Genomic DNA, 108,203 nt, shown 5'->3' with positions numbered 1-108,203 from the left:
ATTACTCACCAATGGTGTTCGGGGCGAAGCCACGACGCCAAAAGCGTTTTCTTGCTTTTTTCACTGTAGAAACGTATTCTCCTGACATCTGCAGCTCATTATTCATCAATGGAGTTCGGGGCAAAGCTCCGACGCCAAAAGCATTTTCTTGCATTCTTCATTGCAGAAACGCATTCTCCTGACAAGTACAGCTCATTACTCACCAATGGAGTTCGGGGCGAAGCCACGACGCCAAAAGCGTTTTCTTGCTTTTTTCACTGTAGAAACGTATTCTCCTGACATCTGCAGCTCATTATTCATCAATGGAGTTCGGGGCGAAGCCCCGACGCCAAAAGCATTTTCTTGCATTCTTCATTGCAGAAACGCATTCTCCTGACAAGTACAGCTTATTACTCACCAATGGAGTTCGGGGCGAAGCCACGACGCCAAAAGCGTTTTCTTGCTTTTTTCACTGTAGAAACGTATTCTCCTGACATCTGCAGCTCATTATTCATCAATGGAGTTCGGGGCGAAGCCCCGACGCCAAAAGCATTTTCTTGCATTCTTCATTGCAGAAACGCATTCTCCTGACAAGTACAGCTTATTACTCACCAATGGAGTTCGGGGCGAAGCCCCGACGCCAAAAGCGTTTTCTTGCTTTTTTCACTGTAGAAACGTATTCTCCTGACATCTGCAGCTCATTATTCATCAATGGAGTTTTCTTGCTTTTTTCACTGTAGAAACGTATTCTTCTGACATCTACAGCTCATTATTTATCAATGGAGCTCGGGGCGAAGCCCCGACGCCAAAAGCGTTTTCTTTCATTCTTTACAGCAGAAACGCATTCTCCTGACCTAAAGCTCATTATTCATACTATTAAAAAGGACCTTTCGAATAATTTTGTACTTGAAAAATATTCTAATATAAATTTATAGGCCCATAATACATTGCAAATAAAACTGATTTGTTCCTTGAAAAGATAGGATACCCCACATATTAAGATTTTTGCTTTGAGGATCGCCGCCGAAAAAAAATAATTTTTTGATAAATGGTATTTAAGAAAATTGAGGTATAAATTGTGAGTTATAGTCCTAAATTTATTTAACTAGAAAAATATCAGATTGAGTAAAGGCGACTATGAAATCATTATTTGAGTTTAGAACTCATCTCAATCATGACTTTTATACTGAAAAATTTCGTTTGAATTCTAACTTTTCCAATGCATAGTCTTTCTTAAAATAATTATGATAAATTCATGTGAAATAAAATAAACTCTGGTCTGGAAATGGGAGGGGCGGTAGAGTGAAAACGATTAATTCTCGCTCCTTTAATAATTTCTGCTAAAGATTGCATTTGGCATTAAAGAATAGGTGTGGGAAGACTCGATATAAGAATTTATAGTATATATAAATTATATTAGTGACATATTTTTTTAAATTTTGTAATTTCTTAACTATAATACAAAAAGAAAAAGTATTGATTTGTCCGATGGGGGAAATGCGATTGCATGTATCGCCACTCCCACCTGGTACAACCCTTTTTCATTTACTAATGATACAATTTGAGATTAGAGTATGGTACGACATAATATACAATGGGTCACATATCAATACGTAGTTTATATTATATAGATATTCAACTAATTTTGTTTACAAACTATGATTCTCCACAAAAAAAGGACCGCCCCCCCTAGCACTCAGAGGGCTAGAGTGGGGAGGGCAGTACATGCAATCGCCCCCCCCCCCTCACCCCACCGAATCGGCCAAGATACCAGAAAGGGAGCGACATAATATACAATTTATATATTAATTCAACTAATTTTGTTCACAAACTATGATTTCTCCATAAAAACGGACCGCCCCCCCCCACTCAAAGGGTTTAGGTGGGAAAGGCAGTAGAGGTATTCGCCCCCCCCCCCCCCACACCAATCGGCCAACAGGGAACGACATAATATAAAGATCGGTTAAAATATCAATAACAAGTTTTAAAAATATAGATATTTAGTTGATTTTGTTAGCAAGCTGTGATTTCTACAAACAAATTGGACCGCCCCCCCCCAATCGAAAGTGTAGGGGGGGGGGGGGCGGGATTGATACCATCGCCCCCTCCCGACCCCACCAAATCGGCCAACATACTAGATGGGGGGGGGCGAAATAATCTAAAAATAGGTTGAAATATAAATAATTAGTATATATTTTTAACATAAGTAATAAATTCGTATACAAATTGTGTGAAACCTATACTAAAGTTCGTCCGCCCCTACCGCCCCCCCCTGGATCCGCCAGTGCTCTAGAGCACTATGGACCTAAGCTTAGATCTCTGTATATGATAATACGAAGAAACATGTTAGTAAAGCATGGACTATAAAACTACAATTAGGCCTACCTATAGCCTATATTTTCAGACAAAGCGACTTTTCGCATTAACCCATCGTCTCGCAGACAAATGGTATCCTCTTCAGATTGCATTTATTAAAAACAAAAAGTCAGTAGGGTTTATTTCTCTAAGCTCTTTTATCAGTGTTGTTAAACGATTATCTTCTCTTGGAAAGATTATTTATTGGTCCAAAATCTGAAACTGTTTTTCCTTATATGTGATTAGCATTTTTGAAAATAATTAGGCTTTGAGTGTCAGTGTGCGTTAACTCACACCGGATACACCAGATACATGCTATACAAGAAAAGAAACGAAACGAAGTAGTCGAAAACCACATTTACAGTAGGCCTACTTTCTTTGACGTGCCTTTTACGCAAGATCTGGGTAAATTTTTCCCTAGCTTATTTTAGTACCCGGCCTTTATCAACACACACCAATATCGCACACAGACAAATATTTATAACAGCGAAAAGTTTAAGCATTATTATTGATTTTAAAACAAAAGACATTTACCATATCATCCGAAATCATCGATAATTTGAATTTGAATTTTTAGGATTCCTTCAGAAATAAAGATTATTACGGCCAATCCTAAGCGCATACCAAACAACCAAGAAGCCACACTAACTATGGCAACGTCGCCAAAATGAAGAAAAAATCGTAGGTTTATTTTGAACTGACTTAAATAAGCGAAAGAGACTGTCAAAAAAAAAAACGTGTCGTCTTTCTCTTATTAATGAGTGAGTTTGTACTTTGAAACTAACTACAAGATATCTTAAGGACTGTAGGCTATAAATCAATGGAGAATATGCAGTTGTAGTAAACAACAGAGCAAAAGCCGGACATTGTCACACTTTAGGCCAATGCCTGCAGAGCAGATGACACGACCCGGACGTCTGGTAACCATGCTCCATGTGAGCCTATTGTATTTTTTTTCCTTCCAGTTGTTGGTGACAGTCTTCATGTCGTGTTTACATACATCAGTGCATCTTAAGAGCGGACAACCTTCGGGTCTCCTGCCCTCTTCTAGATCACCGTAGGCTTACAATGTATCCTGCTGTGAAAGTCGACTTGGCATTAAGTGTGCAAGTGCAAGTCAGCCAAGGCGTCTAATACTGACAGGCTGGCTCCATGCTCTTCACTCAACATATCTAATATAGTCGTGCCAAAGTGCAGCCAAAGGCCCCTAAGACCATAAACCAGGAATCAGTGACAGACTCCTGTCCGAAGGGGCTACATCAGCTAGATGTTAATTTAATCCCATCTGTAAGTATTTAGACTACAAACTTATATCAGGATTTGCAATGCTGCCATAAATCACGGAATGTTCAGGCTTACCTTGTCCAGACAGGCGATCGGCAGCACGGTGTATTGGGTGTGATCGCAGATTTTAAATTACGCCTACCATTCTTCATGGAGGAAGGTAGGGTTGTGTTAATAGGTAGCTTCTAGTTCATAGCTTATGATATTCTTTTAATATTCTTATCTTATGAATTGCTAATGAAAAGATAATTGCGTCCTATGCATTTCATGTGTCAATCTAGTAATTTATGCTAATCCACATGTCGACTATCTGCATTGCGAACCTACGGGCGTAACCGCTTATCACGCACACTCTTTTTGTAATCTTTAAAAAAAAACAACTATTTCCCCGTCTCAACATCTCGTCTTATTTTTTGAAGCCCAAGTTGAACTCTTTTAAGGAAATGATCAGAATATGCTCTCACATACATTGTCGTGTGGCGGAAATCAATGAATCTTCACGGCCATCCCAAAAGCACGACGTAAGATTGGGTCCTGAAAACGAAAGTTTGAAATGTGTCAAAGGAATTGTAGTTTGTTTTGTTTGATTTATATGTTTCGGATGTTCCTTTAATGATGAAGATAATATACATCCTAGCCCAAACTTCACGTAGGACGAAGGGGGGGGGGGGGCAGCGGGCAGGGTATGAGCACATGACCATCGAGAAGACCGATCAGGCACTGATTTTAATGTATTGACTTTATTTACATTGGTTTGCTCATTATCTATCGGTGGGTCTACAAAATCTTGAGAACTAGGACTAGTCTGATTTACAGATCTAGACTAAAGATAAGGAACACCGGAGGTCAAGTAAATAGAGAGAATTAAAGATAATAAGCATTTAGTAATTTACAATGTTCACTGAGTGCCTACCTTTTTTTTTGTTGTTAAAGCAGTGAATCTCAAATATTGGCCAGTGTACCAAGATCATTCAAATTTTATGAAAATAACATTAACTTTAAAGTGCCTAATCAAAGCTTAATAGAGGAAAGGACATAAACAAATATATGCCAAATCAAAATTGACCTGGGACTCCACTTTACTAAATCCGATTCCGATTGTGACAATCTTAGGGCTGAAATGGCCTGGATATTATTATGTTCAATGTTGTGTTCTATGTAAATCTTAGTTACTTCGCTGCCTCGCTCGAAAGGTCATTAGGACTGGAGCGTTCTCAAATATCTAATGACATTTTGTTTGTATGGTTGTCTACGACTTGGACTTGCACACTTAATGACTTGTGTTTCTTGCCCAAAATGGTGAGAACCTTTAAGTTTATTGATGAACACAAAAAACGGTGTTCATACAGCGCCATGGCAACAAGCACACACAGTAGTCACAGCTGTACATTTAAACATGTCATAACCAACACCAGTTTGGATTCACCTTTGATTAAAACAGATGACAGCCTTGCTCAAGACGTGCAGCGCGAAAGCGTGAATGGTCATTTGCTGGCACCAGAAGATGGTTTGGGAAACAAATCGACGGGCCTATCGAGGGCTCACAGTTTCCGTCCTGTGGATAAAGGATATGCTTGGATTATTCTCATTGGTGAGTGAATATAAGATACATAACAGAAGTGATTGAATATGGGAGGAGTATCTTTTCAATTGAAAGATATTCATGTGATTAGGCGTTATGTTGTGGAGCTATGACCCACCCATGAAGGGTCAAAAGAGAAGCTGTATTAGTAGTTGAAACTTCATCTCGGAGGAACGACGTGAACATAGCGCGTTTGTAGGTAACGAAAATATATGGTGAAAAAAAAACAACACATAGACACACACACACACACACACACACACACACAACAGCAACATAGATCTGTTAGATTCATTCCCTTGAATAGTGAGAACATCTTTATAAAATAAATGTTGTCAGAAGCACAATCATTGGAAAAGAAGGCATTGCAAATAATGGAAACGTGACGGAACTGCTTAGTCCAGAGTCCAGAGATCATATTATTTTCAAAGTTGTAAGCCTATTTCTTGGCAGGAAAGAAATGATATGAACCACTTGAAAGTTCAGATAGGCCTATAGTAAATAACAGCATCTAGCATACAAAAGTTTCCATCCCTTAGTCACACTTTGTGCAAAACAACTTCATTTCAAAATCAAGGGGAGGAAAAAGGGTGGGGGGGGGGGAGATTATGGTTCAAGTTGATTCAGAAATGGGATGCCTTATAGATCTAGTAAAGCTAACTGTGATTAAATCTTACTATATATTTGTGTAACGTTTTGCCTCGAGTGTATATTCAGTTATTGCCATCACGCAGCCACCTTCCTCTCTCTATTCAACTTGAACGGATACACCAAGTCTCTGGGTATTGTCTTCGTAGAGTACCAGTCTAAATTTGGAGCCAATGCTTCAGTCACGTCATTGATCCTGAGCCTGACGGAGATTGTTGGCAGCGTTGGAGGTTAGTTTAGTTAATCAGTTTAGTAAATAAGCATTAGAATATTATTGTAGAACAAGTTATTGCTTTCTATTTGAAATAGTGTTTTTTATTGGACTATAGGTCTATATATGTCTCTTCCCGTAAGGTTTCTTGGTCATGGGATTAATGATGAAATATATGTCTGCAAGGGCGGTAACTATGATAGGCGCTGGATTTTTCGTTGCAGGAGTTGCCGGAAATAGTTTATTTTCCGAAATTGAATACCTTAGTTTGACACAGGGCGTTTTCTTTGGTAAGGAGAATTTATTAATAATTTAATTTATAATAAATACTTTTTTAGAATATTAGAATTAAAAAAAAAACATTAAATGAGGATATTTTTGTTTAAAAATTTGTCTAAGTGTGTGACAAAGAATAGGCCCCAATTCCTGTATATATGTGCCTATAGGCTTATATAAAAGCCATTTTCTTAATCCGATGCATTGTCCTAATTACGACGCCAAACTTCTGTCTCTTTATAAAGTGATTTCAAAATCGCATAAAAAAAAAGTTAACTTCTTCATTGATATTTACTCTTCATCTCAAACACTTTTAATCAAGTTTTTGTTGAAATTGATGTATCTTGAACTAAAAACTAAAGAAAATTCACTAACCATAAGTTTCATGACTTTTAAAAACTTTTGAGAATGCAGTCTGCCTAATGGGACCTTCCTAATGGGAGATGCCTAATGCTGGATTCCTTCTACGATGTAGGACGCGTAATAAACCAATTAACCATCCCTAACTTTTTCCTAGCGCGGCGCATAGGCAACATTAGATTCTAGAAGAAAGATAAATAGAGCTAAAACAAAAGACACAAAAGGGTCATGTATAATTTGCATATCCGTCTATTGCAGGTCTCGCTGGGTGTATGATCTACGGACCAGTTCAGTACGTCCTGACTCAATATTTCATAGAAAGGCGTCCCTTAGCAACTGCCATAGCATCATGTGGAACTAGTCTCGGTGGAGTGGTCTTCCCCTTGCTCATCCGGAAATTATTTGACGAGTATTCATTCCAAGGCGGAATTCTTACAACTGGCGGCTTTCTTCTTCATTCCCTAGTCTTCGGCGCCCTGATGACGCCCATTGAGAACTATGACAATAGCGGTTGTCGTAAACAGCACACTTGCATATCTCAGCTGAACTGTTTGATGAGGAACACCAAAAAAAGTAAACTCCATCACGACATCACGAATGAAACTTCAAGCAACTTTCTTCAACAAATTTCAAAGGACAAATCGTTAAATATCTCTAGCAATTCTAATGACAGTTCTACAACAGAAAGACTATTGCATACAATCGATAGTACAGATACGGAAAGACAATCTTCCGATAATGGAAAGCATGAAGTTAGATGTAAAGAATTATCAACTGTTAACAAAAACAAAATTAATGAATTAACATCCAGAGAACTAAAACAAAACGAATCCCTTTGTAGATCTAGTAACACTAACTCAAGCAAAACACAGCGGCGAGAGATAAAAGAACTGACAAACAATGAAATCATGTCATATCCTGATCTGACCAACAGAGCTCATATATCAACCCAATCAGGAGACAGACAAGAATCAATTGACATCATGATAGTGAATGACCACAACGCTACGCACTTGGAAGAGTTTAAAAAGCCTCCAACAGTGGTGGACATACTTTGCAGCACATCCACTCTTCAAATTCACTTGGTTGGTCTCGCTGGTGATGCGATGTCTCAAGAAAATCTTCTTTCGGGGAACATTCTTACTCGCTTCAAGGCTTGGTGCGCCGGAAAAACATTATTGAATTCAGCCACCTTTTGGGCCTTGGCCTTCATGTTCTTTTGCAGTCTGTCGGGTCACGTGAGTATGTTTTAAAGATCATATGAAAAAACATTTAATTCGTTCTATAAAAATAGAGTATGTAAGTTGCCTGTGACATAGCTATTGTGAGTTATGTCTTTTTGACTGGTTTACCGCGCTATTAAAGAGACAACACTGACGATATTTAATGATATGGCTTAAAATAAAACAAGGGGTCATGGTGGCTGAGTGGTAAAACGCTTGGGGTCTTGTGTTTGAATCCTTGTGAAGACGGGGATTGGGAATTTCAAGATTTTTATGACGCTAATGAGTCCACCAACTCTAAAGGGTAACTGACATAATGGGGGGGGGGGGGGGGGATGAAGCGGGTTGGTCGTTGTGCTGGCCACATGATACACTCATTAACTATTAGCTACAGAAACAGATGGCCTTTACATCATTTGCCCCATAGATTGCAAGCTGTGAAAGAAATACATTATTTAAACAAACAAAAAAAACTCTTCTGCGGATCACTGGGGCATATTGTGGTTTAAGTTATACACTATCTCATTCCAATAAACGAACTATTTATAGTTTGGCTACTACAATATGAAAGTACCAGCACTCTACAATATAAGACTTATATTTATTTTTATTCAGGGTGAATGTGTATAGGCAAAAGTTTGTACATTTAACTTAAAAAATAAGTAAAGGTTCGCATTTAGAATTGTTGAATATGATGATATCGTTCTCTCTTTTTTCAGGCTATCCCTCAGATGTATATCCCTGCGCTGGCCGAAGAACGTGGTCTGACAGAGGTCGACGCGGCGCTGTTTCTCTCTATCATGAACATCCTGGACTTCGTCTCACGCCTGTTGGGGGGCGTTGTGGTCAACTTTGGCTGGTGTCGTCCAATTCGAGCTGGATTGCTGCCCATGATCATAGTGGGAATGGCGGGATACATGACGTCATTTTGTGAAGACTACCAGTAAAAAAATATTTTTTTTCTTAAACGGATGGAAAAAATGTATTTCCCGGTCTAACAAAAGTGTAAATAACTATTTTAATTTTTTTAAAACTCCTATTAAGAAACTCCAAAATGCATTTTGAGGCAAAGTAATTTAGACAGACAGAGGCATAGTTGGACTTGAAATGGTTCTCGATTCTCCCCCCCCCCCTATCTCCCCGTCCCCAAAGACTTCAAAGCTAATGTTGAAAAGGGACCCTAAAATTTGTAGGAAGGATTTAGGGAAAAAAAGACCTAAAAAGTTAACGTCTGAAAACAAATTAATTTTTAAAAAGGTAAATTGAATAAAGTCGGGACTAAATGTAAGTGATCACACCTAATGCCTAGTGATGGGAACTAAACTAAATTTTTTTAGTTAAACTAAAACTAAGTTTGAACTAAAAAAAAGTAATTAAACTTTTAGTTAATCACAAATTGAAAAAATTAGTTAAACTAAACTAAGAAACTTTAGTTAAACTTTTACTAACTATTTTGACCTTTTTTAAGGACAAATAGCCAAACATGAAAAATATAAAGCACAACCAATCTCTTTAGCAAAATGTAATAAATATTTATTTGTGCACATGATTTAAAGATTTAAATGTCTTTATGGGATAGATGTAGATCTTAATAGAATCACTAGAATGATACTATTATAGAAAGAAATTAGAAGTCATTGTCCGAGTTCGAATATAAGTTACCTTTAGAAGTAATGATAAAACTGCATGTTGACTCTAACTAACTCTAGATTCTAGAATATTCTGGATCTAATATCTTCCACAAACGAAATGATCAGAAATTTTGACAGAAATATAATCTGGATCTAGAATTTGAGTAGAATTAGATCTAGCTACTTAACTAGACCTAGATTGCCTAGATCAAATAATTAATATTTTAATCTAAAAATAATCAAAGAAATACTAGTTACTACTACTAGGCCTACTACTAGATCTAAAATCTAGATAGAGTCTAGTAGATATCTTAGTAACTAGATCTAGATCTAGAGATTTTAGATTATTATAATTATGATTATAACTAGATATGGGTATTTAGATCTATATACTCTAGTAGATAATAGTAGATCTAGATCTAATAGATCTAGATAGTAGATATAAGTAAGTATAATTATAATAGAAGTAGATGTAGATCTAGTCTAGATTTAGTATTAGATCTAGTATAGTAACGACTATTATTAGTATTATAGATCTATCATCTTATATAATCTTATCTTATATAATACAGACGTTACTTCAAAAAAGAAGATGATTACGTCCTACGCGTCATGCATTTAGTCATGCATATTAACCAATGACTTAAATTCTGCCAAGTCACTGGTTTTCCTGGCTAGCTCAGGCAACCCATTCCATGCTCTAATAGCACTAGGGAAGAAGGAGTATTTGTACAAATTTGTCCTAGCATATGGGACGAGGAATGTGCCTTTATCTTTGTGTCTTTCAGAGTATTTTATTAAATTTTGTTTTTGTATTTGAAGATTATGGTTCAGTGTTTTATGTATGATTGCTACTTTACTTTTGAGCCTTCTGTCCTGAAGGCTTTCTAAATTTAGTGATTTTACTAAAGGTGTTACTCTAGTCAAATGTGAATATTCGTTTGTTATGAATCTCACTGCTCTATTTTGTGTCTGTTCCAGTTTCTTAATGTTTTCTTGAGTTGAGGGGTCCCAAACGGAGGATGCATATTCTATTATTGGCCTAACCAAGGTTAAGTAACATTTTAGTTTTATGTTCTTATTTGATTTATAGAAATTTCTTTTAATAAATCCTAATGCTTTGTTTGATTTTTTTGTAGTTTCATCAATATGTGGATTCCATGATAGTTTTTCATTTATTATAACACCTAGGTATTTTGCGTTTTTAGTCTGTGATACTGGTTTGCCATGAATAAGATAAGTGGAATTAATTTGTTTTAGTTTTTTTGTTACTCTTAACAACTGACATTTTTCTGGGTGGAAAGACATGCTCCAATTTGATTCCCATTTCTGTAATTCATCTAATTCTCTTTGTAAAATATCTGTGTCTTGTGTTGTTTTTATTGTTCTATATATTATGCAATCGTCTGCAAATAATCTGACTTTTGTTCCTGAACTAATGCAATTTGGTAAATCATTTATGTAAATTAAAAATAGTAGTGGACCCAAGACTGTACCTTGAGGTACACCTGAGTTTACTGTTATCGGTGTTGATTTAGAGCCATTTATTATTACAGTTTGTTCTCTCCCTATCAGAAAGTCTTTAATCCACTGATGCAGTGGACCATTAATGCCGAAATATTTTAATTTTTTAAGCAAACTATGGTGGTGAACTTTGTCAAAAGCCTTAGAAAAATCTAGTAAGATAGCATCTATTTGTTCACTATTATCTAAACCTTTTGAAAAATCATCAATTAGTCCTATTAGTTGTGTTTCACATGATCTATATTTCCTAAAGCCATGTTGGTATGGTGTGAGGACATTATGTTTGTCTAAGTGGTTTATGATGTTGCTACATATTATGTGTTCTAGGATTTTACATGTGATGCTGGTAAGTGATACTGGTCTGTAGTTCCCTGGGTCAGATTTTTCTCCTTTTTTAAAGGGGGGTGACATTAGCTTCTTTCCAGTCCTTTGGTACTCTGCCCTGGTTAAGTGAAGCCTGAAAGAGTATTTTGAACACTGGGGCTAGCTCATTACTTAGTTCTTTGAGTAATCTAGCTGGAATACCATCAGGTCCAGAAGCTTTATTTGGTTTGGTGTTGGCTAATAGTTTTTGAATTCCATTTTCTTGTACTACTATATCTTCTATGTTGTCTACTTGGTTCAAATTCAGTAATATGTCTTTGTCTCCTGGGGCTGAGAATGCTGATGCAAAGTATTTGTTTAGAATGTTTGCTTTAGTTTCATTATCATTATGTATTATGTTATGTTCATCTTTTAATGGCGCTACGCCTGTTGTTTCCATTTTCTTAGACTTAATGTATGACCATAGGTTTTTGTTGTTATCTTTAGATATTACATTGTTTATGTATTCACTCTGCAGCTGTCTGCTTACTTTTTGGGTTAAGTGTTTAATTTTTATATACTTTTTGTAAACTCTTTCTGCATTAGTTTCTTTAAATTTTCTATAGAGGTTTTCCTTCTGTTTACAAAGCTTCTTTAGTCTATTATTAAACCAGCATTTATTTATTATATTACCTCTATCTATGCATCTTAGGTCTTAGTATAATAAGTAATCTAAATATATCTAGATCTAATCTAGACTCTAATTCTAGAATAGTAGAATCTCTAAACTAATAGATCTAGTCTAATAAAGTAAAGTCTACTAAAGTAATATAGATTTCAATTAATAGATTTATATTATTGACTTATAATTTTAAATTTACATCTAGATCTAAGACTAAGTCGACTAAGACTTACTTAAAACTAAGAGACTAAAATAATTAAATATAGACTATTATGACTATAGATCTAATAGTAGTAATAGACTAATAATAATAGATTAGACGCCACTAGACTGTAACTCTAGACATCTAGTAAAAAGTTTTAAAATAAAAAGAGTCGACATTTCCATAATACAGGAACACACTGGTGTTTAATAAAAAGCAGCAAAATGTAGATCTATAGAAGCAAGGAATTAATTAGGATTTATCAAGCAGCGAAACTTGCTAGAAATATAATGAACACGTTTATTTTTTCTCGCCTTTCAAATAGTCTACCTCGAATTGGCGGGAATAGCGACCGGGTAAAGGTCAAAAGGCTTTCTACTGACCTGTGCACCCTCTAGTTTATTCTCCTCTCTATTATCCATTATATATATTCTCCAAATTTTACATAGATCTAAATATTTATTGGTATGTATGTTAAAAAAGTTTGTAAAATTTGTAATTAAACTTTTTAGTTTGTAACTAAAAAAAAATAATTAAACTAGGATTTTAACTAAACTTTTTTTTTTTAATTAAACTTTGGCCTTAACTAATTTTTTTTAGTTAAACTAAAAGTTAGCAACTTTTTAGTTAACTTTTGCCCATCACTACTAATGCCCCTAGCTTGAATAGGGCCCCACGCTTACTCAAAATACGTTTATTAATTGTACATGTCTTATATATAACATGTTTTTTTTTAAATATTTTAAACAAGACCTTTCATTCCCCTTCGCGCAGCCCCGTTTCTGATTGTATGATGATTGAATAAAAAAAAAAACACAATCGAGCTACCAGGAAGTATATAGAAGAGAAAGTCAACGACGCGAAATCCGTTTCGAATAGGGCCCCACAATACTTAAGTCCGGCCCTGCTATTTAGTGTTTGTAAAATGTTTGTTTGTAAAATGTTTTACATGTTTCGGGTGTTTCTTCAGAGTTGACGATAGTTTACTTTCTAGTCCAAACCTCCCGCAGGACGATGGGGAATGGGGGCGGGCAGGGTTTGACAGTCCAGCGCGCAGCCATCCGTAGCGACTTGTGCCCCCTTCTTGTTATTTCGTGAGGTGACTATCCTTAGAAATAAAAAAGTGATCTTTCCTTTACTTCTTGTTTCTCGTCCAAACTCTTGAAGGAAGAAGAGAATTATATATACAGCTATGTTTTAAATATGAACACCAAGAGGTGATTAACACAGACCCTACGAGAAGCTGCTCAGGCAGAAGCATTGATTCTTGTTAAATTATTCGGTCTAGAGTCTAGAACTAAGCAAGACAAAACATTACAATTATTATCCCCAATGTTAAATGGCTGAACTCCAAAACGGAGTGATGGGGCTGCGTGTCAATGTGTTATGGGTCAGGTCTAATTTCAACCTGCTTTCTTTCTATGTGTGCTCCCATATTTTTTTTTTAGATGTTTTGTGTTAATATCCTAACCACTGGAAGTCTGGAATATCCCATATTATCATCTTTGACTGCAAAGTAGTCGGCCTAGTCACCTGAACTGTCCAACATAATGAGAACGCAGAAGAAAAAAAAATTTAAAACAAAAAAAAAAAAACTAATCTAAGGGAGAACTCCACACTTATAACTCAAGATTGTAGTTGTTACCCTGTTTCAATATCAAACACAATAATTAATTACCAATAATTAATTGACTAACTGTTTACGTTTTAAAATGATTGATATTTTTTTTAGGTATAATAAATAAATGTATAAAGTTTCAACTTCATCTGAGAAATGGATGTGGGAGAAGAAACGTGCTTAAACTTTTTACCAAATAGAAAAACGGACAGACAGACGACAGACAGACAGGAGTGAATTGATATAAGTTTTGTAAGGAACAAAATTGAGTTTATAAGTCTTGAGGCTCAATCAGAAACAAGGGGCACCAATAGCCCGCTTAACATAAGCGCTTTCATTGACATTCTCTGTTGTCACGGCTCTTCTGGAAGATATAGATATGTGTACAATAGAAGACACTTATATAGATATGTGTACAATAGAAAACACTTTATCCATGCTTTATCATTGTGACATCCATACGAAACGCTAGACTTTGGTTTAAAACAAAAATAGTGAAGAAGAACATGAATACATATGCAAGGCTGCCAATGCAATACAGTTTTACGAATTGACAGTGTTTTTCTTAAAAAGTCAAACCATTTGCATACTCTATACAAATTGTTGGAATATTCTTCATTGCTGGAACAATCATTTTCTTTGTTTTCAGAAGTCTATTGGCGATAGTGGTTGCCTACGGTCTAGGAGTTGGGGTTCACTTCGCTCTGCAGACATTGATAGTCATTGACGTCTTGGGTGTTGACAACTTGCGTGTTGCTATCGGGTTCTTTTACCTAATGATGGGCATAGGAGCAACTATTTCATACCCTATTTGTGGTAAGCTAGTTTCACATAGGAGCAACTATTTCATACCCTATTTGTGGTAAGCTAGTTTCACATAGGAGCAACTATTTCATACCCTATTTGTGGTAAGCTAGTTTCACATAGAAGCAACTATTTCATACCCTATTTGTGGTAAGCTAGTTTCACATAGGAGCAACTATTTCATACCCTATTTGTGGTAAGCTAGTTTCACATAGGGGCAACTATTTCATACCCTATTCGTGGTAAGCTAGTTTCACATAGGAGCAACTATTTCATACCCTATTTGTGGTAAGCTAGTTTCACATAGGAGCAACTATTTCATACCCTATTTGTGGTAAGCTAGTTTCACATAGGAGCAACTATTTCATACCCTATTCGTGGTAAGCTAGTTTCACATAAGGGCAACTATTTCATACCCTATTCGTGGTAAGCTAGTTTCACATAGGGGCAACTATTTCATACACTATTCGTGGTAAGCTAGTTTCACATAGGAGCAACTATTTCATACCCTATTTGTGGTAAGCTAGTTTCACATAGGAGCAACTATTTCATACCCTATTTGTGGTAAGCGTTTCGGATGTTTGAAGATAATTACATCCTAGCCCAAACCTCCCGCAGGGTTGCCGCGGGGATTGTGGCAGGCAGGGCTCGAACCCAGGACCACTTTTTATTTAAAAAAAATGTTTGTAAAATGTTTTGGATGTTTGAGTTAAAGATAATCTACGTGCTAGTCTAAACTTCCGGCAGGACGACGGGGGATGGCAGGGTATGAACCCGGGACCATTGAGACGACCGAAAGACAGTCCAGCGCCAATAACGATATTGATACATGATAAACTCATTTGACGTTATTTAGTATTATTAATTAATCAGTGACAATCAGAAAGAGGTTCTCAATGCTCTACAATGCTGACAGCTTGGATGGTGTGTAAGACACAATTTGTTGATCAAAACTATCCTTCAAGGAACCGTTGAGCACACTAGCGGATCCAGAACTTTGGAGTGGGGGGGGGTTCGATTTTTTTCCAAACCCTAACCCTAACGCCCAGTAAACCCTAACCCTATGCATAAACGTGCGTACAGCACACACACACACACACACACACACACATACACATACATACATACATACATACATACATACATACATACATACATACATACATACATACATACATACATACATACATACATACATACATACATACATACATACATACATACATACATACATATATAGGCTATATATCATTTCTCAACCTCCGGCGAAAAACAAAACAACTGGGGCAGCGCTATAAGGTTCTCTTGTGGGGTTCGGGGCGTAAAATAAAAAAAATAAGTTGCAATAGCCTAAATATATATTTATGAATCCTTTTCTATCAATTTTGAGCTGTTGTTTTTTTCAACAGGCGCCCTGAGAGTTCTAACCGGAACTTATTCAGCCACTTACTACTTTTTGGCCACAATGAATATGGTAGCCGCTTTCATATTGGGTGTGGTGGTTCCTTTATGTCAACGATTGGACATGAGGCGAGGCGTCTTAGATAAACCAAGAGAGACAAATTAGCACTATCTAAATTAAAAGATCTTGATCTTGACTGAAATGAATCAAAACTTCAAACTGTTAGATTGATTATATAACACTTTCGCAGCGCCACTTTAAAACGGGCTTTGCACAGATTTAGTGATAAATGGATTAGCGCATTAGACCAAGACCATTCATTAAAGAAGGCATCAACACTGACCTGCAACGTCACAACCTGAGGGCAGTTAAGAACATTAGCTCATTGCCACGTCGTACAGACTTAAAAAGACCCCTGGCAGACAACGTCTTTGTCTGTAATCATTCTTAATCTTCGGAATCGAAGACAGTACCGTATATGTGAATCAATATAATATACTGATTAACATCAATTAGCGTCAGAAAACTTCAGCATCCCGAAGTTAATCTCCAGAAAGTTAGGGTTAGTGGGAGGTACACTCGACAGAGGATTCCTAATCAGGGCTGAATCATAACACTGAATCACCAGGTTGTTTGCTGATCTGGCTGCACACATAGACGGATCTTGAAACAAATATAATGTTTAAAAAAATGATAGCTGCTCTGTGAGGCTTATGTTAAATATTAACAAATCCAATGTTAATCCAGTATACAGTCATCCATGAATTATGAAGTCTAGGTTTTCAGTTTACACATTTTGTAACGTCATTGATTTCTATCTCTGTGTCTCGCTTCAGTGCAGATCTGTTATAGAAGTTTTAGTTCTTGCAAATCTCCTACCGTTGTAATCTTTATATTTTTCTCTCCCCTCCCCCCTCACTCCTCCCATTCATTCTAGGTCCTACCTAGAGTATATGGACAATCTTAACAAAGGATAGATACACCAGGGCCTTTAAAGGTGGGCAATGTATTGGTCTGGGTCAGCCTCTTACGTTGTTTTGTTGTTGTTGTTGCTAATTCGTGGTTTTTGAGGATTGAAGTCCCTGGTTTAACGTGGATACTCGCATTAACCGAGGAAAGTATCGGCGATGGTCGTTGGCTAGCTGGATAATATCCTCGTCAACCCTTGGCCTAGTGACGTGAGCTAACAAGGGCCGCATTGTCTTGGAGACTTTTTTTCTAAATTTCATAAAATGTGTTATGTATCTACGAATCAAAGGTTTTCAGAATAGCAGCAAAGAGTTGACATGTCAGGCGTGTCAAAACTAGAGATCGCACAGTCTCATTATGACAGTAAAAAAAAAAAGTGGATGAATAAGATTACTTCTTGGGTTAACTTGTTTTTTTAGAGGGACTGCCATGTGTTGTTGTTTTTTTTTTGTTTTTTTTTATTTCTTTGCTTTTACTTTTTATTATTTTTTTTTTGTTTTGTTATGCACGCAATCCTCAGTATAAAAAGAAGTAGATCGTAAATAACATTTTTATAATAAATCTGAATGGAGAATTAAGCTCCCGCGACTACTATCAGGTTTACAAAATAGCGAAGTCTTGAGAATTAAGTTTTACGTGTGCTGAAGTGTTCAAAAAGTAAAGACAACAAAAATCATTATTTTGCACCAAAAGTGTAAGTTAATTACGTGCTTTAACGATCGTGACTTAATTAAACTTGACACAGTTGGTTAATTGATGTGTGTTAGTGTTTGTGTAGATAGATATATGTGATTCTGTTCAGTTCTTTTTAGAGATCAGGTCAACACAATGGCTGGAGTTGTTCGCCTGTCTCTTTATTTCTTATTGTTGATTTATGTGGTCACTGCTCAGAGAGAGACAACCACGAAGGGAAGTAAGTAAACTTACATTTACATCAATGTCAAGTCTGATTCTTTTGACCTTTTCTAAATCTATATTCAACAACTCTTAAAGTGCAGTCGATTAAATTATTGGAATTGCAAAGGGAATATAGATTTTGCTAATAAATAATCAGAAGCGCTATTGCAGTCTGTTCCAAGAAAAAGTTGCGTGATAGGCACTCTATTTTAGAGTGTTGTAGATATCTTCACAGGGATTAGTATCTATTCCGGATTTAGGGGAAAGCTGTCGGGGGGCCATCGCTACAGGGACCTTACATAAGAGAGAAATAAAAAAAATATGCACATTTTGAGGGGTTGTGACAAGTCAAAAACTCGCTGTCAGAGTCACTCAAATTTATCACAGCATTAATTATTATTTTTCATTATTTATTTATTATATTTCAATTATTTCCCCGTCCTAACCCCAATTTCTTCACCCGCACCACCCTTTCATCTCCAGGCTAGACTTAGTTGACCACATTGGAGATAGCTAAAGCGCGCCCTTTAATTTATCTGCCCTTGATCGGGAAAGGTAAACACACAATCTCTTTTGTCTTATCCGCCGGATGTCTGACTGACGGTCGCGGTTGACACCACCTTGGTTTGAACGCAAGCTAATCCTTCTCCCCCCCCCCTTCTCTCACGTCTCTCTTTGATCTAAGAGATTACCCTGGTCAACACACCGCGTGATATTCCAAGGTGCGGCTCCCACCTCGAGTCAAATCCACCCACGTGTAAGATAAATCTTAGCCTAGGACATTTCCTGTGTCCGCCCACATTCTCCAGGCCTGTATATAAGTAGATTCAAATCAAGCCAGACCCTTTCACTCCTCTATCGCTGTCGATCGAGTCTGGACTATATCATTTATTCTCCCTCCTAGAGGAATACCTGGTGCCTCCCTCAGGTGTCTGCCTATTTAGATGCTTAGTGCTATTCAGCACTGTATTTATTTGCTATTTGCTATTCAGTGTCTACTCGACGCCACTCAACTATTGCCTATTTATCTATTGGATTAATCGCCTATTTATTCATTGGATCAACGATCTATTTACCTGCAGTTGTGCTTAGTGCTATTCAGCGCTGCACTTCCCTATTTATTCATTGGATCAACGATCTATTTACCTGCATCTGTGCTGAGTGCTATTCAGCACTGCACTTGCCTACTGAGATCTACTCAACTCTACCACTTGGCGCTATCGGCATTGCCCGCCTATTCGACAGCCCACCTGTCAAGCTATTAGGTGCGACGTCCCTATAGATTCAGATCTTTGTGAGACGTCATAGCTACGCCAACCCTCTGCAACTCACTGGACTTATCCTGTCAATTACGCTGCCCACGGCAGATCAGCTCTGCCCGCAGTAACCTTGTGCCCACGGTAGCCGGCCACCCGCCATACTGTACCCACTACAGATATTAGATTTTGGGGATTGAGACTCCACAAGAACTATATCACCGGCGTCCCTCTATCCGCTAGAGCGCCACCTCCAGCTGCAGAACCTCAAGCCAGGACACAGCCAGCTGCGACATCAACAGGAATACCAGCTAAGTCAGAGGACAAAGTGACATACTCTCTTATTAGGTGCAAGAGTGATGATTAAACATAGAATGTACTAGAGATAGATGCAAACCCTCCCCCTTTTTATCCTTATATGTATATTTATGTAAATAAATATTCTTTATTTTAACTTTTGTATCTATCTTTCATTGCTTCGTCTCGTTGCGTGTCTGCTCCCGATTCATATGCTGATAAGTGGGGGGTGTGATAGCTTTAAAAATAATCATCCCCTAGACATTAAACGCGCCAAACACACGTCACATTTCCCCACCTGTCACAGGGGTCAGCATTTTTTTTTATGTAATTGGACAATCTTTTTCGCAATCTTACCAACAATGCTTTAAATCTCACTATAAGAAACATGTCATGGTTAAGAATTGGTCGTTTGTATCGTGTTCCTAGCTCCGCCCGGAGCCTTGGTAATGAGTTGGGCCAATTTGTATCTTTAATAGGCTTAAACAAAAACAAACAAACAAACAAAAACTACGAAAAAGACCTAATCTAAGGAGCTGAATTCTTGAGAATCATTTCAGACCTACCTTCTTAATCTAAGGAGCTGCTTTACTATCGCATTCTTGAGGATCATTTCAGAGCTACCTTCTTAATCTAAGGAGCTGCTTTACTATCGCATTCTTGAGGATCAACATTTCAGATCTACCCACTTGGACATTACACTTAGACTTGGTTTTGACGGTCTCCAAAAGCACTGGAGAGCTGCTCATTTTCAAAAATGAAAATGATAAAGAATAGGCCTCGAATAACGATTTAACTTTGAATGAGTATTAGTTCAGGAACAGAAGTCAGATTATTTGTAGACGATTGCATTTATAGTACAATTTAAAAAACCCACAAAATACAGAAATTTTATTAGGGTTTTTTTTTTAACAAATTTCTATAAATCAAATAAGAACATAAAACTAAATGTTATTTAACCTTGGTTAGGCTAATAATAGAATATGTAACCCCAGATTGGGACTCCTCAACTCAAGAAAATATTAAGAAACTGGAACAGACACAAAATAGAGCAGTGAGATTCATACCAAACGAATATTCACATTTGACTAGAACAGTGATGCCCAAAATACGGCCCACGGCCGAATTAGTTTGGGCATCACCGGACTAGAGTAACACATATAATAAAATCACTTAATTTAGAAAGCCTTCAGTAGAGAAGACTCGATAGTAAAGTAGCAATTATACATAAAACACTAAACCATAATCTTCACATACAAAAACTAAATCTAATAAAATACTCAGAAAGACACAAAGATATAAATACACACGGTACATAAGCTAGGACAAATTTGTACAAATGCTTCTCCTGAAGATGAGGTGACCTTATTATTTAAAAGATTAGACGTAACAAAAGCTTCTGGGCAAGATAAAATTAGCGGCAAGCTGATCAAGCTATGTGCGTAACAAATCTCTTCTCTCACATCTTTAACTATTCGTTTCAAACGTGCGTAATTCCAAACTTCAGAGATCGTACCAGTACCAAAGAAAGCAATAATAGATAGCTTAAATGATTTCCACCCAGTAGCACTAACATCTATAGTTATGAAATGTTTTGAAAAATATATGCTTAAACAACTTGTAGTAAAAGTCAATAACAGCCTAGACCCTCAACAATTTGCATACAAAGCAGCTAGAGGAACTGAGGATGCCATTCTATTGCTTATGGACCAGCTTTATAAGCATCTCGATACACCTAAAACATATGCACGAGTCCTCTTCGTAAATTTCTCCTCGGCTTTCAATACCATACAGCCACATCTAATGATAAACAAACTGAGTAACTTAAATGTCAGCCCTTACGCACAAGCATGGGTTCTAAAATTTTTAATCCAACGTCCTCAGTATGTTAAAGTCAACAACACCAATCATCAACTCGAGTAATATATACCGGTGCTCCACAAGGTTGTGTACTTTCTACTGTACTGTACACTCTTTACACTAATGACATAAGAAGCATCTATGACTCGGTTAAACTCATAAAATTCCCTGATGATACTGCCATAGTCAGTCTTATTTCTGAAGACGAAACTCTGTATCGAAGGTCGATAGAAGAGTTTACAAACTGGTGCACTGACAACTTTCTAGAACTAAATGTCACAAAAACATTAAGAACTGATAATAGATTTCAGAAAGAAAAAACAAACTATAAGTGAACTGCAAATAAACACTACATCTATAGAACAAGTGAAAGCATATAAATATCTAGGCGTTATCATTAATAACAATCTCTCATGGGAATACCATCTTGGAACTCTGACAAAGAAAACAGCCCAGCGATTTTTTTTTCTGTACAAACTCAATAGCGTTAAACTAAATAAGAAGATCCTAAATACTTTTTAAGGCGCGACTATAAAAAAATCTGCTAACATACGGAGTAACTTGTTGGCAAGGCAACGCTTCATCTAACCTGTTGCGCCGTCTAGAAACCATCATAAAAACGGCATCAAAAATTACACTCACAACATTATCACACTTAAAGGAACTTTTTGAACAAAAGTGTCTAAGTGGGCGACTACTGTCAATCAAAATAAGAACAGAGCGGTACAAAAACTCGTTCGTACCTCACTCGGTCAGACTATGTCAACGCCACTCGTTGATCAGGAAACATGAAAAAGACCAAGATGCCTGTGTGTAGTCGCTGAATGAACTTTTATGTTGTGTCTGTTCTATATACGTGTATGTGTGTTCTTTATATGAGAAAAGAGTCCTTGTAATCACAACAAATTTCCAAAAGGATCAATAAAGCAGTCTTAGTCTTAGTTTTCTTCCCTAGTGCTATTAGAGAATGGAATGGGTTGCCTGAGACAGCCAGGAAAACCAGTGACTTGGCATAATTTAAATCATTGGTTAACATGCATGACTAGATGCATGACGCGTAGTATGTATTGATCTTCTTTTTTGAAGTAACGTCTGTATTATATAAGATAAGAAGATAAGTATCACAAATGTGACTGACATTATTTTACCTTTCATAAAAGAACTTTACAGACTTTACTGAGAAATACTAAACACATACTCTCTTAATAATGGCATCACTTAGATATATACTACCAGTCACGTAGCAAGGTACCCGTGGGCCCGGGTTCAAGAACATCTTGATGGGCCCCCCTCCAACCAATAAGACAAATTTAGTGTGTGACAAAAAATGAGTAATCTATATGTAAAGACATTCCAATGTAAAGATCGTACCTTTTTTTAAAATAAGTAATTATGTCATAACGTTTGATTCAGTTAGGACTGCATATAAGTAATAGTGTCTTAAAAGTCAATGTTTTCACAACTTCTTAACAGAGTTAAACTTAAAAGTGTTTCGAATGAACAAACAAATGTTCTTCCTAAGTTGTGGGCTCCAACTGGCCATGAGTTGTGGGCTCCAACTGGCCATGAGTTGTGGGCTCCAACTGGCCATGAGTCATGGGCCCAAGCATAATGAATTCCTTCTCGCATGGTTGCTACGCCATATTGTGGGCTCCTATTGGTCGTGGGCCCGGGTTCATTAAACCCCTTCTCACCGTGGATGCTGCGCCACTGACTAGTAGGCTACTGCGCAGACTGAGACGTTGGTCTCCAGGATCCGTGCAGGAGAGAGAGAGACGGGCAGAGAAAGCTCATCGTAGCCAAGTATTAATGTCTCTGGAATCACATTGGTTAAAGAAAACACTTTATAATATTATTATTACTATTATTTTTTTTTTACATATCATAGGCCCTACTGTCGTTCGAAACTTACTTCTATTTAATTATTTTCAATGTTGGTGGTTAACGCCTAGTTGTAAATCAATATATCAATTTCAAATACAAGTTGTGTCCGGAGTGTGAGATAATTTATTATTATTATTGTTGTGTTTCTTTACTTTATCGTCATCTCTGATATTAGTTTTATACATTATATTAGTCGAAGTAGTGAGAACCACTCTAGCCGTCAAGAGCTGGTATCAAGTTCTTGACAGAAAACACAAACTCTCTTTCGTAATCATGTAGGTTAGACTTTCAAACCGATAACAAAAAAACAAACTTCGAATGGATGGTTTTGAGGTCATACGATGAGAATGAGTGGGCATTAGCATTGTATTGGTTTCAAAATCAACCACCGCAAGAAAAGAAACAAAACTTCGAATGGATGGTTTTGAGGTCATACGATGAGAATGAGTGGGCACTGGCATCGTATTGGTTTCAAAATCAACCACCGCAAGAAAACAAAAAAACAACAACTTCGAATGGATGGTTTTGAGGTCATACGATGAGAATGTGTGGGCATTGGCATCGTATTGGTCTCAAAATCAACCATCGCTGGAATCCGCTGTCGGAATAATTTAAATCGGTACACTCTAAACCTCCAAGAAAACATTTAACATATTGCTGTAACTCAGCCAGCAGCGAGCCCAAAGAACCTTAACGAAAGGATATATCCAGTTTAATAATAGAACAATAGTAATGCGATAACAAATATACCACTAGAGTAACCAATAATAGCAGCACATCTTTCTTGTTTACATCCTAGATCTAATTATCGGCCATCTTTGACTTTCTCTATCTTTTAGCGTGTCTCTGTCCTGTGTCTCATGGTGCACAGTCTCGCACCTAATGACAGTGCGCAATGTAGAGTCATAACAATATATATTTTATTTGTCCTTGACAAAAATTGTTTAGTATAAGGATCGAACCTAGGACTTGTGTGTCATTAGCGAGACGCTCAACAACCAGTCATTCAAATATGTGCAGCATTTTATTTTGAAATAAATTATTCAGTCTTTGGTCTTTTATTATACCTAGATCTGCATGTGTCTAAAATGTTGGTTCTAGAATCTATTTTATTCCTTTTCTCTTCTGAAACATGTTGTCAAATCTGAGTTACCCGGTAGTGATTTTGCAGATTTTCACCTTATGGCCTCATGACCAATCTACCCGCTGTTTCGCGCCTCCCAGCCCCATCCCACCCCCGAGGTGCTGTCGATGATAACGTTTAGGAGCTTAGCGTGTAGGACAAAACATTGGTTGCCACCTAAAGCTAACGAGTTCGACATGCCCGAGGGAGAAGGAAAACTCAGAATTCAAACCTCTGATGCCTCCAGATAAATATGATTTTTTTTACCGACATTTTAAAGACACCATTTGTCAGCGCTACTTTGTTGTACGAAATTTTGGCATGTAACCTAATTTCAGTTATGCGTGCTTCTTAAAACAAGATTAATTCTAGGCAGTGCTATTTCTTATTCAAGTCTATCTTTGTTCGTCCATCCTCGGTATGAGCATGAAAAGAAACACATAATGTTGCTGTCTCTTTGTTTAAAGTCTAAAACTATAAAATCATATAGGTAATGTTCACCACTAGCGGATCCAGAACTTCGGAGTGGGGGGGGGGCGATTTTTTTCCAAACCCTAACCCTAATGCCCAGTAAACCCTAACCCTATGCATAAACGTGCGTACAGCATATATATATATATGAGAATAAAAAAAAATAAAAAAGCAGTGTTTCTTAACATTCGGCGAAAAAAAAAAAGTCATGTTGAGGCCTTTCTCTTGATAGCTTGGGGTTCTGGGGGAGCACTGTAAGCCTCCTCATTGGGGTTCGGGGAAAAGCCCCGACGCCAAAAGCGTTATCTTGTATATTTCACTGCAGAAACGCATTCTAATGGTATTTACATCTCACTATTTATCAGTGGGGTTCGGGGCAAAGCCCCGACGCCAAAAGCGTTTTCTTGTATTTTTCACTGTAGAAACGCGTACTCCTGATATCTACAGCTCATTGCTAATTAATGGGGTTCGGGGCGCAGCCCCGACGCCAAAAGCGTTTTCTTGTATAATTCACTGCAGAAACGCATTTCCATGACATCTGCAGCTCTATTTATTAGTGGGGTTCGGGGCGAAGCCTCGACGCCAATAGCGTTTTCTTACATTTTTCACTGCAGAAATGCATTCTCCTGACATCTAGAGCTCATAAGTAATCAGGGGGGTTCGGGGCGAAGCCCCGACGCCAAAAGCGATTTCTTGCATTCTTCACTGCAGAAACGCATTTCCATGACATCTACAGCTCATTATTCATCCTATTAAAAAAGGAACTTTTGAAAAAAGTTTTACTTGAAAAATAGTCTAATTTGAATTTATAGGCCTTTACTACATTGCAAATAAAACGATTAGAAGATACCCCACATATTTAGATTAAGGCTTTGAGGATCGCCTCCGAAAACAAAAGTTCGAAAAATAATATTTATATTAAAAAAAGCTCATTTGTAAGTTATACATTTATTTCAATAGGCATGTTTGTAACTTTGTTTTGTTACAGAACTATAATCTAAAATAAATTTCTGTAGTGGGAGGAGAAATGAAGTGGGCAAATTAGATTGTACTCTAAATTTTTTTTGCAATTTTAGGATTCAAGCATAAATTGTGAGCTGTGTCCCAAATTTAACTAGAAAAATTGCAGATTAAGTAAAGATTGAAAAAAGGCAGATTGGAAAAGAATATTTCTGTTGAGAACTCATCTCAATCGTTATTCTTCTACTGAGAAATTTGGTATGAATTCCAAATTTTCCAAAGCAAAGTCTTTCGTTAAAAAATTATGATTAAAAAATGATGAAATTACATAAACTCTGTCGCCATATTTGACTTTTCTGTTTTAAAACATCGCGTTTTCGTCTGGAAAAAGAGGGGCGGTAGAGTGAAAACGATTACTCCTCGCTCCTTTTTATAATATTTGCTAATGATTGCATTTGGCATTAAAGAATAGGGGTGGGGTGACTCGATATAAGAATTTAATTTATAGCATATATAAATAATATTAGTGACAGATTTTAAAAAAAATTGTAATATCTTAACTATAAAACAAAAAAAGAAAAAATATTGTTTTGTTCGATGGGCGGAAGGCGATTGCATGAATCGCCCCTCCCACCTGGTACAACCCTTTTTCATTTTATATTTACTAATGATAAAATTTGATATTAGAGTGTGGTGCGACATAATATACAATGGGTTCACATATCAATATGTAGCTAATATTATATAGATATTCAACTTATTTTGTTCACAAACTATGATTTCTGCATAAAAATAGGACTGCCCCCCCCCACTCAGAGGGCTAGAGTGGGGAAGACAATACAATCAATTCCCCCCCCCCTTTACCCTACCGAATCGGCCAAGATACCATAAAGGGAGCGACATAATATAAAAATTATATTTTAACTCAACTAATTTTGCTCACAAACTATGATTTCCCCATTAAAGTAGGACCCCCCCGCCACTCAAAGGGTTTAGGTGGGAAAGGCAGTAGAAGTATTCGCCCCCCCCCCCCCCCCATCGGCCAACAGGGGAAAGACATAATATAAAGATTGGTTAAAACACTAATAACAAGTTTTAATCATATAGATATTTAATTGTTATTGTTAGCAAGCTTTGATTTCTACAAATAAATTGGACCGCCCCCCCCACTCGAAAATTTATGGAAGGGGGGCTGGATTGATGCCATCCCCCCCCCCGACCCCATCAAGTCAGCCAACATACTAGGGGGGGGGGGCGAAAAAATCTTTTAAAAAGTTGAAATATAAATAATTAGTATATATTATTAACATAAGTAATAAATTCGTATACAAATTGTGTTTAATTCTATACTAAAATTCTTTCCCCCCCGGGGGGGGGGTCGGCCGAGTGAGGGGGGGGGGCGATCTTAAATCCACTGTTACCAAAACTTGACTGAAATATAGCGTTTCCAGTCATAAGTGCGTTTTATTATTGAGTTGGTTCGTCGAAAGATTCCAGGATTTTCCAGCTACGAATTTTACGTCGTTAGAGAAAGGTTTGGAGAAAAATATGAACATGTCGGAGACTATTGGAACACAATGGGGGGTGAGAGTAAAGAATATGAACATGTCGGAGACTATTGGAACACGATGGGGGGTTCTTTTTCATCGTTCTCATTGTTATGTTGGAGTGTTCATATGACTAGACCAATACATGAGATGAACTGCGCAGTGGTTTCCAAATCAGGGAGCTCTCCATATAGTTTTCTTTCTATTGGGGTGATTTGGGGTCAATGTCTTATACGGGCCTCTTGGTAGAGAGAGCAGTTTTGGAGGACGTGGTCGGCATTTTCTGGTGATACTCCACATGGGCAGATTTCACTGGTTACAATTTTGAGCTTCCGGAACATGTGTTGTCGCATTCTGTTGTGTCCGGTCCTGAGTCGAAAGATTAGACGTTGGTCTTGTCGGGATAGCTTATAGTAAGCATCATCTTTCTTGTGATTTGGATGGGAGCTCGTCCATTTCTCATTTATTTTATCTACAATTAATTTCTTCATTTCTTCTGGATAGAGAGCAGAGTTTACTTGTGAGTTTGTTCTCCCACTCTTGGTGAGTGTGTCAGCCTTCTCATTTCCTGCTAGTTGTATGTGAGCTGGTATCCATTGAATGACAGTTTTTTTGCTGTTGTGGTTGAGCTTTGTGAGTGCTGTTCTGAGGTTTTTAATATAAGGGGAATCAGAGTTTTGCAGGCTTTGGAGGGTTGTTTTTGCGTCTGTTAGAAAGACAATCTGACTGTGAGGGGAACTTGGATGATTTGCTAGCATGGTAGCAGCTAGTGCTAGTGCTTCCCTTTCTGCTCTGTGACTGTCAGAGAGCTCTCCAGTTGCAAAGGATTTTTCTAGTTTTCCTCCATCTGGCCATTCGATAAGTATTCCAGCTCCTCCATGTGTTTGGAGAAAAATATGAACATGTCGGAGACTATTGGAACACGATGGGGGGTGAGAGTAAAGAATATGAACATGTCGGAGACTATTGGAACACGATGGGGGGTGAGAGTAAAGAATATGAACATGTCCGAGACTACTGGAACACGATGGGGGGTGAGAGTAAAGAATATGAACATGGAGACTATTGGAACACGATGGGGGGTGAGAGTAAAGAATATGAACATGTCGGAGACTATTGGAACACGATGGGGGGTGAGAGTAAAGAATATGAACATGTCCGAGACTATTGGAACACGATGGGGGGTGAGAGTAAAGAATATGAACAGGTCGGAGACTATTGGAACACGATGGGGGGTGAGAGTAAAGAATATGAACATGTCCGAGACTATTGGAACACGATGGGGGGTGAGAGTAAAGAATATGAACAGGTCGGAGACTATTGGAACACGATGGGGGGTGAGAGTAAAGAATATGAACATGTCCGAGACTATTGGAACACGATGGGGGGTGAGAGTAAAGAATATGAACATGTCGGAGACTATTGGAACACGATGGGGGGTGAGAGTAAAGAATATGAACATGTCCGAGACTATTGGAACACGATGGGGGGTGAGAGTAAAGAATATGAACATGGAGACTATTGGAACACGATGGGGGGTGAGAGTAAAGAATATAAACAGGTCGGAGACTATTGGAACACAATGGGGGGTGAGAGTAAAGAATATAAACAGGTCGGAGACTATTGGAACACAATGGGGGGTGAGAGTAAAGAATATAAACAGGTCGGAGACTATTGGAACACAATGGGGGGTGAGAGTAAAGAATATAAACAGGTCGGAGACTATTGGAACACAATGGGGGGTGAGAGTAAAGAATATAAACAGGTCGGAGACTATTGGAACACGATGGGGGGTGAGAGTAAAGAATATGAACATGTCCGAGACTATTGGAACACGATGGGGGGTGAGAGTAAAGAATATGAACATGTCGGAGACTATTGGAACACGATGGGGGGTGAGAGTAAAGAATATGAACATGTCCGAGACTATTGGAACACGATGGGGGGTGAGAGTAAAGAATATGAACATGTCCGAGACTATTGGAACACGATGGGGGGTGAGAGTAAAGAATATGAACATGGAGACTATTGGAACACGATGGGGGGTGAGAGTAAAGAATATAAACAGGTCGGAGACTATTGGAACACAATGGGGGGTGAGAGTAAAGAATATAAACAGGTCGGAGACTATTGGAACACGATGGGGGGTGAGAGTAAGAAACTTTTCTTGTAATGATTATAACTGAATTTTAAAGAAGGACTATTTATTAACAGGGACGTGTTTTGTTTGGCTTTTGAGTTAGCGCTTTATCCAAGTAGCTTGTGAAAGAAGTCTATGCTCGTTAAAATTTTTCAAGAATAAGCTGAAAAGCATCTTGAAGCAAGTTCACTTGCAAGGTTTTCTGTTTAAGGCTATTGGTGTAAAGTTTTTTGATGAGAACATTTTTATCCTTAATAAAAATTAAATCCCGTTTCAGATCTTGGGATCTATAAGGCAGATGATGTAAAGATCAACTGTTTCTGTGGTCCACGTTTAACGAGGGTGTCATGTGGCCAGCAAATCGACCGACCCCAACTTATGTCAGGTACCCATTAGAGCTGGATGGACTCAGAGGCGCCCAAAGATTTCAAAATTACAAATCCATGTCTTCACCAGGATTCGAACCCACGATTCACGATTCCGAAGTTAACCTCTACAAGGACGCCACTAGTGCGGTGTAATACAACAATAACATTGGTTTAAAACCACAGTTGCAGTAAGACAAAGCTGCCTAGATAATGGAAGATGCTATCGAGGGCTATGAGCGAATGATTAATTTGCACTTCGCTGATGTCAGATGGCCTAGCAGGGACAGGAGAAGAACTAACATAGACAAGAATTCCGCAGCATATGGTATGCAAATAAATGCCGAAATAATTTAAAATATAACCAATAACAGGGCTTTAAAAAGGGCATTAGTATTGGTGGCGAAAAGTTGACGTGTCAGTAGTTTTAAATACCTCAAAGCTGTCGTCTCCAATGAGGGAACCAAACCCAAACTACTGCGCTGCATTGCACAGTCGACATCGACACTGGCAAAACTCAAAACAATAGGGAAAGGGAAAAACATAGCCCTCGACACCAAAGTCAGACTGCTGCGAGTCTTGGACGCTGACTGCAGAGCTAGAGAGGAGGGTCCTAGCAATGGAATTGAGATGCTACAGAAGGATCCTAGGTATCACATGTAAAGACCGCATCACAAACGAAGAGAATAAAGACAAGGTTATGACAACGATTCGAACCCACGATGACCTGCTAACTAGTGTAAAAAAAAAAAAACAACAACACGCAAACTAAACTTCTATGGCCATATTACAAGGTTTTGGGGGCTTGCAAACACCTTCCTTCAGAGAACAGTTACACAGTACCAGGAAAAAGAAGATGAGGCAGACATAGAACGCAATGGGAAGACAATATAAAAGAATGGAATAGCGTGCCATTGAAAGAGGTTCTATCCAAGGCAAAAGACAGAGAGGAATGGAAAAGGACGGTCGACAAATCTTGTGTGGTGCCCCAACGGTCCAATAGACTATGGCATAGGTGAAGGTGATGTGTGTGTGTGTGTGTATGTATGTGTGTGTGTTATAAACCAAAATTAAAAGGGAAATATATATATGCCTTTATAGTATACCGGTGACCTTGATTAATGAGTCAATGTGTCTACTACTCTCCCTTGTTTAGACTCTGGGCCGGCCTGTGGTAAGACCAGAAGATGTTTGAAAGAGGCAACCTGTGATAGGAGAAAGAGATTGTGTATGTGCCCCAAAGGCTACAGGGGCAATGGAAACATGGGATGTGTCAAAGAAGGTAAGTCCCTATTGGTTGTTTCAACCCATTAACAAAAAGTATTTTGGTCAAAAAACTTTTTTTTTAACTTGCTAGTCTCGGGCGATCCTTCGGGGTGGATGATTGTTACTCCTGGACCAAACCTCCTGCAGGAAGACAGGGGACGACACTCGGGAGCGCATACCACACGATCAGGCAGCGGTCGAAAAGATTTTTTTTTAAATCCATCTTTCATCAATCGAGTATCCTAGTGTACAAGTGCTATATGATTACAACATCTAATAAGTTCTTACATCTGTAATATCGAACAGTTTTTATTTAATGCATTGTATCTAATGAGTCTCTACTTCTACAAAAAATATATGCCAACATGGTGATTATGTGTACGTACTTTTATTTACGATTTGCATTTCGTATGCATTTTAATATGGTATACCTTTGTTTCCTTCTGAAGTTAAAATCAATTAGAATAATAAAGAAATAGATTTAATATGTTGTCAGTTATCGTCAGTATAAAGATTTTCATACAATAGATCTGTATTTTTAAAATTATTTTTTGTTTAACTTGTCTAGAAAATCTGGCCATATTTCTGCAAGGTGATCCTAATTTGAACAACTTGTATTCAGAGCTTCTGCCTCTACAGACTCCTTGTCCTTATAGACTTGTGAAGTATACAACACCGGATTCAAATAGAGTTGAGGTAGGCATCAACGACATCCATCGAATTTCCTGAATGATTGGAGACTTTTAAAAAGTTCCCTTTTCATATCATGCGATCTATAGGGCAGATGATGTAAAAGTAATCAATTTATTTCTGTGGCCCAAAGGTTAACGAGGGTGTCATGTGACAAGCACAACGACCAACTGCTTTACTATTTCCTCAACTAATGCCAGGCCCCCATTAGAGGCGACCTAAAGATCCCAAAATGAATAATCCTAGTCTTCATCAGGATTTCAGTACGGGACCTCCGCTTCGGAAGCCAAGCGTTTTACCATTCAGCCACCGTGAATCCATAAAGAGCAAGCTTTTTTGGTGTATCCGGTGTAAAAAAAACAACCAGATGTCAACACTGTAGGATGACATTCCTAACGCACTTTCGCTTTCGCATTCAGTTGGTCTTTCAAGATGGCGTCATTGACATTGTTTATTTTGTCTATTCATTCAAAATCTCATTATATCTTCCTCTTTTCATTTTCTATTATATCGCCACCACATTTCTTCGTGACGCTTTTCTTCTTTATTTTCCCTTACTGTAATGTAAATCTTAAAAGATGTCAATGGGATCTCAACAATAAAAATGTGGATAAAGTGCTTACTGTGATTGGCTTTTAGTGTGAGCATCCCCAAAAGATCTAGTCTACAAATGAACATCTCATTATGCTAACGTGATTATCGTCCTACTAATGGGCCTATATGTCATTATGGTTTCTACTCCAAAAATGAAGCTCCAGTCTATTGCTAGTACCTCACGCTGTCTTTTTTTTTAAGCACCCAATAAATAATATTCATTTGTGTTTTTATTTATGCTTCAATTTCTTTGCATAAGTCCGAACAAAATAAAAATGTTGAGAAAAAAAATTCTTTACAGGTTTACGCTCAAAACGATCTGTATTTTGGCGGGAAATACTACGCAAAATCAGTGGAGGTTCGATTTTTCATCAAACGTCAAGAGGCTTTCCAAACATACTCCATCTTGATCGAGGGGCTAGCAGAGAATGGCGTCTACAAGGTTTTAACGAAGTCTACTTATAATTTAGTGTACCATTTCTTAAAACTACTTATAATAATAAGAATCGTAGTTAAGTGCTTTTCAAACTTTTTTTTAAACAAGTGAGAACCTGTAAACTTAAGTATCATTGTCAGTGAATCGTATTTTTTTGGCCATGTTCTTATAAAGAATAATTTATTATAATAACTATAAAATAGACCTTAACTTATTCACTTGACTCTCATTGGAGCATAGGCCATCGCCATCGGTCTCTGAAGTCTCTATTCTGGGCAATTTACTTCAACTGGGTGCATGTCTGTCCTGATATCTTTGCTTCTTGGTTTAGTAATCTCCTTCTAGTTTGAATAGAGACGTTAAAATGATATTGAACTATTGTAACATTATTAAAGAGTTCTTTAAAAAAAAAATCGAAGTGTATAGATCTACATGTAAAACGACTGGAAAGTGATTTATTTGACGTCAGATTCTCGCTCACAAGAACAATTTTAACAGGCAAATATTATCCATAATAATAATAATAATAATAATAAGGCTTGTATTTACTAGTCTAACTCTTCATCTACTACGGTAAATGCGGGATTTCAGTTATTTGTCAAATTAGATGTAGACACTAGCAAGCTTTTTTTTTTTTTAATAAATTTATTTATTCACTTTTTTTTAAATTAGGGCCACCAAATTCACTTCTCCTAAGATCTTCAATTATATAAGGCCGATCCTGTTAACAGCGCTATTAAAATCGAACTATTATTATTATTATTATGTTGAAAATGAGAGAAATCGACAATATTTGATATGATTATTGTCTAGCCTACTACGCCGCTATAAAATAACAAACACATGCAAACATGACAAGTGATAACTGTCAGGTTTGTTTGTGAGTATTTAGCAACAATTCCCAACTATCATTCTTATTTCTGTGAAGAGGGTCTCTGAAAGATCTTCTTCCCCATTTCGTTCGGATATTTAAGAGTAAAAATGGCACTCGAATGGATGAGGTTAAATAGCTAGATAGGAATGGAGGTCCGTGTGGCGCTTAAGATTTTTTTGATTTAATGTGATGGGCTTTATAAAGGTAGGTTCGTTTTTACATTGTAGATCTACTAGTCTGTCAACAATAGACTTCACTAATTACATCACAAACTTAGTATGTCAACAATAGACTTCACTAATTGCATCACAAACTTAGTATGTTGCGTGACACTTTGGATAAATGTCTTTTTTTAACACCAGTAACTAAACTATATTTCCCTTATTCCTTCAGTAGCGCTGTCAATGGGACCAGTGGCGTAGCTAGGGTATTTGATGCCCCGTGCGGCCCGCACCACCCGCACATTGCTAGCTAAGCCACTGACTGGGACTAACTCCAATGCTCCACCCAAAAAATATCTAGAAACCTTTTTCACTTTGCTTAGTTCAGCTCTCAAACACAATTATTTTAGTAACATTTTACATTGGATGTAGATCACTTTTTTAGAAAGCTTATATGAACTCTTTGTCTGATACAAATCGAGTACACGTCATTTCTCCCATTTCCCATTCTCGGATCAAGTTTAAACTTTACACAATTATTCATTGTCGAAGACAATACAAGAATGAAAAAAAAAAACCAATTAGCTCATTAATTTTGTTGTATATAGAAAAATGGAGATACATTTTGCGTTACTGAGATATGTTGCAGTAATTTGTGTGTTTCTTTCCCTTATATATGCTTTGTTGTTGTTTTTTTTTAAAGTAATTTTTTAAAATTTTGCTTGTTTGCTTTATAAATGTCTCCGTGCACTCAAGGGGAAAAAAGCATTAATACAATTTAAAACATTCATTAACACGAAACTCTAAATTCTTACAATTTATCACGTGACTTTCACGTTCCTGTCTTCTTTCTGAATGAACTTTGACTTGTGTGATAAGCAGACGATATTTTCTGAATGTTCCCGAATAGTTCCAAGAATGGAGGAAAAGTGAAAACGACGTCTTTTGGAAGACTCCTGTCGATGATATTGAGACTGTCGGATCTTTTAAGGTAAGAAAATTAGCGAAATTAATAATTATTAATAATTATTTTGTAGTGAGTCTTTACATCTTACATAGTAGGTGATACATTCTGGTAGGTGATTGTTATAAAATAATGAGAAGATAATCAATCATGGCGTGCTCAATGTGGCCATAGACATACATAAATATAGACTGGCCGAAGGAAGTAACTTCATGTAACTTGAAAACATGTATATCTATTGTATTCGGATTTCCGAATTATGAAAAATTGCATGATCTTCATTCTTAGAGATTAAACAAAACTACACTGCCTCCTTATTTACAATATATGTAGGTGTGTGGCTGAAATAGATATGAATTACTTAACTTTTATACTGCTCGTAAATGCTGTATAATAAAGTACACAAGATTGCAAGTCACAAATTTTCATTTCATAAAACTCTTTAATCGGCCAGTCTATATTTATTTATGCATATGAATGTGCCTATTCAAAATAAATTTAGAGTTACCGTCCCTTTTTGAAATTTAATTTGATAGTTTAGACATGGTTTAGACAAAAGTGAAATCTAATTTTTAATAGTGAAAGAGTTGGATGGACTCGAAATTCACAAATCCAGTCTTCGATGAGATTCGAACCCAGGACATCAGGTTCGAAAGCCATGCGCTTAGTCACCCACCCATCGCGCCCCAAGTCGTAAAGCTATTTATTCTTAATTACTTATGTAGATTTAAGTTACTTATTTTATCTTAACGATTTCAGTCGACTTGTATTACAGCTTTAGGAGTGTACTTTTACACACATAGCGGTAATGCACTGTGTATCTCTGATAAATGTTTGATACAATTAGTGATTTTTAAAAAAAATCGTCTACCTTGAATTAAAATATTTACCAGATCGTAATGACTCGTGTTTATATTAATAACAAAGCGCGAAGTTGAATTCCTTAGAAATTTACTTCTTTTTTTTTTCTGTTAGATTGTGACGACATATGACACAGTTAATAACCAGGCTCACATTGACGCGGCAGATGGCTTCGGTTTAAAGGTTTTATTCAGACCAGCAGAAGTGACCACAGAATACCAATCTCAGATTCCAGGCATAGTTGTAGATATAAGTGACTCGATCAAATGTTAGTTGTTGTTTATTTTTATTTGACATATTTAATATAGGCCTACATTTAATATTGCTTTCTTTCTTTTTTTTTTTTTTTTGCTATAAATCATTTTATGATGTTTGAACCATAAAATGGCAAAAAAAAAAAAAAAAGGCAACAATTAACTATTTTTGCGTCTGTGTCTTCTCAATTGTCTTAAACTAGACTTATAGAGTTGTCTGAGACTACTGGAGCTTCAGGCCTATGGAAGCTTGCCTGTCTGGGAAGGATTCATGCAGATGTAAATTTTTGCATCCCTATTACTGAAAGCTCATATCCCAAGAAGCTCAGGTCAGAAGCGAGGCCAAAGGCCTATCACGACGGGGATACTTCCATATTCCTTCTCTGTATCACATCAGCCATGCAGGTGTCCGCCATGAAAATGTCCCGTTCAGAAACGATGTGTGTATAGTGATGTTGGATAGTGATTGCAGTCTTGTTTTGCTTCTCTATTGGCCTAATCGTCTCCTCTAATGACCGTTTCCTCCCGAGCGCCACGTTGAGGCTGAGAAGCATTGCACGGGTGCGCATGTGCCTAACGGAAATCTGGCGCTTTGCTGCCTAACCTCAATGTGGCGCCCTGGAAGAAACGATTAGACCAATAAGGGCAGCAAAACACAACTCTTATAGGGGTGCCTAAAAAACTAGTCCATTTTACTGACGGGGATAGAAGAAAGCCCCAGCAAACATAGGTTGGGGTTGCTTTGAGAGCATTTACAACCCTTCCTCAAGGTACCGATTAACGAATGTGGAATTGCGCACGTTTAGTGTTGTAAATAGAAGAAAATGGTGCAGATCCTTGGTGTGCTCGGCATTCGGCCATGTTTTTTAGCCTATGCATCCGGAGGTTCCGAATCACTGGAAATAACACTAACTTTGATCTCTCCCAATCAGAAGAATCTGTTCAATCAGGCTGAAGTTCTTTTATGCTAACTCTGCCGACAGTTTCAAATAGTGTTATTAAATTAAGTAATAATTTTAAAATTTACAGTACAGATTCACTTTAGTGAAAATGAATTGTCCTCTACACCTGAAGGACCATCTGTGGTTGAAACAGCTGCCAAAAACAAAGTCAGTCTCAGCAACTGGGTCATCTACACTACCATGAACAACATCAAGTAAGTCAGTCAAGTAAATCCGTTTTCCTAACCTCTTAACTGTGCTCTCGTGTGGAAAGGTCGATGTATAAGACTTGAATAATCGACCCATCTTCGTCAGCGCAGAGTAGGCCTACACATAGAGAAGAGACTCTCTCTCTCATCCAGTCCCTTTTGTCACGGAATCTTTGCGGATCTCAATGTGGCAGCTCTCCAGGACTGTGGTGGTACATTGCTACATATTGCGTAAGAACTTATCCTTTGGCTTCGCTTCAGGTGGAATAACTTGGGGGGGGGGGGGGTATATAAGGAATTGAGTCTTCGGTTTTGACCGAAAAGTCAATACAAAGCTCTTATTTATGCCCTTTGTGTGAGAACCTTTCACCCTGATTAATTCTATCCACGAGCTTGCCTTGACTCTTTATTTGGGTGCTCTAATCTCATGATGTTTGAAAGTTACCGGTATCTGCTTTAGCTGGAAATACTTCTCTCTCCACGCTTTATTCATGCGCTATTAGGCCCATGTTTAGACTGAAACTTATGGGCCTATCTCTTAGAGACTTATGCTGCGTTCACAAGTAGAAATTAAAAACTAAGAGTAGCCTATTGTCACATGTGTATGCATAATGGCACTCTTGACAGCGCACAAAAAATGACTGACTAGCAGGAAGTCAACTGTCTTTAATATTCAGGTCACATTACGTGTCCGTGGGAAAATAAGGCAGACCATTCCAGATACCTTCATTTGCATAGATGTAGAGTCAGTGTAGAAGCTTGTAGAATCTACGATCAGTGGCGTAAAGGATCTAGAAAAATCTTAGCTAGGTAATATTTTAAGAGCGTAGAGCTAACTACCGGTGTCGCTAGTTATTGTTCCTGTTTGTTGGTCATTAGATAGTTCCCAGTTGCCATTTATTAGTCATTGTCACCATGTCACGTGTGAATTATTGAGCTTATTCTTTGCTGGATTACTTTTTGATCAACTGTATTTTCACAGTTTAATATTTCAACTATAGTATTTAATGTCAGGCAAGTCATTGGAAAAGCTATATTTATTTTATGTTTAATAACTTGTCATATGATAGTGGAGATGATGCACAAATGTCTTCAAAATACATAGTGACACCTATCTTTTAGGGCTTAATTTACATAAATCGAAATGGCGAATGCTACTTTAAAACCGGCACTGTTAGCCTATTTAAGCCCTATCTTTTTTTGCTTGCGATTGTCACTTTTTAGTTTCAACACTAGACATTAAAGACATTTCAGGGATGTGTTCACCCCCAGTTTTGTACAAAGCTTCTATCAACTCACTCTGTCTGTCTGGTACACAGCTTCTATCAACTCTGTCTGTCTGGTAAACATTATTTCTCCTACATCCAATCTCTGATCAAGCAGAAATGTTGCACAATTATTTCTTTTACATGACAACGCAAGAATGAAAAAATAAAAATAACCATTAGCTCATTTCCTATTGGTAATTATTTATTTTGTTTGGTATCTCGAACATGGGAAAGAAATTATACATTAACTGAAGTGGCGGTATAAGCTGATTTAGTCCCCTTTATATGTCGTCGTCAGAAGCTTAGTGAAAACAAACATGAAATAGGACAATGGATATCTATACAATCTTTCCTGTTCATACGCTTTTCACTAGCAGAGTAGTTACAGTGTTGGCTTGAAAAGCCTGAAAAGGCTTTAGCCTACGAGATTAAATTCAGATCGCTCTTTCTCTTTAAAAAAAAAAAAAACATTTAAAAAGCGATCACCCAGATGTCCCTTTCTTTCTCACCCCCCACCCCTTTTTTTTCCCCATTTCCAACTGGCCTACAAGATCAGAGAAAGCTAAAAGCATGAAGTTGCGCTAAATAAAACAATAGGTAAAAATATTTAAAAATGTAATTACATGTAATTACATGACTGATCCAAACTATTGATACAACTACACTTGAAATAATATAACATAGGCCTAATTTTTTTTTAAGTATTTTGTTTTTGTTGTACTCTGCTTGTTTTAGCCAAGTAGAGTAATGACTATTTCTTGTAAACATTATGGAGACAAACATTTTATAACTCGATTTGTCTTAAATTAGATAACTGCAAACACTGACATATATATCTACTTAAAGAGAGAATATAATCGCCTATTAGTCTTAACAACATGTCATATTTTTTCCAGACGTGTAGAACCTGAAGGATCCACCTGCGACAAAATGTACAATGACTTTAAGCATGAGTGTAATAGTAGACTCACTCGTTTAGCGGTAAGCTGTGCAAGTTTGTGTCTTTGTCACCATAACGGCCCGGGTCATCGTCCCGGCTCGGGCCTAACGTCTACATCTATAGATTCAGATCATATTTTAATTTATTCATATTGAGTTTAAAAAATAATATTTCTTTCAATACTTATAATAGCCTACCTACTAACAGGTATAATTGACTAATGTAGTGAAACCATTAGACCAGGGTGAACTCATAAAGCTAAATCTCTGACATCCGAAGCTATAGCACTTGGCTCACTAAGTCCACGCTACTAGCTAGGGCTCATCAACAAGGGGAAGAAATCGTACTTGACAGATGTGGTGGTATAAGTTGAATTAGTTCCCTTGAGGATTCGAGCCCTGAGTGAATTTTTTTATGCATTTAAAAAACAATCATGTAAACATTCACAAAGATGCTCCTTTCTTTCTCCCCCTTTTTCACTAGTCCAGACAAGTGACCGAGCATAGAGCATCGATAATGCTAGACTAAACAAGTGGTAAAAAAAAATATTCCTAATCGCACAGATTTGTTATGCCTAGGTCAACAGTACAAATAATTACTGGACTGATCCAAACTAATTGATAAAAGTACACTAAATATAAGCTTTATTTTTTTTAAGTATTTTTTTTTATGTCTTTCTTGTTATTTTCTGTCATTAGCATTAATCATTTTAAAATGTTGAGATCATGTGAACCAAAATATGTTTTCATCATCATATCTAAATTTCCTCCCCTTCCAGTCAGTGAAAGCTTGCAGCGCCTTGTATACGGATGAGCCATTCCTGAAATGTCTGGCCACAAACAAGATTAGCACCGTGTCTCTTGCTAGACTGTACAGAGAGTGTCAAACTGCACTCTGCACCAACCGCTACATGAAATGTATTCACATTGAGACAAAGATCCGAGATGAGTTCAACTGCCCAGTGCCCAAGGGGCTGTCATACTGTTCCTCTTTCTTTAGCAATTAGCAGCATCCATTAGGCTGTCAAATACAAATCATCGATGTTTTTGTGCTCAGCGTTGGGTTTTATGTTACTTTCAATAAAATAAGCATGAAACGCTATTATATACATGCAGGCTAATTTTCTGAACTTTGGTTGTTGCAAATTATATTTCTCATTAGATCGATGAAGATAAATTCAGAGTTTTTTTTCTGCAATAATGTCAATGAAAGTTAATGCTCATCTACACTGTCACCATATCACTGACTAAGAGTGAAAATTATCAGCAAAATACCAGACTAGCAAAACAATTAGCATACTATCAGATTGAGATAATAAGGTAAATGTTTGGAGATTGCAAAGCTACAAATAAACAAAAACTAAATCATACTGGTAATGCTGTAGAAAATGGCAGGATAAAAATCAAATGTAATTTAATTTTAATTTAGGCAAAGACTGGTGTAGATGTAGAACACTACTTATGTTAGTAGACTAATGCTTATAGCAGAAGAATCTATCTTAAGATTTTATTTGGAAAGTTTTTTTTTATCTTTCAGGAGTATTGTTTTCCGAAAAAAAAAAAATGGGGGCTAGTAATTAGAAATCAGAATGAATGCATTAATAAAACTTCAGGACATTTGGGTAACATGATTGCACTAGTAAAACTAATGTAGATGGTCGAATGCAATAAATCTGTAACTACAAATTATGCCCCTCCTTTTTACTAATAAATCCTTTTTTTTAAAGTACTTTATGATAAGTATATATAGGGCTTCATGTGGAATTATTTAATAAAGCAAACTGTCTATATGTTCTAAAACAATGCAACAAAACTAGTTTGAGGAATTATAAATTAAAATTGTTAGACCGAAAAAAAAAAAAAAAAAGGCACATTAAATTTTAAAGAAATTTTATTCAAAGTATACATTTTATTATTGTTTGACAAAATCACTGTACAGTAGTATAAACTGGAATGAGTGGAATGTAGTCAGTCAGAAGATAACAAGAAAATTGTGTATATTGGTATATACAGACACATTATATAGGGCACATTAGAGCTAACAAACAAATTAATTTGTAATTAATTGTCTATTATATTAATGAACATTAAATTTTTTATAAGCTGAACAAAAGAAAATAAGATTGGGCCCTAGATTTAAAAAAATATTTCTTGTTTGACTATTGAATATTCTATTTCTTTCTAGAATTTAACTATAAATAATCTTTTCCTTTTCTCTCTAGTAGTATTAAAGTGCAACCAAAATATACATAATTTCAAGTATTTGAACTAAAATTAAGCTTTATATATAAAAAAAAACAAAACAACTATGTACACAAAATATTTACATGAGATTTAGAATAACAAAAATTGCCTACATTTGAAGTAACTAAGAGATTTTCTTTGAATGAAGTTATGTGACACTGACATGAAAATATTGTACATTTCAACATCATCTTAAAGTGATAATAACAGACATAGTTTCAACAAACTAGCTGTGATATCAATGTTATTTACAAACCAAAGTAAAATTGTTCCCAGCCATTCTATTCTTAACAGGATAGCCAACACAACAGACAGACAAGAGCTATCTACATATTATCATCTCAATCCACTACAAACATTATTTACACAATGTTCTCAACATTTAAGACATAAACTATAGAAAAGGTGTATAATTAGACGTTAATAAACTTTAGACACTTTCATACAAAAAATGGATGGTATGGTTTAAAATAAATGAATGACTATCCCATTAAAAGCTAGAGATTTTTATATTTAGCTGTAAACAAAGTATTGAAAAAAAAAGAAAAAGATTTATAATGTAAAATATTGTCTAATATAATGATGAGTAACTAATATTTGTCAAATTACTTTGTTATATTTAGCATATGTTTAATAAATACCAAGACCTAACAAAAATTAAATCCCCTGATCCTATCCAATGCACTGCCAGATCACATCCTAACTAGTAGCTTGGATTTTAGATTTGTTTCCCTTGAATCATTTCAATGGAAGTTAAAAGCTCAACCCATTTCCCAAACAAACATATCACTTTGTGGATCACCATTACAAAAAAAGAATGATAAGATTATCTTGAACTTTACAGCTGAGAATCGGGAGTAGCTAAATGTGTATTAGTCTTGAACATGTCACCCACACAGACAAACAAATTATGCAGTCATAGGTTCAAACAAATGATTCTCCTACTCTAGGTTTCTGTGCTGTTGGAGGGGCAATGCCATATGTACGAGAGCCAGCAACAGATGGGGCTTTGCCATAGTCAGGTCTATCCTGCTGTTGACCATAGGGGGGCCTGCTGTATCCACCATACTGTGAGGGCATTGTATCCAATGGCTGGGCCCTCATTGCTTCGTCTTGTTTCTCAAGTTCCCTGCGTTTAGCATTTAGCTCAGCAGCAGAAGTAACTCCAGGGTCTCCATTTTCTTCTTTGTCCTGCAAAAATTCTTTTTTTTGTTAATTACTATTATTTATAACTTTCTTAAAATTGTTCAAATTCTAAACACATTGAAGTCCTAAAAAAAAGGCTTTCTACTTTGATGCCACTGATAAAAAGGAAGTTCATTAATGCTAAACAACATTTTTGTTTCTCAATTTTTTTTTCTTAATTTTAACATATTTACAACAAAATAAGTGTTTAAGCTACTTTAAAAAAAGAGAGATTTCTAGAAGTTAAATTGTGTAAAAAAAAATTTAAAAATAAGGAAAGCGAGAAAATAAAGAGTATTTTATTAGGGGTTTTAGTTTTGAGTTTTTGGCACATCTGCACAATTTAGGACATGTCGTGCCCATAATCCTTCAAGGGTTACTCTCCCTTCATATCACAAGAGCTAAATTTTATACAGTTAGGTCATTAAAAGCAAGGTCTATTCACAGTTAAGATAGTAAAAATGTATTAATTTAATAAAAGTCTGTTTTAAACATATTGTTGTAACCCCTCTCCCGCACTACACTAATGATGCGCACCTGAGCACTACTGAACACGACTAGTGAAAGACATATAGAGACAGAAAGAAGGACTGTTGTGAGCCGGCTAGAAGTCATGGGAGTCTTAACAGTCTGGTGCTGAGTGCTGTCCTGTGTGATACTAGGAAACTGTGTGGGAGACCTGGAGCAACACTGGGAAGTGTGTCGGTGGTCTGTTCTGTGTTCTGGTATGAAGTAGGACTCTTAGAACTCTTAAGACATAGTACTCCCTGTGACTTTATAGCAGACGTCCAAGTCTAACTAGTAACTATTACTATTTGTTGATTCTTGTGCTAGTTATACTAAATAAATACATCGTTTACTGTTGCCGACCTGTCTTTCGTTGAGTGCCTGCCTTAGAGAGTTACAACAATATGTTCACAATTTCTCTGCACTATCACAAATCAAACCTTTGCAGACAATCCCACCTCCTGGACAAAGCCCAGTACCTTCCCAGGGTTACATTTATCGAACAGTGTTTTTAAGCTGTGTGCTCCAAAATATTTCTCCCTAATATCCTGGTATCTGGGGCAATCAATGAGGATTTGTTCCCAGGTGAGACATGAGTCACTTTTATTATTATTAGGACTTATAAATTACTCAAAATAAATGAGTCTTGCTTATGTAAATTAAAATAGAAACTCCATAAAGTGCCCAAGGGGTATTTGATAGAACTAGTTGCATGAATTCTTTCATTGCTTTCAGTATTTGTTTTAATAGTCATTATATATCTATATATATTTGTATATCACATTATTTGTTCATCTTATCTTTTGGATATATCTTGATGCTCCTTTTTCTGAAGTTAAAACACTGTTTACTATGACTTTACACACAACAAGGTTTGAGAAACACAAAGTAGAGCTCAGATGATGAATATATACATTAAATATTTCAGTGATTTGCAAATGCAATCCAAATAATTATAAACAGTTCTGAATATTGGGCTCAAGAAACCATTTGTAGTTTGAAGTCACTATGTCAAAGCCTGCATTAAGTTAGTCACTATGTCACAGCCTGCATTAAGTTAACCAACTTTCCACATCTACTATTTAACCAGCAGTCACATAAACCTACCTGATATATCAATGCTAATAAGAAGACACACATCCCTGATAAAGCTGAGCAGAAGCCAGACAAAACAACCAAACCATAACTCCAGGAGAGGTAATTCATCCAAGGCCTTGGCATCCAGGTAGAATCATTGCTCATTTCAGCAAAAACCAATGCAATCAAGAACACTAAGAAAGCTTTAAAGATGAACAAGCAGATAAATTAATGAAAAATAATAAATCTGTAAATCATAGAAAAAGATTCTATGCATTTAAGTCATATATATATATATATATATGAGCATTAGTCAATATATATTTAAAACAAAATGCTGGAACATTAATATAGAAAATAGGAACTAAAATATAATAAACTAAAACCTCTTCATTATATGCCAAATTGTAAATTTTGTTATGGCTGATCTTGTGAATATGACACAATAATTCTAAAGACCTAAACATTGAAACAATCCTGGCACACACTCCTCACCTGAACCAAGAAGTAAGGCACTGTTGATAAAGAACATCCGGGGCCGGTGTTTATACAAATGTTGCCTTGGACTTTCTGGGATGTAGAGCAGGGTGAAAATCATTCCTAATAGATCACCAAATAAGGCAATAATGCTAAATGCCTGCACAAACCTAAACCAAACTGAAAAAAAAAAAACATAGTTTATTGCTATTGTTAATATGAATGAATACATCCAATAACTACATTGTAACAGGTCTTCTTCTTGAAGCACCAACACCATCCCTGTTGCAATACTCCACCAGCTTAGTACAGCCAAGTGTTCAACACACTCTACAGTACTATTGCCAATGCTTCAAAAGGAATAGGAACCCCTGTTTGAATTACTTCTAGAAAACAGACTAGAAATAGTTAACTAAAAGATCAGAAGAAAATGTATTAATGGATATTCATTTAAGTCAAGTAATACATAACTGTGGCACATCCAACAGACTCAGTCAAATTCTTCCACAAAGGAAGTACAAACTCAATTGGCTACAATGAAGCATTATATATATTTATGTATGTATAGAAAACATAGCAAAATAAAAGTAATGGATTATAAGGACCTCTAACTCAAGCTTTTAAACTGATTCAACCATTAAAAACTTTATAAGCAACAAGAAAAAGATATCTTAGTGTAATCAATGAGAGCTTATATTATACCAACAGTAAGAAAGTCAGAATGTTAACATTCATAGGGTTGGTCTCAAGAAGATTTTCTCATAAAATAGTCAATTCAAAATAAAAAAATACCCTCAATTGCTGCAACGATAAAGCAGAGAAAGGAGCATTAGTCAACCAACATCTATCCTATTAAATGAATCATATTTTCTGGCAAACTGTCAAAATGACTGATACCTCCTCCTTCCTAAAATCTTAGATTCTAACAAATGACTTGACATAATTAATCATTTTAACTTTACACAAAAAAGAACCTAATACATGAATGTTTAAGCTGAATACACACACAATAATTCTGCTTACTGGCTATCAAGCCATAGTCAACATTTTTCATCTCTAACATGTAAATTTTGTGATTCAAACAATCCTTCAGGAATGAAGATTATATCAAAGCCTAAACCTACTGCAGGATGGCAGGCCAGGGTTTGAACCATGGACCATCATGACAATAACATAGAGAATTTATTTAATTATATTAAACGATTCAGCACATAACTCTTTTGTTAGTTTCTAACTTTTTGGGAGCCATTCTAGGTAACAACAATAATCAACAAGGGACATTACTCCTATATACTGAATAACAACCTATATAACACACATACTAACAAACTTAACACATGAACAGGTAGCTCCCAACAGATGATCCTTCCATTGATAAACTTTAGAAGAACTGACAGAGCCTAAATCCACTGAGCAGTTTTCAGATCTAGGACCAGTGTTTTTCAACTCAGTCCCTTTGCAATGGTATAGATAGTTAGGATTGAGAAAAAATTTCAAGCATTTTTACATCAAAATCTGGACACTCTTTTGTATACATAATTTTTTTTTGTGGTAGCATTTCAATTCATTCATTCCTTTGCCTTCTTCAGGCTTCAGCAGCTAACATTTAGTAGCTACTTAAATAAGGAAGAGTAGAAAATACCTAAATACAGGTTTAACGTTTTCCATTTTATAGTAAACAAATAAAAGCCCAACTGTCTCTAAAGGTCAATGAAACTAATGAAAGAAAGGCGATAAATTGCAATTCTTTATAAAGGTTTTTCTTATGTTGTTTATCTGAAAAAAAAAATCTTTCACATTCATACTATTTGCATACTCAACAAAGCTTAACAATGTACATATCTAGGTTTTGAGACCAACATTTATCTAATTAAGTTTGAAGAATTTCAAAGATCAATTGATGTTACTTTTAACTTAAAAACAGACTGAATAACCTTAGATAACTATAAAGAGACTTTTAGACCTTTTGACAAGAAAACTAAATGTTATTTATATGAAGAGCAATTTTAGATAATCTTCTGGTATAGTTTTAATTTCTAAAAAATATGAACAGCATACTATAGATAATGATTTGAGATCTTGCTTAACTTAAAGTTATTTATTTATTAAAAATGATAAATCATCTTTCAATATCTTTTTGATCTACAGGATTACCACCAAGGTTCTAGGTTGCTGTTTAGTTTGTCTACACCTAAAGCTGCCCCTGCTGTTTTGTTTTCAATTTAAACATCACTACTTTAATAATTAGAATAAATACGGAAGTGACAAGTTCAAATTTTCTTCATGACATGATGTTACTCTAATAATCATATTGGATCTAGAAAAAAGTCTAGTTCTGAATCTGATTATAAAGCTAACAGGTTTTTATTTCTTACGTTAAAACGATACAAATGGGAAGTGGGGGTGTTGTTAAATAATGTCAAATCTGTTTACCTGGCTGGAGAGAGTGCTCGATGTCCGAAAACTCCGTGGAATGGATCCACCAGCATCCTACGTAGGATTTCATCACAGGATCGCGAGGCTTGATAAATCCGTTCAGACAAACGTGCCATAATCCAACTGTCCCAAACGGGCTGAAAACACGGGTCCATGATTTGTACCAGTAAGGCGAGGCGAAGCCAACGAACATTGTGATGAACGCGGCGATCGCTGTGATGAAGGCAATCTTAAACAGCTTTTCTGTCGCCATTTTGTTTACCTGAATGAGACTTTTGGAACTACTATGGCTTCCTGTGTAAAAGTCAAGGTAAGAGAACTTAGTAATTTAAATTAAATCTGGCAATTATATTTATACCCTAAACTATTATTTTTGATTTTATAAAAACCTCATTGAATTTGTCCTTATCTTTTTGTTCTTTTTTCATTAATTAAAGAAATAGCGAATGAACAAAAAGACAGGTAAAGCTGACACCCCTAAAATTTTGTCACCAATGTGTAATAGATTCGCCTTATAACGCTCTCTTATTTTCGCTTCCGTCTTTTGGCTCAGGTGAAAAAAATAAAGCTACCAAATTGGCATTCTCTGAGCTAAAATATATTTATGAAAATTGAATTCTTTACTACTTTATTAATTAAGAAAAATCAAATCACAAATAATATTATAAATATGTAATAAAATAATGCAAACTAACTTAATACCTATTTGCATTATAAGCATTATAGATCTAGATATATTTGACCTTAAAATGTTTAGTTAAAGTAAATAGAATTTGATCTCTGTTCCTGGCAAAACAAGGAAATAGTGTCACAGCACAGGTAAACTTCCAAAATGGCTCTCAAGAGGGCCAAACGCTTCATCGCCAATTTCGGATTGGCGTTTACAATATGCGCCTTCCTCTGTCTTATTGTTGCCTTTGCTACGCCGCACTGGCTAGAGAGGTTCCCTCATAAAAGAATGTCCAAGGTTTTCGTTCGAATGGGTCTCTGGGAAGCCTGCTTCAACGATTGGACATATTACAAGGATTACCTTAGCAAGCATTACAATGGCTGTTGGTGGATCTTTCATTTTGAATACAAGCCTGTTTGGGGATGGCTGAATCCTCGTAAGTTCTTTTCATATACCATTTAATATAGTTTACTTGATTGTAGGGGCACATTATGGCACATATTTTCTGAACTCGTGTTTTTATGTTTGGCCAAAGTGCTTTGGTAACTCTGTTTCAACATTATTAATTAATATATCTAGTTAGATTATATATTATTATATAGGTAGTCTATCTGATAGAGATATTGATTCTTTCATCCACTTATTAAACTTAAGTTAATGTCACAGACATAAAATTTTCTTTGTTCTCATTGTTATGTTAGAGCGTTCAGATGACTAGACCAATACATGAGATGAACTGCGCAGTGGTTTCCAAATCAGGGAGCTCTCCATATAGTTTTCTTTCTATTGGGGTGTTTTGGGGCCAGTGTTTTATACTGGCCTCTTGGTAAAGAGAGCAGTTTTGGAGGACGTGGTCGGCATTCTCTGGTGATAGGCCTACTCCACATGGGCAGATTTCAATGGTTCCAATTTTGAGCTTCCGGTACATGTGTTGTCGCATTCTGTTGTGTCCGGTCCTGAGTCGAAAGATTAGACGTTGATCTTGTCAGGATAGCTTATAGTAAGCGTCATGGGCGTAGCCAGGGGGGGGTTCTTGGGGTTCAAACCCCCCCCCCCCCTCCCGTCCGTGGGGGTGGGAGAACAGAATTAAGTGACTGATTTTTGCTTTCATTTTGTTTATTTTAGGTGAGATTTTAATACTAAATCATCACTTACCACAGCACAGCCGAGGGGATTTTGAGTTAAAAACCCTCTACCAGGGGGTTTTGAGATTTAAAAAACCCCTATCTTGGGGTTTTGAGATACAAATCCCTCTACCAGGGGGCTTTGAGTTTAAACCCCCCCTACAGAGGTTTTTGCAGTTAAATCCCCCTCTTCTATAAAACAAAACAAAAATAATGCAATCAACAATCCCCAAATTCCAACAGCACAGTTCAGGAAGATTTTGATTTTAAAACCCCCTCCAAAATTTACGATAAACCCCCTCTTCAATATAAAAAAAAAGCAAATTCAAAATTCTATGAGCGTAGCCAAAGGGGTTTTGAGTTTAACCCCCCCCCCCCTTGCTTCCAGTTGGGGTTTGAAGCTAAAAAGTACCTCTTCAATATATAAAAAAAAAAGCAAATTACACACTATAAAATCTATGAGCGTAGCCAAAGGGATTTTGAGTTTAAATCTCCCTCCTCCAGATGGCTTTTTCTTTAAAGTTTAAAACCCCTCCAGATGGTTTTGAGTTTAAAATTCCCCTACAGAGCGTTTAGAGTTGAAAACCTCTCTCTTCAATATTATTTTAAAGCAAACTACAGTCACCAAATTCTATGATCGTAGCTAAATGGGGTTTTGAATTTAAAAAAAAAAACAAAAAAAAACTCCAGAGATTTTTTAGTTTAAAACCCCTCAACAGATGATTTGATGAAACAACTTCCCTTTTCGATATAAATCTAAAGCGAAATACAGGCATGTAATTCCAAGAGCGTAGTCAAGAAAGGTTACACATTTCTACCATTGGCTTAAATTGGGCTCCATTAATAAAGTGTGAATAGTCTTCTGCCGAAATTGAAAAACATTAAATGTGGCTCAACAAAGATCACTAAGACAGATTTTAGGAGTCAGTCATAGAGATCGGGTCTAAATCAAAGAAATCATATGCCGAACAGAGCGTCGCATGAGGTTTGGCGGGACATGTTCTCCGACAAAATGAATTACACAAAATGAGAGTTGCGGAAACAGCTTGCCGGAAAATGCGCGGAACGGCGCGAGGTGGTCTTAAGTTAGTAAGAATAGCACATTAGGTTTTTGAAATAAAACTTTTTAATAGCAAGATAATGCACTGTAGATACCTCAGAATATGCATTGGCTTTCAATACCAGAAATAGTGCTCGGCGGCGGGGCGGGGGGGAGTCTACAATAAACATTAAACGTCTTCCGAAAGGGTCAGAATGTAATAAAGATTAAATAATGTACACACACATATATATATATATAATTTCCCCCCCCCCCCCTCACGAAAAAAATCCTGGCTACGCCCATGGTAAGTGTCATCTTTCTTGTGATTTGGATGAGAGCTCGTCCATTTCTCATTTATTTTATTTGCAATTAATTTCTTCAATTCTTCTGGATAGAGTGCAGAGTTTATTTGTGAGTTAGTTCTCCCATTCTTGGCGAGTGTGTCAGCCTTTTCATTTCCTTCTAGTTGTATATGAGCTGGATATCCATTGAATTACAGTTTTTTTGCTGTTGTTTTTGAGCTTTGCAAGTGCTGTTCTGGGGTTTTTAATATAAGAGGAATCAGTTTTGCAAGCTTTGGAGGGTTGTTTTCGCATCGGTTAGAAAGACAATCTGACTGTGAGGGGAACTTGGATGATTTGCTAGCATGGTAGCAGCTAGTGCTAGTGCTTCCCTTTCTGCTCTGTGGCTGTCAGATAGCTCTCCAGTTGCAATGGATTTTTTTTAGTTTTTCTCCATCTGGCCATTCGATGAGTATTCCAGCTCCTCCATTTGTGGTGGCTTTATGTTATGAGCCATCCATGTAAACTCTGATCCACTGATTGCTAGGATAATTGGTTTGTAGAAAACAGTTCCTTGAGCTCTGTTGGTCTGTAGTCAGATTTTCTTTTTATGTTTTCAATATGGTCCCTTATAGTAGGAAGAGGGCTTTCGTCCCAGGGTGGAGATTCATTATGGTGTATCGAGGATTCCACAGCTATTTATTCAAGACATAAAATAAAGGTGAAGATAAATGTTTTTGTCAAGATAGCACATCTCTTGAAACAGCCTTTAAGGCATATCTTTTTTTTTTAAATCCTCTTTTAAAAGCCCATGAGGCCAATGAAACACATAGTTTAGTTACATTGAAAATGTTTAAGTTTTTGCCTGATAGATAGTCCACTTTTACTACAGTATTGATGACAGATATACAGGTGTGTGCATAATGTCTGACCTTTGTGACCTGTAGCGGGGACCGTTTATGACAGACTGACTGGCTTTACTAATAGTGTTGTTAATAGTATGATTTGTTTGAGCATCAAAGTCAGTTGGTGTTAGTTGATTAACAAAAACTTTCTTCGTTTGAGTTTATATGTGGTGAGTTGGTGACAGAAAGTAAACACCATGAAAAAAATTACTATTACAATCTAGGTATCAAAAGGAAACCAATAATTTAAGTTTGAAAGGTGACACAATAGTTTTGCTTCATTCTATTTACTCCTTGTCTGAGCTGTCCCTACCTTAATGTCTGACCTTTGTGACCTGTAGGGGGAGGGGGACCATTTATGACAGACTAATAGTTACTTATAGTGTTGTTAATAGTATGATTTGTTTGAGCATCAAAATCAGTGTTAGTTGATTAACAAAAGTTTCTTTGTTTGAGTTTCTGTTTGGTGAGTTGGTCACAGATAGTAAACACCATGAAAAAAATTACTATTACAATCTAGATATCAAAAGGAAACCAATAATTTAAGTTTGAAAGCTGACACTATAGGTTAGCTTTATTCTATTTACTCCTTGTCTGAGCTGTCCTTACCCTTTTTTATTTTCTCTTAGAGTAGTGAGGAGACTTATGTTTATTTTGGTTAAGCAACAATTGTAAATAATTGTGAAATATATTTTTTCAATCTTCATTTTTAGGAGTTTTTATTCAATTTAAGTTAAGCTAGATAGATATTAAATTTGTTATTTAAAAGTCTGATTCATTGATTTTTTTCATATTGTCACTTCAGCCTGGTTCCTGGCTATTCAGATCATGATAACACTGGGACTAATACTTCAATTTGTAACTGTCATAATGAACATCATGTACTATGTCCGTTGTCTACCAAGAGAGAAAGAAAGGAAGCATGTCTTGTCTACATCAGTTATGATGTGGATAGCTTGTAAGTATTGTTCTAATAAGTTTATTGTAGCTCTTCTTCTACCCAAAACTAATTTAAGAAACCAAAGGCCGATGTTACATGTCATGTTTCTTCATGAAGACATGTGCCTTTTTTTTTTTTTTTTTTTTTTTTTTTTTTTTTTTTTTTTTTTTTTTTTTGCCTTTACCTAAATCTTCTTTAAAACAACAATAGATTTCAAAGTACATTTGAAATTATTGTGTTGATATCCATTAGCTTCCAGGACCATTCAAGCACCTTATATTTTATTTTCAGTCTTCCTCATTGCTACATCTGTCACAATATTTGGTATCAAGGCTGATATAGATCGTCAGTGGTTGCCTAACCCAGATTCCAATTTCCTGTCTTGGTCTTTTGGTTTTGCTGCTCTATCTGGTTTCTTCTCAATCTTTGCTGCAATGTGCCTGTCAACAGATTATGTGCGTATCCGAGAAGAGGAAGAAAAGGCCACTCAGGGACCAGCTTATGCTGTCAAAGCTACACCACGATTTTAGAGTGATTGGTTGTGAAGTTATTAATATAATATATATGTAAATAGCTAGTTTAGAATACTTACTTTTTGTTTGATTGAGTGCATAAATGTGACTTTATTTGTCAAATGAATGCTTGGTCTTAAAGAATGGCTGTTTTGTAGAGTGATTTTGTTCAGTCCTTTTTTTGTGGTGTAAAAAAAAATGATCTTACTTAGCATGTTGGTTACTTTTTGTTATGAATGTAGTCATAACATTATATTCATGTATATAGTTATTGTTACATATCCAGTTTTCCATTGTGACACTTCTCATGTATAAATAGCTTCTCATAATTATTATGTTAAAAAAAAAAAGATGTAGTAAGGGTGGGGGTTAACACTAATTCTAGTTTGATACCAGGGTTTTAGTTGAAAGGGGGGGGGGGGGTGCACAGACCTGCCACATATCTTCAGTTTAATGTTACCACTAGATTTGTACATACTTTTTTCATTACCTTACTAAAAACTTTTTTCCCCCTATAACATATAGTTACAAATGTGTTCAAGGGTACAGTACACATTTGATTCAAATGAATGAAGTTATGAAACAGTAACAAATAAACATTCCAATATTTTGCAAGCTCCTGTAGATATATATCAGATCTAAAAAAATGTTTTTGTTTTTTTTTAGTGCTTTTTTTATATTTTATTTGACACATTATAGATGATCTAATGTATTTTATTAAATTAATGAAAATAAAACGCTTTATAATAATAAAGATTTTTCAACTTTGTTCCAACATACAAATGGCATTAACAAAAAGGAAAACGTTAATATAAAATACAACCTTTTTTTTTTTCATGTCTGAAAATACGGCCTTGTATGGACATGGTGATTGTTCAACTTGTGTATTGAAGCTCAATTCCACTATAAAATATATTCCAGATCATTACAGCTTTTATTGTGATTTTATTGATGTAAGGCAAAAATAGTGTTATGACCTTGCCATGCACACCGCCATCAAAGATAGTGCAGAAGGTGTGCACTTTTAGAGACTAGACTGAGAAGGATATTGACATTAGAAAGAAGAGAAGGAGTTCAGCCCAAGTCTAGAGCTCATGAAGATGCTGTGCTCAAGGCAGATGTTGTTTCATGTGTGATGTCCATAAATAAACATTGTTGTCTTGTTGAGTTGCCTCCCTTGTGTTATTACTATAGTTTACAGGAAAAAAAATGTTCTTTCTTTTACTTGCTATTATAATCTTGTGTTTAAAATGTGAAACAGCATTGATGATTATTTAAGTAAATAGAAAAGGTATCTTTCTGAAAGTGTCAATATAAATTAAATGAAGTGGGAGAAAATTGTTTCATATCAAATATAAAACACTACCTGAAAATAATCAGATTATGTTTTATTAATTCTTTCTGCCAAAATACAAAACAAACTAAATTTAGAAGCCGAATAACATTTCTTCTATTTTTGGAGGATTTAATTAGGAAATGTTGCTAAATTTTTTAGCAATAACATTTTTTATTATCATATCCCAAATATCATAATTTGTATATTTTTATTGGTCCAAACAAATGGGAATTCAGTTTGACTACAAGTGTCAGCATTACTCCTTGATCACATTTTGTATGTAAATACATACACAGCGCTTGATGAATTAGGTTGATATGTACTCCTTAGTGACGATGAATGACATGGGAATACTTGAAAGTGGAATATGGGAGATTTTAATCTTTTAACAGAGAGGAGCCTACCTCTTCGCCCAGCTCTATGTATGTACATATGGGTGCAAATTGCCTTTAAGGATTTTTGTTTTCTTAAGGCATCATTAATGAAATAGTTTTCTTCAGGATATGGTAGCTCACTTAGCTGTGTTTGAGTGATATAAGATCCTTTTTTTTAAATTAGTCTATTTCACCTATGTCTGTGCCACTGAATTATCATACCAGCTCGTATTGGTAAAGATATGTAATTTCTGATGCTTGTATAGTAGCTATATAAAAAAGTTGAATTATCATCTTGTCAATTCAACATTTTACTAGTTTCCTAAGACAGAAAAGTTTTGGATGCAATATTTACGATAAAATATCATTAGTAGTGTTCTTTTGGGTCACTGCAACTCACAGGTTAACAAAGCTGATTTAGAAACTTAGAAATTTTATATTTTTGGTTTTATAATTAAAAGACTACAAAGACCAGTACATTAACTTAAAATATTGTTTAATGTTTCATTTAGCCAAGTCAATATAGATCTTTGTTATAGTTTGCTAAGTTAAATTTATACAACAAAGAAGTTAATGCGATAAAAAAAAAAAGAGCCTGAAATTGTTATGTGGGCATACTTTCAAGGAGTATTGAGTCAAATTTTATAAGAATATACAATGATATAAAAGTAATGACTAATTCACACATTTAAAAAATGCATCTTATCCACAACAAAACAGCATTCAAAAACTAATTGTAAAAAAAAAATGTGCTACTCAATTTAAATCAATAACAACGGTAAGATGAATTTTTTTTTACTTATTGCAAATTAATAAGCCAAAAGAACATCGCTTGGGAGGTGAATGTTGACTAGACCCTTCACAAGATATCCACCCATGTACAATTGAATAATACTAAATAGGGCGTAAATGTTTCTATTTCTAAATAAATCTGTATATGAAATAAAGTAATATACATAAGTCTCCATTTGAACAATGAAAAGCTAATAAATCTAAGATATAAATTAAGCATCAACATTACTCATAATTAAATCTGTTTCATGTGGACTTAGTGACAATAATGTTATGAAGTTTAGGGTTTATTAAGAACTGCTAGCTGCATAAAGTCCTCATAAGACATACGCACAACTCCAGTCATGGTGGTGTCCCTTTGTCTGAAGGCATCTGTCAGAGACTTCAGCATCACACAGGATTGGATGAAATTGTCTAAAGTCAATGCCCGCCGTCCATAGTGGTCAAACTTAATCACAATAGTCTGAATGAATTGTGGAGATACATTGTAGCCCATACGCTGGTAAGCTGAAAAAAGAACAACAAATATTTAATACAAGAAATAGCCAAATTTAAAAAAAGGATGATACTGGTTAGAGCAGCGGTTCTCAACCTTTTTGGCTCGGCGACCCCTTTTTACCATCCCCCACTCTGCCGCGACCCACCCCACACACACAGCAATAGAAGAATAGACATAATAATAATCAATCCTTATTTTCGATGGTCTTAGGCGACCCCTGGCAAATCGTCAATCGACCCCCAAAGGGGTCGCGACCCACAGGTTGAGAACCCCTGGGTTAGAGTGTACAGAAATTTTTTAAATATTTCATTCATATAGGGCTGTTAACAAACATTACATATAGTGTTGTGTATTTATGTTTCTTGTGTGTTGTGAACTGATCTGTTCTAGTGTGTCAAAATGTCGGTAAAGCTGAGGATCAAGACGTCTTCTAGTTGTGTTTCATTAGGTTATTTTCGGGACGCCTTCGTATTTACATTCTGACCGGTGATCAGCCTTCATGTCTGAAGAGCTATGATCTTTCCACAGAGGTAAAGGCATAGTAACAAGCAGAACCACAACATATAATGCCAAAGGGAATGGGCAAGTAGAAAAACTGAACTCGACTCTCTGGAAATCAATTCTTCTTGTCGTGAGGTCAAGAGGGCTACATAATACACAATGGGAGCTAGCCCTAAACGACACTCTCCATTCAATTAGATCTCTACTATGCACTGCTTCAAACATGATGCCACACGAAAGACTATTTTCCTACAAAAGTTTGTGGTGTCTCTCTGCCGACCTGTCTATATGTTCCAGGGCATGTCCTGATGAGAAGGCACGTGAGGCCAAGCAAATATGATTCACTGGTAATGAAGTGGAGATTATTGAAGCAAATCAGAACTATGCCCACATGTCTTCCAAATGGACAGGAAGAAACTCTCACTGCACCATTTTGCTCAGAGAGGCGACTCATCTTCACAGAGTTCGTATTACATGACTTCGCTCCGAGAGACATTGAGACATCTTCTGAGGTCTCTCAACATCAACTGGCTCCTGGTAACCCTGAGACTTTGCCGGATGTCTCCCAATACTCAATTGCTTCTAGGGGTGACATAGAGACATCTGCAGAAAACATGGTTCCACCTGCTTTAAGAGCAGAGGAAAACACCATTGATAATGTACAAAAATCACTTGCCAGAGATACACCCATACAGCACTCGTATAATATCAGAAGTAAAGCAAAAAGAAACTAAATGGGGGGGGGGGGGGGGTGAATGTTGTGTGTTTATGTTTCTTGTTGTGTGTTGTGAACTGATCTGTTCTAGTGTGTCAAGATGTCTTGGTGTCCAGGTCAGCTTGTGTGTGTGTGTGTGTACTGTGTTATTGTGAACTGTTTAGTCATTCTTGTTCAATAAAGCCTAGGATCAAGACATGTCTTCTAGTTGTGTTTCATTAGGTTACTACATATAGTAAAGTTGCTTTGTAAAAAAAGAAAAAGCAGGACTAATATTATTTACATTCAAGGGCTATTCATACATTTGACACAAAATGAAAATGTATAAAATAATTACTAAGTAATCTAAGTAAATTCTAGGACAGTTGTTAATTTTCTACTTTAAAATTTTGATCCAATAATACTAAACATATTTATCCCATTACCAGACAAAAAATAACAGGTGTACAACTACTTGTGTACTGGTAAGTAAAAATGCAATAAAAATCAAAAAGTGATATTTGTTGTCCCTATTTAACTGTCAATATGTATTAGTTCCCTGAGAGAAAACAAGGTCAACACTAAAAGCTGGCATAGAATCTTAAAAGAAAAAAAAGGTAACAAATGATATCAATCTTTTTAAGACCTTAGCAAATCAATTCATTAAAAAGGGAAAGCTGAGATTAAAATTAAAAGAAGAAGATGGTTGAACCTGCTAATTACCTTGATGGAGTTCATGAGATTCTATCGAGCCTGATTTATTGCTATCAAAGCTGTCAAAAGTTGCCCGCCATTGCTGGATATAGTGCCAAAGAGCCTGGAACTCATATAGATCTATAGTACCACTGAAATCCTTGTCAAACATGCCTGCAAATGACAAACAGCAGTCTCAAGTAAACATACAAGCCATTGTGTTCTGTGCATTAAATTAATGCAAGAACTTTTTTTTTTTTTGTGTAAGTCTCTGTAATATTTTACAGCACAGTCAATTAAAATAGTTAATACATTTAGCATGAACACTACTACTTATCTTCCAAATCATTTAATAGCTCGGGACTAGCAAAACCTGCCCTTGTGGAGCATCACCAGAGAATGCTGACCATGTCCTTCAAAGGTGCATATCAAGAGGCACGAACAAGACTCAAAACCCTCATATAGAAGAAAAACTATACAGTGAACTGCCTGATCAGGAAACTACTGCACAGTTCATCTCAGATATAGAATTACTGATCTGAACTCTAATATATTTATATACGTAATTCCCAAAACCCAAAGAGTGGCCAGTTTGCAAAATGGCTGAGGCATGTGGCCAATACCTGATGTACTTTAAATAAAAGGTATTGATTCCACATTGGCAAGCCACTTCACGAATGCCAGGAAATCCCTGGCCAATACCTGATGTTCTGATGCAAGTGGTGCAGTTGTAATACAATAATATTGGTTGGCTTTGCTGTGTCCATAATTTTCAGCTTATCTGCTACTCTAATGTTGTTTTTTTTGTAATGAAAATGTCCTTCCTATGTCACCTCTGTGGCTTCTTTTTATTATTCTGGCAGCAGTTTCACTGTGAGATATATAACTGTGTTTGTGGTCAAGTGTTTTTCGCAAAGAACAATAAAGTTTTTTTCATCCATTATAATTGGGATTTATGTTTATTGTGTAATCATTGTTATGTCATTAATATCATAATGTTGTGTGGGTTTTAATATCATCTAAAAACAAAATGAAACAATGATAGAAAAAAATCAATGCATTTTTTTTACACTATAAATGATTTAATTTATGTTATCTCCAACTCAATAAAAAAATTGATGGTTGTTATCCTGTGTCTTTTGTTCACCTCACCTATAATATATGAGGCGTCGGGGAGAGCATGTCATATAATTTATATAGGTTCATGTTGTTTTGCATTACCCTTTCTTTCTTTAAAAAAGCAGTTGGGGGTATTAGCTATAAAACACGTACTGCGTTAATCATAATAACTCATAGTGCATGAGAGCAATGAGGCTTTGATAAGGTCGAAATCATGATCTAACATTCTGTTTCAGTAGTGAAAAAGGAACCTTACCATTGCATTTAACCCTAACCTAAATACCATAGTTTAGTCAGAATATTTCATTACCACAGGTGAAACAGCAAGGTGTATAAATCTAATAATAATCTAATAAATTTACTTTGAATCGGATTAAATTTTGTTGAAAGATGGAAATGAAACTAATGGGAGGCAATACATTTTAAGCATAGCAAAACAAAAATCCTTCTAGAGTGTTGACCAAGCCTAGATTCTCTACATTTTGTCAAAAGACACCAATAGTGATATAAATGTATACAACTATATCTAAAATAAGAAATCATTAACATAAACTAATATCAAATCCTATGAATGGGAATTGATGGCATATTTATTTTTATTCCCCAACTATATGATTACATAAATAATTTCAGTTTTTTTTCCTAATTCAAACTTTTAAAGAATTACAAAAATATGTAAAAAGAGGATTCCATGAAACAACATGTAATCGCAAAGTGTAATTTACTCTATATTTGTCATGTATAACTTTACTATCTTGTTGTTAATGTGTGGTACACAATTTTAAGTACTCACCTATCATCAGCCTACAAGTTTCCTCATTGAATGCTGTCCAGTTGGTGTTGATAAGTGCCTTCTGTAACTCATGAGCTGTTATTCTTCCTGACTTATCATGATCTACTGACATAAACCATTGCTGGATCTGGGGATCTATTGTTGGTGCCTGCCCATAAGCTGCAGTGGGGAAGAAAAATGTGAAAGGATGCAGAAAATGCAATTACCACCTGTGTTACAGGTGAGAATAAAAAGGCACAAAGAAGAAAGGACACACATAAGTAGCAAACATAATGCATTCAAATAAATTAGTCTGAAATCAGAATTAATTTTTTTTTCTTACTTTTTAGCAATTCTTCCAATATTAAAACTATGAGATTTAAATTTCTTGTAAAGTACTAACTTTAGGTTACATTCTTCCTAAATACAGAATTATTACTTATATTACTAACAATTATTAACATTGTGTATATCATGACATAAATGATGGCTGTTGATATTTGTGGTGACACGGTTGCTGTGTGGTCAACCGTGACACACGGTCAAGTGTTGAGTATCGAGAGTTAGGGGACTTGGGGGAAGTGACTAGTGTGTAAACACGAGAGAGAGAGAGAGAAAGGTCAGCGAGTGAAGCAGGAGATCTGTACATAACGTTGACGTGTATATATGTTTTGTTAAAATGTTCCACAATTAAAAAGACACTTTAAACGTAAAAGGACTTGTTTCTTCACAATATTCAAATATCTGCCTGCAGTCGACAGGTAACTGTATGGGGTATCACAATACTCCATTTTCAAGTTATTCAGAATTTGTAAGCTAAAAATAACAATGATTCTTATTACTTGCTAAATATCAAACAATGCAATTAACATAATAAACCACTTTTATTGATTGTTGAAATGCATACAAAATGCAACAAAATCACCAATATTACCTTAAGTTTAAATATATATATATATATTTAATCACTTTGTTTCTTTTAAAATATTGAATTTTTATTTTAGAAACAACAAATATCTTAAAAACAGGCAACTACACATTTCATTTCTAAAAAAAAAAAAAAATTAACAAAAGAGAATAAAAGAAAACATTTACCTGCTGGGGTTCCATGATATGGCTGCTGACCTGGATAAGTACTGTAAGGCTGGGCTCCATAGCCTGGTGCCCCTCCATAGGCTCCTCCTGCTGGGGGTGCACCACCATATCCATACTGGCCCTAAGTATTACATTAAAAAAAAACATGTAGCTAATAATATAACAATTCTTGAGCTTGAATAGAAGGAACACCATTTAGGTTAAGAATTTGAAGGTTATTATCTTATTTTTATAATATATTATATATAAATATAATATCTCTAGAGGATATAATCCCATTAATGTTGTCCCTTATATTCACCTCCTTTTAGATGTGAAAATTCTTTTATTTCAGCATTGATTTTGAGGGGTCAGATTTTCCCTCTAAATTTTTTTTATATTACATTTAGACTTTCGTTTTCATTTCTTTGCATCTTTCCCATTTATCTTAGTTTGCAATTTCCGATTGTGTGATCCACCATATATTGAAATTCGCAAGATTTTCCACTTTCCATGCATGCTAAGCATCTTTGTGTCTTTCTGAGTGTTATGAAAATTATATTCTGTATCGGTTGTCGTTCTTATGTTTACATGTGCTTGTAACTCGTCCGTAAGAATGTGTTCACGAAATGTGTGTTGTGTAGTCATTCAGTGTATTAAAGCCATACTATACAGACATGGTTTCGACTCTCTTATCTTTATGTTCATAACACTGAGTATTTCATTAGGTCAAGAGTAGACTTACCTAGTTAGTAGATCTAAGTCTAAGTAGTACTAAATTCTAGATCTAGAGTCTAATAGTACTAGTCTACTACTACATCTAGATATATTTACTAGCTAGAATCCTATATCTATATTATCTAGTAAAAGAAAAAAGTATAGTTTCCCTTTCAGACCTAGTGATCTTAGGGGCTGATGATGTAAATGTCATCTGTTTCTGTGGCCCACTGTTAACAAGGGTGTCATGTGGCCAGCACTATAACCTAGCGCCTTTAACTTTATTCCCCAACTAATGTCAGGTACCCATTACTAAGACTTAGGGACATTACTAAGCATTAGAGCTGGATGGACTCAGACGCACCCCGAAGATCCTGAAAGCAAAAATCCCAGTCTTCACCAGGATTTGAGCCTGGGACCCCAGTTCGGAAGCCAAGTGCTTTAAAAAATGTTTGTAAAATGTTTTACATAATTCGGATGTTCCTTCAGAGTTGAAGATAGTTTACTTCCTAGTCCAAACCTCCCGCAGGACGACGGGGGATGGGAGCGGGCAGGGTTCGAACCCTCGACCGTCGATAAATCCGAACGACAGTCCAGCGCACAAACCGCACGACCAGGCAGCCATCATTTTTTTTGAAGACGGTCATTAGCCATTACAAAACCGGAAGTGATAGATTTAATTACTATCAATGGCTGAATCGCTTTTTTACTTTTATTAATGTATTATTTTGAATTCCACCATCAATCATAATTTAATTTGATCATCTGTCATTTTTAACTTGAAAAATGATATTTTTGGGATGATAATAAACTATTTTGTTGTTTATTTTTTGGTTTTGATTATATATTATGGATATTTCTTGCTATGAGCTTACCATATAAATACGTTTTTTAATTAATTATTATTTTTTAAATACAAATAAGTAATGTAATCATTTTTCTACAATATTTTTGTTAAGTTTTACTTTTCAGTAAAGCTTATTCAGTAATTGAGCACAAAAAAAGGTTGACTATATGTAGATCTAGCCATTCTAGATCTAGCTTTTTTTAATAGAATATTTTTATTGGGTTCCAGCTAAAGTCAATAAAGTTAATAAAGAGAACTAATTTTAATTTTTATCTTTTTTTTTAAATAAAACATTTTTAATGTCTTTTTACAATAATAATAAAATTTAACTACAATAAACTACACATTTTCCAATTTATTATTTATATACTTATTAAAATAAAAATTTTAAAAATGTTTTTTTTTTTCCATAGACATCATGGATGAGGCAGGCAGTGATGTGACTGTGACCGTGGGCGGCATGGTAGATGACACCTTGATTGTCATGGAGATTGATGAAGTTTTGACAGGCAGTGATGTGGCGGGTACTTTTACACCTGGCAGCATGGTGGATTTCAGAAAGTATGTGTCGGAAACTTACTGTCTTGATTTTTCATCTGTGGCGGTTGGATTTAAGCTGAAATTCGGTAACATCGAGTACCTTCTTCAACACAACACTGCAGTGAAAGTTACTGATACTCTCTTCTGCTATTTTACAACACTGGGTGTAGTGACAACCAAGATGACTGTAAATGGTAAGGTCAGAAAGCACATAAAGGACATGAAAAACTTTTGCAGGAGTATAACTCGCAGCTGGCATCTTGCAGCTCCTTACTTAGAAAAAGTTGTAAACATTGATCCTGTTGGGAAAAAGAGACCTCTTCAGGAATGCCCTGGCCCTGAAAGACCTAGGGAAGTGAAGAAGTTGCGACTCCCTGAAGGCAACATAGCTGATGCTAATGATGGACTAGCTGTAACTACAGAAAGACACTGTGCTCGTTGTTGCACACAACGCAAGCATTTTGTGGCACACAGTGCCAATTTGTACGAAAAACTTCTAGGCTGCAGAAAAGTTATTAGACTTTTGAGAAAACGCTTCAACACAAGAAGGGTGAATCAAGAGCTTATCAGAAAAGCCAAACGTATTTCAACTTACAGACAAGACAAAGCTGACCTGAAGCGAGAAAATGTGCTATTGCAAAAAGAAAATCAACGATTGCATCTCAACTTAAAACAAGCATCATCTAATCTATCAAAGTTGAGAAGACTAGCAGATAGAAGATCGGAACAGAGAGTTACTTTAAAGGATAAAATTCAGTCGCTTAAGTTGTCATTGGAGGAGGCTAATGTGCAGGTGAATGAACTTACTGAGAAGCTGTCTGGTTACAATTCAAGTCAATCTGCTCAGACTAATAATAATAGTACTAATTAACTAATACTATTAATATTATTAATATTAAATAATAGTAAATGGCGGAAAACAGATTGAGCTCTCAACATTCTACTTTTAGGACCATTTTTTTGACCAATTTCAAATTGGCTATTATTGACATATTATGTATCAAGTTTATTGCCCAAGAATAGAGGAATTAAAAAAAAATATAATCAGAAGCAATAGACAATTATTTAACTTGAAAAAATGAGGTCAAACACACTTACCCCTAATAATGAAAAATCCATCACTCACAGAAGATATGTCCAATAATCCATGAATTTCACAAATTCACAATATTATTAATAGAAAAATGTATCACAAAGTAAAGTATATTTATAGAACATTAGAAAAAAATATGTAAACGAGTGTTTTAAGACATTTATGCCTATTAATTGAGTCATTAACATCAGACAAGTATTTAACATAGAAAAATGAGATCAAACACACTTACCCCTAAAAGTGAAAAATCAACCATTCACAGAAGATATGTCCAATATTCCATGAATTTCACAAATTCACAATATTATTAACAAAAAACTGTGTCACAAAGTAAAGTATATTTATAGAACATTTGAAAAAACAAACAAAAAACTTTAAAATGTATTTATAACTAATAAATAAGCCCCCTCTTCGGCCCACCCTACCATAAAAAGTCACTTTTTTTTTCTTATCTTCATTTTTTTACATAAATACAGTATAATATACTATTTATATCAATATCAATTTTAGATAAAGGGTATATATGTATTTTAGACTAGAAAAGATCTAATATTAAATGAAATATTATCAAGATATAAATAGATCTAGTTCTTGATCATTTCTAGATCTAGGCATCTGAGGTTTAGACTCTAGACCTAATAATAGGCTTAAGCTAGAAGTGCATGGTGTTTTCTGTTTACTATCTCAAATAATCTCAATTTTTGTATCTGTTGTAAATGTTGGTGTGAAAAGAAATAAAAACATTTATTTGGTTTATATGTGTTTGTTGTTATTTTTAACGATGTCTTTAAGTCATAAGTAGATCTATTCTTCTATAGAGATTTACTGATTTAGAATTTAGTCTTAGATCTAGAATCTAGTCTTCTCTAGACTAGATCTATAAATCACAAACATAACAAGTATTATTAGATCTACTTTTTAGATTTACAATCCTTTTTTAAACAAAAATGTCAGTATCTGCGTTATTTTGGTAACTCTAGTCACTAGTCTAGATCTACTAGTACTAGACCTAGATCTAAACAATGGAAGGGATACAGCACTCGATTTTTACCGGTCAGCATTTTTTTTAGATCTAATCTAGCAATAACGTAATTAATTATTAATTTTAATGTAAACATTTAGATTTTTAGATTCTATATCTACAATCCAGTCATTTATCCCGATATTGGTTAGTAAAAAGAATTTACAAAGGAAAAAAACACCTGTAGTCGCCGTAGAAGTTTTTCTAGATCTAGCCTCTATTAGACAGTATATAATCACTAGATCTAGACATGGGCTAGGTCTAATCTCTATTATAATAGATTATAGATCTAGGTATTCTATAATCTAGATCTAGATTTTAAAATATAAGTTAAAATTAAGCTATCGATCTCCATGCGGCATCACGCTGTGTAGTGTTTAGCCTGTTAAGCACGAGTGCGTTATTGCGGATGTCCGGTCATTCGATAACCAGTTGTTCGCTGCGACAACCTAGTATTAAAGTACAATAATTACCTGAATAGTTGATAATATTATAAAAAATATTGTCTTATGGATAGTTCGGACTGAGATCGCTTTTAGCGATGCTTCTTTCTCGAGGATTCAGAGCGAACGATTGAAAAAACAAGTTTTTAAAAAAGCGTAAGCCCTCCGATTTCAGAAACACCACTTCCGATAGGTTTATAAAAAACTTAATAAAACATTTTTTTTTTTTTTCTGTTTTTTTTTTTAAGTAAGAAAATATTGCAATATGATTTCTAAAATAAAAATGTTTCCTAATTAAAATTGGTAATATTTAAGTGTAAATAATTAAATATCGGCAAACGTACTTTTGCGAAAGCCAATTTTCGTAGTTGCATCGAGGCTATTTTTTTTTAAATCTAGGACAAACAAACCATTCAATTCACTTTTTTTTTCTTTAACATTTACAACAACCATTTTTTAATGATAAGTAGGCAATTTTTTTCATATAACTATAAAAATAATATGTTACTTACCTTTTCAAAGGGGATCACATAAAACCATAAGTAAAACTTGTCTGTCCTGAATAGCCTACTTGGTTAATTTCACAACGGCACAAAATCTTAATAAAAAACGAATTTCCAAAAAATGTTGCTTACAAAGCTTACACAAACATAGATCTACGTATCAGATCTAAAAAATATGCTACAGGTGGCCTAAATTCAGAGATAATGAATATTGACTTTCAAAAATGCATTTTCAATGGGAAATCTGTTTTCCGCCAAATACTAGATCTAAAACTAATAGTAGTAATAGTAAGCCTACTATTAACTATAAATATTAATCATAATTAATGTTTAAATTTTTTATATTATATATTTCTACTTTTTTTACTTTATAATTTATACTAAGTTTAGAATTTAGTCTTAGATCTAGAATCTAGTCTTCTCTAGACTAGATCTATAAATCACAAACATAACAAGTATTAGTAAGGATGGCTGCCTGGTCGTGCGGTTTGCACGCTGGACTGTCGTTCAGATTTATCGATGGTCCCGGGTTCAAACCATGCCCGCTCCCATCCCCCGTCGTCCTGCGGGAGGTTTGGACTAGGAAGTAATTATCTTCAACTCTGAAGGAACATCCGAAACATGTAAAACATTTATAATAAATTAAATAAAGTTATATATGTCATATAAGTATAAGGTTTAAATTAACTAAGATAAGACCTAAGATAATTTAACATTGTCATTAGTATACTAGTATACTATTAATACTATTATACTTTATTATACTAAGCCTAAGCCCTAAGAGGCTAAGTGGCCTAGCCTAAACCTAAGCGCCTAATAAGGCTAAGTAAACTAAGTTAAGCGAAGTCTACCTTTACTTTTAGTCACTAGTCTAACAGTCTAAGTGAACTAAGTCCTAAGTGACAGTAAGTTGAGTAAGTCTAAGACGTCTAAGTGACAGTAATCACACTAAGTCTAAGGCATCTAAGGACTAAGACTAAAGTACTCTAACTCTAAGTGAGTAAGTCTAAGTAGAAATCTAAGATATAATATAAATATATATATTATAATAATATAAATAAATTTAGTGTACAGTAAGTAAGTACTAAGTGTTAAAAAAAAGTTATTATTATTAGTTAGTATTTACCGGAAAAGACATTTACTAATTTAGAATAGATCAGATCTAGATTAGATCTAATCTGGTTAAGCTCTAAGAATATAGGACGAAGAATAAAACGTGAGCTGAAATGCTGGCCTTAAAATTTAATCTAGAATATAGATGTAGATAGAATCTAGAAATCTAGATTTAATTAGATTTATTCAGTTATTGTTTTGTTTGTTATTCTGATGACTGAGAATTTCTTAAAATCAATTAAACCGACACAGCATATAAACATAAACTGTGCTATCACCTTAAACATAAATATATAGGTCTGTGACTAGCACTCATTGATCACTCATTCGTTCCTGACCTATATTTCTTTTCTGTCTATGCCGCAGACTTTCAAACCACAGACTAAGACTAAGACTAAGACTAAGACTGCTTTATTGATCCTTACGGAAATTTGTTGTGATTACAAGGACTCGTTTCTCATATAAAGACAACACAACAGAAACATACATATAAATACAACAGACAACATGAAGAGTTCATTCAGCGACTAAACACAGGTATCTTGGTGCATTTCATGTTCCCTGATCAATGAGTGGCGGTGATAGAGTCTGACCGAGTGAGGTACGAACGAGTTTTTGTACCGCTCCGTTCTTGTTTTGATTGACAGCAGTCGCCCACTTCGCGACGACCTGGCGTAGTTCTGATGAAGCGGGTGGCCGTTGTCTTCCAAGATTTTTTCGATTTTTCTTAGGCACGTTTGTTCAAAAAGTTCCTTTAAATGTGGTAATGTTGTGAGTGTAATTTTTGATGCTTTTTTAATGATGTTTTCTAGACAATACAAGTCTATGGAAACAATAAGCCCTGGATGACCAAAAAAATCAAACACCTTATTACTGAAAAGAAAACAAAGTATAAGGCTAGCAACGAAGAGTTTATAAATGCTAAAAATAAACTGAGAAAAGCAATAATTGAAGGGAAAAAAACATACAAAGAAAAAATTGAGAATTTCTTTGCCAAGAACAACTCAAAACAATGCTGGGAGGGATTAAAGAAAATAACAGGCTGCGCATCAAAACGAGAACAAATTTTAGTGGCTGATGATGAGAAATTCGCCAACGAACTAAATTATTTTTATTCTCGTTTTGACAAAGAAGATTTTGTTGATCTACACAAAGAACTTTTCAACACTATGTCCAAAGGAAAACAAGAGCCCTACGTCAATTTTGTAACTGAGGATGAAGTGACCTTGTTATTTAAAAGAGTAGACGTAACAAAAGCTTCTGGACCAGACAAAATTAGTGGCAAGCTGATCAAGCTATGTGCGGAGCAAATTTCTTCTATCTTCTGTCATATCTTTAACCAGTCATTGCAAACGTGCGTAATTCCAAACATCTGGAAAACTTCAGAAATCATACCAGTGCCTAAGAAACCAAAAATAGATTGCTTAAATGATTTCCGCCCAGTAGCACTAACACCTATTGTTATGAAATGTTTTGAAAAATATATGCTTAAACAACTTGTAGCAAAAGTCAATAACAGCCTAGACCCTCACCAATTTGCATACAAAGCAGCTAGAGGAACTGAGGATGCCATTCTATTGCTTTTGGACCATCTTTATAAGCATCTCGATATACCCAAAACCTACGCACGAGTCCTCTTCGTAGATTTCTCCTCGGCTTTCAATACCATACAGCCACATCTAATGATAAACAAACTGAGTAACTTAAATGTAAACCCTTACTTACAAGCATGGGTTCTAAACTTTTTAACCCAACGGCCCCAGTATGTTAAAGTCAACAACAACAAATCGTCAACTCGAGTACTATGTACGGGTGCTCCACAAGGTTGTGTACTTTCTCCTGTGCTATACACTCTTTACACTAATGACATCAGAAGCATCTATGACTCAGTTAAACTCATTAAATTCGCTGATGATACTGCCATAGTCGGTCTTATTTCAGGAGACGAAACTCAGTATCGAAGCTCGATAGAAGAGTTTACAAACTGGTGCACCGACAACTTTCTAGAACTGAATGTAACAAAAACTAAAGAACTTATAATAGATTTTAGAAAGAAAAAACAAACTATACGTGAACTGCAAATAAACACTACATCTATAGAACAAGTAAAGGCATATAAATATCTAGGCGTTATCATCAACAACAAGCTTTCATGGGAAGACCACCTTGGAACTCTGACAAAGAAAACAGCCCAGCGACTCTTTTTTCTATACAAACTCAACAGTTTTAAATTAAACAAGAAGATCCTTGAGACATTTTACGGCGCAACTGTACAAAATCTGCTAACATACGGAATAAGTTGTTGGCAAGGCAACGCCTCATCTAAACTGTTGCAGACTTATATAGACCTAGAATCTAGAACTTAGATTTTTTTCTAACTAGATCTACGTGTCGGAATCACGACAAATGGTTCACCGATAATCCGTTCACCCAGCCATTGGTTCACCTGACAACTGGTTCACCGACGATTTGCTCACGACAAATGGTTCACGGGTGGTTACATGTTGTTAATATTCTGCTCGCGTGTTTAATTTGCTTACAATAACCAATAAAAAGTCTAGGAACAAATCAAGGACTTTTGAGTTTTTAATTAGCCTTATTAATCTTAGTCGTACAATAGCCTAAGCCTACAAGTTAATAGTCTGTTAGTTTTTTTGTGTTTTTTTTTATATAGGGTTACCGTGCAGAAACTTAACAGAAAGTGGAGGTCAAACCCTTAAAATGAATGTCAAAAACAAAACAAAAAACCTTAAAATTTAAAACTATTATAGATGTATGGGTCTATTAATTAACATATTTCTTAGACAAAAAAAAAAACTCGACATATTCTCAGCTATCATTATTCGTAAGCCTACAGAACAATGCACGATATTTTCTTTAGACTGTAGGCCCTATTTTGTCAAACAACTAGCAGGATATGACCCACGGCCTTGGGGGGGGGGGGGGGGGGCTTTAGTTTTGGGTATTATACGTACTTATGTACTGGGTTGAATTTAGATCTCACTTTGCCTTACTTTGTTCTTTATTCTAAAGATGTCTCTCAGTGAGACTGAGCTGTGAACTATATATCTTTCTTTTGTCCGCTGTTTTGATAAGTGAAAACGCCTTTTCAACATTGTTACATTTATATGTGTATTTATGTTTATGTATGTTGTGTGTGTGTTTGTTCTACTGTTCAGTATGTTCACGTGTTTTTCTCAAGTACCGGTATGTTAATAGTGTATATTAAATTAAATAAATGGCTCTAAATCAACACCGATAACAGTAAACTCAGGTGTACCTCAAGGAACAGCCTAGTCTTGGGTCCACTACTATTTTTAATTTACATAAATGATTTACCAAATTGCATTACTTCAGGAACAAAAGTCAGATTATTTGCAGACGATTGCATAATATATAGAACAATAAAAACAACACACTAAATAAGACACAGATATTTTACAAAGAGAATTAGATGAATTACAGAAATGGGAATCAAATTGGAGCATGTCTTTCCACCCAGAAAAATGTCAGTTGTTAAGAGTAACAAAAAACTAAAACAAATTAATTCCACTTATCTTATTCATGGCAAACCAGTAACACAGACTAAAAACGCAAAATACCTAGGTGTTATAATAAATGAAAAACTGTCATGGAATCCACATATTGATGAAACTACAAAAAAATCAAAGCATTAGGATTTATTAAAAGAAATTTCTATAAATCAAATAAGAACATAAAACTAAAATGTTATTTAACCTTGGTTAGGCCAATAATAGAATATGCATCCTCTGTTTGGGACACCTCAACTCAAGAAAACATTAAGAAACTAGAACAGACACAAAATAGAGCAGTGCGATTCATAACAAACGAATATTCACATTTGACTAGAGTAACACCTTTAGTAAAATCACTAAATTTAGAAAGCCTTCAGAACAGAAGGCTCAAAAGTAAAGTAGCAATCATACATAAAACAATGAACCATAATCTTCAAATACAAAAACAAAATTTAAGGGGAGGTATCCCTAGAGAAAATTGAGTTTTAGGTCTAGGATATCGATTTTTAACTAATAACATAATTAAGTAGATCAATCATTTTCCTTTACACTACAATCATTTTTATTGCTTAAATCTGTGTCTAAAACATGTTTTTAAAATGTTTTTGTAAGGTCTATGAGACAAAATCTTAATAAAATTTATACTTTAAACTCATTTTTCTCAAAATGTTAGTTTTTGCACATGTCATTGTGCTTTACTAGTAATTTCTCCTAAACTACTTGATAGATTTTGATGAAATTTTAAACACTTCTTAAGGACATCATTAACATTACTCGTACTATGATTTTTTTTCAATATTTTATTTACTTTTTTTTTAAAAGTATTTTAAATTAATATTTATCCTGTTTTTTTAGGTCTAAAAAATACTAAAAATTCAAAAATTTGTAAAAAATTTAACATACTTAAATCTTTAATTCTGACCTTGTACCAATTTAGAGGATCCTTTTTTCTTATCTTTTAATTCAATTTCATGTATTTCTGATCAATAGGTTTTACAAAATTCAGAGTTTTAATTTGTATACAATAAACAATATGGCCGCCGTTACCATGGCAACCATCATTCAAAAAACTTTTTTTTAGCATTATTTATTTTAGAATATCATTATATGTTACCATAACAAATCTCAAAGGCCTAGCTTCAGAAATAACAAAAATAAGATGTTCAGGGAAAGACACAATAAAGATAAAGGCACATTCCTCGTCCCATATGCTAGGACAAATTTGTACAAACACTCCTTCTTCCCTAGTGCTATTAGAGCATGGAATGGGTTGCCTGAGCTAGCCAGGAAAACCAGTGACTTGGCAGAATTTAAGTCATTGGTTAATATGCATGACTAAATGCATGACGCCTAGGACGTAATCATCTTCTTTTTTGAAGTAACGTCTGTATTATATAAGATAAGATAAATTCATGTCACTTTTTTGTCATGTCAATAAAATTGAGTTGTAACTTAAACAGCAGTGTTGTTATTACATCATAATTGATAATATAACAAAAATTAGCATAATGCTCAGGAATGAAAAAGAAATCGCAGTTCTAATACATGGGCTCTCAAACTGTAGTCCGCGGGTCCAGGTGTCCGGTAGACGAATGTAGGGGGTCCGCAGAAATGAAAATTCTATATATCGTATTTTAAATAACTTCTTCGATAAAAAAAAACAACAGGTTATCCGATAGGATAAGTTTAATAACAATCAACTCGCCCCTCAATACTGTTTAATATGTCTATTAGGCCCTACGCACTTAATTTTCTATGACGACCTAAACCAAAGATTTGAAGACTTTCTTCTGTTTGATATTCCCGTTTGGGTGTTGAACTCCTTTGTACTAAGTCAGATGTCAAACACATGAATCCAAATCAGTAAAAGAACAGTTATTGAAATATCTACAACTGAAGAACATAAACCAATATTCGAACAAATACTGGCTACGAAAACGAATTTTATATCCTGTACTGTGGGTTATTGTGCAAACATTGTTGACTGATTTCCCATCTTCTTAATTTGGTAGAACGAGGATTTGACGCCATTACCAACCTCAACACAAATAAAAGAAACCGACTAGAAATTGTTGCACGTGGAGATAGATTTGCGGTTGCCACTTGCAAACATTGAGACGATCTAAAATACACTGATGTAGTTTTTTCATTAACTATAGAAAGAGGTCCGCGGAACAAAAAAAAAATTGAGAACCACTGCTTTGATAGATCTCTTTTGAAAAAACTTTAATATATACGAACAACTGCTTATGAAGGATGCTGTCAAAATTTCATTTTTATTGTTTTGATTTTGAGAGAGTTTGTATGTTTAAACCGGAAGATATCGAAGGATTGCTGGATTTTATGCCATTGCGGCATGTTTTTTACTTATAGGCGACACAATTAGGCTATAGTTTAGGTCCTCCAAGAAAAATTTAGGACATAAATATAATGCCTGGACTTGTATATATTGTAAATATAAAGAGCCCATATCTCAAATTAGTTAGGGCCTTTTCAGGTCTAAATAATAATTTGGTGCTGCATTGCAGTGAACACGTCGAATATCTTGGTAATTTAGATCAAAGCCAGCCAGACGTAGGTTACTACTTGTCCTCGTTTTGCCGGACGTTTGGTAGCACTACTTTTGTAAGAGTATATATCATGGGCGTAGCCAGGATTTTTTTTCGGGGGGGGGGGGGTTTGGGGGGGGTGATTTTTTTTCTCCCCCCCCCCCGGGAAAAAAAAATATATGTATTTATGTGTGTGTGTGTGTGTACATAATCTTTATTACATTCTGACCCTTCATTCTTTCGGAAGACGTTTATTGTGCCCTAGAATAGGTTCTTCCATGAGTTAGTGAAAAAATTGTAGATTCCCCGACATTACTAGCAAAGGGGTCTGCGGGAGCGGTAGGAGCTCCCCCAGCGCGGGACGAAGCCCCGCCGCCAAGCACTATTTCTGATATTGAAAACCAACAAAATGCATATTCTGAGGTATCTACAGTGGATTTTTCTGCTATTAAAAAGTTCTATTTAAAAAACCTAATGTGCTATTCTTACTGACTTAGACCCTCCCTCGTCGTTCGGCGCATTCGCCATCAAGCTGTTTCCATAAAATTGTGGACTTCCCGCCATTACCAGCAAGGGGGTCTAAGGGAGCGCCAGGAGCTCCCCAGCGCGGGGCGAAGCCCCGCCGCCAAGCACTATTTCTGATATTGAAAGCCAACAAAATGCATATTCTGAGGTATCTACAGTCATTTTAATGCTATTAAAAAGTTTTATTTCAAAAACCTAATGTGCTATTCTTACTGACTTAGACCCTCCCACGCCGTTCGGAGCATTTGACGTCAAGCAGGTTCCATAAAAATCTGTCACTGGTAATGTCTGAAGCCTCTTTCCACCTACCATGAGGACCTCAATGAATGAGTGGCGTCAAGTTGTACTAGGATATCATTGCAACTCTTCTTATGCGTAATTCATTTTGTCGGAGAACATGTCCCGCTAACCTCATGCGTCGTTCTCTCACAATCTTACTAAGGGGTCGACTCCCAGTTCGGCATAGGATTTCTTTGATTTAGATCCAATCTCTATAACTGACTCCTGAAATCTGTCTTAGCCATCTTTGTTGAGTTATATTTAGTGTTTTTCGATTTCGGTAGATGACTATTCACTGCAGTTTATTAATGGAGCCCTGCCACTGGTAAAAATGTGTAACCTCTCTTGAATACGCTCTTGGAATTAAGTGACTGTAGTTTGCTTTAAATTTTATATCGAAAAGAGAAGTTTTATCGTCAAAATCTTCTGTTGGGGGTTTTCCACCTCAAAATGCTCTGTGGGGGGATCTTAGACTCAAAACCATCTGGAGGGGTTTTAAACTTTAAAAAAAAGCCATCTGTAGAAGAAACTCAAAACCCCGATTGGCTTGGCTACGCTCAAATAATTTTAGTGTGTAATTTGCTTTTTTTTATATTAAAGATGTATTTTTAGCACCAAACCCCTCTGAATGGGGGTTTAAACTCAAAACCCCTTTCGGCAACGCTCATTGCATTTGCTTTTTTTCTTACACTGAAGATGGCGGAGGGTTTAAACTCAAAACCCCTTTGACTACGCTCATAGATTTTAGAGTGAGTAATTTTCTTTTATTTATATTGAAGAGGTACTTTTTAGCTTCAAACTCCACTGGAGGGGAGTTTAAACTCAAAACCCCATAGACTACACTCATAACATTTTTAGTGTATAATTTGCTTTTTTTTTATTATTAAAAAGAGGTATTTTTTACCTTCAAACCCCAGTGAAGTGGGGTTTAAACTCAAAACTGAGTCAAAACCCATTTAACTACGCTCATAACATTTTGAGAGCGTAATTAGCTTTTTTTATATTAAAGACGGGGTTTTAAAATCAAAATCTTCCTTAAGTGTGCTCTTGGAATTAGGGGATTTTCGTTTGCATTTTTTTTTGTTTTGTTTTATAGAAGAGGGGGAATTAACTGTAAAAACACCAGGTAGGGGGTTTAAAACTCAAAACCCCTGGTAGGGGGTTTTAAACTCGAACCCCCCTGGTAGAGGTTTTTAAACTCGAACCCCCTTAGTAGGGGTTTTTAAACTCGAACCCCCCTGGTAGGGGGTTTTAAACTCAAAACCCCTTTGGTTGTGCTAGGGCAAGTGATGGTTTAGTATTAAAATCTCACCTAAAATAAACCAAATCAAAGCAAAAATCAGTCACTCAATTCCGACTCCTTTCATTTCGGGGGGGGGTTTGAACCCCAAGAACCCCCCCCCCCTGGCTACGCCCATGGTATATATTAATGTACAATATTTCAAAGTGTAGTGTAGTGTGAGTTTTAAACAATGTCAAGGACGCTAAAATGAACACTTGTGCGAACTAAATAAAAACTACAACTGGACGAGCGTATAAAGCTGATTCTGCAGTGCTATTCCATTATTGCGGATTTGTGCTTACCTTAACCTATCCCTTAGTCTGTTGGACCGGTGGGACACCATGCAAGATTCGTCAACCGTCTTTCTCCATTCCTCGACTTAGTTAGAACCTCTTTTAATGGCAGGCCCGTCCATTCTTTTATGTTGTCCTCTGAAACCGTAAAACATATCCTCTTTGAATGCCCCTTCCTAATCCACCTTAGGCAGACCCCAAGTTACTTGAGCTATGCATGGCCACACAACACAACAATGAAGTTGCAAATACTAAGTTCCAATGAACGATATTTTGGCCGTGATGAGACACCCACATACCGTACATATTGCCACCCCCACTCCGTCGAAAAAAAAAAAGTTTGATATTGCAAGGAGAGCTGAGTAGTAAATCTTTTGGCTTTCAATTCTACCAGATTTTTTTGGGAGAAAGTAAAACTATCTATTTATCGGTCATTAACCGTGGCCACAGAAATGCCTACATGCTTAAATGCAAATGTGTATTTTCCTAAATATATACTCAAGAAAGGCTAAAAATCATTCAAGTACATAGCACATGAAATGCATCAATCTTAAAGTTAACACAGCATAAGTTATATTATTAGACATTATGTAAGTTTGTCAAAATATTTACACTTCTGATTTTTGTCATACCGACTTTTCTAGAATAGGTTAGAATGATGCCGTTCTAGTCAATTTGCAATGATTTTAAGATCATAATGCCTCTAGTGTATTCCACAATAGCACCAACAAAAAAAATTTATTCAAAAGAATGAATTGGTTAGCTTGGCCGGATCAACATCTAATTCTATAAAAGTAGTTTTGATTTTATAAGGTACCGGTATCCAGACACTGGAAATATTTTATCACATTTTGAAAGAATTCAGATTTTCTTCTTTCAGACCATTCTTTCCGGAGTTAGCAATGAAAGCTTTGGCATCACTAATAACAAACATTTTAAAGTGGTTTTTTTTTTTCAGGCAGATAATCCTAATTAGTAATTGAACTTGTTTTAATATAAAAGCTGGGCTATTGAGTCTGCTGAATAGCTGCTGTAAGTATTTGTAGATCCAGTCTAGATAGAACTATTCAATCAATTCCCACTCAGTTTGAACACTTCATAGAACGCATTGAAAGTAACCCTGCTATAGATCAGTAAAATCTAGAAAACATCTTCGCGCGTGAAAAAAACAAAAACGATACTATCTCCTAAGTAGAATGTAAATCGAATAAGAATAGGCCATTTCCAGGCACTGACACCTGATCTATAGGCCTATATGTGATTAGCAAGAACGTTTTTTTTTCTTTAGAGATGCATACTTTTAGGCAACTCTGCCCTAAATATCGCCAGGTCTGAAAGTGATGCTATTTTTTTCTTTTTGTTAATTTGAAAGTATAAACCTCTTTTGCAGTGTATGAATTGGAAAATTTTTTTTTTTTTTTTTTTTACCTACAGCAAGAACCGGTAGTGCAATTATTATTGATGAATTTAGCTATATCTAGAATAGAAAATTGAAATTATTATGGATTGAATTTAGCTAAAATATAACCTAGAAAATATCTTCAACCATCATAAAACATTAAGAGTACTGTATAGATTGTTAACAAAATAACAAACAATAATTTTTCAACAATTTTAATGTAAAATTTGAAGTTTATTTCGCCTTCTTAGATTTCAATTTCCTAACATAGAACTCAAGTTCCTTGCCCTCAAGTACATAGCCATCAACACGACCGCTTTGCCCTGGGCGTGAGGAAATTTTAGCTGAAGAGAAAACAAAAAAATTGTGAATAATTCAAGATATAGAAAACAACAAAACTATATTCAGGTATCAGATATTGGTCAGTGTAACTATGACAGAGTATAACCCTCATAATGGATGACATACACTGAAAAATACAGTCATTGTCTTCCTTCAGGGAAATGTTTACATCATTCCAAATAAATACTATTCTGTTTGATATGAATCTAAATCTAGATCTAGTCTATAAGTATAAGATGTATCATGTGTCTGAAATTTATATCCTTTTCTTAGAAAACAATTAGAATCTAGATCTAGAGACATTGTCAGGAAAAGTTTTTTTTAGCATGATTTGAATGGACCATTAGCACTTACTAGTCTAAATTTTATATCTAGTCTAACAGCTGTACCCAATCAAACTGACACAGGAGGGAAATGTTTTATTTTGTAATCATTAAACCCAAATTGGTACTCATTCTAAGTATTAAAACTGGAATGGGTTCACCACCAAAGAAAAGATCAAGTCTATATATATGTATATATATAGTGAAGTTTTATTGCAACAATGATGTTCACACATTCATTGAAATTGTGTCATCTGTTTGGTCGATTACTACAATGGACCAACTGTAGCGTAGAATTGCTAGACATTTTTTTTTGGTAGGCATAATCATTTCTAGCTGTTAGCTAGTTTTTAAGGTTAGTTAATTAAAATACATTTGGTCTAAATGGATAAATCCAATAAAAATTTTAAGTGGTCAGTGTAACTATGACTAAGTATAACCCTCATAATGGATGACATACACTGAAAAATACAGCCATTGTCTTCCTTCAGGGAAACGTTTACATCATTCCACCAAATGATTCTTACTGATGTTAAAAAAAATTGATACCTGTAACTTATTTTATTGAAATTTCAGAAAGATAATTTCATACTTTAAGTAATTTAAATATTTTATTATTTGAACATTTTTTAAAATTTATATTTGTTCAATTTCTTTTTTTTTCCCCTTCTTTCTTTCTAAACTGGTTATGAACTAACCATAAACTCTTCCAGTAGAAAACTGTTCATCAAGAGCTGGCTCTACTTTGGCAATCTTTTTTCTTGCTTCATATTTCTTCTGGGTCTTTTTTGAACGCACTTTGTTGAGTACAGCCTCTTCTTCTTCAGACTTAAGAAATAAAAATGCAAAACCATAAGTAAAATAAATTCACAGTAAAGAAATATATTTTAAACCCTGTTAACATTTCCTAAGTTACTTTCTAACAAAAATCTTTAAACTGACCAGTTTAACTCCTTTCTTGCGACCCAAAGGTGTAGCATAATGAGCTTCATACCACTGCCTGAAAGGTGTTGAGTCTATTTGAACAATGCAACTCTTTACTAGGGTCTTGGTTCTAACAAACTCATTGTTTGAAGCATTGTAGACTACATCAATGATACGGGTTTTACGAGTAATAGCTGCAATAAAAATGTTGACACATATTTTACAGATACATATTCTACTGTGTTCAGACTCGCATATGAATACACAAAAGTACACTGCAATTTATTTTAAGAACTGCTGCTTATGCATAGCTCTTGCCTCTGCTGTAATGCTTATGGTGTGCACTATTTAAACCATGGTGGTTTTGGCGCTGAATGCTTTAGAAACATAAATGTTAATTTAATTTAGCCTTTGGCTAAATCTGTTGATAGAGAGCAAAGCCTTCATTGGTCTAAAAGTAACAAGTAAATAGAGATGGAAAGTACAGTTATGGATTGTGGATGTGTGCCGACACTTGGAAGAGTGTCTGTCTGGAGAAAGGTTTGTCAGATAGGACATATGAAACAGAGGAATAAGACTGTAAAGGCTTGAAGTCACCTTCAGTTCTTTTTTTGTCTGTAATAATAACTATCCATGATTTTTTCCCACGTTTGTCTGCCTTAAATTTATTACAATGTCTACCAGTACACACTTGAAAAATATTAAACATTTAGAAAATTTAGTTGGATAGAGGGAACAGATTTTATCTATTTGTCAAAAATGAATTTCAAATGCTAAAAATCCTTGCATGGTTTGACAGTACATGATACATGTGTACCAATTATCAGTCTGAGTTCAAAGATTTTGTAAAATATAATTAAAGGTCAGTCTACCAAGAAAAGAAAAATGTTTGTGTAAATAAATATATATAGTACAAAACAACTTTAATACCTTCACTCCCCCAAGAAAAATTTCCATGATCTTGTCTCAAAGCTCTGTATTTCTTATTGCCACCCATGGTACGAATTGTGTGAATCCTTTTCGCACCAAGCTAAACAAAAAATAAAATAAAAAAATAACAACAATTTAAGAAAATACAGGTATTCAATATCTGGTACTATTTTAAATGTAATTTGTGATGGTGACTAACTAAAGGATACTAAGTTGGTTAAGTTACTAACTGGTAGGTCATACAATAGTTTAGTATTTTGTTTGTCAAATAACTAGGAACAGGAGTCTGTCCATGAAAAAAAAAAATAATGTTATGAGTTCCAAGCAACCTTTGATTCATTTATTTGATTTTTTTTTTACTAAGTTTGTCAACAGGACTAGACTCTAGAGGAAGAAAAAAAAAATGAAGGGAAGAGAGTAACACTAGCAGTTACGGTAATATCCAGATATTCTCACTGACAGAAGCTTTTCCAATGGAAATTTGTTAAATGTAAATGCACCTTTTAATAAACTACCCAGTACCTTAATTGGATAATTATGTAATGGAGTATGGTTTGATTGAACATGAATAAAAAATAATGTACTACATCTGGATTCTGTTATAAAATGAACTCAGAAATGTTAACTATAACTGAATGTAGAAAATTTATTGAGTTATTAGAATCTAGTTGCTGACTCAATAATAAGTTCATAATGTATCTACCTTTGTGTGTGCTGGTGGACGACCCAATTCGAACTTTCTCTTCTTTCGTACACATGGCATACGACCACCAGTGGCGCGACGTTTGTGCCATTTATCTCGAGAGATACCTTGAAATAAAATAAAAAATGTTAGCAACAGTATTAAAAAAAAAACGTTTTGATAGAATACCTAGGTCCTAGATGTATATCAACATTTTAAAATATCTGGCATCTAGAATATAGATACTTAAGACTAGAATTTATAAATGAATAACATAGGCTTGTCTTAGATGTACATCTCTAGATCATACTAGATGTGAATAGACACTTCTTTTGTTTTAAAAAGGAAAACAATATCGGTTTGATTAAACTTTGAAGCTTAAGACTGACAACAAAATAATCCAAATGTCAAATCTAGAATAGATATAGAATAATTTCAATTCTAGATTTTTAGTAGTTTTCAAACAAGTCTTTAATGGAGATTTATTGTTAGTATGCGTGGGTGGGTGGCTCTTCCAAAATGCCAAAAGAAATGGGTGGGAGGGACTGATAAAATAATATACATGTATTGCCAAAGACAAATCAACAGACTAGTCTTTGCGTAATTCGTTATTTCATATTTTTTAAGTTTTCAATAAGTCATTTTTCATTGTTGTTTGATATGCATATCCAGTGAGGTACATGTCTTCCCCCTTATATCCTGAAACCAAATAAGAGTCTGATCAGCCTGTCTTATTCTTGATTTTACTTTAAAAAGGTTGGTCAGGTTACCATTGTGATTGTGTATTACTTGACCTGATGAGCCATTGTACAACTGTTTAAATTTAATGATATTGGTGAACTTGTAGCAACTCTTTAATGATTTCATCAGCCTCCAAAATGTCCAAATTATCTCTCTGTAAATAAATACTATCAATGGTTTTCGCAAAGTCCAAAAATGTCATGAAGAAAGGGCACAGGAGTGTTCTATGATAGTGTGCAGCGTGGCAATGGTGTCAGTGCATGATTTTCCTTCCAGCATCCAGCCTGTTCTGATCTTAATATTTTATCTTTTAGGTGTTCGAGTATTTTCCTAGTTAAGACCTTACTGAGGGAAGACAGTAACCTTGAGTCCTTGCTGGTTGTTAAATTGAGTAAGGTCAATCTTTTTGGATAACTCAGATAACCCAGCTTCCAGATTTTAGGGAATTGTTCTTTTTCCCAAATCTTACACAGCAGATTCAACTATAGCATTTCAACTGATGATTTGGGGTCTGCTTTAAGTGTCTCCACTGGTTTACCTTCTGACTATTCTTAGGTTGTTGCCTTGTGTCTCTTTACAGTTTTGATGGCCTTGATAATTTCATCAAAATAAAGTTTGATAAACCATGATAAGGTGGTTTTACTATAATACTTATAGGTATAAATCTTTATTATTTAGCATCTATAATCTAGCTACACACTAGATCTATATTACATGTGTTACAACCTTTACAACTTACATCCAGTACATGTGGTATTGTAAATCTAGTAGGGTTAGATTCTAGATATACATTTATCAATCACAGTGATTTTCATTAACATTATCATTTACTACTTGTACTCTAGTCAGTCTAGATCTAGACTAGATAAGAGATCATAAGAAGACTAGTCTAGAGTCTAGATTCTCTAGAATTAGAATGTCTAGACAAAATCATTACTACAAACATTGTCATTGGCGACATTCATGACACTGGTCTGTTTTTCATCATTGTTTGGGGATGTGTAGGAATGTTACAATGTAGATCTAAATTCTAATCTTGTAAGTTAAACTCAAAACTGATACAGCCTGATACATCATACTATTCATACAGGTCAGGACATTAGAAAATAAGCATTAAGTTTTAAATTAAGAACTAGATCTATAATAATCGACATCTTAGTTTTACAGTAGTATACATCTGGATCTAAAAATCTAACATAACTTTTACTACTTTTAGATCTGAAAGTGAAATATTAAGACTGGCATCTAGGGCCTAGAAAATATATACGACAGTACGAGAAAACACTCGATAGGAGGACAGAATGTGATAGAAAAAGGTTTGTATAGTGTAAACATATTGTTTTTTAATAACAACAAATATATTTATTAAAATATTATACAGTGATGAGATACGATTTTTCCAATTTATAGCAATAACATTCTTACCCATTATGGTGTTTATAAGGGAAAAGATCGAGAGGAAACGGAAATCAGTTTAGCATAACAAAAAACCTGGCCATAATTAAACTCAAATATTTAGTCTAACATTTTCCTTTCTATTTCTAGATCAATGTCTACTCGTTTCTTAATTAAAGAGTAATATTATGTGAATAAAAAATAATTCTTATAAATCTTTTCTCAATAAGTATAAATTAAAATATAGAAACGAAAGTTATATCAAAATTACTAAATAATACAAAGTGTCCTATCAGGCAAAGAAAAAAATTGTGGTTTCAACTTTATTATTATTATTATTATTATTATATCTTTTATTTACAGATCAACTAGATCTTATGTTACTTGAAAAAAAATTGTATACTAAAAAAAACTGTTTTATATTTTATTTGCTAGTATTATAAAGACCCACCCCAAAATAATCACAATAAATCTTTCGGCCCTAGAATTCCAGAAACCCTTAGCATAAAACACATTTGATTTGGTGTGCTACTCCTCACACTGGACTGTCGTTCAGATTTATCGATGGTCGTGGGTTCAAACCCTGCCCGCTTCCATCCCCCGTCGTCCTGCGGGTGGTTTGGACTAGGAAGTAATTATCTTCAACTCTGAAGGAACATCCGAAACATATAAAACATTTTACAAAACAACTCTTTCACGTTTCTTTGAGTTGTCATTTGTAGCCAATACGGATGGAATATCTCCATATTATCTTTTTCGCAAAGGTTGGTCGTTGTGCTGGCCACATGACACCCTCGTTAATCGTGGGCCACATAAACAGATGACCTTTACGTCATGTACCCTATAGTAAAATAGACCACAAGGTCTGAAAGGGGAACTTTACTTTTACTCTACTATCTTATTTGTATCTAATATATCACACAGGAACTTTCAGAAGATAATAATAATAATAATTTTATTTATAAAGCGCTGTTAACAAACAAAATGTAGGCTCAAGGCGCTGTACTAGCATTACAAACACAAACACGACAGCTAAAATGACAAACTAATCTACAAACGTTTTAAACAGATAGGTCTTAATGTTCTTCTTAAAAGTGGTGTAGCATGTTGTCTGTCTGAGATTAATGGGGGGGGGGGAGTTCCAAACCTTTGGTCCGTGCACTGAAAAAGCCCGCAGACCGTAGCTTTTGAGGGAGAAACGTGGCACCACTAAAAGCGTTGAGTCCATTGAGCACATGGCTCTCTGAGGGACATATTAAGAAATCAGTTCGCTAAGGTACAAGGGCAACTCATTGTTATATAGATCTATACACTGATGACAAAGTGTGGACACCTTGTAATCGATTCTCGTACGCAATAGCGTAGTGGCATGTCTTGTTTTTCTAAGAACTATTCGTGCGGCGTTGTTCTGAATACGTTGCAGCTTGGCTATTTTTTTCATCGGGTATACCTGCTAGCACGGCGTTGCAGTAGTCAAGGCTGGAGAGTATGAATGCCTCAGCTAGCGTTTTTGTTGACTCCGTTGTTAAATATGGTCGGATCTGACCTAATCTGCGCAGCTACAGAGGCTACAGATAAAGACCCTTGCAGAGCTGACTATGTGTGGGTCGAAAGATAGTGTTGAGTCGAAGAAAACTCCAAGATTCCGCACTACATTGACATAAGGAACCTGGCAGTTCGTGATAAAAAGAGAATCTTTGTTTTCAACTTTTGAGACGTTGTTCCGTTGTTCCGAGTGCCAATCTTAATTATTTCTGTCTTGTCTTCGTTCATCTTGAGCTTATTCTCAACAGACAATGGAAAAAAGTTTCAACTGATTCGTTTGATCGGAGAAACAATGATTAGCCTACTTGCTAGTAGCATAAAATAAAGTGAATTGAGAACAAAACAATCGAGGGCACATAAAGTTATTTTTGCTAGGGATGGCATACCAGAAGAGACAGTGAGCGACAACATGCCATTCAAAAGTTTTAAAGAAATACAAATAGTAAGTGTATGGGCCTTTAAGAATAACCATATCAAGACCCAGTTACCCCAATCAAATAGTCAAAGTGAGATTATCTCGAGCAGATATTCTGCAATGCCTTCTAAAGTGGGAAAAATCCTGATCTCGCTTTACATTAAGTACAGAAATACCCCATTTAGCCACCTCGTTAACCGAAATAAGATCTGAGAAGACTCAGGGACATCATTTCAACTGATTCTAAATTGTGAAATTGTGTATTTGACAATGAGCAACATGGGCGTAGCCAGGATTTTTTTTCGGGGGGGTTTTGGGGGGAATTTTTTTCGGTATGTGTGTGTGTGTGTGTACATAATCTTTATAACATTCTGACCTTTCATTCTTTTGGAAGACGTTGTGCCCTAGAATAGGCTCTTCCTGGAGTTAGTGGAAAAAATTTTGACTCTCCGCCATAGCTAGGAAGGGGGTCTGGGATTAAAGCCCCGCCGCCAAACACTATTTCTGGTATTAAAAGCCAACAAAATGCATATTCTGAGGCATCTACAGTGCATTTTCCTGCTATTAGAAAGTTTTATTGCAAAATTTAATGTGCTATTCTTACTGACTTAGACCCTCCCGCGCCGTTCGGCGCATTTTCCGTCAAGCTTTCTCCACAAAAATCTGTCACTGGTAATGTCTGAAGCCTCTTCCCACCTGTTCTGAGGACCTTCATAAATGTGTGGCGCCAAGTTGTACTAGGATGTCATCCCATTTCTTATGCGTAATTCATTTTGTCGGAGAACATGTCCCGCAAACCTCATGCGACGCTCTGTCACAATCTTACCAAGGGGTCGACTCCCAGTTCGTCATAGGATGTCCTTGATTTAGACCCGATCTCTATAACTGACTCCTAAAATCTGTCTTAGCCATCTTTGTTGAACAACATTTAGTGTTTTTCAATTTCGGCAGATGACTATTCACTGCAGTTTAATAATGGAGCCCCGCCACTGGTAGAAATGTGTAACCTCTCTTGAATACGCTCTTAGAATTAGGTGACTGTAGTTTTTTTTAGATTTTATATCGAAAAGAGATGTTTTATTGTCAAAATCATCTGTTGGAGTTATTGTATTTTTTTTAAATTCAAAGCCCCATTTAGCTACGGTCATAGAATTTGGTAACTGTAGTTTGCTTTAGAATAATATTGAAGATAGAGATTTTCTACATCAAAACGTTCTGAAAGGGATTTTAAACTCAAAACCATCTGGAGGGGTTTTAAACTTTTAAAAAAAAAAACATCTATTGGAGAGGGGTTTAAACTCAAAACCCCCAATGGGCTTGGCTACACTCAAATAATTTTAGTGTGTAATTTGCTTTTTTTTTTATATTGAAAAGGTATTTTTTAGCATCAAACCCCTCTGAAGGAGGTTTAAACTCAAAACCCCTTTTGGAACGCTCATAGCATTTTGAGTGCGTAGTTTGCTTTTTTTTTTTTACACTGAAGGTGTATTTTTTAGCTTCAAACCCGCTGGCGGGGGGTTTAAACTCAAAACCCCTTTGGCTGCGCTCATAGATTTTAGAGTGTGTAATTGGCTTTTTTTTTTGTATTGAAAAGGTATTTTTAGCTTCAAACTCCGCTGGAGAGGAGTTTAATCTCAAAACCCCTTTGACTACACTCATAAAATTTTGAGTGTAGCCTATAATTTGTTTTGTTTTTAATATTAAAGAGGTATTTTTTTACCTTCTAACCCCGCTGAAAGGGGGTTTAAACTCAAAACTGAGTCGAAACCCATTTAGCTACGCTCATAACATGTTGAGTGCATAATTTGCTTTTGTTTTTCATATTGAAGAGGTATTTTTAGCTTCAAACCCCGCTGAAGGGGGGTTTGAACTCAAAATTGATTCGAAACCCATTTAGCTACGCTCATAACATTTTGAGAGCGTAATTTGCTTTTTCATATCAAAGAGGGGGTTTATCGTAATTTTTTGATGGGGTTTTAAAATCAAAATCTTCCTTAACTGTGCTCTTGGAATTTGGGGATTGTCGTTTGCATTTTTTGTTTTGTTTTGTTTTATAGAAGAGAGGGGATTTAACTGCAAAAACCCCTGGTACGGGGTTTTAAACTCAAATCCCCTGGAAGGGGTTTTAAACTCAAAACACCCAGGTAGGGAGTTTTAAACTCAGAATCCATTGGCTGTGCTGGGGCAAGTGAAGGTTTATTATTAAAATCTCACCTAAAATAAACAAAATCAAAGGAAAAAATCAGTTTTTTAATTCCGATCCCCCGATTTGAACCCCCCCCCCCACTGGCTACGCCCATGATGAGCAGAAATTACTTATTACGACAAAGGAGAGGTAAAGTGAAATAGGATGATCATGCAAGATTTTCAAAAGATTTAACAGTCGAAGAGAAATTGACGTAGGCCTATAGTAGGAGAAATCAAATGTTATTTTTAAAAACTTTCATTGATAATAACCTATAGAAGAATCTGCATTTTTTAAATAAGAGTTTCGACGAAGACATCAATCAACTGTTATATACACTAATTCAAACAGTTGTAGACCTACACACAAAAAGTAATAATAAAAATAAATACAATGACAGTTAAGGGAACCAGAAGTGGAGAAGGAAGTGGAATTGTCTAGATTTCAAGCAGATATAGTCTAACTCATGAGAACTTCAAATGTGAAATTATGTTTTTATTATGTCATTGTAAACATTCCATGAAATAGGAAACAAAAATTCTGTATTAGTCTTAGATTGTGTGGCCTGTCCGCCTGAAACTTTATAAATAATGTTTTAGAAAAGCTATTGAAAATTGGATTTCATGATATTTTGCGGCATGCAAAGTGTAGGTCAGCGGCTGCTTTTTTATTTCTGAAACTGCACCATTTTGTTTTCAAAATTTAATATGTAGCTTATGATTTTAAAACAAAAAGAAAAAAAAACATTTTAAAACAATAGACTTACACGAAAAAGGGAAAGCTATTGGCATTTAAAAAAATGCTTTAATGTTTTAGTAATATTTTTGCCTGCGGTATTGTCATTTGTTTCAGAGATTTCTTGATAATAAATCAGTACTATTTCTTAATAGAATACAATACATTTCAGCATCAAATTTCGTGCACAGGTTCATTTTACCTCCTCACTAAGAACGCTTTTTGACAGATTCGCTACCCGACGACCGCCGTTCGAGAAAAAAAACAACACTTAAACCTTTGAATTTCATTTTCTGTATCTCCCCAATAGACCGCAGTTTAGATATAAAGCATTTAAAAAAAACACAAATTCTGTATTTTTAAAGCAATATTTTTCTTTTTCACTAAATCTAACCATGGTCTAATCATAGTTCCATGGTCTAATTATGTTTAAGTACCAGGTGACCGAGCCTCGCTCGGATGAATAATTTGTTAAGGAAGGATATATACCCGAAGTCATTTTGGGAATATTTGTGTATTTACGAAAAGACATCCTACAGTCTAGAGTAGACAAACCACAACCCACGTCGTGTCGTTTTACAATGCATCTTTTGTGTAACACTATTAGGTTATAATTGGCTTGGAAGAAAGTCTTTGCAGTGTAACTTGTAAAATGGCTACGTTCTGACATTTAAAATTGAAATTAGTATATTCATTATGGCTTTAGTTCGAAGCATCAAGTGATGTAAAATCTCTACGTTATAGGGTAAAGCGTGCACCTTGTAAGAATGTAAAATAGCACATTTTTCCTAAGAGACTTAAAAACATCGCGTTAGTATTCCAAAGAAGCGTTATTGTGGGGTCGACCACTTTTCAGCTCACAAAACGTGCTCTGCCCGGCGTGACTGTCGGACTATAAGAAGTTTATACCATTTCGCAGGAATATCGCTGCCACCGTATGTCCATGATGGTGTGCAAATATCTTTGGTGAAGGCGTTCAAGAAGTCTAAGTTACTTTCTATAAAGTACTCATGTCTCAGATCCACAAAGAGGGGTTGAGAGAACCACTGCTTGGTACACACTGATTTTTGTAGACAGGCGGAGCGATTATTTCGCCACACTCTCGCTTGGCGGCGTCCAAAAGCACGACTATCCCTGATCACATGTCAACCTCCCTTTAAAGCAATGCTTCATTTGATACTATGCTTTCCAGATATGTGAAGTTATCTACCACATTAAGGGATGTCTATGCGCGGTGATCTTTGTGTTGAGTAGGTTTTATTGGGTGACTTCTGGAACATGAATTCTGGAACATGATTTCCCCGAACTTTCATAAGCCCCGGGCTAATTCTATGTGTAAATTATTAAAGTAAACCATTATAACTTATAATAGGGTTCCCGTGGTCTCCTTATTTTCAAGGAGCTCCTGGAAATCTCCTGAAACTCATAAAAATGTCCTTAAAATAGACAAAATTTTCATTTTTGAGGTGTCAATCAATAAAGTAAACGCCAATCCTACGCGTGATAAAAAAAAATGGCATCGTCAGCGTTCATTTAATAAAAATGTAATGCAAAGACGAATTTATTTTCTAATACAAAATCTTAATTTTCACTTATCCTTATCTCTACCCTGTTTGGGCCGCGCGCACATAGGACCCCGCAAATGTTAGGGCCGGCCCTGGTTATCATGTTCAGGGTGTGCAAGTAAGGCACAGATAAGCTGTGTTATGAACATTTCTTCTCTTTTGGTATGGGACAGTAGACTTCGTAGCTTGAACACATTGCAGTAATTCACCAGCAAAATAATAACGAAGTAAAAGCTACCTTCTGACCTACAGGTCTATGTAATTAAAGTGTAAACAATTTATAAAGCCTTTTAAAGACAATAACTAATCATAGGCCTATATCAAGAAATTTAATTTCATTATTTTTCTTCCAAAGTTACATAATAGATCAATCTACAATAAGATGGTGCACATATGTTTAATTAGGCCAATGTATTCATTAAAACATGTTTTTGTTTGCGAAGAGATGTATTAGTGTAATGCTGTGAGCCTAGTGACGTAAGCGGTGTCAAGTTTTTTCCCTTTGACGTCATGGAAAAACTTTCATTCCTAAAACATTCTAGCCAATATTAATTCTTCGATAATGAGACATTTTCAAACCGATATAACGGTCGACCTCGAGTTTTCCCGATGTGGCCAAAGAGTTGAGAATTTTTTCTCACTAATATGCACATATCTTGAAATTTTAAAGAAAATCGTTGAAGCCGTTTTCGAAAAATTATATATATATATATATATATATATATATATATATATATATATATATCAGGGCGGACTGGGTATCATAATCGGCCCGGGTATTACCATATAAACCGGCCCACAAATGGCATGTCACATATTTTCGGTGTGGGGGGATTTTCACCACACTCCGCAATTTATATATAACTATATATATATATATATATATATATATATATATATATATATATATATATATATATATATATATATATATATATATATATATATGTGTGTGTGTGTGTGTGTGTATATGAATTAATCTTCATTGCATTCTGATTTCTCATTCATTCAAACGTTTTCTCTACCCCAGAATACTCTCTTCCTATAATTAGTGGAAAGTCAGTACACACCAAGAAAGAACAGCTAGGGAGTCCGGGGGAGCGCTATGAGCTCCCCACAGTGATGTCCGGGGCGAAGCCCCGGAATCATGCATTATTTCCGTTATTTTAAACTTTAAAAATGCATATTCTGAGGTATCTACATTGCAATTAGCCTGCTACTCTTCCGCTAAAAAAATTCAAAAACCAATTCTGCTATTCAATGGAGTCCAGTGACTGGTAGAAAATGGTAAAATGCTTTAGTTTTTGTATTGGATTGGGACAGGAAACCACAAAACCCCTTTTAGCTACGCTCATGAAATTAGGAAACTGTAGTTTGCTTACGTTGGCTGCACTGGGGCAGTAAGTAAAGTTTCCCTTTCAGACAATGAGGTCTGAGGCAAGTGATGGTTTGAAGACCCTCCCCTCCCGACTACGCCCATGTGTTATATTATAGGTGTAAGCCTAATTCTCTACAAAATATATAAAGTTTGATAACGCATCGAAAACTGGATGTATGCATTCGTAGGATTACATAATGTATTCTATTTATACATGTATAAAGTCTGAAAACTATAAACAATACAATAGCAGCCTAATGAGTTTGAAGCTTTTTGGTATTATTTATAGGTGTCACAACGTGTGTTGTGGTGCCGGGGATTTCACTTGAATTAAAATAGTTGAATAAATGACGATCTAGGATTCACGATAAAAGATTCTTTGTTAAAACACAACTCTGGAACTTTATTTAAATACAAAACGTAAGTACAGCTTATGTACAAGTTACAGATCAACAAGCACAAGTAATATTACAAAAGCTTTAAATCAGAGCTCTTAGAAAACGTGACTGTCTACTAGGACATTCTTTCATCGACTGGCGTTCTTTCTCTCTCGTCAATTCTCTGGCGCTAAAATGTCTTTATTTATTTTCAAATCAACCAATAGATTTGCAACATCGTAATTACGTCTCGGGTAAAACCTGAGGCGCTGTCAAGGATCTAGATTTGTGGGGTAATTCCTGAGGCTCAGTCAAGGGTTTATATTTCTATTTACACATAAGCTTTTAAATGTGAAATATACAAATAAATCTATAATGGCATCTGTGACAATAGGTTACAGACTTTTCTTCAAAAAATAAGATTGTTACGTCTTACGCATTTCATGTGTCAATCTAGTCATGCATGTTGATCTGTGACTTAAAATATGCTAAATCATTAGTTTTCCTGGCTGACTCAGGCAAGCCATTTCATTAAAAGATAAGAGAAAGCAGAACGGTTACAGAGGCACTTACTTAATGTGAAAAGCTCTTGCTTCCTTCTAGATCTAGTACATTCTCAAAAACGCGATTTGTATATGAATATATTATGACCAATTATCTATATATATATAATTCTCTTCTTCCCTCAACAGTTTAAACGAGAAGTAAAGGAAAGATCACTCTCATATTTCTGCGGATAGTCACACCTAGAAAAAAAAAACAAGAAAAAAAGGGGGGGGGGGAGAACACGTTTTCACAGCTCACTACGGATGGCTGCGCGCTGGACCGTGACCTCCGTGTCGAAGGCGCCGGCTGGACTGTCAAACCCTCCCCAACCCTTCCCTATCGTTTTGCGGGAGGTTTGGACTAGGAAGTAAACTATCGTCAACTCTGAAGGAATATCCGAAACATGTAAAAAAAATTACAAACATTAAATAGCAGGGTCGGACTTAAGCATTGTGAGGCCCAATTCGGATTTCGCGGGGCCATGTTTGGGTAGGGAAGCGGACAATAAGTGAAATTTAAGAGTTTGTATTAGAAAATAAATTCGTCTATGCATTTTATTCATTCTTTACTATGTACAGAATTACATTAAGAGCCTTGCGTGTAGCAAAGTCATACAGTATATCATAATAATTCTGTTTCCTACATAGATCCCGCTCAATAGCAAGAATTACCAAATATTTCAATCTATCTTTGAGAATTGTTGACCTCAAGTAATTCTTCATTAGTTTGAGGCACGAGAAGCTCTTTTAAAACTGATTACACAATTACGGCTACCCCTAATGCATAATGCCGTTTTTATGAATAGCCCGTAAGATTGGCGTTTTCCATATTGAATGACACTCCAAAATGACAATTTTTTTTCTATATATTTTAATAATTTTAATATTTTAAGGACTTTTTCGTATATTTTGCAATTTCGGGAGATTTCCAGGAGGTCCTGGTTAATCTACAGGAGGGCGCGGGAAATCTGTTTTAAGTTATAAAATGGTTTAATTTTATAATTTATACACCTTGAATCAGCGCGGGTCCCATGAAAGTGCGGATCCTTCGGTCGCATAGATTGCAGTGGCCTAAGACCGGCCCTGCAAAATAGCGGACTATGCTACGCCGCCGGTCGACTAGTTTAAAATATTAATCTCCTTGCATTAAATATCGGATGTGACAGCGCTATAGATCTATACATTATTGTAATAATTTTCATCATTAATGACTTCATACTAAGCATAAGTTTGCCATTAATTATAATAGTATAAAAATTGATTTAGATCTAGATTAAATATTTTTTTTGTAAGCCTTAAGTGTAGTATTTTTAGATCTATGTTATTAAAAATAAACAAAAAGAAACTTACTTTTTCTTTTCAAATCGCAGAAAGTAGAGCTTTATACCCATATTGACTAATATTGAGCTGTGAATAAGTTGGGTGGTTTGCAATTTCGCGGCTGTGTGTATGTGTTAAAGTTAATTTTCTATTAAGTATTGTTAAAGAGCTAATTGTCGCGCCTATTTTTTTTTTTGCTGCGTTATATCAATGTTTTTATAACTTAACCTCTCTCACCCCTCTTTTTGGTTAAATTTCATTGGAACCATTAAAAGACAGGGGAGGGAAGGAGCAAAAAAAAAAAAATTGGGAGTGCCATCAAAGGCCCATGCCGACCAGCAAAATGATCAGGCCAAACACAACCTCGAAGACATCAAAGCAGTCCATGCCGCTCGTGCATAGCAGAAAGTACGGTCTAACGTTTTGCAAACGATAATACGTACAGTGTATAGTCTTGTTGTTGTTGTTGTTTTTTGTGGGTTTTTTAAAATTCTTATTGAATTTCAAACAAAATTAATTATCTTAAGAATTTAAAAAAACAACAACAAGAAAACGTATTCGGGCCTTTGTGTCTTTCTGCTGTCACCTTTTTTTAAAGTTGTCTGCATTGAAATTTTTATTTCCTTTGGTCGCGACCAGACCGGCCCATTTGGTACCGGCCCACCGGGCATTTGCCCATTTGCCCATATAGCCAGTCCGCCCCTGAATATATATATACACACACACATACATACATACAAGGATAACCTTAGCTTTAGGCTACGTCATCATTTCCACTTCCTTTTACAAGAGGTCTAAATAAAAAACAAAACGAATCTTAATAGCATTAACGAGATAGATTTAGAGTCTTTTTTTTTCGAGAGAGAGAGAGAGAGAGAGAGAGAGAGAGAGAGAGCAAGTTATGGTACTTTTTAATACTGTAAAAATATATATATATATATATATATATATATATATATATATATATATATATATATATATAATAATAATAATAATAATAATAATAATCTTTATTATCCGTAAGGAAAATTGTCTTACAATTTGTGCATTACACCAAACAAAAAACACTATAACTATAAGAAACCAGAGTGTACATTCACACCAGACTCACTCATAATTTACACAATTTACATACAATATATATAAACTAAATGTATTTTCTTCTCTATGCCTGAAACTGATGGTATGAAGAAATGTATTCGGTGTCTGATACCGTACATTACTTGCATTAAGATTAAAGGGGAAAAAAAACTAGTAAAAAAGAGGGGGGCAGTCACGGTAGAAAATATAATATTGATTTTGATTAAATTGAGAAGCCGAAGAAAAGTCGCACGAGTGCGTGTAGGTATGTGTGGGGCGCATAAGGCAGCGTGTGTTTCCAAAAACCTAAAAGGGCTTCCGGAGAGAGAAAAGATAAAGAATGAGAGACAGAAATGGAAATGGAGAGTGGGCCGTAAATGTTCATTGCAACAGAAACACTAATTCCACTTAAATTGAAGGGCTAAAAAAGTGTGTTAGGTAGGGCCCGTTAATTACAATAAAAAATGAAGGGTGTTTTCCGGCCATAATTATCAATATAAAACCTGGGAACAAGTCAACGGGCATAGCCGGTGTGTCCTGCAAGTAGGCCTATAGATCTATAACGACAAGATTATAGAGAAACATCAAAAGTCGAAATAGTAATTCTATTTATGTTATTGCCTGATAGGGCATCATTATCGGCATATTTTCGTAAGTTAATAATTGTCATCTAGCTAGCTGTTGCCTATTTTAATTTAACATATTGAACAAAATTTTTAAAGAAATTAAGTAACTTTACAATATTAGACACAACTAAAAAAAAAAACAAAAAAAAAACCATTGACATGGAAATAGCGAAGTAAATAGAAAATATTTTGACTACATTCTGGCCAGGTTGGTAAGTTGATTTCCGTTTCCTCCCTTTCTTTTACCTAATAGACGCCATCATGGGTTAGAGTCTTATTGATATAACTTATTGTAATCATATTTCATCACTATCATAAATTTGAATAAATATTTCGTTAATATTGAAAATAATCTATAAATCATTGTTAGTATTTTGCTTACTTTATATGACATTTTCGTTCACAAATATTTCCCAAATTGTAATTATAAATTTAATATAAAAAAATGCGAAATAATTACAATCTTTATCGGACCAAAATATAAACAACACATATGCCGTCAAGCCACTCAAGCCGAGTCAAAAAAAAAAAAAAAATTAAATAAAATAAATACTTTTGAAATAGAGTTAGATCTAATTATTAATTAATATTGGCCCGAAAAGCCAGGGTATGTTTGCATGACTAGAATGTATGTTAAATGTTTTATTTTTTATTCATTTAATAAAAATAATTTTTTTACTAGTAATAACAGATCATCTCTTCAACTCTTGTAGTAACTTGTACTTGTTTTGTACTTAAGTTGTGTAGTATATAATATTGTATATACTTAATATACTTATATTTTTATTACTTATAATAGTTATATAGTACACTACAGCCACAGGCTAGGAATAGGATGGCCATTCTTTCCTAATAAGGCTAATAGTAGTAATAGTAATACTATCACTAATAGCTGAACTGAATCCTCTATATTCCTATATTCTCTCTATAAAGTATAAATCTAGATCTATAATCTATATTAACTATATAGTATATAGGGCAATATAGGGATAGTAGGTCTAGATTCTAGATAATCTAGGCTACTTAATTAAATCTAGGCATCTAACTTCATTCAATCAATGTATCAAGCTCACTCCAAACATTTGCTCATTTATCTACAAAAAACAACAACTAACAAATAATATATAATTTAAGATCATGATTAAACAACACTCACTGATATCCAAAACTGGCTGTTTGAAATAAATTTTGGTAAGAAAATCATAATTTAATACAAACACCCTATTATTTTTTTTTGTATGGAATCAAACAATTTGGCATATGAATCAAATAAATCAGCTCCAAAAACGGAATTGTCAGAATAAAATTTTAAATATTGCCGGGCTCATTAGTATAGACTTAGCCAACCAAAAATATAGTCAATATAGTCTTAACCCTAGGCCCTAGGAAGAGGTAATGTCATCTTGGTAACATAGTGACATAGGCATAGGAAAAAAAAAACACAACCTGACTTAAAAATTTGAAATTCTTTTTTCTTACATAAAAAGTTAAAAAAAGACAGCTAAATGGAAGGAAATTGGGTCAGAATCATTGGAAAATGGACAAGCACATAATACAGCGTGCTAGTTTCATACTAAATATCAAAATATAGATGTAATGGCCACAAAAACAGCAAGATCATGTAATGTCCAAAATAATAAACTACTCTAGATAATTATGGTCTACCAATTTAAGCTAGATAAAATAAATCTTAGATCTAGATTCTATATTGTCTCATACTACTCTACTGGGCTAGGACAGTTTGGATAATACTTATAAATTAAAGGCTAAGTGGTTTGACTTGTATTGAAGAACTTATGCTAGCAACAGTATTGTCCATTACATTTAAGGGCCTCTAATATCAAGTATAAAGTGAAATTTCTAGTGTTTTAGATCTAGTACTCAATATTACCAAGTTAGTTTTTAAATGCTAATTTTAAGGCATACTTACAGCATGCACAAAATAAAATTTATAGCACAAGTAAACATGTTTGACCTTTTTTTAGGTGGCAGGCATTAACAGAAAATCATATTTTTTTTGCTACTGCTAACATCATTTTTTTTTTTAGGTATCTCTCGAGATAAATGGCACAAGCGTCGCGCCACTGGTGGTCGTATGCCATGCGTACGAAAGAAGAGAAAGTTCGAATTGGGTCGTCCACCAGCACACACAAAGGTAGATACATTAATCATTAATATATGAACTTGGTCCATATCTAGATTCAAATTAACAGATATAGATTATACTGAATTATTTCTAACAATATCCAGTATACCATTTTTTTGTTCAAACAACACTACATGCTATATATGAGACAATTAGTAAGATTTATTGTATTATAGAATGGTTTACATTTAATTGTCAATCTCTTTGGGATAAGCTTGTTAGTTGCTATAAATATTATGTCTGACCCCTCATCTTTTTTTCCAGTCATATCTTTTTTTAAACTTAATTTTTGCCCCAATTGAAATCAAAGATCTTAGTAACTGCCGCAATAAATGCTCATTTAGCCATTTTAGGTCCACTTCATCTTAGATTGCCAAGCTTATGAAATCTGTGGTCTTGTTAGAACATGATATAATGACTTATTTTAACTACTACCTTTTTTGTTCAGATGATCTATGTTCACAGATATTTGTCTGAAGCCATTTGACCCTAGTAACCAATGGCACCTCTTTCAATTTGCTAAGAATTCATTAATGATTCACAATAATCTACCATCACAAATCATATTGAAGATAATTTAATGGAAGAACTTTGTTTGAAATGTTGCATTTTTTGTTTGTTTATAGCTTGGTGCGAAAAGAATTCACACAATTCGTACCATGGGTGGCAATAAGAAATACAGAGCTTTGAGACAAGATCATGGAAACTTTTCTTGGGGAAGTGAAGGTAGTAAAGTTGTTGCTTTTTATTTATTTATTTTTTTTTACTATGTCTGGAACAGGAACCATGTTATTAAAATTAATAAGTCATTCAACTCTTCTAATGAATTGTACTGCAACTTAAACTGTCTGCTGTCTCCAGGCATTTTTTTAGGATTAGTAAATAAATAAAATGTAATGAAATGAAGTCTCGTAGCATTATAATATAATATTTATTTTCTCTCACGAAAGAAATTCGGTTAATATTTCTAATCAATATAGAACATTTTCACTTTCTTTGGATGTGATCTGGTCTTTATATATATATATATATATATATATATATATATATATATATATATATATATATATATATATATATATATATATATATATATATATATATATATATATATATATATACATACAAGTTATTGTTTTTCTGTTATTATTATTATCAGGTGGAAAACATTTTGCTTAGAAAGAATCCTGGTTTGCATTTTATTTTTCCATTATTGACAATTACAAAAGTACGATTATGCAAGCCACATATATATTGGTCAAAAATTTTTTTCACATTTTTATATAATACTTAGTGAGATTGATTATTGGCCATTGTAATTTCTGTTTATTTCATCCCACCTTGTCTTTCATTTATTCAATGACAGTAAGGCCATCAATTTTTTTCGTTGCAAATTTGAACTGTTGTGTCTGAGCACAGTAGAATACTGTTATGTATCTGTAAAATATGTGTCAACATTTTTATTGCAGCTATTACTCGTAAAACCCGTATCATTGATGTAGTCTACAATGCTTCAAACAATGAGTTTGTTAGAACCAAGACCCTAGTAAAGAGTTGCATTGTTCAAATAGACTCAACACCTTTCAGGCAGTGGTATGAAGCTCACTATGCTACACCTTTGGGTCGCAAGAAAGGAGTTAAACTGGTCAGTTTAAAGATTTTTGTTAGAAAGTAACTTAAGGAAATGTTCCTTTGTTTTACAATACATTTCTTTACTGTTTTTTTTTTTTTACTTATGATTTTGCATTAAAAACTTTTTTTATTTCATTAGTCTGAAGAAGAAGAGGCTGTACTCAACAAAGTGCGCTCTAAAAAGACCCAGAAGAAATACGAAGCAAGAAAAAAGATTGCCAAAGTAGAGCCAGCTCTTGATGAACAGTTTTCTACTGGAAGAGTTTATGGTTAGTGTATACTTAAGGGTTCATATCTAGTTGAAAAATAAATTGTGTAGGGTGATGAAAAAAATCTGGGTATTGCATAAGTGCATGCTTTCTGGTATGAATTAATTGTTCTAGTCGTCTAATGTAAAAAGATATAGCATTTCATCCCTTAGCATTATTAAAGTCTAGCATTACGGTAAATTTCTACAAAAGGCAATACAAATTTTAGGCTAATGACTAATGTTTGATATTTGGGCTCAAAGTATAGTATGTAAACTAACTAATTGTCCTCACAGGATATTGAAAGATAAATGAAGGAGGGGTGAGCCAGGCTGTGACAATCAAGATGCATTTCTTATTAAATCGTAAAAGTAGTATAAACTATGAATTTTTCTATTTATTGTGATTAATGACTGTATATTTAGGGACTGTTACAGCAGCATTTCTCTTGCGCTCTCTCTCCCCCCCCCCCCCCCCCCCCAAAAAAAAAAAAAAAAACAACAACAACATGTTGTTAGTGCTCCCAACCCCATTTACCAGCTTAAAGATCTGCCATGAATAACTGCGTTATATAACAGAATTTTTGTTTACATCCCACATTTTGATAAACGCGGGGTTAGTGTGTCTTTTTTTCAGTTGTTAATTATTTAAGAGCATTTTATTTAAGCAAGATGATACAAGATTACAATAGAAAAGTCAGTTTTGTAATAAAATAATCATTGAAAGCATAAAAGTATCTCATGGTGGAATGATGTAAATATTTCCCTGAAGGAAGGCAATGGCTGTATTTTTCAGTGTATGTCCTCCGTTATGAGGGTTATACTTAGTCATAGTTACACTGACCACTTTAATTTTGTATTGGCTATGTACATTATTGACTAAACAGTTTTTCATCAACTAACCTCCAAAAGTTTTAATTAGAAATATAAATGGGAACATGCTGGCTGTTTAGTAAAGCACAGCTCTTCAGAAACTCACTTATTTCAATTAGGTATCAAAGTGCCCTAATGGGTCGCACTAACTAGAGAAAGTGAATGCAATCCCATCCTCCTAGGCAGCTATTTCTCATAAGGGAAACATTCCATTGCCTGTCCATGAGCTGCTGTATAATTTAAACTTTAATAGATGTCCAGTCTTAGTTCAGATATAGGACTATATGCACTTGGTTGTTATATTTGCCATTTCTAGATAAGGTCATTTAGAGACTTCCTTAAGTGGAGCATTAAGCCAATTTGATCAAGTCTATTTTCTTTACTTGTTTTTTTTTTTTAAACCATACCGGTATCAGAATTAACATTTTTATAAACCTTGTAGAGTTTTGCTTTTTTGATAGAATTTTACTTATGTACAAAAAAACCCAACCACTTCACAAGGTAAAGGCAGATAAACTGCCCAACTTAAAAAAATTGTATTACATTTCTAAATTCTTTGGTAATTCATTCATATTTGTTTTGCTGTATAACTTGTATAAGCATCGTAATGAAATCAAACTTACAATGACCCCCTCCTCCTCAATTAGCTTACTTTATTTTCTTACCTCTTTGACTGACTATAATAGTCATGTTACTGATTACTTAGTTTGTCTAAAACAAAATGAAACAGAAAGTGCAATAAAAGATGTTTCATAAATATAAAAGTATTATTCCTTGTGATTCTAGAATACTGGTATTTGGAATGATGTAAACATTTCCCTGAAGGAAGACAATGACTGTATTTTTCAGTGTATGTCATCCATTATGAGGGTTATACTTTGTCATAGTTACACTGACCAACATCTCAGTATTGCTAATTCAGCTGTTATTTTATTTATTTATGTTCCTAATCTTTCATAATTCTTTTTTTACAGCTAAGATTTCATCTCGCCCAGGCCAGAGTGGGAGAGTGGATGGCTACCTTTTAGAAGGAAAAGAACTTGACTTCTATACTCGTAAATTGAAGTCCAAAAAGGCCAAATAAATGTGTATTTAATTGATAATTGTCTCTTCATATTTTTTAATGTTATGCTCTCTCCTGAATCTTTTCTAGAAAATAATTTTAAGGTACAATGAAGCAATAGCAATAATTAAGGTAGAAAAATAATTGATTAAACAGTATTCATTCTAGGCACTGACTAGTAACATCACCACTCATTTACAGATTTAACAAATCACCCAAATCACAAATCAAATGTAATTTATAAAAAAGTGAAAAATATTCAGTATTCAAATTGTTTTATTTTTAAAAACTAACAAAAAAAAAAATTCACAAAAATATAATTGATATGCTGGAAATGTTAACTGTAGTTACTGATAAATCCTTTGTATTCCTCGACACAGGACCTATGGCTGCAATTTAACAGCATTTGAGGTGCCACTGACTTCCAGTGGTTGAATTTTCACCCCCACCTTCCCAAAAAAAAGTATAATTTCGTTTTTCTTATGTTTTTTATTTTAATTTTTATTTATCATTACAAAAATAGAAAGCTCACCTATTCCGCTCAAATATGCATCAACTATTTTTACTATACCCTAGTTTAAAGAATGCCATAGATTCACTAAAACCCATTTTAGAAATGGAGGTGCTAAATCCTAAATTTTGATGTTTTTAATTTTTTTTTTTTTTTTGTAGAATTTTTTCTGTAAGTTAATCTTCCAAATTTCTATTTCATTTAAGATTAAGATATTATTCAATTATCAGAACTTCAAAACAACCAAAACGTCCTAATTTATATACCTGTATTTTATTGTAAGAATTGTGAACAAAACACATTGGTCAAATCCTGATTAAAATTTGACATTTTCATGTTAAAAACATCTAGAAATGGCCCTAAAATTAGGATGCCAGTGTAGTCGACAAGCGTTAGTATGAACTTGTATAACTAAAATGATATTTAAAATGCCATTGCTAACAGAACAGAAATGAATAGGCCTACAGTTTTGCCAAATGTTGACATAATCTTAAAGTAAATCAGAGCATAGAACGGGTTGAATAATTTATTTCAAGGTAAAATTTCGCACATGGTTGGTCGAAAAAAAAAAAGGGGGGGGGGTGGAGCGACTAAAAATAGAAGCCGATTCGCTGACAAAAGTGTGACGATAGCAGTTAAATCGGCTGTCATCTGTCCTCGGTGACTTGTCACAAATAGTGTAGCTAGAAAGAGGTGAACTGTATGCAGACAATGAAAGGGGTACACATATGCAGACGAGTTGTGTGGATCTCCACATATTAATAACAAAACACGAAGTACCATGTTACGCAAACTAAAACTTTATGTCCATATCACAAGGTCCTCAGGGCTCGCAAAGATCTTCCTTCAAGTAGACCTACCAGGAAAACGAAGCTGTCAAAAGCCATGGGAAGATAACATCAAGAGAGAGGAATGGAGAAAGACGGTCAACAAATCATGTATGATGCCTCAACGAGTAAAAAAAAAAACTAAGGGATATGTGAAGGGAAAAAAAAGTCCACCGTGTGAACACCACGTTTAAATCTATTTAAAACTTTGATGACACGAACACGCGGTAAATTGAGTACTGTTTGCATTTAAACTCGATCTCAACAGAGGAGATATATATAAATCCTAATCACTACTGTACTGAATCAGCAGCTAGAGTTTAGTAGAGTGTTCCAACCAGGAGTGGCCATTTAATGCATTGGGAGACATCGGGAGGGGAGAAGAAGTATCTTCTCTGTAGTGTTAGTGTGATACAATCGTGACCCAAAATTCTTTTTTTTTTTTTTTGTAGTTGTTGAAAATCTCTATAGCTTTCTTTCAAATATTTTTATCGAAAAGGTGTCCCAAGTGCAGCACCGATATGTTTCTTGCAAGTGATCTAAATGGCAACGTTTGGGGTTTTATGTTCAGATTGTTCAGCAGGCAGAGATACTGAAACTTCACATTTTCTAACATTAAGGGGGGGGACATATTTTTTGTTATAAAGCTTATGTTAACTCTGTCTGTCTAGTAAAAAGGTTGTAAATGTTATTTCTCCCACACCCAATTTCGGATCAAGTAGAAATTTTGCTCCATTATTTCTTTTCATTATTTCTTTTACCTGACAAAACAAGAATCAATTAAAAAAAATAGTTAAATAACGGTAATTAATTATCTTGTTGCCGAACAAGGGAGAGAAATTGTACTTGACAGATGTGGTGGCATAAGTTGAATAAGTCGTCTTGAGGAGGCTTGATCCCTCGACCCTGAATACATTTATCCTCTAAGACTATATCGAGGTACTTAAATGGTGTACTATTTTAATGGTCTCTCTAACAAAAAACGATTCAATTTTACAACACCCGAAGTCGATAATCATATCGTTTTTTGTTTTTTTTTTAGAATTCCTCCTATTAGCTTGCAAACTCTTTAATGGGTTCTGGGTGGACGGGTATTTCGAAAATGGCTCTAACAACTTTATTAGAAATTTGTTTCTACATACCTATCTTGTATATCTGCATTAAATGTCAAACAAATAATATAAAAAAAGCTTTTTTAAAAAATAATGATTATAAGTATATTTAAATATATAACTGTTAGGCCAAGTGGGCCTAGGTAGTATTTTTATTTGCAATTTATATCTACATAAACTGTCAACTTTTTAGGAAAATTGTTAGAGCTGTCCACCCAGTTTCCAACTTTTTGAACCAAGGAAGAGAATGCAAGTTAATAATAGGAATTGTTAAAACAAAATCAATGAAAACAATCTTGTATACATATTGGTCGACACTTGTATATCCCACGCGAGTGCACACACTGCCCCAAACAAATCTGTTAGGATAAGCTGTAGTTTAAATAACACTCATAATGTTCTTCACCCGAGAACCAGTTTGTGTCCATGTGCAATGGGAGGGTCGGGTCAAGGGGCAAAGGGTAGAGGGTGAGTGACCATACAAAGGGGCCCTACTGTTCATTAGCTCGTCAGTCTTGTTTGCTGGTCGTTGCGTCAAACTGACCAGTCGAGGGGGACCTAACCGGGCGTAATTTGCCCTGGGGGAGCAGAGTGGATGTCCAGCGTCTCGAGCAGACAAAGGCAGGATGAAACTCCTCGCCGGTCAGTCTCCGCAAGAGAAGAATGGATTCATCGGGAATTCCCCGTCAACACTGTTGTCATAATCATGAAAAATGAGACGGACGGAGCCCTGGAGAGTGGAGGGGGAAGAGGAGGTGCAAGTCTTGCACGAAATTGACCAAGAGTGAAAAATTAGTACAGCAGTAATGGCAATCATAATTAAATACCGTCGATGTGTTCTACAACTCACAAGAAAAAGACCGAAATGTTCACCAAAATGTTCACACTTTCTGAACAGAATGGTCAGCTCAAAATGGTAATACAAGAGATGTATTTAAAAAAAAAACTATCATGAACTAGTATTATCCACAGGATAAGCCCATTTTTTTTCTAGTCTATATATTGTTGGGAAAAGTAAAGGCGGTTGGCCGTTGTGCTGACCACATGACACCCTCGTTAACCGTAGACCACAAAAAAAAAAAAAAAAAAAATAACCAGATGACCTTTACATCATATGCCCTATAGATCACAAGGTCTGAAATAGGAGATTGACTTACTAACTTACTATAAATGTTGTTTTTTTTTTTGCCATGGATCCTCCCCCCCCCCTTTTTTTTCTTATTTATAACAATAATAATAAAGTGACAATTAACTGTGACATACAAATAAACGCTTCCTTATTAATTCATTTGTCCAGCGAATTATAATGTCTATTACGTTGAGTATATTATATATACACCCATGTACTACTATTTTACCGTTTCTCTATTTATACCGACTTATACTACAGCATTCGAATCATGGACAGTCTTTAGAAAAAAATAATTAGCAAATGCTTATGAAAAACAATATAAGATGCCTGGCGTGCGGTATGTGCGCTGGACTGTGTTTCGGACTTTTCGATGGTCCCGGGTTCAAACGTGACCTCCGTGTCGAAGGCGCCGGTTCAAACCCTGCCCGCTGCCATCCCCGTCATCTTACGGGAGGTTTGGACTAGGAAGTAAATTATCTTCTACTCTGAAGGAACTTCCGAAACATGTAAAGCATTTTACAAACAAACATGAACAAATACTTTCATATCTTTTTCTGTCTTCTGCCGACATTTACATCTTAATCCTAATGTGTGTTCGGTAAAAAGGGGGGGGGGGGAAAATGTGGGTGTTCAATGCTGCGTGGGAAACGCCCCCAAGGGTTCGCAAGTTTTCTCGCCATACGGAGTCACTCTGCTGTAAGGGGACTCACTCTAATCTGCTTACCGCCCGATAATGAAATTCAGAGTTATCTGTCCATATCTCACCTCGCTGTGCGGATACCAATCGCTTAGTTTGCGAGGCACCCCCCCCCCCCTTTCCCACTTTGACATTTTTCCCCCCTAACGCTTTTCTGTGAGTGTTTTCTCCCTTGCTCTTGGCGTGCATTTTTCTTTTTTTTTTCTGCAAAGAAATTATAATTATCACCTAATTATAGCCAACGTTAGCTCTGAAGCTGCACGACTGGTGTGAAATTTAGTTACAGAGGGTAGAGCTATTAATAAATAATTCATTCTCCATCAAGTCAGTTGAATAAAAGTCAAGTGTGCAGTACAACATATCTGCCACTAGTCGTATAGAGAGAGAAGCGTTTTAGAAAGCTTCTATCAAGTCACTCTGTCTGTCTGTCTGGTAAAAAGCTTGTGCACGTTTTTTTCTCCCACACTCAATATCGGATCAATTTGAAATTGATCTTATCTTATAAAATAAAGACGTTACTTCAAAAAAAAAAAAAAAAGAAAAGATGATTACGTCCTACAGATATTCATATGTCAATCTAGTTATGTATGTTAACCAATGACTTATATTCTGCCAAGTCATTGCTTTTCCTAGTGATTTAACCAAAGGTATCACTCTAGTCAAACGCGAATATTCGTTTGTTATGAATTTTGCATACTTATCTTGTACCTGACAAAAACAAGAATCAATGAAAAAACCCAATAATTTATAATTAGCTAATTAACTATTGGTAATTAATTATTTTGTTTGGTATCTATTGATCTATTACTAATTTAATTACATGACAGATCCAAACTAATTGATATAACTACGCTTAAAATAATTGATACAACTACGCTTAAAATAAGCTTTTTTTTTTAAAAAGTATTTTTTCTTTTAAATTTGTAACTATCGGCTAGAGTCTTGGACCAAGTCATTGCTTTTCCTAGTGATTAAACCAAATGTTTCACTCTAGTCAAACGCGAATATTCGTTTGTTATGAATTTTCTCTCTGACTAGAAATTCGTTTAAATATCCTTTAACACATTTCACTCTTATCGGCAGCCTTAGCAGTACCTACGTGAAGTCCATGGGGCAGCATTCTTTTCCCTTTAGTCTACTACTGTATAGCGACCGTGCGTTGATCGTCTAAAAATATTTTCCAAAGAAAAATTCACAGATCTTGAGGGTCTCTGAGTAACGGGCTTCTTATGCAAATATACAAACACGGAAAGAATCATCACATTTCACGAAGACTGTTGTAATAAAAGTGTCATCTTAATGTTTTTTTGTGAGTAGAGCTGTAGTGGTGATACTACTACACATTGCTAACAACAGTTACCCCATTCTTTTTCCAAAGTTTAAATCAACTCAGTCTGTCAGTCTGGTAAAAAGTGTGTACACGGTATTTCTCCAACACCCATTCTCGGATTAAGCTGAAACTTCGCACAATTATTCATTGACATAGACAAGACATGAATCAATTTTAAAAAGTAACCAATTATACAAGTAATTACTGGTAATTAATTATTTTGTTAATTAGGGACAAGGGAAACTAATACTTCAGTATTCCCAGATATGGCTATATTTGTGAGGTTTAGTCCCCTTACATAATTATCAACGTTATTTCTCCCTCACGAATTATTTGAACAAGTTGATACTTTAAACAATTATTCATTGTACCTAACAAAACATGAACCAATAAACAAAAGCACTTATTGGTAATTAATTATTTTGTTTGATATCGAATAAGGGAAATAACTTGTACATTATGGGTAGATATAGTTTTAAGGATTAGTTCTTTCCATTTAGATAATTTTTTTTTTTGTTTTGGTTCATGTAGAAGTAAGTATGGGTGTGGGTGAAGGAAGAATTGAATGAGATGATTAGATAATATACCAATGCAGTTCACAACAGAGTCAAAGACGGACACATTTTTCACATTTTAAACCAATACGTGCCGGACGATGGACTCGACCTCAAAAACCCAAACATGTCTTTCTTTTGTCGGACGTCTGATTACCTAAACCTTACGTAAATGTCATAATTAAAGGTTGTAAATAAGACTAATTGGTATAAGGTGCAGAGAAGAGGTTGTAAAATATTAAGAGCAAAAAGTCCTGCTTTAGGAAAACTGTTTAGGAATAAATTCACCAGGACTATTTCAGTCGATAACGTATGGCTACGTCACATTTAGAATGTGTGGCGTAATTGTTTGAAGGGCCAACGGTGACAAAAGAATCTCTCGAGGTCTGGGTCTGGTCACTCTACTGCCTCTCCTTCGACCAAAATATCTATGCACAAATCTAACTTTTTCTCCTGCAATCATACGTAGGCTTAAAAACTATGTCCTCCCCTCTCCCCCCCCCCCCCCAAAACCAAATAGCTGAGTAAAAAAAGGGGAATTTCATCCCCTCCACTCCTCCCCCCTAAAAAGCTAGTTTAAATATAATAAATATAAAAATATAAAAAAAAAAAACAACAACAAAGAAATATGGTAACAAAGTTACATGATCAAAATACGATTTTTTTAAATAGTTAAACAGTCCTAAAGATTTAGTTAGTCGGCCCTTTTATGGGAAGATTTTTACCCTAATTGGTAATTGCAGAGTAATCTGCACTTTGTTTACACTTTTTGATATTGAAGACCAAGAAGGCCTATACTTTTCTTTTTAAACCATGAAATGCAGGTACACGTTTTAACAGGGGCGTAACTAGGGCCCGGGGGGATTGACCTCTTTGGGGGCCCCTTGCATTTTGACATTCGACATATGACATGATATCATGTACGCAAAAATATATAAGCCCCAAATCAAATTGGTTCAGTATATCAGTAAACTTAACAAAAAGTAATCATCAAGACTCTTTTAATGAATAATACCGTTGTTTATTAGTTAAATAATGCACAAGTGACAAATTTCAATTGATATCGCTTCATGTCGTGCAATCTGTGCAGCAGTAGACAGGGCCGGCCTTAGGCCACTGCAGCCTATGCGGTCGCAGTGGGCCCCGCGCTTTCATACGTCCCGCGCTAATTCTAGATGTACATTATTAAATTAAACCATTAAAACGTATATAAAATAACAGGGTTTTCGCCACCTCCTGATTTTCCAGGGCCTCCAGGAAATCTCATGAAAAGGCAAAATATACGATAAAGTCCTGAACTTTTTTTAATTTATTCAAATCTCCTAAAGAATAGACGAAATGGATATTTTGGGGTGCCAATAAATAAAAAGTGGCATAGCGAGCTTTCATTTGATAAAAATTTATTGCAAAGACGAAAGTAGGCCTATTTTCTAATTCAAAAAAAAAAAAATAATTTTGACATTATGCTTATCCCTACCCAGACTAGGCCCCGCGCGATCCGTTTCGCATAGGGCCCCGCAAATGCTAGGGCCGGCCCTGCTAGTAGATATCACTCTTAAGAACTTTAAAAGGAAGGGTGTGATAATAACTTCAAAAGGAAGAATGTGCTAATAGTATATGATATTACGTCATTGTTTTTTGTTTATGTTTTGTGCGAAATCAAAAGGATTAGATGGAAATAAAAATAGAGTTTCCATTGGATTGGGGAAAGATGAATAGAGGGGTAATAACTCGAGTGTGAAGTTTAATTCTGAAATCATAGACGCCACACCCAAATAATGGACTATTCTAGCATTATTAAGAATAACTTTTAGATCTGTTATACTAGATTCTGTAAAGGTTAATTAGTGTAGCCTTAAAATACTCGCCATTTAGATCTATTATTAGTAAAGGTAACAAGATACCTGTAACCTGTAATTCGCTATATATCATTAATATCATGCAGTTTTATTCGTGGCAACAAAGTTATAAATGTAAAACGAACTTTAAAAAAAAAACTTTGATTTCTGTGGGAAAAAATATTTTTTAAAATGCCAACAAAGTCAACGTACTGATAGACCTAGATCTAGGTTTAGTCTTTGTGATAAATTTAATCCATAAATGTTGAAAAAAAAAAAGACACCCGTTGACACTATTTGTCAATCAAATATATAAATTTATGTATTTACAAATAAATTTCGGACAACCACTTGGGTCCCAGGTGGGGGCCCGGGGGGATTTTAAAAATTTAAAAATTCGTAATAAGAACAAATGTAGTGGCGATAGAA

General features: G+C 35.2%; 7 protein-coding genes across 9 annotated transcripts; 4 read left to right on the top strand and 3 right to left on the bottom strand.

The window, feature by feature from the left end:
• Positions 1-4,914: 4,914 nt before the first annotated feature.
• LOC106075020 (uncharacterized) lies at positions 4,915-17,702 on the top strand. Its single transcript, XM_056016269.1, has 7 exons — positions 4,915-5,209; positions 5,935-6,078; positions 6,203-6,349; positions 6,954-7,933; positions 8,638-8,861; positions 14,528-14,694; positions 16,092-17,702. The coding sequence occupies exons 1-7, from the start codon at positions 4,915-4,917 to the stop codon at positions 16,247-16,249; spliced, it is 2,115 nt and encodes a 704-aa protein (XP_055872244.1). The 3' UTR covers positions 16,250-17,702.
• Positions 17,703-17,808: 106 nt separating this feature from the next.
• On the top strand, positions 17,809-42,103 carry LOC106075022 (uncharacterized). The gene is made up of 9 exons (XM_056016289.1): positions 17,809-17,966; positions 31,010-31,135; positions 31,688-31,815; positions 32,705-32,845; positions 34,785-34,865; positions 35,814-35,967; positions 36,983-37,109; positions 39,268-39,352; positions 40,090-42,103. Exons 1-9 carry the CDS (start codon positions 17,882-17,884, stop codon positions 40,315-40,317), a joined length of 1,155 nt encoding a protein of 384 aa, XP_055872264.1. The 5' UTR covers positions 17,809-17,881; the 3' UTR covers positions 40,318-42,103.
• LOC106072806 (uncharacterized) lies at positions 41,184-47,519 on the bottom strand. The gene is made up of 4 exons (XM_013233253.2): positions 47,234-47,519; positions 44,819-44,980; positions 44,354-44,526; positions 41,184-42,745 (listed from the first exon to the last, which is right to left on the bottom strand). The coding sequence occupies exons 1-4, from the start codon at positions 47,487-47,489 to the stop codon at positions 42,479-42,481; spliced, it is 858 nt and encodes a 285-aa protein (XP_013088707.1). The 5' UTR covers positions 47,490-47,519; the 3' UTR covers positions 41,184-42,478.
• Positions 47,520-48,029: 510 nt separating this feature from the next.
• LOC106072805 (uncharacterized) lies at positions 48,030-53,877 on the top strand. Its single transcript, XM_013233252.2, has 3 exons — positions 48,030-48,342; positions 52,064-52,216; positions 52,490-53,877. Exons 1-3 carry the CDS (start codon positions 48,069-48,071, stop codon positions 52,726-52,728), a joined length of 666 nt encoding a protein of 221 aa, XP_013088706.2. The 5' UTR covers positions 48,030-48,068; the 3' UTR covers positions 52,729-53,877.
• Positions 53,878-54,899: 1,022 nt separating this feature from the next.
• On the bottom strand, positions 54,900-68,587 carry LOC106072804 (peflin-like). 3 transcript variants are annotated; one of them, XM_056016291.1, is made up of 5 exons: positions 68,567-68,587; positions 60,586-60,706; positions 59,512-59,670; positions 57,630-57,773; positions 54,900-55,719 (listed from the first exon to the last, which is right to left on the bottom strand). In XM_056016291.1, exons 1-5 carry the CDS (start codon positions 68,570-68,572, stop codon positions 55,493-55,495), a joined length of 657 nt encoding a protein of 218 aa, XP_055872266.1. In that variant the 5' UTR covers positions 68,573-68,587; the 3' UTR covers positions 54,900-55,492. The 3 variants fall into 3 exon arrangements, with proteins under 3 accessions (XP_055872266.1, XP_055872265.1, XP_013088705.1); XM_056016290.1 differs by lacking the exon at positions 68,567-68,587 and adding an exon at positions 66,855-67,093; XM_013233251.2 differs by lacking the exon at positions 68,567-68,587 and adding an exon at positions 63,994-64,254.
• An 8,316-nt stretch (positions 68,588-76,903) lies between these two features.
• Positions 76,904-82,200, bottom strand: LOC106050385 (40S ribosomal protein S8-like). The gene is made up of 6 exons (XM_013205343.2): positions 82,072-82,200; positions 79,927-80,033; positions 79,224-79,323; positions 78,312-78,487; positions 78,068-78,197; positions 76,904-77,048 (listed from the first exon to the last, which is right to left on the bottom strand). The coding sequence occupies exons 1-6, from the start codon at positions 82,073-82,075 to the stop codon at positions 76,939-76,941; spliced, it is 627 nt and encodes a 208-aa protein (XP_013060797.1). The 5' UTR covers positions 82,076-82,200; the 3' UTR covers positions 76,904-76,938.
• Positions 82,201-93,993: 11,793 nt separating this feature from the next.
• Positions 93,994-99,813, top strand: LOC106055568 (40S ribosomal protein S8-like). The gene is made up of 6 exons (XM_056016090.1): positions 93,994-94,077; positions 95,861-95,967; positions 96,585-96,684; positions 97,428-97,603; positions 97,730-97,859; positions 99,685-99,813. The coding sequence occupies exons 1-6, from the start codon at positions 94,074-94,076 to the stop codon at positions 99,792-99,794; spliced, it is 627 nt and encodes a 208-aa protein (XP_055872065.1). The 5' UTR covers positions 93,994-94,073; the 3' UTR covers positions 99,795-99,813.
• The last annotated feature ends 8,390 nt before the right edge of the window (positions 99,814-108,203 follow it).

Source organism: Biomphalaria glabrata, chromosome 17 (genome assembly GCF_947242115.1).
Source record: "Biomphalaria glabrata chromosome 17, xgBioGlab47.1, whole genome shotgun sequence".
Classification (NCBI taxonomy): domain Eukaryota; kingdom Metazoa; phylum Mollusca; class Gastropoda; family Planorbidae; genus Biomphalaria; species Biomphalaria glabrata.
Note: the sequence above shows the minus strand (reverse complement) of the source record. Positions and strands in the feature narration are given on the sequence as shown.

Bases quoted from the DNA above. Each gene is read 5' to 3' on its own strand.
- LOC106075022 (XM_056016289.1), top strand. From the start codon at position 17,882: ATGGCTGGAGTTGTTCGCCTGTCTCTTTATTTCTTATTGTTGATTTAT. The intron at 17,967-31,009 runs GTAAGTAAACTT...TCCCTTGTTTAG, and splicing joins AGAGACAACCACGAAGGGAA to ACTCTGGGCCGGCCTGTGGT. The intron at 35,968-36,982 runs GTTAGTTGTTGT...TAAAATTTACAG, and splicing joins TATAAGTGACTCGATCAAAT to TACAGATTCACTTTAGTGAA.
- LOC106072804 (XM_013233251.2), bottom strand. From the start codon at position 64,017: ATGGTTGATTTTTCACTTTTAGGG. The intron at 57,774-59,511 runs GTGAGTACTTAA...TGTCATTTGCAG, and splicing joins AACTTGTAGGCTGATGATAG to GCATGTTTGACAAGGATTTC. The intron at 55,720-57,629 runs GTAATTAGCAGG...TTCTTTTTTCAG, and splicing joins ATCTCATGAACTCCATCAAG to CTTACCAGCGTATGGGCTAC.
- LOC106072805 (XM_013233252.2), top strand. From the start codon at position 48,069: ATGGCTCTCAAGAGGGCCAAACGCTTCATCGCCAATTTCGGATTGGCG. The intron at 48,343-52,063 runs GTAAGTTCTTTT...TTGTCACTTCAG, and splicing joins TTGGGGATGGCTGAATCCTC to CCTGGTTCCTGGCTATTCAG. The intron at 52,217-52,489 runs GTAAGTATTGTT...TTTTATTTTCAG, and splicing joins AGTTATGATGTGGATAGCTT to TCTTCCTCATTGCTACATCT.
- LOC106072806 (XM_013233253.2), bottom strand. From the start codon at position 47,489: ATGGCGACAGAAAAGCTGTTTAAGATTGCCTTCATCACAGCGATCGCC. The intron at 44,981-47,233 runs GTAAACAGATTT...TTTTTTTTTCAG, and splicing joins CGAGCACTCTCTCCAGCCAG to TTTGGTTTAGGTTTGTGCAG. The intron at 42,746-44,353 runs GTAGGTTTATGT...GAATTTTTGCAG, and splicing joins TATTAGCATTGATATATCAG to GACAAAGAAGAAAATGGAGA.
- LOC106050385 (XM_013205343.2), bottom strand. The intron at 79,324-79,926 runs GTAGATACATTA...TTTTTTGTTTAG, and splicing joins GTCCACCAGCACACACAAAG to CTTGGTGCGAAAAGGATTCA. The intron at 78,198-78,311 runs GTCAGTTTAAAG...TTATTTCTTAAG, and splicing joins GCAAGAAAGGAGTTAAACTG to TCTGAAGAAGAAGAGGCTGT.
- LOC106075020 (XM_056016269.1), top strand. From the start codon at position 4,915: ATGGTGAGAACCTTTAAGTTTATTGATGAACACAAAAAACGGTGTTCA. The intron at 5,210-5,934 runs GTGAGTGAATAT...GCCATCACGCAG, and splicing joins TGCTTGGATTATTCTCATTG to CCACCTTCCTCTCTCTATTC. The intron at 6,079-6,202 runs GTTAGTTTAGTT...TCTTCCCGTAAG, and splicing joins GATTGTTGGCAGCGTTGGAG to GTTTCTTGGTCATGGGATTA.
- LOC106055568 (XM_056016090.1), top strand. The intron at 95,968-96,584 runs GTAGATACATTA...GTTTGTTTATAG, and splicing joins GTCCACCAGCACACACAAAG to CTTGGTGCGAAAAGAATTCA. The intron at 97,860-99,684 runs GTTAGTGTATAC...CTTTTTTTACAG, and splicing joins TTCTACTGGAAGAGTTTATG to CTAAGATTTCATCTCGCCCA.